Source organism: Thermobia domestica, chromosome 10 (assembly GCF_964235325.1).
Source record: "Thermobia domestica chromosome 10, izTheDome1.hap1.1, whole genome shotgun sequence".
NCBI classification, from domain to species: Eukaryota; Metazoa; Arthropoda; class Insecta; order Zygentoma; family Lepismatidae; genus Thermobia; species Thermobia domestica.
In genome coordinates, this window is record NC_137463.1 from 9336240 (window position 1) to 9445022 (window position 108783).

At 35.5% G+C, this 108783-nt stretch overlaps 2 protein-coding genes across 4 annotated transcripts in view; both read left to right on the forward strand.

The window, feature by feature from the left end:
- Positions 1-8162, forward strand: part of Sh (Potassium voltage-gated channel protein Shaker) — a 907958-nt gene extending 899796 nt beyond the window's left edge. For all 3 annotated transcript variants that reach the window (XM_081727649.1, XM_081727648.1, XM_081727651.1), the window contains exon 8: positions 7664-8162. The gene's annotated coding sequence lies outside the window, so the exon portion shown is untranslated. The remainder of the gene's footprint in view (positions 1-7663) is intronic.
- A 41646-nt stretch (positions 8163-49808) lies between these two features.
- Positions 49809-93136, forward strand: LOC145662267 (methylosome protein WDR77-like). The gene is made up of 7 exons (XM_081727652.1): positions 49809-50109; positions 59452-59615; positions 72711-72886; positions 79278-79450; positions 79844-80027; positions 85639-85716; positions 92824-93136. The coding sequence occupies exons 1-7, from the start codon at positions 49902-49904 to the stop codon at positions 92966-92968; spliced, it is 1128 nt and encodes a 375-aa protein (XP_081583778.1). The 5' UTR covers positions 49809-49901; the 3' UTR covers positions 92969-93136.
- Positions 93137-108783: the final 15647 nt, after the last annotated feature.

Sequence of the window (108783 nt, forward strand, 5' to 3'; positions counted from 1 at the left end):
ACTTTAAAAAAGAATCTTTATTATTCCTTTGCAACAGCAATCTGATTTATCATAAACGTGTCAAAAAATTTTAATTCAGAAGATATATTTCACGTTCGTCTTTGAACACTTAAGAACCCTATTACTATTATTAAATTAAAAAAAAAAAAAAAAAAAAAACATAATTGCTCATAATTGAAAATACACTGAAGAATTATTATTAAACAACTTTCAAAACACAAAGAAATTATCTAACTAAATTCAGAAATAAAATTTGTATTGCTTAGATTAATCTTTATTCACAGCTATATATCGGGTGTTCTAAAAATAGCACGCACGGATCACGGAGTACTATCCTACAACTCAAAACAAACCTATATATATATATATATTTCGGGTCCTCCTCTGGAGATGCGAATTGTACTACGTGGCAACGTCGCAGATAAAGAACCATAGATTAGATCTACTAATTCATGAAGTAATTACATCAATTCTTTCCAGATGGCAGTTAAAGTCAATAGACGTTGACACTAGCACCACTTATTACCTTAATAATCGATGTAAATGTTTAATAATGGATTTGTAGAGCAATGCTAATGGTTCCAAGTTAATATGCGATGTTGCCAGATAGTGAAAGTTTAATTTCTCATAGCGGTTGAAGGAGGTCCCAGAGGGCATTCCATCATATAACCAGGATTTATTTATATACAGGGTTTTATTTCGACCTGTAGAAAAGTGCTCTGTAGTCCGTGAGCACTATTTTTATAATTACCCTATATATATATATATATATATATATATATATATATATATATATATATATATGCATTTTAAAAAGGAAAGGAATAAATCTGTAATGAACATATTGTGACAGCTGATCTGGATTAATTCATAATTTTCTTAATAAGTGTCGCTGTAATCGATTTCCAATAGTTAGGTTGAGTTGAGTTGATTTTGAGTTTAACGTCCCTTTTCAGCAGCGAGGCTATATGAGACGTGGACCTACTGATTAACGTGGAATCCGAACCACATGAATCGAACCCGGGTCTCCCGCGCCAAAGGAGCGTACGCTAACCGCTTAGCCACGGATGTGCTCTCCAATAGTTAGGTACTTATAAAATTTGCATTAAAATAAATTTCACATTTTCTTACAATATTATGCTTAGGTATTTACATGAATAGTTTCTGAAATACTAAATCGTTATTTTCTACACATGCAAGTCAAGATACATATCAAATCAAAATTATGATAATAGCCTTGCGTGTTTTCTACACATTTTAAAACACACATCACTATCTTACTTTAATACTGGCCCATACAGAAATAGAAATTACGTACTATTCGTATTTTATAATTCACATTCCATTACTTACAATTAAACACACATATTATCAAAACATAATTTAACCTAGGTCTGTAAGCATGCATCTGTACCAGAGTCAAAGTAGAAAGGTTGGAATTAATTTTGTTAACATCACCAAAGAATCATTTTAAATACAAGTATTGCTTAAACTGTACTTGTTCCATTGATATTAATTTGCGGTGATTACATATGCAATAATAAGTAACATTCTACAAAACTAGTTTGAAGAATTTTATCAATACTATAATTTTGTATTCATTGAATTGGAAAAACAAAATTTAACTTTTATTTGCCAAGACTCTTTCATTCTGCTAAGATATTAATAATTTAAATACGTAGTAAAATATTATGCACTGCTCGGAAATACAGTCAGTTTATTCTGTGGAAGGAGGGGCTAAAACAAAACTAGCCACAAATCTCTTACTATCACGTTCAGTTTTTGCCACGAAATGCTTGCAGATTGTTCGTAATTCAGATTTTCACTCATATATATACATATCCGGTACGAGGTTTATCCACACTGAATACATTACAATTTACAATGGAAGTAAGAAAGAAAGTACATCAATTATAAAAAGGATATTTAAAGGTAGCATCGAAGCATTAGCCAGATAATACTGAGGGAAACAAAATTTGAGAAAGGTCAATTGGATGATCAGCCAGAAGATTTTAATAAGGGATCTTCTTCATGAAGCGATAATGTAAAATATCAAGTATATCTGTCTCATAAAAAGTGTCAAAGCTATGAATTATTTACTTGTTTCCTCTTCATTTTATTATTTAAAATAACATTTTATATTAATTTAGCCTGGTATACGAATGCCTTATGTAGATGATTGGTTGATTTGAAGTTTAACACTTTGGCTGCCGGATCTGAGTCACCCAAGGTTATGTAAGCCACCTTGTGTATCAATTTGATACACACTAGCAGCCAATATGTTAATATCATTAATCACCAAGGCTATATGAGATGTGGAAGTGGTAGAGCGCTTACCTCTGGTGCGTGGGGTCCCTGGTTCGATCCCCGACGAAGTAAGTTTGTAGTGGACAACACCATGCTCGTGGATTTTCTCGGAGCACTCCCATTTCTTTCTCCCACTTTCTCATTCCACCAATTACTCCATCATCATTCACTTGACATAATCGTAGGACGTTAAACATAAATATTTCATTTCATTTCATTTTCATGAGGATCTACAGTTTACTATGAAGTCGGAGCCATGCAGGATCCTACCGGGAATTAAACAGAGGTTTACCGCGCCGAGAGTAAAATACCAAGTATTTTATGTAGCATCAGAGGTAGATCTTTTATTATTTCAGAATTAACAAGCCAAAACTGTTCCTCAGTGTTCCCTACGATAATTCACACTCTCACTGTATATAATAACGGAAGAAAGACCAGCGATTTAACTTAGATTAAAGATTGCATAACGACAAAGATACTATATTCGAAAACTTTTTTTTCTTTGTCAAAGGGGCCGCGGAGGTTCAGTGGTAGAGCGTTCACCTCTGGTGCATGGAGTCCTTGGTTCGATCCTATCTAATGCGAAGTGAACTTTGTAGTGGACAAACACTGTGTGCTTGGGTTTCCTAGGGGCTCTCCTGTTTCCTCCCACTTTCTTCATTCCACCATTTCATTCATTCCTCATCATTATCGTCTCGTTTAGCCTAGTCGGCATAAGCGTGGGTCGTAAAACTTAAAGATTTCATTTTTTTTCTTGGGAGAGAAAGGTTATAAATAAGTTATTAACCGTCTCGATTGTTATCTTTATTTCGACAAAACATTTATTTTAACTTCAGCAAAACAAGAAAACTGATGTATCGTTAAAAAGGGACATTCTCAACATTCGTGCTACTTTATGTGAAAATTAAGCTAACAAGTTTCGAGTATATAATTAGATATTAAATTCACAGTTTTTTGATGGGTAAAAACATTATTTTCCTGTTAAATAGCAAAATAATTTATTGTATTTGATAAGGGGAAAGAGAGAGAGAGCAGAGGAGAGAAAGAAGGAGGCGAGAGAAAGGATTTACTCTCATCTCGTGACTCTTTTCGTTTGGGATGGAATTTGTAGAGGGCAGCACTGAAGGTCGAACTGGTATTGAACGATGAAAGCTCAGGTTTTCGTAGAACAGCGTGCATCTTCCGCAACGAAGAATAGCAGCACACAGGCCAAACAGAAAACAGTTTCCCCCTACCTCTCCTTTTTTTCCTTTAATAATAATAATAATAATAATAATAATAATAATAATAATAATAATAATAATAATAATAATAATAATAATAATAATAATAATAATAATAATAACAATAACGTATCTCGGTTTAAACCGGTTTCTGCTTAATAATTTGACGGCCGTTTCCGGCAAGTGCAGATTATTTAAAGAGTTCTTCTCCAAAGAACTTTTTGACCATACAACATGTTTCTAGTATTACTGATTTTTGTGTAGGTTTGTTAGATGTTTTGCGTTTATCTGTTCACAGTACTTTTAGGTTCAATTGCTGTAGAGATAATGATTGGTCTTACTGTAACTTTCTGACATTTCCGTAACTTTTTGATTTCGTCTATCAGGTCTTTACACTAGGTATTTGCTTATTTTCGAACTGAATGTTGTACGTTACGTTATGAGTCAGTGATACTGCTACATCGGTGAGGGTTACTTATCGGTACATTTTATTGATAATAGTGATGTCAGATCTGTTTGCAGGTACCGTTACATCTGTTCTGATTTCTCGATCCCAGTAGAGCTTGTATTTACCATTTTCAAGTACTGGACTTGGCTAGTATTTGTAGTACGACTTGGTAACAGTGATTAGTTCCATATTATATGTCATAAACTCGTGAATGCCTTTTGCAACATTGTTGTGTCTCTTATTATTTATTTATTGTTAAGAAGTTTGATTTACCAAAACCCCTCTGTCCGTGTGTCGATCCGTCCGGGAGACATGAAATCTCAAGAATTGCTGCAAGGATCACCATCAATTTTGGGCAGAATGTAGAGGGTGGGTCCAAAGCTAGAAGTAGAGTTTGTTGGTGGAGATGATATTCCAACCAGTAGGGTAGAACTCAAACATTTCCGATATTAATGGCAATCGCTGTGGAATAAAAACGGTAATAGAACGGTTTCCTGAAATCGATTAAGAGTCCCAAGACTACATTTCAACTCCGTCCTTAATTCTCTACTAAAACTGGTACTAATAGAAATGCACTATAACTTCTGGTTTTAATATTGAACTACATACAGAAAACATGATAAGAGATAGCGACAAGGATTTTTGGAACCAATTTAGGATTCTAAGAATGGGTGCCATCTTCTCTCTTACAACGATAATATGTATAGGTTGCTATGGACAAAGGTCCGTAGTGTATGATATCACTTTCTTTATGGCCAGACATAAATATCTATGCTTTATATAGTTAGTTTAGAACATAAAGGATACGCCATTGTGAAGGAGAGTGTATTCCTTTAAAAAGAAGATATTTTGTGAAAATTAAGAAGGTAAATGATAAAGTATTTAAGCAAAATATCTTCTTTTTAAATGAATATACACTCCTTCACAATGGCGTATCCTTTATGTTCTAAACTAACTGCATTAAGCATAGATATTTATGTCTGGTCCAAATTAAATAACATGAATAGGTAGATCTGGTCATAAAAAAGTGATATCATACACTATTGACCATTGTCCATAGTAACATATACAGGGTGGTCCAAAAGTAGGTACACAGTCTCGTACTGATCAGCTCACTGCTACTGTATTTATTTCTTATTGTTATCCATAAGGTAGAATTAGTTTCTTTATTATTTGTGCTTAATGCCTGTTTACTTATACCTTAAGCCCGGAAAAGCCGAAGGAAAATAAACCCATAAGCTGGAATGTTATACTTGATCAATGCAGGGGTATATACCTACTTTTGGGCCACCCTGTACATATTTTCGTTGTACTCTCAACCCTCTATTCAAACCAGAAGTGGCAAAAATTTGGTTTTAACCTTGATTGCTATAGAGTAAAAATGGTAATAGATAGAGATGGTTTTCTGCACTTAATTCAGCGTTCCAAGAATATAGTTCATCTCTACTCTAATCTCTCTACTAAAATAGAATGGAAGTAATAGAGATCTACTACCATTTTCAGTTTCAATATTAATTGAAAAAAATATATTACGCTATTCAAACCAAACTCTTTCACGTGGTGTACATGTGATACTGGTTGTTTTACGTAGTTGATATCAATATACTTTGTATTTTTGGTCCCAAAGAAATATTACCTACGGAACTGTAACTGTCTGATATTCAAATAATAAAAAACAGTTATTGTTACCGTTTTGAAAGATAGAAATATTAAACTTTTTTTATAAACTGAGTATTAAATTTCGTAATGCCCTAATTTTCTTCTGGCACACCTTTTGAAAATGGTTGCTGTATCTAGTGATAAACTATTGCATCGATTTAGCATATAAATTGTAAGATGATACAGAAAGATACCACTAATAGTTTCAAGTAGAATAACAAGTTTTTTTTTTTTTTTTTTTTTTTGTTTCCCATACATATTTTATGTTGTTTTGGATACATTCCTTACTTAATTTTCGATAAACTTATTAGTATGTAAGTCCTAATTTGCTCTTTTATTGTTTTTCTTTTTTTAAATAGTGTAATGTCTAAAATTGATATCAATGGTTGCTCCAGAAGAGACCTTCTGTTTCTAAAACTGTAACTATTATGCAACTAGATTTTCATGATGATTTACCTTTTTGAATGAGAAATGGAATCCTGTAGTGTAGAAATTTGAAAGTTTTTTTTAATATTGCGATTTTGATACGGATATATATATATATATATATATATATATATATTATATATATATATATATATATATATATATATATATTACAGATTGTAAAATTCAAAGAGTAACACAGGTATTCTCTAAACGTACTCTTTATTTACTGTGTTTAATATTTAATGTACTATTTTGGCGTTCACTGACACCTTTCCCAGCAGATTTTCGCAACTCACGTGCAATTCATTTCACTCAGAATGTTATCTTTTACTACTCAAACATACCTCATAATAAGTTGGCTAAATATTTAATAGGTATAATATAAACATTTATATGTTTTTAATTCGACAAGTTAAACAAATGTGTCATTATCTAAGTTTAACGTACAATTAATGATTAACGTTTAATTGCTAGATTGGTTAAAACAGAATCTTTACAAAATGCTGTTAGAAGTGAGAAAGATTTGTACAAGCTGGCACAAACTTGTACGTTTTCATAATCTTCTGCATAAAGCCTCCACAGCAACAAGAGTTTGAAAAAAAGATTCTAAAACAAGGGATTAAATTATCATATTAATATATTTTTTTACTTCATCATTGCTTACCATGCACACGAAATAGTGCAAGGTAAAATTCTAAGAAACGGGCTGTGTCTGCTGAGGAAGGTTTCAGGTGGCACTGAAACAGTACAGTTAATAGCACATTAAATATTATTAAACGTAGTAAATAAAAGAATATATTTGCAAATTATTATAAATACCGGTATGAGTCAGTTCATATGCTTAAATAACACAAGTATTGTTACTGCTATCTTTTATGTGCTTGTATTTGACAATTGCATATGAAGTCAAGTAGAATAACCATTTTTTTTTTAGTTTCCCATACATATCCTATCCTATATATATATGTATGTATACAGGGTATTTCAAAACAACACCGACAATGTTTGGGAGGTGATTCCTGACACCAAGGTAAGACAAAAGTGTAGACCAGCCTGGGTACACAAATGTTTCCTTTCGGAGTTATAGGCTGCCAAAAACATGAAAAAATTAACTTTAATGGTCCGTAGCTACAAAACTGTGGAACCTACCGTAGTGGGTCAAGACTTCACTTAGTAACTAGTATGTGCTCTATCCAAATATCCATGTTCCAGAACCCTGCGGTACTTCCGCAACAATTTTTATAGAGGTAGTTAATGAATACTTCAAATTATATGCCTGTAACCTTGACCGACTACAGTAGATCCCATAGTTTGGATCTATAGGCCTTTAAAGTTTATTTTTGCATGTTTTCGGCAGCCTATAACTCCGAAACTAAGTATTTGTGCTCCCAGGTTGGTCTATACTTTTTGTCTTAGCTTGGTGTCAGGAATTATCTCTCAAACGTTGTCGATGTTGTTTTGAAACACCCTGTATATACTCTTTATACATATACTGTACTATGAGGTTTCATATATGTTCCTTAAAGAATAATTTCAGCAGAATAACAAGACATTTAGAAATAAATGTGATAACTCTTTGTGCTTTTTCCCATTTCAGCAAAGGAGGCCTTTCTCTATCTTGATTTCTCAGCAATCAGATCGAGTGCCAAGATGTCAGTGTACCTTCTGTAAAACACTAAACGAGGTGCTAAAAGGCTGGCTCTCAACTTTGGCAGCAGGAACTGTTTAGAAAATATTTATTAAAAAAAATAGGAAATAATGAAAAGAAAACTGGATGGTTCGTCCTCAGCTTACAAAAAGAAAAAAAAAGAAAAAAATCAAGAAGCCGCCCTGAAGAGGTGACGTAATATGCAGGGACAGTGCTGCCAAAATGGCAACTTCTTTTGTTTATATCCTGCAGCAAGGAAGAGAGATTATAAGAACTTTATATATATCCAACAAATGGAAAAAAAACTCTACTCACTACATGGTGCTTTTGAAAAAAAATACGGAAGACATTTTGAAGTTTAGGAAAACGTTGCTAAAAGCTTCCCTTTGACAGTGCCCTATAACAAAAAATTTAAAAAAAAATAGTGTGTGAAGACAGAATTTGCTCTTGGCCACATGTTAGGCGTTTGATATTTGCATAGATGGGTATTCATCACTGTGATTGGGTGAAAATAAAGGATATAAAAAATTACCGATGACGTCATTGCAGACAAACGGGTGCAAGTCTTTTTTCTTCTATCTTACAAAGCACACTCACTTTTTTCATCTTAACCTAAAACTAAATTGTAGCTTTTAAAAAGATTTTAAGGAAAAAAATGATATGAAAAAGGTCATAGTACCCTTATAGAAAAAAAAGATACAAAACAAAAAAAGACTCTGAGCTTTTGCCCTTACTAATAGTCCCAATAGGTAATAATTAGCCTAAAGATAATCGAAATAAAGGCTGCAAAATATTCAGCATTAATTAAATTATATCCTGTTTAGATCTGGATTTGTAGTAGATTTGATAGATCCTTGAAGAAAAAAAAAACACTATAAAGAGAGAATGATATTTAAGATTTTAAAAAAAATGGAAAAACCATGCCTTCATTTCATTATGTTACTATAATTATTAAAAAGAAGAAAAAGGATTTTTTTAAAAAGTAATCTGTATAAAAAAAAACTGCTTAGATCTGGATAAGTATGCAAAGTTGCAATAGCTTGAAAAAACATTTCATTGTACGCTGCTAGGGAACGGAGATGAAGCTAATAGAAAAAATATACAAGTAATACTCAAACGTTTATTAAAAAGCATTATGACCTAGAAACAAGTCTGTAGTAATTTGTAGGTGTATTTACTTCCAATGTCTCAATTCCCTTTGATCTCCTCAAAGAATGACAAGAAAAAAACATTTAGTAGTGCCTAATAGCTAGTTTCTACTCCATATAATAATGTAACCAAAAAGAATAATGATAAAAAAAACCTATCCACAACTCATTTAAAGAAAAAAAGGCAACCAAGCAGTATTTTCTCCAATCCCGCCCCTTTTTCCCCTCGCCCTTCCCTCCTGTTGATTATCCTTATAAAAATCTATCTCCTTATTGGAGGTTGAAGAGCCCGCCCATCACTATGCTCCTTCGAGTATATGAAAGGACTGTCTGTTGACACATTTTTTCTGACTTTTTTTTGTGGATTGTGAAAAAGCCATACTTTTAAGCGAAGTGTCCTGATGTGCAGAGTAGTGTGGGAAAATCCAGGTGATATTTGTTAAAAAGTTTAATAAAAAACGAGTGGAGCTAATATAATATAAATATATATAACTACATATACAAGAATCTTGAGCGCTCACGTCTTGTGAAGAAAAAAAAAGAAAAAAAACACGTAGGCTAATTATAAACAATTGTGTAAGGTATTATAAACTCAAGATTATTTCTTGTTGAATACTTATTGTGAACAACTAGTTTTGAGCACTGTTTTAAGTGCTTGTATTTCTGGGCTGTGTGATGCTTAATAATAGAGTTGGAATAGCTTATTGCCTAGTTCTGAATTTTACCAGTTATGGCGTTAAAAGAATTCATTCCTTAAAAGTTTTTCGCCCCCTGTGCTCCCCTATAAACCCCTGTTCCAATTTGAAAAAAACCGTCAGTATACTTTAGCCCAGTGTAGAATTCATATAATACAGTCCATCTGGCTACCATTTGAAAAAACAAAATAATAATAATAATAATATACACATACATATATATATATATATGAAAACAAAACCCTATTTGTTGAGATGTACATGAGAATTTGGACTCCAAACATACATATCCATCATGCTTTAGTGCTTTACGTAAAAAGTCTTTTTTTAATAAGGAAAAAAAGCAAACAAAATAATAATTAAGTCGTAAAATCGAAAATTCAGTAATAAATTTAAAAATTGGCAATGTATATTTTGGATTATTATTATTATTTGTACGTAAATTATTTTTGTTAAACAGAAAAATCACTCAAAAAGTTTCCTTTTAATGGCTGTAATAGGTTCTGGACAAGTTCATGTTTTAATTATTATTATTATTATTATTATTTTTTTTTTAATTCTGGTATCAAGAAAACTTTTCTTAAGATGTCTTTAATTTCATTCTTTTGTAAGAATGGTCACTGTTGAATACCTTTTGATACAATAATTAAATTTGTTACTTGTAGATGGTAATAATGAAAATCAAACAACCTATTTATCTGTAAAAATCATATTTACACACTTTTGTTCGTTTTTAATACTGTCTTATTCCTCTTTCACCTATATTTATTCAAATATGGGAAATTTGAAGTTTTCTTTTTCTAAAAAAATCAAAACTTATTGAAATATTGTTCTCTTCGGATTTGAAAAAAAAAAGTCACATTCCTTCATATTTGCACAATCTAAATGACTATAATATATTTTTTATCTAAATATGAATATGTATATACTTTCAAATCAATTTGGATCGGTCCATTGTTTATAACTGTGTTAAAATATATAAAGTGAATGAAATTTCTGTTTATCTCATGTACTCATTGTTTCTTCTCGCATTCTACACGCGAACGATTGTTCACTTATTTTCTTAGTTCCCTTTTCTTTTTTTCAAGTATTTGAATTTAATAGCCATAATATTTTCCAAAGGAAACATATTGTGTAAATAGAAGTTTTGATGACAAAATATAATGTTATATAAATTATTTCTCTCTCTCTCTCTCTCTATCTATCTATCTATCTATCTATCTATCTATCTATCTATCTATCTATCTACCTATCTATCTATCTATCTTTCTTTCTTTCTTTCTTTCTTTCTTTCTTTCTTTGTTTCTTTGTTTCTTTCTTTCTTTCTTTCTTTTTCTTTCATCTTCAAGTTTCTTACTTTACTTCATCCCAACTTGTGTCTTTTGTTTACTTATCATCATCAACATACCTCAATTCCAGCAACTTGCTAGATATGAGTGTATGTATATGAAATTAATCACAACTACAAATTTAAAATTTGTTCGTGTTCCAGTTGTGTTTTGTATTCTTTATTGCGTATTAATTTTCCAATTGTTACTCAAATTAACTCTTTTTTTGTTGCTGTTGTTGTTGTTGTTGTTGAAACAGCTTAACTACTGATTTTATGACGCACATTTGAACTTATCAAGTATCAAAATATACATTAAACTGAATCGATATGACATCAATCTAATATATATTATTTTAAAAAAATTAAAATTGATATCCTCCCCTTGCTCTGGGTCGAACTTTAAAATATTTTATTTCAAATTTCCTTGGTATTATACATATGTTATTTCTTTATTGACAAAAAATAATGTTCTTCCCTGTTTATTTTACTATCTTAAAGTGGTAAAAGAAAAGAAAAAAGAAAAGATAATCGCAACAGAAGCTATTATGTACAAAATAACAGATAGAAAATTTTGAAATAAATATGTAGGAGCTTATTACAGCCATTCTTATTTTGTAATGAAAAATACAATTTTATTATATATATGTATATATACACAAAAAGAAGAATTTATTAGAAAATGAATGTACCTACAGTTCTAAATTACAAAAAAATCAAAAACTAAAAATTCGAATTTTTATTAAGTGCAAATAGAATTGCTTGTGTTGAAGAAAAAAAAAGAGAAATTTGAAAAAGAAATATAACATATATCCATAGATGAATCAATAAATAATATACATATATAAAAAAAATCCAGTTCTTTTTCAGACACGTAGCCAGACTGTAGGCATATATAGCATGCAAAAGTTAACCAGGTTCATTGAAAATCGAGAAACAAATGAAAACAATATACATACATGTATATATATATAATCACACACACACACACATATGTAGGTATATATACATATATATATATAAATAAATAAATAAATAATATATATATATATAAATATATGTATATGTACATATATACTCATTTTACCAAACCTTGTACAATTCAGCCAAAGTGATTACTTACTTCATTTAAGGAAAAAAAATAATAATAAAAATAAAAAATTATATGAAAAACTTCGTAAAGCAAGAGCCGCTTTCATTCTTACAATACCAGTCAATTAACTATATACATTCTCATGATCATTTTTGTAACCGCTTCTTTGTATTTGCATCTTGTACATAAAGTGTAAATATGACACCATTGTTTGTTTTACACCCAACAATGTTTATTGTTGACAGTTATTTTACTTTGTTGAGTGGGTTAAGATAAAAAAAAATAAATTATAATATATATATATTCAAATTTGTGAATGGCGTGGATTCTTGCCAGTTAATTTAAAGATATATATATATAAAAAAAAGAGTACGTTTTTGGCAGGGAAGCACACCAATCTGTATTTAAAAAGTAAACTAGTAAACGCTCTACTGGATCCTGTTTCTTACACCTTCCCAATCATACAGTAACCAAACAATACAAGCAAAAAGAAATATATATATATATATATATATATATATATATATATATATATATATATATATATATATATATATATATATATTATATATTATATATATGTATGTATATATACATATATATATAAAAGTTAAAAATGTCCAAATCGTTGAAAACATATGTAATATTCCTAGACATTTGTTTTGGTAATTTTTTTAACGCAGAGAAAAAAAGCTAAGTGACAGGATCTAGTAGAAGCCCGAAAAAAAAAGAATCAAGAGAAGAATCATTCTTGTACGCCAAGACCTTATCGCTTCTGTGGTTCTAAATTCAAGTTCTAGACTCTGGTTCTAGATTTACTCTAGATTGCTTTTCGTCTTGGCTTGCCAATGGCCTTTGCTATAGGGGTAAGTGGTGGCCAAAGACAGCGTCTTATTAAGGAAAAAACTGTCATCTTTAAAGTTTAATAATAATCATAATAATAATAATAATTTAAAAAAAGGAAAAAGAATACGTTACCGCCAATGATGGTAACTGCAAATTTAAACATATATATATATATTCCAGGCAGGGAACTTTCAGAAGGACACATCCCAAGAAAAAACTCTATTATTATTGTTATTATTATTATTTTTGCTTGTATTGAGACTATGAAAAAACCTGTATACCCTTCCCTGAAATACTTTTAAAAATAAATCAAAAAGAGTGGTTTGTTGTTTCGTGGTACCTGAGGTACGTAACACTGCATACTGAGGTAAAAAAATAATTGCTCTTTAAGACTTAATAATAATTATATACATATAATATATATATACATATATATATTAGGAAGCATTTGCTCTCTTGTGAGTGCATGTAACACATAATTCAGTTCCGTGAACCTTCTATTTTATATTAAGAAAGAATATCTTTATTTATAAGGAAAAAATAATTCTTGGTCCCATTTTTTGTCATTTCCTTCAGCAATTTTTCTCTTTGTATTAAGAATAATAAAAAAATAGAAGAACATCTTTTATGAATTTCTAACCATTACTTCCATGTTCTTAAAATATAGGTGAAGGGGGAAGTATATATATATATATATATCTAAGAGATTTTTTTAAAAGAAAATTCTGGCATGCTTTTGTGGTGGTGTGTTGCAAAAAAAAGTAGGAATGAAGAAGATAAAAATTTTAAAAAAAGAACATTTGCATACAATGTGGAAGACAATATTTTGCCCTTTAATTCTTCTGATCTGTCTTGTAAGTTTCAAGTCCACTCTGTTTTGTTCCACTGCCAACGGTCGCTCATGAGTAGGGGTTGCCTTTTCCTTCTATACTTAAAAAAAACTGCTGTCCGTCTCGCATTAAGTTTTTTTCCTAACATGCGAGCCTATATATAATTATATATATATATCAATTTATACATATATATAAATATATATATTAAAAATGTTAACTTCTACTCATGAAAATGACCGGGCTCCACGATTGGTTTAATCGTGGTCCGAGGTGTGTGCTTTTTCAATGCCAATAAAACTTTTAAACTGATAAAACGAGTGATGTGTGTATAATTCATTTACAATTACCCTTCTTTTAAATTTATACATATATACGATCTTTTCATATGAAATAAAGAAGAAAGCAAATAAAAAAGCAAAAAATGTATAATACTTTGAAAGTAGTAGGAAGGTTCGAGGCTACAAGACGGCATAAAGAGTTGTATGTGTTTAGTATTGTGTGTGTGTTTTTTTTTAAATTAACACTCTTTTTATTATTTGTTCTTTTAATTTAATAATAATTCATTGCATTTAGCAATAATCTTTTAAAATGAAAAATATTATATACAGGGTGAAGCAAAAAGATCTTAACATTAAATGGGGGTTTACTAACGTGAAATTACAAGGCAAGGATTTGGTTACAGGGTTTCGATTTTCCACTTATCCTGCTCAATGCACTTATGGAATTTGTCCGTTGTTGATTGTACGGTCCTCTGGGCCGTTTGGGCAGGGATATCAGCGATGACCTGAGTGATGCGATGCTTCAGGTCGTCCAAGTTGCTAGGTTTGCTAGCATACATACGATCTGGCTGATGTGGAATGTTGCTTCGTCAGAAAACACGAACAGAATGTCCGCCTGCATGCGCACTATTTTCAAGATAATTTGTGAAGAATTCACACGTGCTAGCTTGTCCGCATTGTGAGATGCTGCACAATCTGAAAGTGATATGGCTTTATTCCTAAATTACAGTGTAAAATTCTAACCAGTACCTTTTGAGAAATATTAGTCTCTAGAGAAAGTCTGCGCAAGAACTTGATTGGGCTAACTACCATCACTCCTTGGACGAGGATGATATTCTCTTCAGTTCGGTCAGACCTCTTTCTACCACTGTTTTCCTTGCAATCGTCTTGAACGGACCCCGTCCTTTCGAACTTCTCGTAGATCCTACCAGTTGTCAGGCGTGAAGGTGCATCTCGTCCGGTCCAGACCATGAAGTTTTCTTGTGCGATACTTAGGACTGAATATCCTCCATCCAGACAGCTATTTTCCTTCGTTTCTTAATGGAATATTGGCATGCCATGGTTTAATCTACAAAACAAAAACAAAAAGAACACCCATTTAATGTTAATATCTTTTTGGCTCACCCTGTATAGTTAAGATGTTCTTAGAAACAAGGGAAACCTACATCTAGAAAATAAGAAAGAAGAAAAAATTTCAAGAAGTAGAGGAAATGTGTTTATAAGTAAAGCTGATTTAGAGATCTTATTAACTATTATAACATCACCTACTTATTTCAAACATAACTAAAAACATATAATCAACTAAAAACAAGTACGGAAACAACTTAATTATAAGCAACATTGAAAAACGTGAAAGAAAGAAAAAACTTATTTGGAAATGGCGAATAGAATCAACTATAGCCTTGTGTAAGTTTAAGACATTGTGCAAACAATAACACAGCCACACACAAAAGAAAAAAATAAACGTTCTATGCAGAGAACCTCAGAGTATGGATTCGATGTAGTTTGTTATACAGAAACCAAATTTCAAAACCCCTTGACGACTGACCGCGTCAATTCCATTTTATGGGCGAAACACTTGAGCGATTTTAGATAGAGAAGGTACTGGATCCTATGGCATGGATTCGATGCATTTTGTTACACAGGATCCACATTTCGAAACCGTAGGACGATTCACCGTGTTAATTTTATTTTATGGACGAGAAACTTATGTGTCCTATCCAGAATCGCTCGTTTTTCGCCCATAACAAAAGAGAAAAAAAGACACGGTCAATGATTCCGGGGTTTCAAAATTTGGATTCTGTATAACAAAATACATTAAATCCATTCCATGAGGTCGACTGAACAGATTTTTTTTTTTTTTTTTTTTTTTTGCATAGCTGTATTACCATGATCCTTCCTATCCAAAATTGCTCAAATTTTTCGTCCATAACAAAAAAATTGACACGATCGATCTTCCTGGGGTTTCGAAATTTGGATTCTGTATAACAAAATGCATCGAATTCATACCCTAGAGTCTAGTGCACAGAACTTTTATTTATTTATTTATTTTTATTTTTTATTCTTTATTTTATTTTTATTTTGTGTGTAATTAATCAAACTTTACTAATGAGACGTTTACATAATCGGTGAGCAGCGAGTCAACAAAGAACATGTCTACCGCTATATATATATAAAGACAATTTGTTTTAATTAAAACACTTCTACAGTCAAGATGGATTTATATCCGTGACATTAAATAACATCTTTGTGGCTGTTAAATAAGGAAAGAATGGAATGTAGTAACAATATTTATTTCAAAGTCTAATGCAAGATTATGACTGAAAAAACTTTTTTTTTTTAAATTATTATTATTGATGCGGATTATACAAATTGAATCTTCTTAAAGGGAATAAGTCATTGAATCAATAAGACTGGGTTGCTTTACAAAATACAGGTTTCAGTATGAGAATTACTCAGGTTGTATACTCCTTACGATGTAAATAATACTCTTTGTATCATTGTCAAACTGTTTATATTGTAAATAGTATGCAGCCTTGAGCCATTTTCAAATTAGATACGCCGTAAAGAGCGTGCAGTCTTAAATTATTTTCAAACTATTTACACTGAAAATGCTGTGCAGTCCTAAGTCAGTTTCAGACTTCTTAAGCTATAAATAATGCGTATAGTAGTCTTAAATAAGTTTCAAACTACTTATTTGTAAATAATGCGATGTCTTGAATCATTTTAAAACTACTTACACTGTAAATAAAAAATATTCTTGAATCACTTTCAAACTATTTACATTGTAAATAATGCGTTGTCTTGAATCATTTTCAAGCCACACTGTAAATAGTGTACAAATTTGAGATATAATATTACAATCTACTCCACAATTTGAGATATAGTATTACAAGTAGAATACACACTAAAACTTTTCAAAAAACATACAAATACTAAAAGTAAGTGTAAACTAGAATATATTTTATACTGAAGCCCGTATTTTCTACGAGGGCTGCACTGACAGTTTCAGGAAAATGATAGAACGCAACAACATCAAAGCACAACAAATTTTTATTGCCTTTCAAAGTACTCATCCCGCAGCAGCAATGCATTGATTCATGTGATATAACCACATCTTGAAACAGTTATTCCACTCCGAAGTTGGTGCCTGGAAACATGTAGTTTGTATGACTAGATGACTTCTTCTGGGGTGCAAAAGTGCTTTCCACGCAACATGTTCTTGATTGTTGGAACAAAAAGAAATCACTGGTGCTAAATAAGGGGAATAAGCCGGACGTGTCATGACTTCAATGTTTTTCTGGTCCAGAAAATCATTTGAGGCAGCTGCTGTGTGCGAGCTGTCATTATCGTGATGCAGAATGTTCGACAATTGGGGTTGGACTGTCTGCTCACATTCAGTACTTCTGGTAGACATATGGTTGAGTATCTACGATTCTCCAGTAGGACAGTTGGACAGTTGAAAAATGACCTGATTTACCAACAAAAAAAAAAAAAAAAAAAAAAATGTTTGGAGACACTGAGTGCACGAACAACGTTGGTTGGTTTAGGTTCATTGCGGAACACCCACACGCAGATTGTCGCTTTATTTCCGGTTCATATGCATAAATCTACGTTTCATTACCTGTTACGATGTTAAACACCAAATTAGATGATCCAAACTTGAAAAGTTTCGTCATAGCTTTACATCACTTCACACAGGCGTCTTTTTGTGCTTGATTTAAATTGTGCGGGATCCAACGAGCGAAAAGATTTTTCACACGTAGATGATCATGCAATATTGTTTGTATTTGGCTCATGCCAATGATTAAGGTCACCTGAATTTCGCGATAAGTCACATGTCGATCTGTGTTCACGAACATCTTCAATGTTTTGGGGCACAATGGTTATCGATGGAAGACCTGCACGATCCTCATCACTCAGGCTGACCCAACCAGATCTGAATTCTTGCAACTGCCTGTAAACTGTCGCCTGGGATGGGCTTCATCAGGAAGAGTAGCAGTCATCCAACGAACACACTCTTGCTTTGTTAACCCTTGGTGAAAATCGTAATCAATCATGGCACGGAAGTGCTCTCACGTCAGGTCCACTTTTGATGACGACTACCTTACTTCAAACTGGTGCCCTGCAACGTCAAAGATTCCGAGTTGAATACGGTTTTGCATTTAGAGTGAACAAAGATGACAGTTTGTAATTACAACAAAATCTAACATATTACATTGTCCCCCAGTACGTGATTCCCGAAACTTAGTGCAACCTTCGTAAATAACATCAAATAAAAGTTCAATAACGCAAGCTTTTGGTCATGTGATCTAATGATGTTTCAGATTGAACGATGTAATTTTACAACTACAGGTTCTTTCCACTTAGTTTATTAAACCATATATTGTGTCAATGGGTTTCTCTCCACTTGAAAACATATAATACAATTTTGGGAATGCAGATCAGCCATTAACAAGTTCCAAAAATAATAAACATACTACATAAAAATATTGAGATTACTATTCCTTCAATTTTTAATATAAATATAATTTACTCCTCGTAAGGACTATCTTGTAATTATCACATGAAAAGGTGTTTGGATTTAAATTAACGATCGTTATTACATTATTTTTTCCTTTCTCAAAATTCATCATTAAAAACATCAGTATGTTAGGTAACTTGTTTAGTCGTCGTGAAGGGAAAGTCATCTGTTACGGTAGTTGGTCGGTTTACCACAGCGCCTTTCTCTGACGTCATTTACCGAAGTTGTCCAAAGTCATGATTGGTTGAAGAGTTTTGTATTTCTATCCCACTTCCTTATGCAACCGTCGTTATAGTCTCCTTTATATCCGGAAAGACATTGCCTTGAGCCTAGCACTCAATCTGTACAGGTCCCTCCAGTTCCTATCCACAAGTACTCACGAAATAATATTACCAATGGTATGGTACTTGCCGGAAACTGTAAGACACAAGACACCCGTAAAGTTTAGTAACACCTGTTGTAACTTTCCAACATATTCATTCCAAAGGTCGGAAGGATGTTGTACCCCTACCAAATTCCATATAAAGGATCTATTGTCAATACAGAAGCTATAAAATCTTCTCTCGAAGTGCCTTATAACTAAATACTTATGAGAGGCACATAACACTAATCACTTTATATTAAAATACATGTTTATTCCATCGATCAAGTATTAAAAAACTTTTACATTGTTCGTATTATCAATTTCAAGTTTAGTTTTTGCCCCACTAAGTACGACACGAGCGAACGCCAAAGGCGGATAGTTTACGTAAACTTTTAATATTGTCTGGTTAATAAAAAATATAAAATTTTAATTCACTTAGAGTCAGCAGCAGATATTTCTTTAATTAGCGCTCTACCTCCATAACTCACTTAAAAATGTATGTCGGTCGTCAAAATTAAATTTTTAGTTAACATACACAGTTTATGAACTATTAATTCTTGCCTCACTCAGAATGACACATTCTTCTCATATAATTACGCAGTCTGTTGGGAGGAAAAATTCCCGAATGGTTTTCTCCATATATTTATTATTAATCCTCTCACCCCCCCGATAAAACCTATTTCAAAGAGGTTAATAGTTTAACACTGTCGTACAGTAAAATATTTTTTTCAACAAGTCAGCATTAGATTAGAGAATTTCACTTCTTTGTTTTAAATGTTTTAGATTTTTACATTTACTCTGTGTTCGAGGCTGCATCTTTCCAGCCACCCATTTATGTAATATTACTTTTCCATCTGCACTTACACGCACTTCTAACTTTTTTTTTAATTTTTAATTTTCCTCTACACACGCAAGGCGCCATTAGCAGCTAAGTTGCAAATCATCATCTGCTATGTCAGATCTGGAGACAAGTAAAAAAAAAAAAATCACCAAAATAAGCGTAAATTTTACTGTTTTGGTAAGGATTGGAAAACTGAAGTGTCACATAGGCGGCCGTAGAAACTGAAAAGTTTTTTCAGCAATGGAAAAAATCTTCAAAAACTCTTCTTTACCATTTTTATAACTATATAAAGTTTGATGCGATCGGTAACCACTGTTACAAATAAATATATAAATTTTTGATAATGTACTGAAATTAATTTTAAGTTTAAGAATTCGACGTTAGACGTCACTGTTTTATATATCAATGTTCACTGGAAGTGAGTCTTGGAAAACATTATTCACACAAATAATTCTGGAAAATATGCAAATTGACAAATAAATTAAAGCTTTCGCCAAATACTTCATCGAATGGTTTCTAATGTCCACCAGAATAAAAAGTTTATTCGCGATTATATAAACGGATATTCCGGTTTTTCGTAAACGAATGGGGCTATCTGCAAAAAACCATAATATTGCAGGAAAAACTATCACATTAATTCATATAATAATAATAATAATAATAATAATAATAATAATAATAATAATAATAATAATAATAATAATAATAATAATAATAATAATAATAATAATAATAATAATAATAATATCATCTTGGCGTTTCGTTTACTATCTCTCTAGATTTTTAAAAAAATAAAATTACTATTCAGTATGTACTAACTTACGTTATTATTTTATCAGTATTAGACGATATTACGCCATTGTCATTATTCAAACCACTGAAATACGATATAGTCACATTACAAATAGAACATGTAACTAAGTGACAAAATATTTAAAATTCTTTATATATATACATATGTACAAAAATTTTCTTACTAAGATTCTAGTAAGTAATAATTCCAAAAGTACAATTGTTAAAGGTTTTTTATATTTAATAGTGTCTCGATGACTATTATAAATTATTACATAATTAAAATTCAAGTAACTACATAGATAAACACATATGAATTATATTTAAAATTCCTTTTAGGCACATTTTAGGATTTCTGGCATGATCCCATGAACAATGTATATAGTCTGCGCACAAAGGAAACCAACTTCTTTCTCTTAAAGATCAAGATCCACAAGCAACATTATTTAAAGGACGAATAGATCAATCTTCTTAAACCTTCTGAAAAAAAAAAATGGATATGTCGGTTCCTTTGTAACTGTAATACTATTTGACTCATTGACAGCCCACATGTGGTATATGCCCTTTTTCCAGCTTCACTGCAAATACAAAAAGAAGTTGGTTTTGTTTGTAATTCTACTATACGACGGTAAAGCAATACTGTTCATTACAGAACGTTCATGACATCATGTCCGAAATCTTAACAAATTCCAATTCAATTGTCAGATATGATTTTTTTTTTAAAATCTTGGTTAGAAACGTATTACTAATACTACACAATAACGAAATACATGAAAAGAATATCTACTTAAAAGTACAGATTTGACCAAGGATATACATCTTGTTAACATTCGGTCATCAAATGAAATAATGTAAATATATATATATATATATATATATATATATAAAACAATGGTCGCTTACCCTGAGAGAAGAACATTGACTGAAAGTATTTGAGAACAAGATCCTGAGAAGAATATTCGAAGCCAAGAGGAACGGGAATGGGAAATGGCGGAAACTCCATAACGAGGAACAGCATAATTTATACGGTTACCAAACATGGTTAGGATCATTCAATCTAGAAAGCTCAAGCGGGCAGGTCATGTACCCAGAATGAAAGAAAGTAGGAACACTTTCAAAGTTTTAACTGGAAATACAATCGAAAGATGGAAGGATAATATTAAGATGGATCTTGCAGAAATAGGAATACAAAGTAGAAACTCGATCCGGTTGGCTAAGGATGGAAGTCAGTGGAGACCTTTTGCGAATGCAGCATTGAACCTCCAAGGGTTCCAAAGGCCATAGAGTCAGTTAGTTAGTCAGCAAAAAGGGAAGATTAAAATTAACGTTTAAATTTAAATCCCGAAAAATGGTAATTTTCATTACTATGAAATGAGAATTGTCTTTTATTTTGAATTTTATAATAAAATTTAATGGATAAAATTAACGAAAAGGAAAATTAAAGAATTATTATCAAAATTTACTGTTTTCAAATAAAACTGATAATTAATCAAAATGAAATAAAAACTTCATAATATTCAGAAAAAAAATATCAATGAAATTATACATTTTTAGATATATTGTTTTCAGATATATATAAAATACAATGTAGAAACTGGGTCCAGTTGGCTAAGAATGGAAGTCAGTGCAGGGCTTTTGTGAACGCGGCATTGAACATTTGGGATCCATAGGCCATAGAGTTAGTTAGTTTTAGTTATACATGTAAAAGAAATTCAATTACTAATCGTACGTTTTAACATCTCACAAACATTCTTTTCAAATCAAACAATAATGAATGAACCAGGTAGTGAATGGTTTCTCACACCATTACAGTCATTGAGTGCTTACCTTCCTACAGCAAGAAGTCAAGCACCCACATTAAATCCTTTGGTTTCCTAACCTCTACTAAATGAAAACAAGACATATAAAGTGATGTTTTATTTAAAAAAAAAAAAAAAAGAAGAAGAAGAAGAAGAAGAAGAAGAAGAAGAAGAAAGGGAACCTGTAACTTTAAAATTCGAAATGGGGTAAGCCTCAGAAAACAATTTTAATTTGTTTTCATTTTTCAATGAAAACATTTTGGGTATATTAAGTACTGTAACAGTATCAAACATTCGTAATATTAAATACGTTCTTTTCTTTTCTTTTACTATGTATCTAACGGTCCCTTACCAAATGGTGGTGTAAGTTTATAATATCAGCTAGGATCAGTGCCGGCTGTACCATATGTGCAACACGTGCATTTGCACGGGGAGGTATGTTTTGAGGAGCAGAAAATATCTGTCATAACTATATTATTTAAAATAACTATTTCTTGTTGGAAACAGACTTCATGATGATGGTGGTTAAATTTACTAAGCTGGCCTATTTGAATACTACATTCATAAATCATGTTTAGATCGCATTTGTTTAAAGTCACATGGACAGTGCTAAGGCAAATCGTCAAAGAAATCCCAGCATGAATTGCTTGATTGTTGTCATGACATGGAATGCTTGATACAAGAATTAAATTCTCGAACAATAGAGAACGCCTGTTTCTTTTAGTTAACTATCACAGTTTTGATATGAAAACTAGTTTTGTCTTTGTCACAAACCAGTTCCTTATCATTGAAGGTGGAAACAAGTTTTTTTTTTTTTTAATTAACAGCTGTAGGAGGAAAATCAAGAAATAAAGATAAAAGAGTTAGTTAGACTGGAATTGCAAACTGATATATTAAGATTGGAGCTCGATATTGAATTCCACCTAGTATAAAAAGGATTACCATCTTTCCTCTGGGGATGCGTTTGCTTTATCTTTGACTAACATAATAGATTATTATTTAAAGAAAAAAAACAAACACAACGAGATTGTATTTATAGTGTTTATGTCTTTCTGAGTGCGAGTGCTTCCTCTCTTCCTTCGTTGTTCATGATGGGGTAGCATACTTAACATCGTGACTTTTAAGGTTTATTCGTTCAGCAGAAAGGAGAGGCAAATAATACCATTGCACGGGGCGGCAAATTGGCTAGGGCCTGCCCTGGCTGTGATAACTTGCCGTATAAGTAAAATAACATTATCATTACATAAAATTAATTTTCGGGATATGTATCAAAACAATAGAAAAACGTATATATTCTCAAAATTCATAATTGTGGGATTTACAAGATGATTTAAAATGAACTGCAACGTGTAACCAGAACAATTAAGTTCGTCTATTAAATATTTTTAATATTTTTAAATGTGGGTCACACTCAGTCAATCCTTTCAACAACATATTAGTACTTTCCTTATGACTTTCGTTACAATTGAATACAGATAAATCAAGTTTAGTACTATGAATGAAATTTACATAGTCTATTATTTCAGGTTCACGTGAACCTACCTTTCGACAATTTTGCGTTACCGAATAAAAATCTTTTATGTTTTTAGCAAATTTTAATCATAATTGTCCAGTCTTTTGAGTAAATTTTCAGACTTTCATACGATCTATTGAATGAGTTTTCGATGAGACTTTCATATGATCTATTGATCGATTTCAGAGGACTTATCTCAAGAGATCGTATGAAAGTCTGAAAACATTTTCATGCCTTTTATTTGCAAAGCAAGTCCTTTATATAAATTAAAAATTTACTGATTTTCTTATCTACTGCTGAACTGAGATGGCTTTCAAGTAAAAATATCAAATCATTTTCTTTTATGGCATATTTACCTTCTTCTAATTTATTATATTTTTCATTTCTGCAAAAATCTGTCATAATAAGTTTATTTTCCCAATTCAAAGGTTCATGTTCAATGGCCTGCTCGGGAGAGTAATAAGAAGGATGTGCTAATAATACTTCTTATAGTAGAACACATTTTAATTGGTTGAAGCTAATTTCACAAGTTTCATCCCATACTCATTTTTTATTTTTTATTTTTTTTTAAAAGAACAAAGGTTCAACCTTATGGATATTTCCTGTTTGATGATCCCATCAATAAATTTCTGAACAATGCACAACCTTTACTATAATGTTACTTTATTTGTAATGAGTAGACTTCGGATCGATATGCACTAAAAACCGGCAAAATATGCATGCAAATATGCGCTAAAAATCACGAAAATATGCACTCAAAATATGCAAATATGCACTCTAAATTGTAAATATGCACCAATCAAAAGCTAAAGTTAAATGAGGATTTTTTTATATCTTTAGAGAAAAAAGCTGTATTACTTGAACTACATGTATTTGTGTATAACTATGATGCATTCATGCTACAATATACAACTATGTAATTTTCGGTGTTTTCTGGCGAAAACTTGCATTTATCAGCTAAAACATTACTGTACATCGAAAATGTTTCTTCCGTGTCATGGGTCGTTAAGGGACAGTAATTCAAAGAAGCAATGTTACTTGCTGTTAAATTTGAAGTTCGTGCGTCGTTGTTCCCAAGAACACTTTATTCACATTAGACAAGAATTTTATGCCAGATTTTTCCCGTCTATTGAATGTGCGTTTCGAAGAAATGCTTGTCTGATTGGTCACGGGGGGCGTCTGCTTCGTTATTGAATCAAACAGTTCAAATGCACTGCAAAGTCCTAATCATCGCTCTTCTAATCTCGTTATGAACTGAAATGAGTATTGATAAACGCAAGGTCGCTTTTCATGTTTTAAGCTCCGAAAGCATCCAAGGCTTCTTAAATAAATTTGGTTTCTTCGGGTTCAAACAGCTCACAGTCAGTATGTGAAATTAAAATACATCTACTTATATATATATATATATACACTCTTGACACTCAGGTATAAACTGGATAAAATGTATTTCAATCCTGTTTTACAGTGGGTAAAGCTGCAAACTATGGTTTAGCCCCTCCCTCGATCATATCCTGGATCCGCCATTGTTTTACAAATAATGTGCCAAGTATCTGTGAATAAAGAATAAATATACTCAGAGAAGTAAATAAACATTTCTGGCATAAGCACATAATAAAACCTGCCTAGTGAAATTGAACAGGACTCGCAAATATTTCCGTTAAAGGTTTCAAAGTTAACCAAGATAGCTCTATGCTTAGAAAAATAAATAAGGTACATACATATAATGGGCATAGTGAGGTAAAATAAAATGTTGAATATAGGCCTAACCTATTCAATTATATTATTTATTTATGCTACGAATTAATACACATAAAACTTACAGTAAACAAAAAAGCCTACATACGGTTTCAAAGGCCAAGACCAAAAGTAGATGCTATGCCCTTTTCAGCGCTCCTCCCTCTACTTTTGGCTCCCTTTTGATCTATTGTGTATATTATGCTCCTTGTTCCTGTCTCTAGAGCAGCTAGAGAACGCGTTATTGGTATTTGGAGAAAACTGTATAAATTGCACTTCGTTCAAAAACTCACACGGTATCAAGGGCCTTACATGGTGGTGGACTAAAGAGTAAATGTGTAGGGTAACAAGTAAACGAAGACCTTTACAGACAACGTAGTTCATATACCTAACCTCTCACAGAATGTCTAAAAATTTTTAAACACTGCATTACGGAACTTGAAAATTTCCGTTAAAAAGTGTATTTTAACATTCGTTGTTCGCAACACAGGTTCCGTCTAATCAAGAGAATTTAACACATTTTATTTTACCTTTAAATTCATGCGATCGTGAAATATTTCTATTTAAGAAGGGGCTTGTTGAAGACAATTTTTACTGTATTAAAAGTCTATATTAAAAACTCTTAGGTTCTTGTTTAAAAGAAAAAAATCCACTTGAAATTACTTTATGTATCCAATTTTCTTCTACCGTAACATTGTCCGTCTCAAACAGCAATAATTTACAATGTATAATATTGATACTTTAAATGGAATAAAATTATTTGAGCAAGGAATAAATGAGAAGAAGATCGAAAACATAACTGAAGACTGAGTAGGGAATTTACGTTTCGAAAGACAGTGGTGTGTATGAAAGCAACACAAGCTTATATTTAAATACTCTCATATTTAAAGCTCATTTTTAAAAAGGTTGTTCATTTCTTCCCGAAATACATTTTTCAACGGTTTCTTTGGGATGAACTCTGTCAAGTATGCTAAAAGAAAGCTACATCTTGCATAAACTTCTTACCAGACTTGAAACTGCTATGAAAATATAAGAAGCCCCCCCCCCCCCCCCCAAAAAAAAAGCGTTGCTGAAGTTTGAGCTTTTGCTGTCGAACAAAATAGAAATGTCCTTTTTTGAAAACAAGCTTACTTACTTTGAAAGTATTACTTGTTTAGCATACACTTTGCAAAATATATTTTCATCTTGAATTGTTAACGTCTCTCAACTTCAATCCATTGCTTCAGAAGATAACTTCTAGAAGACTTTTCGGGCCCATTTAGTTGTAGTGCGACACCTTTGTCCAATTTTTGTCAATTTTTGACCACCCAAGAAAAAAATATACCATTCAAATTATTAAAGCAGGGCCATTTACAAATTTCGACCACTTCGTTCACTTGTACTGTGACATCATCAAATTGAATTTTAACTAGCTCAGGAATTTTGTCCATCCAAGAAAACAATTGTACCATTTAAATTAACAAAGGAAGGCCATTTAAAAGTTTCGACCACTTCGATCACCTCTACTGAGACATCTTCAAAATTGAATTTTAACTAGCTAACAAGGAACGGACATGAACGTGCCATCCTGATATCCGAATCAAACCTAGTCTATTCTGTAAACATAAAGATATGTTCATGCACAAAAAATTAGGTGCCATGGACAACGGAGTAAGTGCCTGTGGCCCATTAACCCTGTTGGTATAAAGAAAATTGCAGTGAAATAGCTATTGCATCAACACTGTTCATTGGAAAACTATGGCTCATTCTCTTCAACATGAAACAAGCTTTCCAGAGGTGCTATGTATTAGGGCCCATAACGCATTTGAACAGGTGAGAGAATGTTGGGAAAATTCCCTCCAGAAATCCCTCCCATCAACTTTAGACCCCTCTGGAGTGGTCCCGGGTAAAAGTAGACAAACTAAATGTATATCGAAAAATAGTATAGGGGATAAGAAATGTGTGTACCAAGTTTTGTATTGATAGACAGAATAGGTATGAGGGAGAAGTGTGTATTGTTGTACCTGTATACCTGTATACTTCGATCACATGTAGTGTGATATTTTCAAATTTGAATTTTAACTAGCTCAGAATTTTGTCCATTTTTGTCCACCCAAGAAAAAAATTGTACCATTCAAATAAACGAGAGAGGGCCATTTAAATTTTCGCCACTTCGATCACCTGTAGTTCGACATCCTCAAATTTGAATTTTAACTAGCTCAGAATTTTTTCCATGTTTGTCCACCCAAGATAAAACTGTATCATTCAAATAAACGAGGGAGGGCCACTTCAAAATTTCAGCCTCTTCGATCACCTGTAGTGCGACATTTTCAAATTTGAATTTTAATTAGTTCAGAATTTTGCCCAATTTCCTTACAATTTTGTATCATAAAAATTGTAGCATTCAGATTAACAAAAGAGGGCCATTTCAAAACTTTGGCCACTTCAATCACCAGTAGTATGAAATCTTTAAATTCGAATTCTAACTAGTTTAGAATTTTCCCTTTTTTTAAAATAGATTTTTGTATCATCAAGATAGCTGAAGTTCGAATCTGAAAATGTCCACTACATTTAATTTCAGTGGACAAATTTTAAATGACCGTCCCTAGTTTATTTCAATAAAACAGAATTTATTCTTGGTGGTACAAAAATGTTTAAAAATTCGACACAATTCTGAGCTAATTAAAATTCGAATTTTAAGATGTCGCACTACGGGTGATTGAAGTGAAATTTTGAAATGATCCTCCCTCGTTTATTTCAATGGTACAAATTTATTTCTTGGTGGATAAAAATTGAACAAAATTCTGGGCTAGTTAAAATTTGAATTTGAAGATGTCGCACTACAACTAAATGGACCCAGATTTTTCTTTTGGCATTCTTATACTGCCACAAGACCACACAATTTCAAATCCACACACACACACACAACAATAGCAACTTTAACTTCTGAGGTGGATGACGTGGAAATTTTGTTGTAGGTGATTTGACACCGTTATTTATATCTTCTTCCAAAAAGGTGACAGTCACGCATCATTGTCGGGAGAATGAATCACTTACCCTTTTCTTATTCTCCTTTCACATGATCTTGGAAGATATTCAAAACCGACAACAATCAACTATTTTAAAATCTTGAGCCTAATTTATATTAGAAACTTGAAATTCTATTTATGAGGAAAGTTGTTGGACGTTAAAAATTATCAAATTGATCGTTCCTTTAGATATGCATTTATATGCAGTAACGACATAAACATGCACTAACCTCCGAAATATGCAAATATATGCACTATAAAACTTTGCTATTTTACGCCAAAACACCTGAAACGGATTTCTGTTTAAAGAGCATATCAATATCACATCAGGAATAAAACATGCAAATATGCAAAAATCCGAAGTCTAGTAATGAGATATTTTTTTTTTCATTCTATGACATACGTCTATCATATCTTCACTAATATTAATATCCAAAGCACGATCTACATTTTTGATAACTTCAATAGTATTTTCGTTTGAACTTTCCAGAATAACGAAAATTTCAAGCGTGTTACACTTTCCGTATTGATCTAGTAAATCTTTATCCATTTTTACGGCAGAAAGTTTCTTTTTTAGACATATTTTCCTGCTTTAAATGTTCAATTTCGATTAAGCATTTACTGTTTTTTTTTTTTTTTTTTTTCGTTTTGTTTTTCACATGTACAAAACTCTCATCTAATTTTGAATGAGCCAGATCAAGTGATTTCTCAATTCACATTCAATTTCAGTCTGCGATTTAATTAACAATTCTTCTTTTAATTCTTTAATTAAGTTTAATACATTTACGAGTGTTGGCCATTCCAATTGAGTACTTGATTCCAATGGCATGCTACTTCGAGATTTAGCACATTTATTACAACGCCAAAATTCTCCGTTAGATTTTAGATACTCCAGATCAGATTCTACCAACTTGGCAGATTTTTAGAGACAGAATTCTGTAGAATCACAATATTGTGCTTCAATTACTTGCCTTGGCTTGATACAGGTTTAGCATAATTCATACACTGACTCATCTTCATAGTTCGATATCTAGAATGGTCGTTTGTATTCTCCTACGAGTTTCAACTTGCCACTAGCAACCTTTTTGTTAATATTTCAAAGCGATCTATACATATCGCTAAGATAATGATTTTCTTTGCATTGGTGCACACGGTGAATAAATATATGTGTTCAAGTTAACTACAGTACTTACCACTGCACAAATAAAACAATATAGAGTACTAATTGATGTACAGACATTGAAAATTACACAAATTTAGGAGAACACAAACGTCACTCAGACATTTTCTTCCTGTTGTCAATTAGAAAAGATGGGGGAAACCGGTAAGCAATTTTCATGTGAAGCAGGAAAGCCATTACAGTTTCAGGTAAGCTGGTGAGCTTGAAATAACTAGATTCATTAGTTTCTATAGGGAATAGTACCTTGAATTTCTGAAAGCAGTAGTATTTTTCAGTAGAAATTAAACAAATTTGCAGGAAAATATAATATTTTGAAGATATGGCCGGGCAAACTCTTGCATTTTCGTATTAATTTCAAGAGTTTCATTCTACGAAACATGATTCATAAAATTGTTTCAATTGCGGATAGTTTTATTTTCTTTCTCCTTGCTGAAAACAATAACATATTATTTTGCCGGAAAGCAAGGACAGATATACTGTATATGTCACCTACTTGGGGAATTAGTGCTGCTTACAATGCAATATGTAAAGAGAATGTTTATTTTGATGTACTTGCTAAAAAAGATCGCCACTTCCCGAAACAAGATTTAGAAGACAATCCTACGATTTATGCCTTATTTGTACACTTACTGTATTTTAATTGTCTTGTCCTGCTAGTATGTATTTAAACTCATTTATAATCTTTATTCTTATTGCTTAACTGAACATAAACAAACACTAATGATTAACCTTCAGTAACTGGAGTTTTATACTCTGTTGAAGATATAAAAAATAAATAAATAAATAAATAAATAAATAAATAAATAAATAAAATGAAACTATTTAACTCCAAGAGTAGACTGAGAATCAGTTTAGACTATGAAACTACTGAGAGAAAACGTGAAGACAGAAATATATTAGTTAAATAGCAAAATTTTATGGGGTAGTACACCAGAAGGCTCTAACAAAGGAATTTATCATTTCAGTTCCAAAGAGAAGAAATGCTCAAATTACGGGATACAGAAAGTCAATACATTTATGCATCCAAAATACCGTGCAGAATAATTTACCAAAGACTGGTAGAAAAAATATTGAGAGAAACCTCTCATGAGAGGACCAACTTAGGTTTAGAAGAGGAAAAGAAACGGAAAATGATACTAAGAATATAATTGATAATTGAACAAAATTTACATGTCAACAACAAAAATAAATGTTAATAGCTTTCACAGACATCGACAAAATTTACATGTCAACAACAAAAATAAATGTTAATAGCTTTCACAGACATCGAAAGTTTTCGACAATATAGATGGAAATATCATGTGCAAAGGGCTTAAGATATTCAGAGTAAAACAGACATAAAAGTATGTATTACAAATACATACTACCATTCAGTTCCAATAATAATAATGATAATAATTTATAATTTGAATGAATTTATTTGACAGCAAACAGATTGGACAGCAACAAGTGCAACATGAAAAGGTACAATATTTATAAATATATATGAAAAGAACATGCATATGCAGAAAAAAAAAACAGAATTATAAAATAACATAAATCATGCTACAAATGCAGATATAGGAAGCAGAATGATACATATATCGGATAAGTAAAAATTACATATAGTATCTGTTAATAGAAGTAATACAAACTGATAATCAAATTAGTAATCTTAAAAGTTGATCAAAACTAATGGTAAAAAGAAAATTACAACAAATGCACACCAAAATATAAAAGCACCGATAAGAAAGGATGAAAAAGAAAAAAAGAGAAAAAGATTATGTTAAGAAGCATAAAAGAGAGAGACTATTATTAAGGAACTCCAAAAATTGTTGACAAACAACAGAAAATTTGGATTGAAATAGGTCTAAGACAGTGTGAAATTTATTTTAAAAATTTAGAAAAAGAGTTAATGTAAAAAAAGAGAACAAAATTTCTAGTTTGACAAACAAAACTCTTATCGAAATAAACCTATCTAAAATCTTCATAGAAAATATTACCAAAAGAAAAAAGGTCATATCTAAAATATAATGCCTGTCAACCAAAGATAGTAAGTTCATATTCTTACTATGTTTGTTAAACAAATATTATTAAATTCCTTAAGTTTCTATCTTAACTACGCCAGAAAATGATTTTAAATTTTTGTTCACAGTTTCAAATGAAAATTCCGTATTCCGGGTAAGATTTACAGTGAACAAATAAAGAATTTTACACGTATTAATATTACTAAAATTTCTGCACAAATATTTCATCAAAGCTAAGTTTACCTTGACTTTAGATGTTACGACCTGGAGATATTTGTGGAACAGTAATTTAGTATCCAACGCAATTTCAAGGTTACTCACATATTTAACAAATTGAAACTCTTGGGAATCAATATTATATTTATGCAAAAAGAATTGTTCTTTTTGGAATAAGATATCCATTATTATTATTATTATTATTATTATTATTATTATTATTATTATTATTATTATTATTATTATTATTATTATTATTATTATTATTATTATTATTATTAAGAATTCTGCCTTTTGGCAAGTCGTGGAACTAGTGAGGTTTTTTCTCCTCTTTTTTCCTATTTGTTTTCTTCTTAATTTTCAGTTTGGAGCTGGAAATGTTTCTTCCACGTTTCTCGATTTTCAGCTTCCTCTTTTAAATCCCAATATTTTCTTCTGTTTTTCAAACCATCGATTACTTGGGTCCTTCTTCTTCCTATTCCTCGCTTTCCTTCCATCTTTCTTTCTATGACGGTATGAAGAAGACAATTTCTTCGTAAGATATGTCCAATCCAATTGGCTTTTCTACGAAGGATGGTGGCTAGAAGCGTCCTCTTCTTTCCCATCCGTTTTAAAACGTCTTCGTTTGTTACTCTTTCTGTACATTTTATCCTCTCCATCTTATTCCAATACCATATTTTAAAGCTTTCTAAATATTTCTTCTCTAACTTCCGTAATGTCCAAGTCTCTGAGCCATAAATTCCAATGCTCCAAATATAGCACTTGACCAATTTCTTCCTCAGGTCAATATTAAGACTGCTAGTTAAGAATGACCTTTTCTTGTTGAATGCTTCTTTGGCTATGGCAATTCTCGACCTGATCTCTCTGGTGCTGTACGCATCTTTCGTCAAAATACTCTCCAGATATTTGAAATGATCGCCCTCTTCAAGTACTCTTTGTTCTATTCTGACTCGTAAGGGCGCATTTCCACTGGAAATTCTCATGACTTTCGATTTTTCGATGTTGATTTCCATTCCATATACTTTTCCAGTGTCAACTATTTTGTCAATCATCTTCTGTAATCCTTCTTCGGTTCTAGCTATAATAACCGTATCATCTGCATACCTGATCTTGTTAAAATGATCATTCCTCCAATATTGAAATTTCCGATTCCCCTTAATGCTTCCTTCATTAAACATTGACTGTAAATGTTGAATAATTGGGGCGACATACTACATTCTTGTCTGACTCCTCTTCTGATCTCCACACTATTGGTTTCTCCTTCATTCAAGTGTAACTTGACTCGTTGTCCTATATACAGGTTGCGAATGAGCCGTCGATCTCTCCAGTTGACCCCAATTTCTTTAAGTATTTGTAAACGTTTCCCATTGACCCTGTCGAAAGCTTTTTGCTAGTCTATAAAGCACAAACACAAGATATCCATTTAGAATAACGTTATGCTAAGTTGAAACAATCGAGTGAAAAATTTCAATATCATTACCATACAACAAATATATGCAGGTTATATTCTATAATATATAATTAATAAACAGAAGAAACACCAAGGGACCTAAATAATAATAATCTTTATTTCAGTGTCGCGCACAGCTATTTGGGAAAAATACAGTACGTGATTTCAGAACACTACATTGAATTGGAACAATAATAGTAACCATAATAATAGTAAATAATAAATAAGAAAACAGTTAAAAGATGAGTACTAATATACAACACAATGTAGATAAAAGTCAGTTAAGCAGAAATAAATCCTTGTCAACGCTGTAAAAATTACCAAGCTCTTTATCTATTTAAAACAACGAAAAGCCAGGAACAGCAGTCTTAAAATTAGCTTAATGTTTCAAAACGTCATTGCTTAAAAACGATCAGTCAGATCTCATAAAACATTCACTTGCTTAATACAGTAAGTTTAAAATGCATTTAAAGAATCTGTCGATCTTTATAAAAAATTCACATTTCCAATTCAGAGAAACAACTAATTCGTGCTATTTCTTATGTTATGATTGGGTATTTTAAGACCTATGTTTCGTAAACAGTATTCACTGATATAAACATTATCTAGTATTTTTTGCATGCATACTTTGTCAAAAATGGTTTCTTCTATTCGTAAGACTCTTCAAACCTCAATAATTATTCCAATATTCGTTGGCATGCGAATAGTAGCTCACTTTCATCTTAAAATATAGCAGTCGAATAAAACATTTTTGCACAGACTCTACCTTGTTTGTCAAAGTTTGAGAAGTGCTGTTCCAAATTACCGAACCAAATTCCAGTTTTGGTCTTACAAGTAACTTATATAAATATACATACATTTTATCTCTTTGAAATACAGACCACTGTTTAAAACTAAAACCTATTATTCTTCTAGCACCTTGAACAATACAATTTATGTGGTAAGAAAACTTTAACTAACCATCAAATGTAACACCTAGATCTTTAATAATAATAATAATAATAATAATAATAATAATAATAATAATAATAATAATAATAATAATAATAATAATAATAATAATAATAATAATAATAATAATAATAACAGGTATGATACAGAGGTGCGTATTATAACTAGGCCTACTTTTATTCAACATTTGCATGAAAGAGGAAATAAAAAGAAAATAAATAAATAACTCGTAAAAGTGGCATAAAAGTTAACGGTGTTGTTCTATAATTAGATTCTCCATTATGCTAATAGCAAATGACGATAGAGAACTTTATCAGTCTCTCACACCCCTAAACAATCTACAGAAGAAGAAACGAAAGTGAGAATAAACAAGAAGAATCTGTAGAACTGTTATAAATAGTTCTGTTTGGTCATGAACGCTGTAATATTTTTACACAAGCCGAAGATGATAATGACGAAAACATCAAATTCATACTCTATATTGTAAAACTCTGCCCCATATAGGATGTAGGTAGAGCAAGGTAATAAAATGAGTGTCCGGAATCGACTCCCACTATCGGCTTTTATTAAAAAATTCACTAAATAACAGTATTTTACAGAAATACTACAACATTATTCTCTATACTTGTGAGGTTAGCAACAGGTAGTCCTTGACCAAGAGGTCGCTAGGATAATTTCCACAAAGCCCCGTGGCTGGCTAGGCAGAGTGGCGAAGGAGTCCCCAAAGCTCCGTAGCAAGCAGTGAGGGGGTTAGTGATCACAGAGCCCCGTAGGAGGCTAAGCAACTGGTGTAGGATTCCCAACAGAGCCCCGTAGCAGGCTAAGCCAGGAGAAAGAAAAAGCCAAGAATCCCGTAGCAGACTAGAGGCCTGGAGTAGGTTAATCCTAATGTTCAAAAGCAAACAGTAGGAGGGACACCAGAGAACTGGTACTGGTCCGCTGGTTGCTGCCGAATTTTAGATCCCCAGACGGCAGTGGCTCCGATGTCGTCGTCTATTTCGTAGGAGGGGCCAGAAGTCCGTCGTCTGCTAGTTGCAGTGGATCAATGTGGTGTGTAGTATCCTGACGTAAAACCATGTGATGATGTTTACACAAGCGTAATGTGTGGATTGTACACAATACCACGTGGGATATTACACCCCCTGGCTAGTTTAAAAAGTAAACCGAAGGGTTGTTTTTCTTCTTGTGGGGGTAGCGACACCAAGGGACCATATACCAAAAAAATCACTAAAAGCACTGATAATACTACACACACTGAAAAAATTAACTTTTCGAAGCATTATTAAGGCAGTGGAAGGAAGCATTAAACAGTTATTCCCTAAACACAGGCAGGATCGTTGTACGTTAAATTAAGAGTGTCACTTCATATCCCTCGAGGAAGGGCTGTTTTAAGCTTTGGCGTTTGTTTGTTAATATATGTACAGTATATATGCTCACTAATGGTGATAGGTGTTGAATTATGTGAAGCACTTTGTCCGTTAGGAGTAGGAATACTATTAAATGTGTCCATTTGAATTGGTGTAGATATATCTAGGCGGGGTCGTTTGAATGCTTTTGGTTCCGAGCGAAGACGACGATATAGTAGGTATAACATAAAAAGAGTTGCGAATACTAAAAAAGTTGCAATTATCACTAGAATATAAAGATGCTCCATACTGGAAGAAGAGAAAAAAGTTCAAATTATGATCGCTGAGATATATCGGAGATCTTGTATAAACTGAAATGTTTATGAGGTATTGCTACGAATAAGGTTTTTATAGACAAAATACAAGAATATTCCGAAACCAATCAGTAACATAATGATTAAAGTAGCAATAGCAACTATTGCCCACGGGGATACACTGGAGAGGTGAAATTCCGGCATTTTATCCAATAAAGAACTTTCTTCATGTTCGAGTAAAGAATTCATAGAAGTAATGGTACGTTGTAGATTCTGGAAATTGTAAGTAAAATTCAAATTCGGATTTTTCGGTAGGTTTCGATGTATCAATGTAAAGTTCGCTGTGATTCTAGTAGGAAGATTCAAAATATCTGTAATTATACGCTGGAATTCTTCGTATCTAAAAAAGTAAGTTGATGAATGATTAACAGCGTCAGCTGCCAACATATGGTTCCTTTGAAATGCGATTTTGACAGGTTTGCGAGTGGTAAGATGGAATAATCCAATAGAATTCATCAGTCCGAGATAAAAGTAGGTTTCAAATGACAATCATTAGTTAAATTTCAAAAAAGCTAAATTATATAGACAATCTCTTGCTTGAGATCTTGGTTGTGCTTGCAATTTACAGATAGAAAACATAATATGAGATTGACAGAGTGATATGTCCAATTCATAAATTCCTTGGTTTGTCCAAAGTGCATATTCGGGTATTTGAATACATATATGAGCTGTTTTGGCAAGAAATTCATTATTAAAAGTTTTATATAGAATGTGATAGTCATTAGTGTGTACGACTGGAGTTTGAACTATATACAAAACAGTTGAGAATAAAAACTATTTAAAAATGAACGACAGCAACTACTATCAATTCTATGTAGTCAATTAGGATAGGGCTCATTTTCAATCAAGGAAATATTAGCTGGAAATAACTGGAATGTAGTCAAGCAAATCATTCTTCACCTACAATCAAAATATATATTAAAAAGGGAAACTACATTAAATTGGACAATAATCGTCAAGTCAATACCTGAGAACTGGGGGACTATACAGGAGAAAAGTGGAATCGTATTAGAATTAAAATTAACAACCATTACTGCAGACAAATGAACAAGTCTGTAAGCAAGAACACGAAAAATTTCCTTAGATAAAGAAACAAAAACGAACATATATAATAATATTGAACATAAATCAGGAAATATATACGACTGGGATTCCTATCCGTGTCTGAAGAAGTATCCATAAAGAGGTACCTGAAATGGAATGGAGAATAAAGAAAAAATTCTTTTCAGCTCATAATTTTTCTATTGTCGCTAATTGACAGTTGGTGTTAAAGGAATATGCATATAAGATATATCTAAACTGTAATCATCGTATGATTTCATTAAGGCAGGAAATAAATTGTAAACATATATCTATTTAGTACTTGAAATTTTATTATTACTCTTCCAAACTATTACTTTTCCACATAAGCATGGAAAAACCACATAGGACGGTCATGTCCGGTTGTCTGTCGACAGATATAAGAGCAAAAACGATCTGAGTCTTCTGAGATAAATTCAGTGTTCCTAGAATAGTCTCCTCTCCACCGTTATTCTTCTATTGGTACCGCAGGTGGTAGAAATCCACCACTCAAATCGCCTAAAACCAAAACGGCAAAGGAAAACCAATATATATATAGTTTACGAAAGTGATTCAACGTTTCAGAATAGTTTCATCACCGTCCTTATCTCTCTATTGGCAACAGTGGCGTACTCAAGGAGGGTGTGTTCTGGGTCTAGTCGTAATCTGAGCAAGATGTTATGGAAAAATAAACATTTAGTATATTAATTAGCGACCATAGAAAAAGTATGAGGTGAGAAGAAATTGCCCTTTATTCTCCATTCCACTCCAGGGATCTCTTTATGGATACCTCTTCAGACACGGATGGGAATCTCAGTTGTATATATCCTGATTTATGTTCAATATTATTAAATATATTCCTTTTTGTTTCTTCATCTCAGAGATCTTTTTATCTTCTTGCTAATAGACTTTCTACTCATTTGTCTGCAGTAATAGTTGTTAGTTTTATTCAAATATGATTCCACTTTTTTGTATAGTTCCCTTAATCAGATATTAAGGCGATCTAGCCCTTCACGATTTGAGGGATGACGTCCCTCAGCCAGCACACAATCCGGGGAAATGGAAGGAAGAAAGGATTGGGGAAGAAAAGAAGCAGCCTGGGTCGTGTAAGTTAGGTACCACCCCGGTATTTGCCTGGTGTGAATTAGGAAAACCTCATTCAGATTGGCTGGCCTGAAAAAGCGTGTTACACTTTTTCGACCGAGTGATCCCACCCGGAATCGAACCCGGGACCGCTTGCACTGAAGGCGAGAGCGTTAGCGACTACGCTACGCGGGGCCACATTGAGTAGTGTAAAAATAATGATTCTGGGCAACTAAGCACACATCCATTTCATCAGCCCCGACTGTGCAGAAAACGAATTTTCTAGTGCCGCCTGATACGCAATGTCGGACGACCCAGATACAGTCCGCAGCAAAAAACCTCTAACACGAGCAGGTAAATTTATTATGAAACTACGCCTAACAGGCCAAGGAACCAACACAACGTCTAAGTGGCACGAATCAACCCCTATAAAACATAGTAGAGATTACACAAGAAACACTACAAGCATTTTTAACATAGCAGAGCTAGTAAAAGAGTATGACTTATTTTTCAACCCCTACTTAACACAGCAGAGAACACAAGACTATGAACCAATAGCAGAGATGTACTGGTTCCCTTTTATGGTACCTTTTATCAACTCCTATGTAACATAGCACAGAACATGCAAGACTATTAACACATTTTCCAACCCCTAATTAACATAGGAAAGATTACAACCTCTATTTAAAATAGCAGAACTACTAAAAGAGCATGACTTATTTTTCAACCCCTATTGAACACAGCAGAGAATACATAAGACTATGAACCAATAACAGGCGTGTAATCATTTCCTTTTATGGTATCTTTTATCAACCCCTGTGCAACATAGCAGAGAATATGTAAGACTATTAACACATTTTCAAATCCCTATTTAACATAGCAGAGATTTGACCAGGTATAGTAAACTTTCTATGACACATTTTGGGGGTATAATCGTTTTCTTTTATGACCCTTCGTCTTACAATCTCTATGTAAGAAAGGGTATGATCTTTCAACCCCTATTATCAAAATCTACAAGCACTGTTTTTAACCCCATAGAAGAAAATTCATAGGACTATGAACGCATATTCCAATCCGTATTTAACATAGTAGAGCTTACACAAAAAAGACTACAAGCATTGTTTTTAACATAGAAGAGATTATAAAAGAATAACGGCCTTTCTTCAACCTCTATTACCAAAGGCTAGAAGTACTATTTTCAACCCCTATTTAACATAGAAGCAGAGACCTTGTTTTATTTTTGCAACCCTTATTTTACATAGGTTTTCGAACATGCTGATTACGAATATGGTATTCATTTTTACCTAGCCCAGACAGTTTATGTGGGATACGTCCTTTTATATCAATTTTAGCCGATTTAGATGAAACTCGGTATACAGGGGTTTTCGAACATGCTGATTACGAATATTATATTTATTTCTACCTAAGTCTTATAGTTTATGTGGGATAGAACTTTTATAACAATTTTAGTTGTTTTGGATGAAGCTCGGTATACAGGGGTTTTCAAACATGCTGATTACGAATATAATATTTATTTTTACCTAGGTCTTATAGTTTATGTGGGATGCGCCCTTTTATTGTGTACAACTTGTAATGAGGTCAAAGATAAAATATTTAACAGTATATAACTCGTGGACAGAATAAGATATCAAATAGTGTTTTCACATTTAGCAATAGGACATTGAATACTACGAATTAAAAAAGAGGTCACCTCGATGTCAAAGGTCAAATATTTAACCATGCGTAACTCGTAAAACGATACAACATATTGTAATTCTCATTGCAGATATTGGTATAAGGACAACAAATACTTTATGCGAACAAAGCACAATCGTTATAAGTGAATGACACATTTGTCTAATCCTATTTAACATAGCAGAAAAGGTGAGTGAAGCCACATGAAAGGCTTTAGTCTTTTTAAGGCCTCTTTTTATTATAGTACAAGTTACACAAGAAAGACTTTGACCATTCTAGTGACCCTTATGTAACATCCTAAAAAATTATATAATCAATTTAAAAGACCATATGTCCTCTTTTCTAAAACCCTACAAAATATATTCTCCTAAACGGTGTAATAAACATATAAAGATTTTGTTTTTACATTTGGTAGGAGGGTATTGAAAAGTGATGACCTTTTGTATTTGATATAACCCATACAGTAAGCAATTTTATAAAAGGCTATTAAAAGTAGTGACTAGGAACATAAATGCGACTTATGTTTCCTAACATCCCTAGTTAGAAGTTGCTTAGAACTTTGTTCTATTTTGTACACTTTTGTATCAACCAGAACAAATTCAATTTTATGGTCCAAATTTAGCTATTTTGGAATTTTGCATGATATTTATACCTCTTTTGTACTATTTAAGAAACAAAGGAGAGCCATTTTAAAAATTTAGCTACTTAATTATTTGTAGTGCAACATTTCTAAATTTAAATTTATCTAGCTCAGAATTTTGTACTTTTTGTAAAATTTAAATAAACTGAGGATAATTTGGGTGACCTATTAATTTTTGTACCAACCAGAAAAATGTATTATTTAAATAAGAGAAGAAATGAAAATTTTTTAACTTACTGAGAATTTGATACCTTTTGTACTATTCAAATAAACGAAGGGATAAATTTAAGTGATCTATTCAATCTTGTACCAAGCAGAAAAAATGAAGGTCCATTTTAAATAGCTGAGCATTTTATACCTTTTATGCTATTCAAATAAACGAAGAAGTAAGTTTAAGTGGACTTTTTATTTTTGTACCAAACCCAAAAGAATGAAAAAGGTCCATTTTAACTAGCTCAGCACTTTTATACTTTTTTGCTCTATTCCGTGTTCTTTGCTTTTTTCTGTTTGGTACAAAAGGAAATAGGTCACTCAAATTTATTCATTCGTTTATTTGAATAGTACAAAAGGTATAAAATTCTGTAAGTTAAAATGGCATTTTGTTTTCTCTGTTTGGTACAAAAGTAAATAGGACACCCAAATTTATTCATTCTTCACTATTTTCGGGTTGGTACAAAACTAAATAGTCCACCTAAATTTACTCAATCGTTTATTTGAATAGTACAAAATGGTACAGAAATTCTGTGTTAGTTAAAATGACATTTCTTTGCTAGTTTTCTCGTTGGTACAAAAGTAAATAAACCACACAAATTTATTTCTTCGTTTATTTGAATAACACAAAATGGTATAGAAATAGAGCTAGTAAAATGGACATTTTTAACTTTTTTTGTTGGTACGAAAATAAATAAGACACTCAAATTTATTCCTTCATTTATTTACATAGTATAAAATACTAAATTAACTAAAATGTTCATTCGCAGATTATTTTTCTGGTTGGTACAAAAATAAAATAGTCCACCCGAACTTATTTAATCGTTTATTTGAATACTACAAAAAACTACAGAAATTCTGAGCTAGTTAAAATGGCATTTCTTCGCTTACTTTTCTGGTTGATACAAAAGAAAATAAGCCATTTAAATTTATTCCTTCGTTTATTTGAAAAGTACAAAAGGTAGAAAATTCTCAGTTAAAATGGACATTTGCTTTTTTTCTGTTTGCTACAAAAGTAAATAGGACACTCAAATTTATTCCTTCATTTATTTGCGTAGTAAAAATGGTATAAAATACTGAGTTAACTAAAATGGCCCTTCGTCGCTTATTTTTCTGGTTGGTACAAAAATAAAATAGTTCATCCAAATTTATCGTGTCGTTTATTTGAATAGTACAAAAAGGTACAGAAATTCTGAGCTAGCTAAAATGGACATTCTTCGCTTATTTTTCTGGTTAGTAGAAAAGTAAATAAACCACCCAAATTTATTCCTTCGTTTATTTGAATAGCACAAGATGGTACAGAAATACTGAGCTAGTTAAAATGGAAATTCTTTACTTTTTTCTCATTGGTAGGAAAATAAATAGGACACTCAAATTTATTTCTTTAATTATTTGCATAGCACAAAATGGAATAAAATAATGAGCTAACTAAAATAGTCCTTCGTCACTTATTTTTCTGGTTGGTTCAAAGGTAAAAAAGGCACCAAAATTATTTCGTCGTTTATTTGAATAGCACAAAAAGGTACAGAAATTCTGAGCTAGTTAAAATGGGCCCTCTTCACTTTCTTCTAGTTTGTACAAAATTAAATAGGCCACAGAAATTTATTTCTTCGTTTATTTGAACAGCACATAAAGGTAAAAAATTCTCAGTCAGTTAAAATGGAGCTTCCTCGCTTTTTCTGGTTGATTCAAAAATAGACCACTCAAATTTATTCCTTCGTTTATTTGAATAGTACAAAGAAGTACAGAAATTCTAAGCTCGTTAAAATAAACCTTTTTCGCTTTTTTCTGGTTGGTACAAAATTAAATACTCCATTCAAATTTATTCCTTTGTTTATTTGAATAGTACATAAGATATAAAATCATCAACTTGTTAAAATAGACCTTTTTCGCTTTTTCTAGTTGGTACAAAACTAAATTTGCTACCCAAATTTATTCCTTCGTTTGTTTGAATATCCCAAATGATATAAAAATTCGGAGCTAGTTAAAATTGAGCATCGTCGCTTATTTTTCTGGTTGATACAAAAGTAAATAAGCCACCCAAATTTATTCCTTCGTTTATTTGAATAGCACAAAAAGTATCAAATTCGGAGCTAGTTAAAATAGTTCCTCTTCGCCTTTTCTGGTTAATACCAAACTAAATAGACCACTCACATTTATTCTTTCGCTTATTTGAATGGTACAGAAGGTATAAATGTCGTTTCTTCGCTTATTTTAAATAATATTTTAATGGTTGGTACAAAATTGAATAGGCCACTCAAATTTATTCCTTCCTTTATTTGAATTGTACAAAGGATATAAAATTCTCAGTTAGTTAAAATGGCATTTCTTTTATTTAAATAATACAAAATTCCAAGCTAGCTAAACGCACTACAAAATTGAAATTGCTGCCTACCGTCTCCCTAGGGTACTGGCTTCCAGAGTAGTCCCTAAAGAAACAGTGGATAACAACCTGGTTCAGAGCTCGTGTCCTGTTCAAGCACAAATTAGCAGTGTTAAAATAAAATAAGTGATAGGACATAAGTAACCTCAGTGGTTCGGAAATTCAGGTTTAATCGTATTTATTTTTGTACACACACTTGCGTATATGCGACTGCAAGCTGATGACTCCATAAGCATTCACACACACACAAATAAAAAGGAAATATTACCTTGAGCGAATTCCTATTTATTGAATATATATATATATATATATATATATATATATATATATATATATATATATATATATATATATATATATATATATATATACGTTTATTTGAATAGTACAAAAGTTATAAAAGTTACAAAATCCATACTTTTTATGTTAGATAGAGGTGTTGCTTTCGTAGTCTCTGCTATTTTAAATAAAAGTAGTCGTAAAAGAGAACGAATACACCCCATTAGTGTCTGCTATGCTTGTAGCCTTTCTTGTGTAATCTCTGCTTTGTTATATAAGGGGTGAAAAAGGGGTCATAAAAGAGAATAAATACACCCCTGAAATGGCGTCATAAAGGAGAAGGAGTTCTACGGGGTATACGATTTTCTATGGCTGGGCGATACGTGTAACATGTTATACAGGATTTGGAAAAAAAAAAGGTCGCAAAAGAGAACAAATACACCCCCTAAAATGGGCTGTAAAAGAGAACGAATACACACCTGTAACAGAGGACTCAATTTCTTCACTCGTATCTGGGTCGTCCGACATCGCGTATCAGGCGGCACTGGGAAATTCGTTCTCTGCATCAGTCGGGGTTGATGAAATGGGTGTGTGCTCAGTGGTCCAGAATCCTTATTTTTACACTACTATAGTTTACTCTTTTTATATAAATTTATTCCTGTTGATTGTAAGTGAAGAATGATTTCCTTAACTGCATTCCAGTTAATATTTGTTTGAATTGAAAATGAACAACTCTATCCTAATTGACTACATTCAATTGATAGTAGTTGCTGTCATTCATTTTTAAATAGTTTTTTTATTCTCAACTGTTATATATAATATACAATATTGTAGAATTTCTGGTAGGTAGAGCTAGGTAAATAAAATCAAAGTCCAGAATCGACTATCACTACCGGTTTATTTATAAAATTCTCGAAATAGCAACAGTATTTACAGAAATACTATGGTACACTTTCCCCTATTTGTAAGGTAGAAATTAGGTAGCCCAAGGCCGTGCGGTCGTGAACAGGATCTCTACACAGCCCCGAAGCAGGCTAAGCAATTGAGGTTGGAATCCCGACAGAGCCCCGAGGCAGGCTAAGCCAGGAGGAAAGGAATAGCCAAGAGTCCCGAAGCAGATTAGAAGCTTTGAGGTAGGGTTCTCCTAGTGCTCCAGGCAAGCAAGAGGAGGGAAACCAGAAGACTGGCGCCGGTCTACTGGTTGCTGTCCAATATATAGGCGTTCCAAAGCGGCGGTGGCGCTGCTGTTGTCCTGTGATCATGTGACTTGCAGGAGATGTTGGTAGTCTGTCCTCTGCTTCTTGTAGTAATTCCACGTGATGTAGTATTCCAACGTAAATACATGTAGTGATGTTTACAAACAAGAGCATATGACATTGTTTGTACACAGAAGCAAGTGGTACATTGGAATATGAATTTAATGTTTGCATCATTATCATCTTCGGCTTGTGTAAAAATATTATAGCATTCATGACCTGTATAGGACTATTTGATATATCGTTCTACATTTTCTTGTTTATTTTCATTGAGTATTTGAATGAAATTCTGCGTACGCTACTGATTGGGAAACCAGATGTTGGACAGATATGCTACTTTCCGTTTTAATATTAGATCTTCATAAAGTAAAAGAGGTAAAATACAATGAAAAAATTGTTTTTTAATATTGATTCAATGCTTAAAAGTGCTTCACCGTCCCTCCCTTTTTATCCCTATTTGGTTATTAAAACTGGAAGTGATCACTTCTGACTACAATACTGAATCCCTTTAGTTCGGAAGTTTCCTGAAGTTTCACAATATAAAAACAACACTTAGCTACTTGTTTTATAGTTTTGTGGACGATATAATCTTTTAATTATACCGTTATATAAATTGTGGTTTCTGAATTGATATAGCTCACATCAAGGAGACTGATCTAACTCCTAGAAGCAACCTAGAATATTATAGAGATGTCCATAGACAGGGGCACGATCTATCTTCACGCTCCACAACTAATTCTGGAATATTCAAGACGTCTCAGGTGTCCCAAAGCAAACTGATAATTAAATCAGCTTAATAGCAATTTTTAACGCCTGGAAGTAAAGGTTACTCTCAGATTGAAAAGTTTCCAGGTGGTCATCATACATAATACGAAAAGGACTACTAAACAGGTTTAACAAGATGTTCAAATTAATCAGAGGTGAATGTATGCTACATGTTGTAACCATTCGGGTACACTAAAGTACATTATCAATAATAATAATAATAATAATAATAATAATAATAATAATAATAATAATAATAACTCCATCCGATTTTTATTAAAATTGATATGTGTTTGCTTTGTGTGTTTCCAATCATCTGCACTTCTTGTGACTGAAATTGGTCAAGAATAATTAAATCAATGCATCCCTTAACATAGAAAAAGTACCATAAACCTATTCCGATTTTCACGAAATATGCTATGTGTTTTGCCCAGGTCCGCAACTAGAGGAGGGCTAGGGGGCCTGCCACCCTAAACTTTTCGTAGCTTCTCCAGACCTCAATACAAAATGCTATTATTAATACAAAAAAACACAATTTAGATATTTGTACCAGATTTTTTAATGACTTGGACCCCCTAACTTATTCATGGTCCTCCCAAACCTCTGTGGCGCGTGTCGGGCCTGGTTTTATCTTTAAAGTTTAAGAATTATTCACATTCCTTGGGATGGAGAACAGTACCCTATAGTATAGATTCAGAACGAAGCCCAACCAATCAATATTCAACCTTGACCTTTTTGCCCACAAAAATTTACGAAAAATAAGTATCCTTCCAAATTTTGGATTTTTGACAAATTTTGGATTTTTGATCATTCAAGGGAACGAAAGATGGTTAAACATCGAAATTTAAGAGGAGTTAGATTACGTTTGTTTTATTTTGGCATACTTCCCGCCAATGCATTTCCCTAACAGAACAATTACATAGCAGGCATATGTCTATCTTGTTTCTTCAGGTATATGGGAATGTGTCCAGTATGTGCCTTATGTACCTCTGAGAAAGAAATCACATGGATGTCAAGTGATAGTCACAGTCTATATGTCCGCCTCTAGGCACATGCCTGACACGTATGTTCTAGGTATGTTCCCCATGCTGTAAGCCTCAATGAACCACAAAATTACTCCCCCAAACTATGTTAAATCGCCTATATGTGTAATGTGTTTACATTAAGGTGAGTCTAAACAACACTTTAAACAAGTAAAAAAGAATGTACCCCATGGTGGGCGCGAATCCACCAATCTTTAGATTATTAGCCGCGTGCTCTTCCGACTTGACTACGGAGGCTATGAAGAGATGTCGCTTGTAAAGGGATAAATTGTTGAGGTCTTTTGAATTTGGCTAATCAGAGTGCTCCTTTAACCGCGTATATTCGACGATAACCGTTTGGAATCAGATAAAATCTGCTCGCCATGCAATTTTATAACAAAATGACAAGTGTCTATTTACTTTATTTCGTGGTTCTTCCATATTCACTTTCAAATGATCGGTGAGAGTTGCCATCTAATAAAGTTGATGCGTTTGTTGCTTCTAGTACACAATCGCTTAGAAAAAGAAGCAACAAATGCATCAAATGTTGGAGATGAATTTAGAACATCTAAATGGCGCATGCCTAGCACATCTTGTGCTGTTAGGGTATCTGAAACAGTATGTACCTAAAGGATGTACCTAGAACATGACAGATATATATCCCAAGTGACGACATAAAAACAAATTACTGTTACAGTGCAAAACTGAGCCAGGTATATAAATGCTATATTCGTGGTACATAAATGCAAATATCAATTAGGTGTAAAACGTACCTAAAACTGTAAGTAGCTGAAGTACATACTTAGCACATGAATATCATATGTGCCAAGTGTCGGGTACCTAAAAAGTAGCTGGGACACCTAAATGGCACATGCCTAGCACATCTTGTGCTGTTAGGGTAGGTTGGCCTTTAAAGTATTTTCTGCTATCACACACGTGAATGTTTTAATCCAATAGACGTCTTATTGTTTGTTATCGTGTAGGTGACGTTAGTTGTCAGCTAGCCCATCAAATGAGGTCATTGCTATTTGGCGGGTTGTTGAAGCCCTTAGTTGCCATACGCAAAAAGTGTGTTACAGTGATTTGTGAGTAGTATGGCTCGTTGTTCTTCCTAACCTATTGTAACTCTCAACTTAACCACGGCGTAGCAATAACGTGTTGCAGACAGATCCGTCCTTTAGCCGGGAAGCGTGCCAAGATAAAACATGTGGACAAAAACTTTGAGCGTGGGTTCTCCCGTTTCCTCTCAACTTCTCCATTCCTTATTATCATTCTTCTCAACCACGTAGAAGAAATTTTTGCAGAAAGAGTTCAAAGATTTTGGGGAGATACATATTCAATATAATAATAAATTATATTAAAATATGTAAAATCATCCCCAAAATTAGACAAAATAATTTACGGGTAAATCGGGATTTCGGGGGTGAATGATATGGATCACCAGGACAAATCTTATGCAGTTCCTAACCCATCTTATTCCATTCCTAAGCACCGTCCCCCTTAGCCTTGGAAACATAACGTGGAATTATATATATATATATATATATATATATATATATATATATATATATATATATATATATATATATATATATATAAAACTCGATAGTGTTGATAATACATATAATATGAAAATATAAATAAAACGTCAGTCTTTTAATAAGCAAAATGAAATCTTTCACTTTAATGTTCCACGATTACTGTAGAATAGTTAAGCATATATACGTAGAAATCAGTTCGATCTTTAACTGAGGCCAAGCAAATACAAAATCTTGTTTGTATTATTCTAGTTTTTTTTCTAAAATATATAATTGCACTTCATATAGTTGTAATTTTCTCTATAGATGGCTGCTATAGGTACTTTCCGACGCATGTCAAGACAAAATAGCCACTCTAATAATTGTAATCGAAAAATGATCGTTTATGATACGTTTCTGCTAGATTGTGACGTTCAAATTTCCATTTGTGCTATCAACTGGAATAGATAATAAATGAAATAAAATGGGGTCCTGGCTTGATAGCCAAATTAAAATCTATATTAATCTAAACGTGCAGTTTTACTATACGGATCCATATAGTAAAACTGCACGAAAATTCCTACAAGAGTGCAAATTAATAAAGGAGAATGTAACGTGCGAGGAATGCAAGGAGCAAATGACTTTAACAAGTATATTTTTTAGTGGCTACCTTGTTTTTGTGTAAATTGTGAAAAAGGTGGAAAACAACAAGCCCTGTGGGGCTTCTAACCACCCTCGCTCACTATCGCTCGATCTGCTATGTTTAGTTAAGATGACATTAGTGCTTTTTAATGGTTACTCAGCACAAGTTGGTTGGTGTTTTGCAGAAAACGTTAAAGTTCTGCACCGGAAATGCAAGAACACACCTCAAAAGTGATTGCTGAAGGTAAAGTGAAAGCAGAGAGAAAGAAGTACGTTTTAAATGAATTTCTGTGTGGATCCGTATAGTAAAACTGTACGCAAAACTTTGCCAAACTTCTTTATTTAAATATTTCAAATTGCTTTTTTCAGTTGTGATATTTGTGCAAGAATCACAACTCGTCTTTCTTACCAAAAATCATCATGCTAATGAAAACTTGGGTGACGGTTCTGGTTTAAGTGAAAATCAACATTACGTAAAATATATCTCAAGATTCAAAATTGTTTCAAAACAATGTGCTAAGCAACGGCGCCGACTTTCCAAAATTTGTGTGGGTGTATATCAATGGTGGGATGTGCTATATGTTTTCAGGGGAGTGTCGATATTTTTTGATTCATTTCTGTTAGTTAAAATCTTTTATGAACAGTATCATAAAGAGCTGTGCTCGATTCTATTCGCAATATAGTTCCATTTAAAATTATATATATATTATTATTGTGGGGACTGCCTTCGACTAGGCTAGAGACAGGCAAAGAAAGGGGCAATGTGTTGCTTGGTTGCCTTTGCGCAAACACATTTGAAACAAACAACAATGTGGGTTATAGAGGTTAGAAATTTTAACTTCCATCTCAATGTCTTTCTTATTATTATTATTATTATTATTATTATTATTATTATTATTATTATTATTATTATTATTATTATTATTATTATTATTATTATTACTGATAATAGCAAGTGAGAAATATTTATTTTATTTTGTTTCAATCAAACTAAAAATCTTGTGGGTGCGGCGCAACCACAAGCTTATTTGTGTGCGTGCTGGAGCCCGGGAGCACCCACGTAGTGGCGCCCATGGTGCTAAGTTTGTGCTGACTTTTGCGGGGGCACTCGTTGAAAACTGAGTCGCTTGAACTGCAAACGACACTTCGTTAGGACGAACCCCCGCAATTTGGGATATTGTCTGTTAAAGATACTGGCAACATTGAATGTCATACTAATACAAATGACAATCAATTCGCGATTGCAAGTTGAATACACAGACAGCGTTAACGTGTTTTGTGCATACTAGTGTGTACTCTATCTGTATTTAGCACTAAATGCCTTTGAAAACAGAGGACTACTTGGAAATGGATACTACTGATAAAGGAAACGAATATGGTGAAAAAATAACAGATTCAAATAAACAAGGACAAATAGACATTGGATCAGAACCAAATCGTGTAGCTGAAGCTTACCGCAATTACCAGCCTGCTGCTGTACCTGGCCAAATTGAGAAACACTTGGACTTCCTTGATTTTTGTGAAGGTAATATTTGCATTTTGTTCTATTGGTTGAAGACTAAACACCTCCTTGTTAAGTTCAGTTATACTAGATTTACAACATTTAAATACTCTGCATGAAAGAAAATGAAATCCAATTTAACGTCTCACGTTAATTCCGTTAGGCTAAGGGAGATGGGTGATTGAAGAAAGGGGATGATGATTCAAAAAATGGTGGAATGATAATGCAGGAAGGAAGTGAATACACAAGAAAACACACGGACACGATGTCCATAAAATTGGTCGGGGCTCGAACCAGTAACCTCACGCACCTCTAGCACTGAACCACTGTGCTCCCAATATTCTGCATGAAAAGACGTATAGAAACCAATTTCTGTAAACGGCAGAATTGAATAGTACGTTATACAGTTATATAGCTGTATTTGTTTAAAACTATAGGGCTACTAGTGTACAGTTATTACAAAGTAAAAGTAAAGAATACGTATGAAAGATGACCGTATTAGATACTATTTTCAGCTCCGAGTAGACTCTTCTAACAAATAGAAAATTTATAGGTAAATACTATGTGACGCATTTCTCGTGAAGGAATGGGAGGCAAGTCTTTACTATGACTCGGACAGTGACTGCAACCGATTCAACTGACCTGGTTCCCGGAGCAGTTTAGGAAACATTTTCCAAGAACGATTCCATTCATCCTAGCAGTCTAGAAACCAGTTCCTCGGAACAGACAACCTGTTACTCTCCCCCAGAACTCACTCCTAGACTAAAGTGAACTTTGTGGTGGACAAATACCGTGTGCGTGGGTTTTCTCGGGGTTCTTCCGTTTCCTCCCACTTTCTTCATTCCACCATTTCATTCATTACTCATCATCACCGTCTCCTTTAGTCTAACCGGCATAACTGTGGGACGTAAAACTCAAAGATTTCATTTTTCACTCCTAGACTACTCCGGAGGATAGAAACATTTTGGAAACTGCTTTCCAAACTACTCTGGAAACCGGTACACATAAATCTATTCTTAAACAACCGCAATTCACAAGTCGTCCAATATGTGGATCAAAAACAGCCACAATTAAAACTAACATACTTTAAGTGAAGTTAAAACCAGTTTTTAAACGAACCTAATTCAAACTGTCTATAATCTTCAACAACCATATTTAATTCTCAGCTAAAATTTCAAAAAGAAAAATGTAAAATTTGGACAGCTTGTATTCAGGGGTACATGGGGGGCTACCGGCCCCAAAACACCCCTAATAAATAGGTGGATACAATAAACTCTTTAAAAACACATTTCGTATTTTTTTCTTTTGAAATGCACGGATCAAGAATAAAAATAATATCAGTTAACAAATAAAAGACACTCACCGCTAATGATATAGAGACCCAGCATGATCGTCGACCTCTACATGCAAACCGCCCTCACCTATTAAACTACCTGATTCTTTAATTGGAGTTTCTAAGCAGACCTCCCGACAAAACGTTAACCAATTGGAGACAGTTCCTTAACGTTTTCGCCATACCAGAACACTCATCAATAATAAACTCATAATCACTACTGAAATAAACCACACAATGCTCCAAAGCGATAACAATATCTGAATCTAATACAAAGTTATTTAAAGACGACAAGTTCAAATTCTTTGTATCACATTCATTAAACGGTTTCTCAATTGCATTTGCTAACTATAGTCGCCATTAAACGAAAATTCAATTACGCGCTTCCCGCATTCCACCAGCACACACACACACACACACTTATTACAAGCAGACAGAACATGCGACATCACAGTGGCAGACTACCGTACGGAGACACCTACTGTACGGAGAGAAAAAAAAATGAACTACCACCTATCTATCTTTCAACTGCTAAACTTCCAACAGATGGCGGCCCCGGATTGGATGTGCAAAGTTCTAGATTACTGGTCCCTCTTTCTGTACCAAAGTTTGTTATTTAAGTCAGCCGAGTTACCGAGCGGGCGTTAGCAAGTGAATGCGGGTTAAAGCCCCGCAGGGCACGTTGTTTTGTCCTTGTACTTTGGGGCTATCATCTGCGGAAGTTAACCCCTTTCAACTAAGGATGTCTCACCAAAGGCAAGAACAGTTCCAACAAGGGACTAAGGCACAAACAGTTCCAGGAAGTGACTGAAGGTATAAGAACCGATTAAAGTCACTGTCCGAGTCAAAGTAAAGGCTTGGCGAATGAGAGTTTGGAGTAATTTCTGTCTGTGCACAATATTGAAATGAATTTTGAATGGTGGTGAAAGTATTGTATGTGTAACTATTCACTGAAGCGGAGGGAGGTAGAATATAAGAATGAAATTAGAGAAACATTTCTCTAACCAAGAAATGTGAGAAATCTGTCAAAATTTCGTAGACCAACCCGAAAATGTAACCTAACAAACCTGAGAGCACTAACCTAACCTGGAAATTGAGAAATCTGTCAAAATTTCGTAGAACCGTATGCTCAAGTAGTGCCCTATTTTCCACCTGCGAGGTATTTCTGCACCGTGTGCAAATGCTGTATTTTATGTTTACAAGTTAGATTAGATAAGATCTTCAGTTTCGCGTCCCGGGGTATCTTTTAGTTTCTTCCCCACGTATGAGATCTCCAGTGTTACTTTGCAAAGTATAGCTGAGGGAGCGGAATGTATTAAAAGCCTCGCAGGGCTCGTTGTTTTCTACCTTTATCACAATTTAGACAAAAACAAGGTACTGGTACTCTGTACCGGAGCCACGAAACGAGTTTGGGGAAATTCTAATGCCATCCAGCGTCCTGTTCAGAAGTGAAGCGGAGTCCTCCTTTCCAACGATACCATTCGCATGTCCGAACAAAAAATCTAACAAAAAAAAAAAAAAAAAAAAAAAAAACAATAATAATAATAATAACTAGCAGTAATAGATGTTAAATTAGTGTTTTAAAACATTACACACGTATGGTGTTATCTATATCTAATATAAATAAAATACAGAGTTTGTGTGTTTGTCTGTCTGTCTGTGTGCGGCCTGGGGACCAGGCGAGTGGTCCGAGGGTTACCAAACTTTGATCAGGGGTTCCTTGGTCCAGTCCCCAGATCAAGACGAAGCGTTTTTCTTTTCAAATTTCGAACCAGGGGGTCTCAGGGGGGAACGTTTACCGGAACCGGCTTGGGAACCAGACAAATTGACCGAGAGTTACCAAATTTTAGTCACGAATACCTTGGTCCAGGCTCCAGACCAAAGTTAAAAGTTTTTGTCAAAATTCGAACCAGGGAGGCGTTTACCGGGACATGTAAAAGTAGTAGAAAATTATCGATATTAATGTCGAATTCATAGTTTTCGCGGTCGCTGAAATCAATGGTGAAACTCTGATCGCATTAACTTCCAAATTCACGCTATTCGGCTCCGGGCTGGGGGTCACCGGGTGGAGGGGGGTGAGCTACCGGGACATAAAAGTAATCCAAAATGACCGATATTAGTGTCAAATCCATAGTTTTCGCGGTCGCTGAAATCAGTGGTGACACTTCCATTAGTCATGACTTGCAAATTCAGTTACAATTGCATGCGGGCCGGAGTCGGGAGGGGGGGGGGAGATACCGAGACATGAAAAAATAGCCCAAAATGACCGATATTAGTATCAACTCCATAGTTTTCGCGGTCGCTGAGATCAATGGTGATACTCCCACAGGCGTTGACTTCCAAATACAGCCCCCGTGCGAAGCATGGGTATATTCAACTAGTATATATCCAAGGGGGCTATAGCCCCCCTTGACGCTCAGATATGCACTGGATAAAGCGGCAAACTATGGCTTAGCCCCTCCCTTGATCATATCCTGGATCCGCCACTATATATGTGATACACTATGTGATCAAAAGTATCCGGACACCCCCAAAAACATACCTTTTTCATATTAGGTGCATTGTCCTACCACCTACCAGGTACTCATTATCAGCGACCTCAGTAGTCATTCGTGAGAAAGCAGAATGGGGCGCTCCGCGGAACTCACGGACTTCGAACGTGGTCAGGTGATTGGGTGTCACTTGTGTCAGAAGTCTGTACGCGAGATTTCCACACTCCTAAACATCCCTAGGTCCACTGTATTTGATGTGATAGTGAAGTGGAAACGTACAGGCCGACCTCGTCTGTTGACTGACAGAGACTGCCGACAGTTGAAGAGGGTCGTAAAGTGTAATAGGCAGACATCTATCCAGATCATTACACAGAAATTCCAAACTGCATCAGGATGCACTCCAAGTACTATGACAGTTAAACATGAAGTGAGAAAAATTGGACTTCATGGTCGAGCAGCTGCTCATAAGCGGCATAAGCCACACATCAATCAGGTAAATGCCAAACGACGCCTCGCTTGGTGTAAGGAACGTAAACATTGGACGATTGAACAGTGGAAAAACGTTGTGTGGAGTTTCGAATCACGGTACACAATGTGGCGATCCGATGGCAGGGTGTGAGTATGGCGAATGCCCGGTGAACGTCATCTGTCACCGTGTGTAGTGCCAACAGTAAAATTCGGAGGTGGTGGTGTTATGGTTTGGTCGTGTTTTTCTTGGAGGGTGCATGCACCCCTTGTTGTTTTGCATGGCATTCTCACAGCGCAGGCCTATATTGAGTTTTAAGCACCTTCTTGCTTGCCACAATTGAAGAGCAATTCGGGGATGGCGATTGCATCTTTCAACACGATCGAGCACCTGTTCATACTGCACGGCCTGTGGCGGAATGGTTCCACGACCCTAACATCCCTGTAATAGACTGGCCTGCACAGAGTCCTGACTTGAATCCTATAGAACACCTTTGGGATGTTTTGGAACGCCGACTTCGTGCCAGCCCACCGACCTACACCGATACGTCTCCTCAGTTCAGCACTCCGTGTAGAATAGGCTACCATTCTCCAAGAAACCTTCCAACACCTGATTGAAAGTATGCCTGCGAGAGTGGAAGCTGTCATCAAGGCTAAGGGTGGGCCAACACCATATTGAATTCCAGCAGTACCGATGGAGGGCGCCACGAACTTGAAAGCCATTTTCAGCCAGGTGTCCGGATACTTTTAATCACATAGTGTATATATACCGAGCGAGTCACAAGTCCCTTGCCATAGTCCAACTCGGTAACTATTGAAGATATGAAAAAATGATAAGAGAGCATTTTGATTGCCAAGTATGGGTTGTGAATCTAAAATGGTGGAATTTTCGTAATCGGAACAACGGTTTAAGCTCGACACTGGTGTGGCATCCAATAATACAGAAAAATGCAACATTGCCACGTCAGTGGATGACAAAATGGAATGAAATAATCTGGAGCGTGAAATACCCTGGGCCAAGGAGAATAGAAAGGGGAGCAAATTAAAGAACAAAGGAGCAGACCTATTTGCAGGGCCCACGACAGTGGTGTCAGCACCATAAGAGGGAGGGGTAGGAGAGAGGAGGTATACGAGGAAGACAACCAAATGAAAATAAGTCGTGTCGTTTTCTGACAGGTTTACTGTTAGAGGTAAGCGTGCTGAAGCCAATATCCCAACTGAAATCGCCTGTTTCTATAGCCGGGTCCTACCCTTGATTTATTGATTTAAGTGTGTGTGGAAGGAAAGGGCTAAGGGAATAGTTCGGGCCGCAAACGTCGAGTTCACAGTGGCCCTGTTAGGTAAGAGGAGGAGTGGGGAAGGCAGCAGCCCTGGGCAATGTAGAGATGGTAGCATCCCGGCATTCGTATGGTGGGATTGCGGAAAACCATGGAAAACCGCAGTCAGGATGACTGGATCGTATCATTCCTTTTGTCCATGTAATTGTCTATCACTGGTGATTGTTTGTATAAATTTCTTTTCTATATTATTGTTATATTATTAGTAGTAGTAGTATGATTATATAAATTGTGTTTCGGGTCTAGTCATTGGTTTATGCGTTGCTGCTATTGACTCTACGCACTAAGCTCTGTCAGAGCAGTATATCGGTGTTGTTTCCTTAAGAAGAAACAACGGATCAGCAAATCCAATTAACTGGTGGTCTGTAATACACATGAACAAGGTTGGCAAGGTCGCAACCTATACGTACAAAGATAATTTGTCTGAGTGAGTTTGATCGTTATCACCAGAGTGCAGTGGTGGAATTAGTACATAGGAATCGGAACTACCTGTGCCATGCGGCTATTTGTTCGTGGGGTGTCTAGTGCGACCGTTCTGGATAAATTGAGAGTTGTTCTGTGTTATCGATTTCACCTGTGACACGTGTGTTTTGAGGACGTGAAATGTATTGAAGGCAAGAAAAAGCTGAAATGGTGCTCCTTCATGCAGCTGGAATGAGTCAACGGGAAGCAGCAGCAGAGTATCACAGGCGTCATCCAAATCAATCAGGTAGCACTGTCCCACCAACTCATTTCGATACTTATGACACGCTTTAAAGGCACAGGTAGCGTGGCGGACAGGCCTCGTAATGGACGACCACGAACTGCAACATCTTGCGACATGACTATTGATGTGCTTGCAAAGGTGGGAGCTAGTCCTGAAAAACCAACACGGAAAATTGCACAAGAGGCGTCCATATCTCAGAAGTCTGTCTCCAGAATTTGATCACGTGAACGGTATCATCCTTACAAGATACATTTGGCACAACAGTTACATGGGGATGATACAGACAGACGAACAGTTCTGTGAGTGGTTTCATCGGACACGAACCGAACATCCTCTGCTAGATGCTGACATTCTATTCAGTGATGAGGCTACTTTCCACCTCAACGGCAGTCAACAGACAACGCTGCGTATTGGTCTCGCGAGAACCCCCACGTAGTTGTTGAAGCGCACAATCAAGCCGATCCACGAGTGAATGTGTGGTGTGGAATACACGGTAACGTCATATTAGAGTCCGTGTTTTTGCCCGATAGGTTAACATCAGACCAGTATCTACATCATCTGCACACCACATTACAGCCGTATCTGGATGAAATGCCTTTGGTATCGCGGCGTGTATTTTATTTCCAGCACGATGGAGCACCGCCACATTACGGCCGCACAGTGCGACAATGGCTAAACGAGATGCTTCCTGGCCAATGGATTGGTCGAAGGGGTCCCGTGGAATGGCCGCCCAGATCACCTGACCTCACGCCATTTAACTTTTACTTGTGGGGGTATCTAAAGTCCGTTGTGTATCGGTATAGACCCAGAACCGTGGAACAGCTGCAGGAGAATATTCAAAACGTGTGTAGAGCAATAATACCCCAGACACTCCGGCGAGTGCGATGTCGTATCCGTTTGTGCCATCAACAGGAGGAACACCAATTTGAGTACCTATTGGCATAGTGCCGAGGACTGTTGTGTCTGGAAGCGAGTGCCGTGCGTGCGTGAGGTATGTACATTTCTTACTAACATATACAGTAAACCTGTCAGAAAACGACACGATTTATTTTCATTTGTCTTCCTCGTATACCACCTCTCTCCTACCCCTCTGCTGACGCCACTGTCGTGGGCCCTGCAAATAGGTCTGCTCCTTTGTTCTTTAATTTGCTCCCATTTCTATTCTCCTTGGCCCATGATATTTCACGCTCTAGATTATTTCATTCCATCTTGTCCTTTACTGACGTGGCAACGTTGCATTTTTCTTTATTATTGGGTGCTATACCAGTGTCGAGCTTAGCCGGTTGGTCCGATTACAAAAATGCCATTTTAGATTGACAACCCACACTTGGCAATCAAAATGCTCTCTTACTTTTTCATATCTTTAATAGTTACCGAGTTGGACTATGGCAAGGGACTTTTGACTCGCTCGGTATATACTATATATATATATATATATATATATATATATATATATATATATATATATATATATATATATATATATATATATACCATAAATCCTGAAAGATTTGAATGAATTTAACGTCAAGTTTGACCACTGAAGCTATGTGAGTTGGATTTTGGTTCGACACTAATACCCGACTGAGAATTTAACACAAGACCATACACAAAGTGCAGATGCGTTAGCAGTTTCTTCACACTATTTGAGATTCAATTTACCACTTCCACCTCTTTACTATCCTTGATTAATTTTAACCACGAACAGTTGGTCTAACTCTAAAGTCTGAAAGAAAACATGCCACATTATTTTATTTATTTGTCTTATTTTATTTTTGAATAGAAGTTATTGTACGATAGATACAGTAATGCATCCGTGTTAAATAGTAGAGGTAAAGAAATTTGAGCACAAAAAAAAAAAAAAAAAAAAAATGCTAGTTCAGTCTCAATCACAGTATAGTTCATGAAGACAAGAACATCTTTCTGTCAAAACCCAATTCTATCAAGTGGGCGCGGAGGCTCAGTGGTAGAGCGTTCACTCCTGGTGCATGGGGTCCCTGGTTCGATCCCAGTTCGTGCCAAGTGAGCTTTGTCGTGAACAAACACCATGTGCGTGGGTTTCCGCGAGTTTCTCCCGTTTCCTCCCACTTTCTTCATTCCACCATTTCATTCATTTCTCATCATCACCGTCTCCTTTAGCCTGGCCGGCATAAACGTGGGACGTAAAACTTAAAGATTTCGTTTCCATCCTATCAGGGTCCAGAGGTAGTGTTTGAGAGTCCATCTATGTCCAGGTTTGTTGTTTCGAGTTTTTATGAAAGTGTACGGATATAATATAAGAAAGTGTATATTTTTCGTGTTCTTCTAATTGATACAGAAAGTTGAGTTTATTTTGTATTTGAAATAATCTATTAGGGAGGTAATATTTTAAAATACCATCTTGCTTTGATAGGACACCTATTCAATATTCATTAAAAGTGCGCTTATTCCAAAAACACCCAAAATTAACTAATTGCGAATGTTTCGGCAAAAGTTATTCCCTTCCTTAGCACTTATCCATTTAGAAAACTAATGTTATCTGTGGAACTACATGGCAGTTATTACCTATTACTTTTCTTCCAGTGGTCCTCCTTAAAATGTCTTTTGTATCTAAATACAAGGATTTAGGTACAACTGAAATCTTATGGAGGGCTACTGCAAATAAATGAAGTAACATTCGGAATAAGATTAGGATGTACTTCTACAGACAGTGATAGTTTTCTGAAAGAATGTGTGCTGAGGAAGGGAATACATTTTTGCCGAAACGTTGTTGTTAGTGGGGGTTCGGTGGTAGAGCGCTTACCTCTGTCCGAAGGGTTCCTGGTTCGATCTCCTCCCACTTTTCATTCCACCAATTCTTCCATCATCATCCACTTGGCTTTAATCATCATCTCCCTTAGCCTAAAGAGCATAATCGTTGGACGTAAAAAACTGAAAGATTTCATTATATTCGTAGTTAGTCAATTTTAGATGCTTCTTGGGTAAGTACCTTTATTAATAAATAAGTATTATTTTTAAATTTTATTGTAAGCATTGTTATTTTGTTTTTCACAGAGGGTTACCTCCTTCTTGGTTGCTCAAATCTCAATGGACGATATTGGACCGGTTCTATTTGGTACTTCATGGAGCCCGAAGGGGCACCCGATGTAGATAAATGTCTCACTGGTGTTGAGTGCGAGAGCGGTGTAGCAGACGGGAAGTTCGTGGATAAGCAAAAGGTAATTGTGGCTCCAATGTGTTTTCAGTTTTGTGAGTGCTTAATATCCTATACACTTAAATATACTTTAGAGTCGAATTATGCAGTTGAGGTGATACCAACGAAAATTTCAAAATGTTAGTATTTTGAATATATCAGCTTTCATCAATATCTGGTATAGCAAATAGTTTGTTAACTGAAAGACTAGAAATAACTCACAAGTCTGCACGTTAATATATTTGCTTCAGGACAATGATTTCTGTTACCTGGCAGTAATCTTCGGTTAGTCCTTTTTTAATGCTTGTTTAATTCCAAAAATGTTCACCATATTTCTTGAAATTACTGCTTGTGTGTGATTCTGATTTAACATCGTGGATTTTAATTTCTGTTTACAATGAAAATATTAACTAAAGTTACCAAGAAGTGTAAAATCTATGTCCAAATATATGTAACTGAAACCCACAATCTCCTTCTGTGGATTCTGTTCCAAAAGTCTTAATGTTCCTAGATCATAGTTCCGTGTAATTTTGCAAAAGTTTTGTTTATTTTTAATAATTTTTATGGCCTAAAAAAAAAAAAAAAAAAAAAAAAAACTGGCTCTAACCTCTTGACGTATCCAATGAAAGTTACGCAAGGTTATCTAATACTCGATGCTTCGAAGAAATATTATTTACTCTCAAAAACGTTTTTGTTAATAGAATGTTAGTGTGTGTTTATGAAAAAAAGAAAATTGTTTCTAAATAAATAAATTAAGGGAGAAAAGCATGATTCTACATCTAGGAGTTCATTATTAATTTATTGTAAGATTGTTTCTTCATATACAAGTCAACCTGAACCCGTCTTTATTCTTTCACCTTGTTGGTTTGAAGGGTTTACTTCGTCCTACCAGTTGTATTTCACAAAAGAAACGTTTCACGTTATACTTGTATACGAAAGAAAATAAAAGCCGACAGCGTCGCTTTTACGCGCCATTGGCTTTCGCCAAACGTTAAGAGATTTGAGCCGGCGTCTGACCAAGAGAATACATTAGCGCTTTTTTAATGTTAATATTCTTGAAGCTAACATATTCTGAACTGTGGATTTGTGAGTTTTCAGCTACTGAATAAATTAATACGAGATTGCCACTGACATGTAAAATCACAAAAAGTATTTGTTGGAAAAAGCCTATAAATCACGGATATTTGAAATGGGAATTTGAGTTTTTATTGTTTAGTTATTGCCTTCGTTTCGTAAAAATAGGCAAATAAATGAGTATGTACGGTATAAAGTAGTATTGATCTAGCTCTAATAGACAAGTAGTGGATATTCAAATTATTAAATTAAAATTAAGTACTAACCTTGTATCACAAAAGAAGGAAAAAATTATAGTAAATGATTTCAGTTCTCTCTGTTGTCTTCATCAGTAACTTTTTTTGGGGGGGGGGAGATGCAAGGTTAGTACTTAATTTTAATTTAGTAAATGTATCCTACACCGTCCATTAGCAAATATTCAAATTATTATTTTAATACAGTTCATTACATTACTACATGTCACCATCTTTTAACATTCAAAAACTATATCATACACAAAAGATATTTACAAGAAAATACAAAGATGTAAACCGTTATTCTACAAACCCTTTTCATTTCTCGCTGGGGTATGTAGTCCGTCTCTGATATTAACGTGTAGATCCACATGTTATATAACTTCAATTCTTTAAAACAATATTAATGAAAAAAATCGCAAGACAATTTCGAATCATGTCATATTTAGCAAAAGAACTCTTGGACTAATTCAAATTTCTCTGTTGGGGGCCGCGATGGCTCAGTGGTAGAGCCTTGCCCTGTGCCTGCAGTCCTTGGTTCGATCCCAGCTCGCGCCAATTGAGCTTTGTGGTGGGCAAATACCATGTACGTGGATTTACTCGGGTTCTCCCGTTTCCTTCCACTTTCTTCATTCCACCGTGTCATTCATTTCTCATCATCATCGTGTCCTTTAGCCTAACAAACGTAACTGGCGTTAAAACTCACAGATTTCGTTTCATTTTCAACTTTGTCTAGTTAATATTGAAAATTTTTTACCTGTGTTATACATATGTCTCGGAATTACCAACATCTATGGTTTTAAGTCTGTCACGGATAAGGGATGATGTTCCTCGGCGAGCACATTACCCGGAGAAGTGAGGAAGCGGCCTGAAACTTTTAAGTTAGGTAGTATCGCGAAATTTACCTGGTGTGAATGAAAAAACCCTCACTTAGAATAGCTGGCCTGGAAAAGGACTTACACCTTTTCGACCGAGTGCCCCTACCATGAATCGAACCTGGGACTGCTCGCACCAAAGGCAAGAGCGTTAGTGACACTAGTTAGTGGCTAGTTAGTAGTAGAGCGCTACACGAGACCACTTAAAAGTTTTTTTTTTTTTTTTTTTTTAAACGAAGATATAAATTAATAATAATAATAATAGGTATTCTGCCATTATTGGCAGATTACTTGCTGCAGCTGAGAAGCTTCCATGCTCTACGGTCTTCCGCTATAACCTCTTCATCTTCACGTACGATTTCTCTGTTTTGATATCATCCATTAGTTGTAATCTCCTTCGCCCTCTCCCTGTCTTTCCTGCCACCATATCCACTAGGACGTCCCTCATGATACAGTTCGTTCTTAGCCAATGTCTCAACCAGTTTCTCTTCCTCTTCTTAATAGTATCTAAAATTGTTCTTTTCTTCCTCACAATTTCTAACACCTTCTCATTCGTTTTCCGCTCGACCCATCTAATTCTCTCCATTCTTCTCCACACCCACATTTCAAAAGCTTCCAGTCTTTTTTCATCGGGCAAAAGGAAATATTAAAAATAGATTAAGGGACATGTTAGGGACTTAGAAACAGTGGAAACCCAAGATTATTATAGTTAGAATTTTGTAGAATTCGAAACCACAGGCGTATAGGAATACTTGCGGATCGTTTTCATTTTAACTATAAAGTCAACAACGTATTTTGATACATCTTACTTAACTAAGAATTGGCACAGTACACGGTAAGTCATAAGTCGCTTGACACTAGCAGTCATACAGTTCTCAGTTGACTAGAGTAGCAGTAGATGATTGACATAAACGATAGGCTATGGCGTGGTTCGTACGTTGTAAGAAGTTAGACGCGTTCGGAAAGGAACTTCCGATTGGAGTATTGAGGGCAGCGCTACCATCTTTGCACAGACATGCGCGGTAGATCAGTCTGCATCCAGCCGTGGAGTAAAGGCTGTCTGATCACTAGTTCCCCTTTTGTAGCGTCTCAAAATGTGTGCTGCAATAGAAAACCCTGCCAAGTGCGAGGTACGAACTATTATATGTTTTCTTACGGCAAAACAATATTTGGCAGCAGCTATTCATCAGGAACTTTGTACCGTGTATGAATGAACGAACAAATGACAAAGAGAGAAGTGACAGGCCATCAGTGGTCACTGATGAACTCGTTCAGAAAATTGATGGAAAAATTCGTTAAAATCGACGTTTCACAATCTCGGAGCTTTCCGATAAATTTCCACAAATTTTCAGGATCTCAGCGCTTTGGTGATGATGAGGACCTGGAGGATGCGGTCACAGACGGGAGATTTTTATGTTGGTGGAGTTTCTAAGCTAGTGCAGGGATATGATAAATGGTTGAATGTTTTTGGAAATTATGTTGAAAAATAGAGCAGAGAAGTAGTTTTCAGATGTATATAATAAATTCTTCTGATTTACTTTAGTGTTTCTTTTCTTTAACCAATCGGAGGTTACTTTCCGAATGGCCCTCGTAAAGAATTTAAGCCTTTGTTATGTTTATAATTAAGCAAGTTGCAAGTTGCAAGTTTATAATTAAGCAAGCAAATTGCCAAAAATTCAAATTTCGGGGGTTTTTGACCTAATTTATTCCCTTTGATGAGGTATTATTACTCTATATGGTTATATGGACGTATACAGGGGTCCATTAACTTTCATAAGACGTGGGTATATTAATGCACCCCTTGAAAAATTTGGGAGGGTACCTTGGCCCACCCCTTAAATTTTGGAAATTGACCAATTTAAACATTGGGTATTATAGTATAGGACCCTCATATGTATTATGATAAATTTGGATGGTCCACCTCGTTCCCTTTTAGGGGTACAAAATTGCCAAAAATATAAACGTAAGCAATACGTTATACCACGTGTTTGGTTTTTGGTCGATTTTATCCCCTTTGATGAGGTGTTATTATCCTATATAGTTATATGGTTATGTATAGGGGTCCATTCCCTTTCATAAGATATGGGTATATTTGTGCACCCCTTTAAAAATTTGGGAGGGGTACCTTGGCCCACCCCTTAAATTTTAGAAATTGCCCAATTTAAACATTTGGTATTATAGTACTGGACCCTAACATGTATTATGATAAATTTGGGTGGTCCACCTCATTCCGTTTTAGGGGTACATAGGACCACCCCCCTTAAATTTTGGAAATTGCCCAATTTAAACATTTGGTATTATAGTACAGGACCCTAATATGTATCATGATAAATTTGGGCGGTCCACCTCGTTTCCTTCTAGGGGTACAAAATTGCCAAAAATATAAACGTAAGCAATACGTTGTACCACGTGTTTGGTTTTTGGTCCATTTTATCCCCCTTTGATGAGGTCCTATTACCTTATATGGTTATATGGTCATGTATAGGGGTCCATTACCTATCATAAGACATAGGTACATTGATGCACCCCCGGGAGGGGTACTTTGGCCCACCCCTTAAATTTTAGAAATTGACCAAATTAAACATTGGGTATTATAGTACAGGACCCTAATATGTATTATGATAAATTTGGGCGGTCCACCTCGTTCCCTTTTAGGAGTACAAAATTGCCAAAATATAAACGTAAGCAATACGTAGTACCACGTGTTTGCTTTTTGGTCGATTTTATCCCCTTTGATGAGGTGTTATTATCCTATATAGTTATATGGTCATGTATAGGGGTCCATTCCCTTTCATAAGATATGGATATATGGTGCACCCCTTTAAAATTTGGGAGGAGTACCTTGGCCCACCCCATAATTTTGGAAATTGCTCAATTTAAACATTTGGTAGGACGAAACAGGAGAAAACATGTTCCCTTTTAGAGGTACAAAATTGCCAAACTATAAACGTAAGCAATACGTTGTACCACGTGTTTGGTCTTTTGGTCCAATTTATCCTCTTGGGTGAGGCCCTATTACCTTATATAGTTATATGGACGTATACAGGGGTTCATTATCTTTCATAAGATATGGGTATATTTGTGCACCCCTTTAAAATTTGGGTGGAGTACTTTGCCCCACCCCCTTCAATTTTGGAAATTGTCCAATTTAAACATTTGGTATAATAGTATAGGACCCTAATATATATTATTATATCCCTTTTAGGGGCACAAAATTACCAAATTTTACTACAACCACGTATTTGGTATTTTGGCTCATTTTATCACCTTGGATGAGGTCCTATTACCTTATATAGTTATATGGACGTATACAGATGTCCATTTCCTATTATAAGACATAGGTACATTTGTGCATCCCTTTAAAAATTTGGGAGGAGTATCATGGCCAATCTTTTAAATTTTGGAAATTTTCAAGTTTAAGCATATACTACTGGACTCTAACATGTATCATGACAAATTTGGGTGGTTCACTTCGTTCCCTTTTAGGGTACAAAATTGCCAAAATATAAACATAAGCAATATGTTGTACCACGTGTTTGGTTTTTTGATCCAGTTTATCCTCTTGGATGAGGACCTATTACCTTATATGGTTATATGGTCATGTATAGGGGTTTATTCCATATCATAAGACATAGGTACATTTGTGCACCCCTTGAAATTTTTGGGAATGGCACCTTGGCCCACCCCTTAAGTTTTAGAAATTGCCCAATTTAAACATTTGGTATAATAGTACTGGACCCTAATATATATTACTATAAATTTGGGTGGTCCACCTCGTTCCCTTTTAGGGGTCATTTTGTTCCGCTTTAGGGGTGAACATGGATACCTTGCAATCGTCCCGAGTTCGATTCTTGGTGCTAGTTTCAGGAAATGTTGAATTTAACGTCTCCGCAAAACGATGATGATGAGAAGTGATAGGACGAAACATGAACTTACTTGATTGAGGATTGAAGCAGGGACCTCACACATTAGTGACAAACGCGGATGGGATGATGTGATTTTGGACCTAATTAGTAACTCTCGTTTCCGTTCATGGATTAAATAAAAAGATGACTCTTTGCTTAAATCTGATTAGTTCATTGTTCGAGCGATTTTTAAACGCTCAGCGTTTGTTGATCAGTGAGCGCTTCATTGATGGAAACAATGTTGCCAGATTTTGAAAATCTAAACTGCTCCGATTCTTTTTCGAAACGGTTCCGCTGAGTGCAAGAATTTTTCAAAACTAAAAATTTTAAAAACTAAAAATTTTCAAACTAAAAAAATTTAAACTTTTCAAAAAAATTTTTCGAACTAAAAAATTTCAAATAAAAAAATTTAAACAAAAAATTGTCAAACAAAAATTTTTAAACTAAAAGATTTCAAATAAAATTTTGAAACAAATTTTGAAAATCTAAAATTTTTAAAACTAAAAAATAAAATCAAACTTTCTGGAACGAAATTTTTTAAACTTAAAATTTTCGAACTCGAACCGAATTTGAAAACTAAAAAACTTTTCGAACCAAATTTTCAAACAATTTTTTTTCGAACTCAGAAAGTTTCAAACTTAAAACTTGCAAATCAAAATTTCAAACTAAAAAAGTTTTCGATCTAAAATTTTGAACTAAAAAAATTCGAACTCAAAGTTCTCACTAAAAATTTTCGAACTCAGAAAGTTTTAAAATCAAAATTTGAAACTCAAGTTTCGAATTTAAAATATTTTCGAACTACAATTATCAAACTCAAACTTTTAGAAAATCTTAACAGAGATTGAAAGTGATCACTCGTTTCGCGAGCCGTAACTTTTAGTAATGTAACATAGTTTACGGTTTAAGATTTATATTGTCTTGAGAACGATTGAGTTCGTTTATGTAATGAACCCGTTGGCCAGCCATAGCCTGATTTCACATCGTAGCTCATGAAAGCAATCTTGTTGTAGTTGTGTAGCCGTGACCATTTTTCTGGACATAGCCTGTACGATCACCAGGAATGAAATACTACTTAGTTTAGCTACCATTAAGACGTGAAATAGGATGAAATCTGAACCATCAAATGTTAAGACATCCTGCGATAGAACAAACAAAAATGTGTGTTTCCTTACCTGGAGTCGAACCCCGGATCGATTAGAACTTTAAGGAAAGGACATATTTCGTTTAACACAGCGATTCATATCTTATGAGCTGGGAACTCGGACCTCAAAATCAACGTCTGCTTAGTTGTTAAAAGCAATGAACCAATTTTCCATTTACATTGCCAAACACTTTAAATATTAAGTCAGCTTCTGTCATATTGAAATTGCATTTAAAAAAATCACATGCGAGGGCGAAGATGACGAAAGAGAGGAGCGGCTTCTTGCACAAGTTTCGTAACGAAATGAATTTCATTACTTCAGTATCATAGTTTCTTTGTCATAGATGAAGAATGCAGAATTTGCAGTTTTTCTTTATAACGTCATTCAGCTCTGTCATATTGCATTCTCTCTCTTTAAATTGTGTTACTGTTGCTTAGTTACTAAGATATCAGTCATGTGTTTGTAACATTGAACTTGTCATTTACTGCAATAGTGATTACCGTGTTACCTAGTGATGCTATAATGTTGCATTGAATCCAATTTTTCTGGTGCAAGAGGTTTTCAGTTCGATTCCTTTAGAGTGCTTCCCGTCGTTCTTATAGGATTATCATGTTACTTATTTCATGAAAGATCGTGCCAGTAGTGAATGATGCTACATTGAATTCAATTTACTATGGTGGAAGAGCTTCCCTCATAAGATTGTAAATGAAGAAAGAAAAAAAACTGTTACGATACCATGGTTCGGCTTTCCTTGTGTAAAAGAAATGAACGATTTATCGTTTTGATCTCATATTGTTTTGTACCATGGTGCTGTAATACGAGTGATTTGTATTAAATAACATTTACAAGAAGATCGATTCCGGCTGGAAAACATTTTCATAAAAGTGAACAAGTGCATCTAATGCGAAAAGGATTCTAGTTTGATCCTGCTGACGTTCACTATTTTAAGTGAAGGTTTTATACGATAAAAGTATTGCACGAACAGTCTGTGCCTACTGCTAAAACTTAATTACATTTTCATTGAAATCAACATAAGTAATATATTTGTATTTAAAAATGTAATCAGTATGTGCTGTAATAAACAACATTGTGTGTTTGTGTGTGTGTGTGTGCGTGATGTTAGTCTAAACAACAGTCTTTTTCATGAATGGTTTTTAAATTATTGTTGTGGTATTTGCTCCTCGAGAAAAAGCTGAGGCCTGCAAAATGATCTTCCTCAACTCAGTGACCTTGCTTGTTTCATGTTAAGTGTATCATTATCTGTTTTACGTCGTGATGACTCAATGACAGAGGTGTGTAAGGTCGCTGGTTCGATCTTAGCTAACGCCAAGTTGCTTTGTAGTGAACAAAAAAAAAGCCGTGTGCATGAGTTTTCTCAGGGTTCTCCCCACTATATTTAATCCATCATTACATTTATTTCTCATCATCATCGTCTTCTTTAGCCTAGTTATCATAACCGTAAGACGTAAAACTCAAAGATTTAATTTCATTTCTCTGAACCACCACGAGTGTTTTTTGTTCTCTTGACAGTGCCGAGGACGTAAATCTTGTGTTCCTAGACTGCATAAGACGTGAACGATAAAATCTGAACCACCATAAATGTTTTATGTTGACTTAACAATATCGAGGCTGTATAGGACGTGGACCTACAGTTCAAAGTGAAATGCGAATCATCATAAATGTAGCTATAAACACCAAATATTTGTTTCTATTTTACGTATAAGATGGAAAGCGTTTATGACCTTAGGCTGTATAAGACTTGAACGTACTTCTGTGGGTTGTGTACTTAAACCCGTAATAATAACGCCAAAAATCAAACCTGGACTTAGCCACTGAAATCTCAAATGGGCTTAAGGAAAGATTTTTTTTTTATTGTAATGCATTCAACCTGGAAAATGCTGATTAGCACCTTGACCTTCAAGTGAGAGGAATGAGAGGTAAGGAAATACTTCCGTGCTTGACGTCACGAATGAAATTCTGTCCATCTTAGCATTTTTTCGTTCTGTGCTTTGATCAGTAAGCTGTTATTCGTTTCATACAAGTTCAAGTGTTAATGTGGCTAATATTTATTAAATCGCGTCTTAATGGTATCTAAACTAAGTAGTATTTCATTCCTGGTGATCGTACAGGCTATGTCCAGAAAAATGGTCACGGCTACACAACTACAACAAGATTGCTTTCATGAGCTACGATGTGAAATCAGGCTATGGCTGGCCAACGGGTTCATTACATAAACGAACTCAATCGTTCTCAAGACAATATAAATCTTAAACCGTAAACTATGTTACATTACTAAAAGTTACGGCTCGCGAAACGAGTGATCACTTTCAATCTCTGTTAAGATTTTCTAAAAGTTTGAGTTTGATAATTGTAGTTCGAAAATATTTTAAATTCGAAACTTGAGTTTCAAATTTTGATTTTAAAACTTTCTGAGTTCGAAAATTTTTAGTGAGAACTTTGAGTTCGAATTTTTTTAGTTCAAAATTTTAGATCGAAAACTTTTTTAGTTTGAAATTTTGATTTGCAAGTTTTAAGTTTGAAACTTTCTGAGTTCGAAAAAAAATTGTTTGAAAATTTGGTTCGAAAAGTTTTTTAGTTTTCTAATTCGGTTCGAGTTCGAAAATTTTAAGTTTAAAAAATTTCGTTCCAGAAAGTTTGATTTTATTTTTTAGTTTTAAAAATTTTAGATTTTCAAAATTTGTTTCAAAATTTTATTTGAAATCTTTTAGTTTGAAAATTTTTGTTTGACAATTTTTTGTTTAAATTTTTTTATTTGAATTTTTTTAGTTCGAAAAATTTTTTTGAAAAGTTTAAATTTTTTTAGTTTGAAAATTTTTAGTTTTTAAAATTTTTAGTTTTGAAAAATTCTTGCACTCAGCGGAACCGTTTCGAAAAAGAATCGGAGCAGTTTAGATTTTCAAAATCTGGCAACATTGTTTCCATCAATGAAGCGCTTACTGATCAACAAACGCTGAGCGTTTAAAAATCGCTCGAACAATGAACTAATCAGATTTAAGCAAAGAGTCATCTTTTTATTTAATCCATGAACGGAAACGAGAGTTACTAATTAGGTCCAAAATCACATCATCCCATCCGCGTTTGTCACTAATGTGTGAGGTCCCTGCTTCAATCCTCAATCAAGTAAGTTCATGTTTCGTCCTATCACTTATCATCATCGTTTTGCGGAGACGTTAAATTCAACATTTCCTAAAACTAGCACCAAGAATCGAACTCGGGACGATTGCAAGGTATCCATGTTCACCCCTAAAGCGGAACAAAATGACCCCTAAAAGGGAACGAGGTGGACCACCCAAATTTATAGTAATATATATTACTGTCCAGTACTATTATACCAAATGTTTAAATTGGGCAATTTCTAAAACTTAAGGGGTGGGCCAAGGTGCCATTCCCAAAAATTTCAAGGGGTGCACAAATGTACCTATGTCTTATGATAGGGAATAAACCCCTATACATGACCATATAACCATATAAGGTAATAGGTCCTCATCCAAGAGGATAAATTGGATCAAAAAACCAAACACGTGGTACAACATATTGCTTATGTTTATATTTTGGCAATTTTGTACCCTAAAAGGGAACGAAGTGAACCACCCAAATTTATCATGATACATGTTAGAGTCCAGTAGTATATGCTTAAACTTGAAAATTTCCAAAATTTAAAAGATTGGCCATGATACTCCTCCCAAATTTTTAAAGGGATGCACAAATGTACCTATGTCTTATAATAGGAAATGGACATCTGTATACGTCCATATAACTATATAAGGTAATAGGACCTCATCCAAGGTGATAAAATGAGCCAAAATACCAAATACGTGGTTGTAGTAAAATTTGGTAATTTTGTGCCCCTAAAAGGGATATAATAATATATATTAGGGTCCTATACTATTATACCAAATGTTTAAATTGGACAATTTCCAAAATTGAAGGGGGTGGGGCAAAGTACTCCACCCAAATTTTAAAGGGGTGCACAAATATACCCATATCTTATGAAAGATAATGAACCCCTGTATACGTCCATATAACTATATAAGGTAATAGGGCCTCACCCAAGAGGATAAATTGGACCAAAAGACCAAACACGTGGTACAACGTATTGCTTACGTTTATAGTTTGGCAATTTTGTACCTCTAAAAGGGAACATGTTTTCTCCTGTTTCGTCCTACCAAATGTTTAAATTGAGCAATTTCCAAAATTATGGGGTGGGCCAAGGTACTCCTCCCAAATTTTAAAGGGGTGCACCATATATCCATATCTTATGAAAGGGAATGGACCCCTATACATGACCATATAACTATATAGGATAATAACACCTCATCAAAGGGGATAAAATCGACCAAAAAGCAAACACGTGGTACTACGTATTGCTTACGTTTATATTTTGGCAATTTTGTACTCCTAAAAGGGAACGAGGTGGACCGCCCAAATTTATCATAATACATATTAGGGTCCTGTACTATAATACCCAATGTTTAATTTGGTCAATTTCTAAAATTTAAGGGGTGGGCCAAAGTACCCCTCCCGGGGGTGCATCAATGTACCTATGTCTTATGATAGGTAATGGACCCCTATACATGACCATATAACCATATAAGGTAATAGGACCTCATCAAAGGGGGATAAAATGGACCAAAAACCAAACACGTGGTACAACGTATTGCTTACGTTTATATTTTTGGCAATTTTGTACCCCTAGAAGGAAACGAGGTGGACCGCCCAAATTTATCATGATACATATTAGGGTCCTGTACTATAATACCAAATGTTTAAATTGGGCAATTTCCAAAATTTAAGGGGGGTGGTCCTATGTACCCCTAAAACGGAATGAGGTGGACCACCCAAATTTATCATAATACATGTTAGGGTCCAGTACTATAATACCAAATGTTTAAATTGGGCAATTTCTAAAATTTAAGGGGTGGGCCAAGGTACCCCTCCCAAATTTTTAAAGGGGTGCACAAATATACCCATATCTTATGAAAGGGAATGGACCCCTATACATAACCATATAACTATATAGGATAATAACACCTCATCAAAGGGGATAAAATCGACCAAAAACCAAACACGTGGTATAACGTATTGCTTACGTTTATATTTTTGGCAATTTTGTACCCCTAAAAGGGAACGAGGTGGACCATCCAAATTTATCATAATACATATGAGGGTCCTATACTATAATACCCAATGTTTAAATTGGTCAATTTCCAAAATTTAAGGGGTGGGCCAAGGTACCCTCCCAAATTTTTCAAGGGGTGCATTAATATACCCACGTCTTATGAAAGTTAATGGACCCCTGTATACGTCCATATAACCATATAGGGTAATAATACCTCATCAAAGGGAATAAATTAGGTCAAAAACCCCCGAAATTTGAATTTTTGGCAATTTTTTACCCATGAAAGGGAACGACATAGACCCCCCAATACGGATAGAGGTACATACTATGGTCCTAGGCTACCATACCAAATTTTTAGATTTGGGAATTTCCAAAATTTAAGGGGGGTGGTCCTATGTACCCCTGCCAAAATTTAGGGGGTGGACCAAGGTACCCCTGTCAAAATTTAGAGGGGGTGGTCCTAAGTACCCCTAGGTCATTGACCCCGGGCCAAGGTCATTGACCTTTGACCTATGACGTCACAAAAATTTTTGCTGACTCGGCGAGCCATACGGGGGGGCCTACTACTCCTGTCTTATAAAACCAAACTGCAATTTTCTTACTCTTCCTATAACTACTGTTGACCCTGATACTAACCCTGTTGAAAGTTGTACGCAATGAAAAGATAAGGTAGTATATTCTTTAGGAAAATAACGTAATGATAAATATTTGACTATGTTTATTTCATATATTGGTGGATATTTTTCTGTAGATGCTCCTTGGAGAAGATTCTGGAATAGTTCAGCTGATGGAGTTGTCAGAAGTACCTGATGAGCACGTGTTCCATTTTACTACTTTGGCGTCGTCATGTGAACATGACAGTGGAGTACTTAGTCTTTCGCTCACTCCTGACAAATCAATAGCAATTTCAGGGAGTATGGATATGAGGTATCTTTTTAATTTATTTATAGGTTTATTAACAACAATCCAGAAATATCCAGGTGAAATCGATAATTGTTTTACAGTAGAAGTAATTATATTTTTTTTAACTGTGCAAATGTAAGTACAGATTGGAAAATTTTGTTCTATAAAACGTCAAAATTCACCACCTAAAATGTCTATGGTCGGCTTTAGACGCTACCAAATCGTAAGCAAAGTACGTTTCTATCGCATGGATGAAAATTCGGCCTAATGCGCACCCGAATTCGCTATTGAAAATGTTAGGAAATTTTATGATTTGGTAAAGAAAAGGTCACGAAAAAGTTACGAAATTTCATTTTGAAATTTTAGTAGACACCCTGATTACCTGTTACGATGTTAAACACAAAATTAGATGATCCAGTCTTGAACCGTTTCGCCATAACTTTGCACCGCTTCACACGGGCGTCTTTTTGTGATTGAGTTAAATTGTGTGGGATCCAACGAGCGAAAACTTTTTTTCACACCTAAATGATCATGCAATATTGTTTGTATTTGGCTCATGCCAATGCCTAAGGTACCCTGATTTTCGCGATAAGTCACATGTTACCAATAGTTCTTCCTCCCACATATAAGAGGGCGTATGGCACTGTGAGATAGAGAGATAATATTCATAAAACCATCATGGAAGGTGAAGTTGAGAGTAGAAGAAGGCGAGGAAGAACCCTTTACAGGTGGATAGGAGAAATAAGTCACAGAACTGGCGCGCCTCTTCAGAGTCCCTTAAAGAAAACTGTAGATTGTACAAAATGGCGATAATACATTAGAGTGTAACTAGCGAAATCAGTGGGTCATGACACTCAAAAGTGAGCAAAACGAAGAATGATGTATTGAATCCTACAGTTTACAACCCTGTTTTATGTTGTAGTTTTAAGAAATAAATGTGTTACTCTGGTCAGAGAAAATTTCGAAATTGTAATAAGTTCCAGAGTCATAATGGATAGAGAGCTCCTTCATGGCTAAGCGGTTAGTGTACGCGCCTTTGGTGTGGGAGACCCGAGTTTGATTCCCGGCGGGAGCTCATGTTGTTCGGATTTCACGTTAATAAATGGGTCCCGTCTCATATAGCTTCACTGCTGAAAGGGACGTTAAACTCAAACTCAGTTCATAATGGATAGATCTTGACGGATGGTGATGAAGCCACCATTGGATAAGCGTAGCATTATAATTGTTATTAATGTGTTCTTTGAAAATTTTGTTAATAAATGCAATTGGCAACTACGTTTTGGATATTTTTGGAAGATATTTCATTACTATTAAATCCTAACGAATACTGTATCGTGCTGTATTGGGAGTTCTGAATGTGCAAATGATAGGCAAATAGGCCTATAATAGCCTATAAGGCCTATATAGGCCTACAAAATAATAAAGTGATTGGGAATATTTACAGGCCTATACAGCCTAAACTGCCTTATTTATAGCAGCTATAGATGGTACTCATTTTAATGAAGGCAACATGAAAACTTGTAATGCCCCGGTATTCTGAATCTATACCCTGCATTACATATATTTTTAATTTGTGTTTTGTAGTTAAATTTTGTGTATTTGTATTTCTAAACACGTTCAATTTAAAATTTTAATTATGTTTAGTGTTAAATATTTAGATGTGGGCAATGAGTTTTGTGGCCCGTATCATCCCTAGAAACAAAGATTAAAAGAAGAAGAAAATGTATTAAATTAATGATTATCTGTTTTGATCTGAAAAAAGTTTTGAACGTCTGAAAGAAAAGAGGAAAACTTGCTGAAAATAATTTCAAATTATTGTTGAATTTTATGTTATAAAAGTGCGGAAATATAATAAAATAGTTCCTGAAGAAGCTAACAGGTAATTTGATAATTACTAAAAAAAATATTTATTTTGAAGGTGGAAAGGAAAATAAAGAATGGCTATGAGCCAAATAATTTTTTCTCGGGAAGCTAATCTTCCCGAAGTTTCATGTTCCACCTGATAATATGCACTCTTGATTTGTATACAGATATAATGTCAAAATTCCAGGAATCAATGATTGGCCTCACAATTCAAAATTTCTTATAATTATTGAATATGCATATGGTACTTAAATTTACGTAGGCTATTCATAAACTGGCTGCATATTATTGTAATGAAACAATATGTTTGCAAATGTAGTAATGGTTTGGAAATATATCCTTTAGATATTCATCAGCAGGAAGATGTCATTATGACGTGTGCATTAAAAATAATCCCTGGTACTAAAACGTTGATTTCGATTCCCTGAAAAGAAAAATAATTTGATAATTATTTTATATAAAAAAATGAAGCTACGTGGTAAAAAAGTAGTAAAAGTAAAATAAAATAATAAAGAAAATGAGTTAATAAGAATTAAGGGAATATAAGTATATACAAATAAAAGAAAATAAATTGAATGAGGTTTTGGATATAGGGAGAAGATTTTAACAAGTAAAGGGATCACTTCGTTACTGTTGATATGTCTGCCACGTCTAATACGTCCGTGAACCTGGAAGGAATACAAGAATATTAATAATAACTATAAATGCATAAAAAAATATAATAATTTTATAAAATCAGAAAACAGCCAACTTACTGGATATTTATAAAGACAAACTAACCAACAATTGCTCAAAAGGTCAACTAAAATACATTAGAATGATAAGAAGTACGAATAGAAATCATTTGTATTACCGTATGGGAATCAACCTTAGTTTACTTGAAATTCGTCTGGAACTTACTTCATTACTTTCTATCTAAACTTATCCTTTTAAAGATGAAACCTAACCTACTGCTACTTGGAATTAATAATACTTACCTGAACCTTACCTGAATTCTGTAGGCAAATAAAAATTATATGTAACAACACTCATTCACGGAGATGTAGAATATAGAAATTTGGAAGTTCATATGAGTATTTGAACACTATTATGTAAACATTTGTAAAACAATTGATCAGTTGCATATGTTGATAGAATCAATAATATATTGATTTGGAAAACATTACTATTTGTGTGTACAATTCTGTTGATTTTATTATTAACTTTGTTCATAAATTCATTATGTCATGTCTTCTTTTCAGTATTTTTTACATGGCATTGTAAATATTCTGTTTCGTGTGATCTTGCTTGTTTTGCCACGAACCGACCTTACCTATTTTTCTTCTCGATTCCGCAAGTCGAGATAGCGACGTTTAACTGGGCCACAGGTTCAGTTCTTCGTTGTTTTCAGGGAAATGGAGAACTGCACCAAAGAACTTCAACATCGTTGTACGAGGTTGATATAATAACATCTGGACATATTTGTTATTTCTAATGCATTAAAACAATTGGAGGAAAATAAGTAAATTTTATGGTATATATATGGACAGGCGTTTTAAGATAATCAATTTTATAAAATAGCATTATAAACTCAGCCTGAGCCAAGTGCTAAGTTCAAAAATCAGTTCCAAACTGTTCTGCCGTTTTCCTGTGATAATGAGACAGACAGCGTTGCTATTTTTATATATTGACAAAAAACATTATAGCAGTTATCCCTGTACCTTCTTAAAAGCAAAAATTTTAAAACCTTGAGGTACGTATTTACTGGCTTTTAGTAAGGAGTTTATATACCAGATATAATCTTCTTAACGAGCTCCTTGCTCCTTCGTGGCTAAGCGGTTAGCATACTCGCCTTTGGTGTGGGAGACTCGGGTTCCAATCCCGGCGGGATCTCAAATGGTTCGAATTTCACGTTAATCAGTAGGTCCCGTCTCATATAGCCTCGCTTCTGAAAGGGACACTGACTTCAAGCCAAAATCAAAATAATCTCCTTAACATAAAGGGTTGGCGATTTTTATTTATTTTTGTCTATTAATTATGTATTATAATTATTTAGTTCTGGCGCGCGTACATTTTAAACTCCCTCTTCCTCCAAACAGAATGCATTTTAACAAAAACGATATTAGGAAAGCCCGATTGAAGGAAAGCGCTACGTTCATTTTTTTTTCAAACGGTTGAGCCATTTTTCCGTGATGATGAGACAAACAATGTCGACTTGAGTGTGGAGGGAAAAAATATAGAAATTTTCTTCCTTTTCCCCTTAACAGAGGAATTTTTGAAAACTCCGTGAAGTGTCCGCTTATTTTTAATAACTTCATGTATTGCGTTTAATCTTCCTAACTTAAGGGGTTCCTGAGACACTCTAGTATTAGCATAGATTTCGAAGCACCTCTCCGTACCTGCACAGTTTGTTCAGAGTGACATGATTAAAGCCCAGTTCAAGATAAATATGAATTATATTTAAAAATTCTTTCAAACGGTTCAGCCGTTTTTTCCATTACAATGTAACAGACAACGTCGATTTCATTTTTGCAATATAATATTGTAATGAACCACGTGCTTGTGTTTACAAACACAGAACATTTAATTGAGTTTACAGAGCATTCTACACGTACTCCTATTTATAAATAACAACCAGGTGCATTTTACGATGGAGTACTACGCCTTACGTTGGAGTACTACAAGATGCATCAGCGACACCTACAGTTACATGACGAAGGAGTTCTAGGAGATACCCAACCCAAAGCTTCTGTTTTGCTTCGGAACTGTAGGCTTTTCCTTTCCTACCGCGTAGCTTGCTTCGGAGTTCTGTTAGAATTCCCAGCCTCAGTCAATTAATTTGCCCGGAGCTCTATGACCCTTAACCTCTTCTCTGCTTGCTTCGGAGCACTGGGGATTCTTAATGCACTCCACCTAGCTTGCTGCGGAGATCCTGTCCAGGTTGTTTAGTCCTTGGGTCACTTTTTTTTTTTTTTTTTTTTTTTTTTTGATCTTGTATTAGAGAAATTACATTATTGTATTATTCTCGTAGAATACTGTTTGTAGTGGATTTTATAATAATACCAGTAGATTGAAAAGATTCCGGACATATAATTTTACTCTACCAAGTTATACCTACCTTCTTACAGTGAGAATTTTACAATATAGATTTCCTCAAATCAAATCTCACCTCAGGGTACCCACTTTGAGTCCATTTGGGATATCAAAAAGGTGTAATGAGGATACTTAACAGCATATCAAAAGAAGTGCCCTACATTAGAATCCAAAAATTTTCAGCCGTACTGAGAAGTGGAACACATGGTGAAGATTAAAGAGAACTAAAGATAGTCAATTCTGAATATTTATTAAATTGGTCGCGAAACATAGTAAGCACATTGTAACTATAGACAAGATTTAATGGATTTTATAGACAAGTGTTAAAGAGCGGATTTATGACTGATGGAATTATACACTGACTACAGAACATTATGACCATCTATTTAATATATGGCATGACCTTAGTAGGTGACTAAGGCATGGTGCACTACAGTTACACTCTTAGATCACTTAATTTCTGTAAATTCGGTGGGGGGAGGAGGGGAGTGCATTATCTCAGATCTGACATTCAATGACACAGCAAAGAATTCAATCGGGTTAAGATTAAGTGATTTTGGGGCTTATTGCAGCAAATAAAATTCATCACTGTGCTCCTTAAACCACTGTAGCACATCGTTGACCTGACAATCGTTGTCCTGCTGAAAGATGCCATTCGCAGCTGGAAATATGGCTGACATAAATGGGTATAAGTGATCATCAATGACCTGCCGATAGCTAGGAGCCGTCACGGTGCTCTCCACACGCATTACCAGGTGAGCATGTCAAGGTTCCCCAAATCATAATAAGAGCCACCACCGACCTGTCGTCAACCTACTGTATACGTCTCGAGCAGCCGTTCCCCTAGAAGCGACGGATTCTGATCCAGATGTTAGCTGCAGAGGATCATATCAAACAGCGTACGGTAAACTGTATGCTCAGAGACATTCGTGCTTTGTCCACTATTCAAGTCTGCTATCAATTCTGCCACAGTTTGCGTCCTTTCCTGTTCTACTAATATCGACTGTGTACGACGTCCGGCAACTTTAATGAAGAGTGGCCACCCCATATTGTATTATTTCGTATTTTGTATAGCATCCTTTTTCCACCTTTGGAAGACGGTAAACATGGCAGCTCGTAAATACCCGAAAAGTTGCGTTGTTTCCGAATGCTCGCTCCCAGCCGTCTGACCATCACAATCTGGCCCTTATCTGACTGTTATATCGACGTTTTTTCCATTCTATGCACAAGCATCACACACATATATCGAGTGAGGTCCCTGTCACTGTCTGGCGAGTAGTTTCGCTGTACAGTACCCCGTGCCTGTTACATCAGCCAACGACTTCAGTCAAAATATAACGGGTGGTCATAATGTTCTGGCTGGTCAGTATATTTAACTTTTTAATTGTGTTAATCTCCTAGTTTACAGAACAAACGTTGCCTAATATAAATATGTTCTAGTGTAGTTATAACCTTCTAAAATAGAAAATGTTTGTTTTAGCATCAAAGTGTGGAGGTTAGAAACATTAGCCTCTGAATTCACCTACCGACCAGCACACACGCATCAAGTAGAGTCTGTGAGTGCCAATACCCAGAGTAACTGTATTTTTTCGTCCTGCTCCTTAGATGGTTCGTGTTTAGTGTGGGACACACGACTTCAGAAACCAGCCAGAGGTATAGTCTTAATTTTATTGTAAATAATGCTTGATGTAGGATAATTGTTATAGCAGTATGTTGTTGTATTATTTCGGTTTTTGATGGGTTTACAGTATTACTAACAAGTCGAACTGAATTTTTTAAGATAGGGCTTTCTTTTTTCAGTTGTTTACAATAAGATCTAACATTGTTAAAATGCACTGTGAATCGTAATAGTGTTTTTAAAAAAATATATATATATTATACGAAAGGTGAAAATGTAGTTGTTAACAGATGTAACGTTTGGTTTAAGGGAGAGAAAGGCCGTCTCGTTAGGTCATCGTAGGTTATTGGTCTATCACCCAGAAAGACAAGATTGTCACTAAGACCGTGTATATGCAGTGTAACATTTTCTTCTCTCCTTTCTTTCAGCTGCTTATGAATCTTCCCATGGGTTGACTGCAGTTTCATGGCAGCCAACGAAGGAGCACACCCTCGTCGTAGGAACTGCAACGGGACAGATCTGTTATTTGGACACTCGTCAGGAGAAATGTCCGGTGTTTGAAATGTCATTTTTCCAAAGACCAATACATAGATTGGCGTTCGCAAACCATTGGTACGTTGTATATACGTATAGTATACTATTTGTCACAATATTTTGGGAATAGACTCCTCAATCAAAATAAGAAAAAAAAGTTCATATAAATCTGTGGTCAAAAGTGGATAGTTTCGTAGTTATTGGCTGTCGCAAACGTGAAAAAATTAACAAAGTTCCATAGCTACACTACTATAGAATCTATCGTAGTCGCGTCAAGACATCACTGAGGAACTAGTATGTGATCTGTCCAAATACCCATTGTTCAGAACCTCCGATACTTGCACAATCATTTTTAGAGAGGCTGTTTGGTAGTATTTTATCACTCTCCGTCTATCTCTCTAAAAATTATTGTGCAAGTACTGTAGCATTCTTAAACATGGATACTTGAATAGTTCACATACCAGTTCCCTCAGTGATGTCTTGACCCGACTACGATAGGTCCCATAGTAGCGGAACTATGAAGTTTTAAAATTCACTTGCTTCACGTTTTCGGCACTCTAAAACTCCGAAACTATCCACTTTTTAGTACAGATCCATGTGAACTTTTTTTTCTTCTTATTTTGTTGTGAGGAATCTTTTCCCAAAATATTTTGACACATTTTTTTTATAACACCCTGTATGTCGAGGTATGTATTCAAAGTTTCCACGAAGGAGATAAGGTGGCTCAGTGAGTGTCTCCCCCCTGGTATGAGCGGTTCTTGATTCGATCCTGGTATATATGGTGGACAACATCTTTTTTTCTTTCTTTCTTTCTTTCTTTCTTCGGAATTGTACCCTTTCCTTTCACGTCCACATTCTACCTTTTGTTAATAATCATCCGTTGTCTTTACCCTAAAGGGCGTATATAATGTAAAAGTAACAATTTCATTCTTTCTAAGTTACTGCTGGAAAGGAGTGCACAGTGTCAAACTAATAAATCTGGTCTTTGGTGCAAAATTCTGGTTCAGTCACAGACCGTATGAACGTATGATACGTAATATCATGTTAATGATTTTTCCGAAGCTTCCCTTTTCTCTTTCTACCGGGCACAGCTTGAGTTGCCCAACCGGAATAGTATCACTCACCTTACCATTATTGGAAATATTCAATAATTGATGAGTATTAATATCGATTCGCTTTCGTGGTAAAGTATTCTTTCTAGAATATGTTAAAAATAATGGGGGGAAAAAAGCAATGCGTCTTTCATTTGGAATAGGCCATGAAGGCCACACTTACTGTGGAGGTAGCTCTCCATGTCTACTAAAACCTTCATCACATACAGGAGGTGATATGGTCGGCACCACGCTCAAGCAGTGGTGGATCTGGGCCGGGACAGGGAGAAGGGCTAGCTTCCTCTACAGTTTTTTGAGTGACAAAAATTATTGGAGCTATAGTAAATTCGGATCAGAGACGTGGATATTGAGGAAAGCTGAAATATCCAAAGTGGAATTATTTGAAATGTGGTGTTGGCGCAGAATGCTGCGCATATCATTTACCAAAAGGAAAAGGAATGAAGACGTACTAAAGGAAGCTAATGAAGGACGACAGATCATGAAGGTAATAGGAAAAAGAAGAAACAACATGTTCGCCCATATTATGCGGCACTCTGATTGCATTACCGTGCTGATAGAGGGAAAGGCAGAAGGAAAACCAGAAAGAGAAAGACCAAGGATAGAATATCTAGATGCAGTTACTAAGAGATCTTATCAAAGTATAAAACAGCTCTCCCAAGGGAGAGAAAAGTTTTAAAATTTCCATGTTGCTCACCAATCTGTGTTTGAGAAAAGAAACAAGAAGATAGTAAACTCATGTGTATCTATTATATTCTGGGTTCTGGCTGCTCCCCCCCCCCCTCTTCCCCTTCCCACACACACACAGTTTTTACCTTCTGGATCCGCTACTGTGCTCAAGCCACCTTTATTGGACAGATTCTTCAAAGAATAAAATGAAAACTTTAAGTTAACGCCACGTTTTTATGTTCTTTAGGCTAAGTCTCTTTCCATAACCTGAATATTGTGTTGCAAAGGTATAATTTAATGTCACTGAGACCTATCTTTTTGAATTAAGCTATTTATAACTATATCGTAAGTCTTTTAGAGATTGCCCTTATCCAAATTGAATATTGGGTGTTTGGTCCTACTATAATAAGACTCGAATACATTTCTTTCTACTACGGTTGACGTTTTCTTAATAATTTTAACCTCTTTTAAAAGTTGTGTTTAGATATGCCTAGCTGTTTTGATAAGGTAAAAACAGCACAAATATGATCTCTTGTGTGTGTTACTGTGTTTTCTAAAAGCGTAGTTCCTTTGTTTCTCTTTAGTCATTTCAATGTAAGAATTATCGCATTGACAGTTCGGTTGTTAAAATAAAATTACCTATGTAATTAATTCTATCTATCCGATCGTCACTGATTTTTTTAAATAGAGAAGGTCACGGTGGCTTAGTGGCAGAACACTCACCTCTGGTATAACGAGTGACCTTGGATCCATCTCATGTCATGTGATTTTGTATACAACATCGTGTCCGTTGGTTTACTCGGGGTTTCTCCGTTTCCTTCCACATTTCTTATTGAACCAGTTCTTCCATAATCATCTACTTTTTATTAATCCAGTGGCGGCGCTACAGGGGGCCAAGGAGGGGCGACCGCCACCCCATTGTTTTTTTGCCCTCATTTTTCTATGTACAACCGGTGAATAATAATATGTACAACCGATAATAATAATATTCAAAGCAAAACAAGTATGGATGCGTCGCGTCCTCAAAATTATCCTTGCCTCCCCTCTTGTCTCTCTACTATTACGAGCCTAGCGCCGCCACTGTATTAATCATCCGTTATAAACTTCATTTTTCATATAAACCCATTGGAGTCGAATTTTAATGCCCTGCTGCAAGCCCAGAGATCGAGATTTGTGTGTCGTAAGAGTCTCCACTGCATGAACATTTTCAAATTTCATAAAAAATACATACATAAATAAATAAATAATAAATGGTATAACCTCAAAATTTGCATACATAATTCTGAAACTGTAAACTTACCTTTAATGTAGAACTAATATGTTGTATGCAAAAATCGAAAAATCAACTTGAACCGCTTTCCTCTGTCTCCCCGACCATTGGACTTCCAATTCTACGTACTTGTACTCCAGTACAATTAAATTTTAAATTCTCTCACGTGCGTCGTCAAAATAATCAGTGCAGAATATCTCTTTGTTTCATTTTTAATTATCATTTATCATCGTCTTTACATTGTCTTCTGTTTGGGTCACAGTTGTTTTCTGGATAATCATTAACCTCCTCCAAAATCTTAGAGAACATTGGTTCCTATACTCGAGAAATACAGCGAGTTCGGTAGGTGACTGAGGCAAAACTTTGCAGTTAGGTCTATGCAAACACCACTCTATTTACTAAAAGAGAATATTGCGGGATTGTTTTCATTTTGTTCCATTTCCAGTCACTCTGTTGATTTTCGTCCCGCGTTTGGACGGGCCCGGCGCGTCATCATCATTTCCATAACTTTTTTTTGTTTCATAGGTCAGTAAACTCATAATCTTTGTTATAAACAGGTGTAACAGTAACACTGTCATTATCTGAAGAATCACTTTCTAGAATATTTTCTATGAGTGCTGTTAGAACTATTTCATCACTTGCACTACAAGTTTTTGATGCCATCTTGAATACTAGATCCCACACATAAAGAAATAGTTATTTGTCTCTTGTAAAATACATAACATCATATTTAGGAGGCAAATCCCTACCCTTCATGTCTCTATAAGAGAAACTAGAGTAACTAGAAGTTATATGAGTAATGACAGCAGCCATTTTGTGAGTATTCGGAAATTGTTTTACACGTCTTGATTGACTAATCATCTGTTTCTTCATTGGTCATTTCATTCTCGATTAAAGACTGAATTGGCATTACTTGTACAAATTCCGTTTACTACACTCTGAGGGAAAGTGAATTCAAGAAGGAATTTTTGCACAGGAAAACATATTACTTTCGTTCATATTGACCTGGTACACTTGGGAAGTTGTCGTCATGTGATTTAAACGCTTAAATAATTTCACACAACCACAACTCGTCGTATGATTTGAGTCGTCGTCATCATCATCATCATCATGGGTATTATGCTATTATTGGCAGGTCACTTGCCGCAACTGAGAAGCTTCCATGCTCTATGGTCTTCCGCTAACCTCTTCGTTTACGCGTATGACTATTCTCTTTTGGTATCGTCCATTAATTGTAGTCTCCTTCGTCTCTTCCCTCTCTTTCCTGCCACCATACCCTTTAGCATGTCCCTTATGATATAGTTCCTTAATAGACAATGTTCTTAATATTTAAAACTGTTTATTTTCTCCCCTACCATTTCTAACACCCTCTCATTCGTTTTCCGCTCGACCAAACTAATTCTCTTCATTCTTCTTCACATCCACATTTCGAAAGCTTCCAGACGATTTTCATAATTTTTGCATAATGTCCATGTTTCTGACCCATACAGTACAGTACTCCACACGAAACACTTTGTCTTTTTTTTTTTTTTTTTTTTTTTTTTTTTGTCAACTCTTTATTCAAGATCGCACAAAATAGTATTTTCTTTCTCCCAAATGCTTCTTCCGCCATTCCTATCCTTGCTTTTATTTCACTTGACACTTCATATCAGCACTAATAATACTACCCAGGTATCGTAAATTAGCCACCTGTTCTATTTTCTTTCCGTCTATATTTTACACCGACCGCTTCGTTCCAATCACCATGGCTTTTGTCTTTCTAACATTTATTTTCATCTCATATTCTTCACAGCCCTTCCTCAAGTTTTCTTCCGCGACAAGCAGCATATCTGCAAATCGTATATACGTAATCATTCTACCTCCTACTGAATGCACTCCTCCTTATCATTTTCTCCCCTATTCTAACACTTACTTGTTAGTTCATATATAAGTTTCTTATGAGTCTTCGATCTTTGCATTTCACCCCAACCTTCTTTAGAACTTCCAGCAACAGTTTCCAATTCACGTGGTCAAATATGATTTCAGTAGGTTGAACTAATTCGTAACCTGTGTTTTAACAATACTAACAGCATAGATGACAAAAATTCAACGATTGTTTTTTTTTTCTTTTTTTAATGATCCCTAAACAAACTAAGAAGAGCAAGGTGGGTAGCCCTCAAGGGCGCCAATTTCCCTGTAAATTTGGGGGGGCATTCAGATGCAGAAGGTATATATGTGAGGATTTTAAGACTAATTGCATTCAAATTATGCCAAATATTGTATATTCATAAATACAAAAGGGTGGCCTGAATGAGGTTTGGGGGGGGGGCTCCCCAGGATTGGGGCCCTTGGTAGCCCTACCTTTTTGATTTTACTTATAAGACACTCTTAAAACAGAAGCGGGTTTTTTAACTTACAGCTAATGCAAGAAACATTACTAGACTGTTATAGAAAATGCTATATTCATCACTGCACTCATAAGGAATATAATAGCTTTATTTGTTCATTAGTTAGTTAGTGGTTAAAACAAATTAAATACAATTGTAATCTTATTCAAAGTGTGTGGAACTTTTACTTGGTAGTTATTTTCAAATAATGACCTCAATAAAAGACAAAATAATTAATACTATTTTAAATTTATTTCATTGTTTCTTGGTGACAGTTATGACTGGGTGGCCGCTTGCAGCGATGATTGCTGGGTCAAAGTAGTAGATTGTGCAACAGAAGTTCCTCGAGTTATGTAAGTATTTCTGCGTGTTGCTCTCTCTCTCCCTTTTGATTATAGGCGTATCCGGAAAGTAAGTACAGTTTCGAAAAAAAAAATATATATACTAAAACAAGGTTTGTTTAAGAGCCTGCCTTACTAAAAATAATATAAAATTTACCATTTTTCTTTTGCTTGTTTATTCATCAATGAAAAGAGATAATGAAATGCAAGTCACCACAATCATAGATAATGCTATTCTACAACAGAAAATATGAACCTGAAGAATGTTCAGTGTTGCCATCCATAGAAATTACAGTGTTGCCAAAAAAAACAATTTCCCTAAAATCTAAGTTAAGGCAGCGAGTAGAAGAACAAACTCAACTGCGTTTGATTACGTATCATGTTGTTTTGGTTTCCTGTGAACTACTTTTTAAATAATAGTTCTAATAAACAAAATAGTTTTAACATACAGTTATTAAAACTAAATAATAATGTTAATTAAAAAGTAGTTCACAGGAAACCAAAACAACATGATACGTAATCAAATGCAGTTGAGTTCATTCCTTTACTCGCTGTCTTAACTTAGATTTTAGGGAAATTGTTTTTCTGGCAACACTGTAATTTCTATGGATGGCAACACTGAACATTATTCAGATTCATATTTTATGTTGTAGAATAACATTATCTATGATTGTGGTAACTTGCATTTCATTATCTCCTTTCACTTATGAATAAACAAGCAAAAAAAAAAAAAGGTAAATTTTGTATTATTTTCAGTGAGTCAAGCTCTTAAGCCAAATTTATTTTTACATGGAAGACAAAACCTTAAACTATTTTTCGACATAGTTTTCACCAATGTTCAAACACACATTATAAGCTGGTGACCAACTTGTGCAAACTTTCCTCAAAAAAATATTCCACCAGTGAAGACAACCATAACTTTACAGCGTTGTTTGCGTCCCTGACCCACTTTCAAAGCGCTTATCGCCGAACTCACGCTTCTTTAGGCACAGAAACAAGTGGTAGTAAGACGGCACCGTGACAATAGCGCTACGGTGACGTTCAAACGAAACTGCGTACTTGCTAAACAATGGCAGGATGTTTCGTTGAGGAAGGCTTCGAGAAGTAGGTCACCCGTTCTGACAATTGTTTGAACATTAGTGAAAACTATGTCGAAAAATAGATTAAGATGTGCTGTTTCATGTAGAAATAAATTTGGCTTGAACAAACCTCTTTAGTATTTTTTTTTTTTTTTAAACCGGTACTTTCCGAACATGCCTCGTATATTTGTATTAGGCTTAAGTATTGATATTGGGCTATTAAGAAACATACCAGAATAGTATTTTCAAATTTTGATTATGTGCTTATTGTACTTTTGTTGTACTGGTTTATTGAGTTTTCTATAAATTAGTATTCATATAAAATTTTATTTATTATGAATAAGACCGAGGTGTAAATATAGCTATTAAAAAACGAACAGAGTATTGAGTACTTTAGAACCGGGGCTTAGGGAGATATTTCCTATCCAAATGGAAAAAGAAGAAATTTGAGTGAGCATGGATAAAGAAGAAAACAAATCACTTTACTGTATTAATCAGTTTGTTACTAGTGTACTTCTAAAAGTAGTCCCCCCCCCCCTCTAAACTGTCGTCTTAAAAAAAAAATACTACTTAACGTCTGCACCTTCATCAGATTGAAATACGAGGACTGTGCAGAAAATAGTAGACGTTTTAAAATAAAAAAGTAACAGAATAAACAAACCAAATTGTATTATATACATTTGAAAGGTACACTCTTGAAAGTTATTTTTCCACATAATGGCTATACAAATTAAGGTACTTATTATACCGTGGCGGTAGACATCTGCCGCCTGTAAATTCAGCCACTGGCTTAACCTCAGCAGTTCGGCATTAGTATCAAAACGTTGTGTAGCGAACCATGTCTTCATCGCTGGGAAGAGATGGTAGTCGCTCGTCGTCAAATCCGGGATGTATGGTGGGTGATCAAACCTCCCATGCAAAAGCTCTCGAGTAAGCTTGGCCGTGTGTAGACTTCACACAATTGGCGATGGATTTCAATCGGCGTGTTTTTATATATATATATATATATATATATATATATATATATAACAAAAACCTAATCAGAGAACGCACTTCACAGAGGGGCGAGATTTTCTATTGCAGCACACATTGTAACACATCACAGAAAGCACAATAAGATCGTCATAGTCCTTATGCTACCACAGCTGGATTCGTCCTGAGTGTGGCAACATTCTGACACCAAAATGGCGACTGTAGCCCCACCCACTGCCACGATAGGATAAACGGTCTGGTACTGTCTGGACAGCCGTCGATTTAATAAAGTTATGTTCTTATAAAATTATGTTCTTTATTCTTTTAACCCTTCGCCTGTTGAAATTGGTACGGGAAATGCCTTCTGTACGAGGAACCAGGTCGAACATCCGTGCTGCTCTAGCCGTCTTAAGTAGCGAAACACAAAGTTCATCTTTAGTTGTAGGTTCACAAACGTCTTACGCTTCCCCTGTTAATAGGGTTGCTCAGCAGGAGTGTATGAGACAAACATTTGCGTCTTTATCCTTTTCCGTTTGTAACATACTTAATAGAAATTCCTACAATTTTCCCCCAGAAAGATAGTGCTTCGACAGTTCAAAATCTCTTGTCGTTGCGAATTCTGTCGAGAAATTTGAAGCTTAAAACATATGAAGGGTAAGGGGGAAAAAGAAAGAATGTCACAAAACTACATTTTCGAGAAAACGGCGTTTTAATATTGAAAACCGCGTAAAAAAATAGGGCTAGTTAAATGATTGCCCCTTTTTACATGGACATTTCTACATTTACACATTCATAGCATATACAGTCAAATAGTATCAAGAGTCACCAGCAGATAGGACAAAGCACCCGAGAAAGCACATACATGGACATTCCTTGTTCTTTCCCCGTACCCTTCATATATAAAACGATAATCATGCCTGTTGTTCTGTATGGTTGCGAAACATGATCGCTTACTCGAAGGGAAGAACATAGACTGAAAGTATTTGAAAATAAAATCCTGAGACGAATATTCGTATCCAAGAGGAACGGGAATGGAGAATGGCAGAAATTTCATAACGAGGAACTACATAATTTATACGGTTTACCAAACATTGTTAGGGTCATCAAATCTAGAAGGCTCAGGTTGGCAAGTCATGTAGCCAGAATGGAAGAAAGTAGGAACACTTTCAAAGTCATAACTGGAAGACCAATCGAAAAATGACCATTACGAAGACGTAGGCGCAGATGAGTGGACAATATCAAGATAAATCTCAAAGAAATAAGAATACAAAGTAGAAACTGGATTCAGTTGGATAAGGATAGAAGTCAGTGGAGAGTTTTTCTGAACGCGGCATTGAATTTTTGGGTTCCATAGACCGAGTTAGTTAATTTTAAGATAGTGCTTCGAATATATAAAGACGTAGTGAGAATTGGAATTAGGAACACCATATACAATAGATGAGAATTTTAGCTTACTACACGGATAGTCATGTTAGGTTGGTTTAAAGGGACAAGTTTTGCTGATAGATGGCACTACAGTTTTCATATCTCTCCCATGTATTTTTTATCTTTCACGAAAATTCACGATTTCTCTTACAAATTTCAACCTACAGACTTCAAATTTTTAGAAAAGGAACTTCACAATCTATCGAAGGAAATAATCCGTACCGATTTTTTATTTAGAATTTTCTTCATTGTTGAAATGACTTGATTGTTGAAATGGATATTCAAATCTTTAACAATGGAACTGTTTCAACAATGAAGAAAATTGTAAATAAAAAATCGGCACGGATTGTTTCCTTTAATAGGTTATGAAGTTCCTTCTCTAAAAATTTGAAGTCTCTAGGTTGAAATTTATAAAAGAAATTGTAAATTTTCGTGAAAGGTAAAAAATACATGGGAGAGATACGAAGACTGTAGTGACATCTATCGGCAAAACTTGTCCCTTTATACAAAGCAGCGTAAGTATTAATACTATAAAAAGGGCTGATACTTTTAAAATTTCTATAAACTTGAATGCATTTTAATGTAGAATAATAAAGCGAACTAAAATATTTACTTCAGTAATAAGAATGGCTAACCACTGGCGTGACAGTTCTTTGCGAACCTAAGCTTGCTTCAACGCCGTGTTATATTAGCGGCCGACGGAACTACGCCCAGGCTAGCGACAAATGCATGATTAACGCATTGGGTCGTCCTGCCTCAACAGAGGTATCAGAAACTTTTTAGATATAATGGCCGTTACGTCTTTTATTCACATCACTCCAGAGTTTACATCAACGACACTTGGGTGGACGCCGAAAATTGAGGTGCACCGGCTGGAAATTCACGTGGATCCAACACTCTCAGTACTAGACTACAGATCCCCCATTTATCTTAGTCCGTCTTTTATTTTATACCCCAATTTTCGCTTACTATTAGCTGTTACCTTTTACAAGGGACAAAAATTCAATGGGGCCTCTATGACCCGGTTGTACAGAGGTTGTTTCCGATCTATAGTGACGAAATTACACACCTTGTGCAGCACCACGAAGCGGGAAGAGAAAGAAGCTGCCAGTCGTGTGGGCTCCTTGGACTGTTGACTGTGCGTGACAGGTATGGTAAGTGCATATCGGGACAAATGCCGCCGAAAACAAGTGCTTTTCGGAAGGCTACGTAAGTGCCCTTTCCGATGTGAATTATAATGCTATTATCAAACTGTGCAAGGAGCATGGATTCACTGTGTCTAAAAATGGCATATCACGGGTGTTGAAAGGCGAAGCGTGGGATGATTTGTGTGGGACAGAAACAGGCAAAGCCCCGACCTGCCACTAGCCGCACAAGAGCTAGAATTCGGGGCTCTGGTCACCAGGGAGAATCCTCCCACACAAAAAAGAATCGCGAACCGGCTACAGATATCAGTAAAGACAATGCACACCATCATACACCGCGATTTGATGTTGGTAAAGCGATGGAAGGGGTGTGTTCATAAGCTCTTGCCAAAACACATCCGGGAACGTCGCACCAACTGTCGAAAGCTGTATAAGTGGTACCTGCCCGGTGAAAAGTAGAAGTTTGTTGTAACACTGGACATGGCATATATTTATCTGGATAAATGTCACAAGCCACATGCTTTTTTATCGATCGATAGGTGCGAGAGACCTTCCAAGATGGTTCACTGAATGCAAGGGAAGTTTTGGCACAGTGCCATGATCATTGCTGGATACTCGTATCAGGGCAAGCTGACCATACATCGCGTAGCCAAAAATACGAAGATGAATTCGGAATATTATCAGATTAACATCCTGACACCCGTTTATCGCCATAACATTCCCCTTCTCTACGGGAGGAACAAGAATCGTGTATGGGTGCATCAAGACAAGCAGTCAGGTTACACATCGCGCTCAACCTACCTCTCCGTCCAACAAATGGCAGCAGAAACTGGAATTCGTGCCATTCCATTCACAGACATTCCAGTGAAGTCACCGATGAACTTTACACCTTCGGCCTCTTGAAACGAGCCTTGTCTCACAAGAGACCCCGCACCGTTGAAGGGCTATGGAAAGCCTATCAGAAGGAGTGGTTGTGGCTTGACATGACTACACTGCGTGCCAGTCTTCTACAGTGGAAACTTCACTGTCGGGCAATTGCCCAGATGCAGGGCCACCAAATAGAGCACTCTCGGTGGAGCGACAGGTTTTCTCTTAAGGTAAGTGCAGGTTGAAATCGTCACCATAGATCGGAAACAACCTCTGTAGAACGTTCACCTTTAGTGCGTGGGGTTTCTGGTTCGATTCCTGCTCGCGCCATGTAAGTTCTGTGGTGACAAACACCATGTGCGTGGGTTTTCTCGGAGTTCTCCTGTTTCTTACTTTCTTCATTCCACCATTTCACTCATTGTCATCATTATCGTCTCCTTTAGCCTAACCGGCATAATCGTGGGACATAAAACTTAAAATTTCAATTCTTTGGTACACCCCGGAATTATTCTATTTTCTTTTCCTATAATAGTCGACACAAATAATGAAAACAAGCTAAAAAAAAAGTTTGTTTTCTGTATTGAATTTTCGTCTCCCGTCCAAGATACGAGATGCATTCAAGTTATAACACCTCCAATTATTTTCTTAGGACTGGTAACAGATACAAATGTGCTGTTTGTATTAAAATACGCGAGCACTCTTCAATGCGTGACAGGGATCACAACACCGGACGACACACAGAACTGTGGCGGTAGCAGTGAGAGTGATGACTGTTTCTGATACGATACTCGTTGTTTTCTCCATTTGCATGGTGTGACACCGCTTGAAATTGATTGCCAGTTGAGTGACACATGTGGTGATAATGTTATGGATGTGTCTAATGTGCGTTCGTGGATGTGACAGTTCAAAGGAGGCAAAACATCGTGTGAGAACAAACTAAGACAATCTCGGCCTTCCACAAGCCAATCTGACGACATGATCAAACGAGTGGAGAAAGTTGTTTTGGAGGATCGCCTCCAAAGTTGACATTTCCGTGGGATCTGTGCACACTGTCGTCAGACCGGCTTGTGTGAGACAGAGATTGTCTTGGTTTATCACACAACATTCTGCCTTTGAACTGTCGCACCTACGAACGCACTTGAGACACATACATGACACCATTATTAACATGTCTCGCTCAACTGGCAATAAATTCCAAACGGTGTCACACCACGTAAATGGAGAAAACGAATGATTACACACTGTTCTTGTAACAAAAACGTTGTCATTTTACGAGTATCATTAGTATCAAAACAAGTTATCATTCTCACCGCTGCCGCTAGAGTTCTGTCTGCCGTACGGTGTTGCCATCTCTGTCACGCATTGACAACGAGTGCTTGTGTATTTTAAAGCAAACAGCACGTTTCTACCAGTCCTGAGGAAAAAAATGGAGGTGTTATAACGTGAGTGCATCTCGTAACATTAATCGAAAATTTAGGTGAAAATAAAAAGACGTAGGAAGGTAAAAATACATATTTTATTTTGCTTTATTATAATACATTAATATACAGGTACGTAAACAGAAATGAATACTGAATGCATTTGTTTTCTGTGCAAATTTTATCTCTTGTGTTTCTCTTTTATCGTTGTAGCTACGCAGATGAACGGCATGAAGACTTCGTGCGTGGACTCAGTTGGCATCCGAAGACCAATCATCTGCATTCGTGTGGATGGGATAAGCAAGTATTGATTCATAGCCCAGTGGTCATGGAAGTCAACGGATTAACCGGGAAGTGATCTCACAGAAAGAAAATATTCTCACACAAAAAGACTTTTGTTACGTTCAGCTACAAAGACTGTGATACAATATTCCATTCAAAAAAAAGAAAGAAATTTTGTGTACCCCATTGCTTTATAATCAAAGTATAATCGAAACTAAAAATAAACGAACTAAGCACACCCCAACCAGATGTAATTATTTACAAGATTAGATTTTTAATGTAAATATTTACATAGAGTACTGTCTTATTGTTGACAAAATGAAAAATAAAGTAAAATACCAGGGTGTCTATCGGTCATGAAAGTCAAGAAAAAGTCACGAAATTTAGCCTTTGGGTCACGATTTTTATTATTTATCTGTACAAATATAATTAGAGATTGGAAAATTTTGTTCTATAAAACGTCAAAATTCACCGATTCACCGCCAAAAATGTCTATGGTCGACTTCAGATGCTACCAAATCGCAAACGAAGCAACCTTCTATCGCATGCATGAAAATTCGGCCTAATTCGCACCCAAATTCGCTCTTGAGATTGTCCTTCGGGTGGTATCATTGAGCAGGACGATGCAAATCGCATCGCATCGCATCGCCGAAACTACCTACGCTTCTAACTAGTTTATTCAACTATGAGAGGATACTAGTTTTTATCGCTCCAGGTGCTGTTATTACGTTTTGAATGTTACGAAATTTTATGGTTTGGTAAAGAAAAAGTCACGAAATTTCATTTTCGAATTTTAGTTGACACTCTGAATACGAGGGAGGATCAGAAACTAAGGTTACAAGGCCGATATTTCTGGATTTTCGTCTGCTATAGAGGAATGATAAGTGTGTGGTAATTTTAATATATGGAGTTGGTAATTGTGCAGTTTCAGCCATCCGCCAACTACGGCGCTAGTTGCATGTAAACACAAACGGCAACTCATTTGGAAAACTGGCCTCGCGAAGAAGTGCGCTCAGTTATTCAATTTCTGTGACCGCAACATGTAGCTGCGGCTGAAATCCACCGGCAGATGGTAGAGGTTTGCGGAGAGAATGTACTGTCTCGTCAGCATGTCTCAGAATGATGTTGAAAGTTTGCGGCTGGTGGAGAAAATCACCGTCGAGGCCACGGTGTTGAAGCAGTTTCGCTGGGACGTTATCGATCACCCTCTCTACAGCCTGGATCTCGCTCCAAGCGATTTTCACCTATTCCGACACTTGCAGAAGCATCTAGGAGGCCGTTGCTTCGCTTCAGACGAGGAGATAACATACTTCGTCACAACATGGCTGAATACGCAAGGACAGGGTTTTTACCAGGAGGGGAATCTAACTCATCCCACGATGCGACAACTGTCTCAACCGATATGGAGACACCTAATGTATATACTATCTGTTGGCTTATTGGTTGTACGAAATAATATATTCACGTTTCACTGAAGGCTTTGTAACCTTACTTTTTGATCACCCTTCGTAATAAATCAGAAAAGTTGATGTTGTTATGTAAATTCAGCTATGGGAGTTACGCTACGTTAAAGTTGGAAGTCGTCATGGGTATATCTTAGACCAGTGGTTCTCAACCTAATTTCTATAACGACCCCCATTTTATCACATCCTCTTGCCAGTGAGGCCCTCATAATTTCTGGTTTGTAATAAGCTTGTGTAGAATTTTTAATATACCTATTGCGGAGATCTCACGATATCCATCTATTTCTATAACAGTAGAATATATTTCTTGTGTATAGTGAAGTACAGTAAATTCCCTAAAAGTGAATGGATTAAAACCAAATTTGGTCAGCTTATTCATATTGCAAATATCGAATTCGACTCATCATACTGTTTCAAAATGGAGGCAGTTTGAAAACTAAAACTTCATAACTCTCTTAATTTTGGGTCATATGATAAAAAATTAAGTGATTTCTAATTTTGGTTTTAAAAAACTTGGACAGTTGTTAGAAAAGTTATTCAGTATTTTAAATGATTTGATACTGTGCGTCACGAAAATTGAACCGGATATTGCTGCACTAGTGAAATCCCATCATGCTTAGGTACTTCATTGGCTTTTAATTTTAATTGTATTCCAATATGCAGGTTTTGTTGCATTTGAATTTTTCTGGTATTTCAACATGCAGTTCTCATTAGTTTCATATCGTACCTCTTTCATTTGAATTGATTTTTAAACAATTCTGGACCTGCTGAAAATATTTAGAAGACCTAATTTTTGTTGTTCTTCATAGTATGTATAAAAATTAAAAGATGTCTATCAGAACAAAATTCAAAATAATATTTTAAGATGTTTTCCGGTATTAGATTCTAATTATATTTATGTTTTCCGTTTATCTTCGCGACCCCCATGGAACCCTCTCCTGACCTCCAGGTTGAGAAACCTTGTCTTATACTATCTGAAAAAGTACTGCATAGGTAATTATAACGTATGTGAATCTTTATAGATAACTCATAAAACACTCTCTTCTTAGTCTTTCTTTTAATTCTTCATTCTACCTTTAGTATTATCGTGAAATTTTCTTGAATAACTTCCTGTTTTTATTCACATTCCCAGAGACTATATCTAGCTACGACATATGTAATATTAAATGACTTTTGCTGCCAACAGTAGAATTAAATTTGATGAAGATTTCAAGACCAACTTAATGCCTATGTAGAGATATCAAAGAAGAGAATGAATTTCAGGTGCTATTTTCACTCACTGGACTTTTCTTTTTTTGAAAATGATATTTTGATAAATTCTGAAGAAAAAAACAAAAGTTAAAATGTGAAATGTGTAAGGGGGATATTGTTCCATGTATTATTGGTTCCTGTTCGTTCCATGTATTATTGGTATAGTGTGTAGGAGGATATTGTTTGTTTAATAGTGTGTAATGGCTAATGTCCCTCTGTGTTGGGTGTAAGAATGTTGTTGATACGTGTTTCCGTTTTGCAGGTATAACGAGTGAAAGATGGCGTTCAAGATCCCCAATCCATCCAAACAAGACCTGTGTGCCGAAGGTTGTCAACCAGCTAAAGTGTTCCGGCTTATGAAAGACGTGTATGGTGATGCATGCTCTCCAAAACAACAGTGGTGGACTGGGCCAGAATGTTTCGGAAGGGGTATGAACAAACCACTGATTATCCCTGTCCTGGTCAAGCCCATGTTGTTGCCACAGAAGACACGCGTGAAAAGGTGAATGCGGCTATAGCTGCGGATAGACGCATTAGTATTCAATCCATAGCGAACGGGTTAAACATGAGTTATGGTACTGCTCAGAAAATTGTGAAGGGTCTGGGGTATCATAAAGGGGGTATCCCCAGGGTGTTGACGGAAGACCAAAAGTTGGAGCGTATGGGTTGCGCCATTGAACATTTGTCACGTTACCATTTGGAAGGTAACGACTTCTTGTTACGCATTGTTGCTGAGGATGAAACTTGGTGCCATCATTTTGAACCGAGTTCAAAGTCTTCCAGTATGCTGTGCCGCCCCCCCCCCTCATCTCCACGTCCCAAAAAGTTCAAGACGCAACCGTCTGCGGGAAAAGTTATGGTGTCTGTGTTCTTTGATTGCCATGGACCATTATTGCTCGACTTCATGGAACCAGGACAGTCCATCAATGCCGCGCGCTACTGCCAGTTACGGAGAGCCATTAAAAAACAAAAGGCCTGATTTATTGACCGCTGGAGCCATTGCGTTGCATGACAACGCGCGTCCACACGTTGCAAACCAAGTGCAGGATTTGTTTCAACGATTCAAGTGGGAAATGTTGCGACACCCGTCCTACAGCCCTGACCTTTCACCTTGTAACTTTCACATCTTTGGGCCTCTAAAGAAGGCATTCAAAGGTCAGAGATTTCAGTCTGACGCTGAGGTTCAGAACGCTGTGCGTGATTGGTTTCATAGCAACCGTCCAAATTTTACATGGACGGCATTTGTAAGTTAGTGACAAAGTGGGACAAGTGTCTCAACACTCATGGTGACTTCTTCTGAACAAAATTTTTACTGCACGCTAAACATAGACGCCTCTAGATAATGTACAAGTTTCCGCTCGAAATAAAATTTATTTCATGAATTATGACCACTGAACGGGTTTCAGTTGATCGCCCCTTATAATGTTCTTGCAACAAATTAGATTTAAGTTTAACACTTTCAGCCCCACGTGTATCTTTTTGATACACAGTGAGGGTTTACTGATGGACCACGTGTATCAAATAGATACACATTGGCTGACAGTGTTCATAGCAAACTGTAGTCTGGTCCCGGGATGAAATTTACTCAAACAGGGTTGGGGCTGAAAGTGTTAAGTCTTCCCAGCTATCCTATGTATAAGTATCGGAAGTATAGAACGATTATGTTCGTGAGCAGAAATGATAAAGGCTATTGAAAAGCGGCTCTTGATGTGGATGTAGCGTCCCAAGAATAGGTACCATCTCATCAGTTAACCCTCTGTTCAAAACGGAAGAGATGGAAATTCGCTTGCAGCATCCACAGTGATTCAATGATAGAGCAATCACCTGTGGTCCGTGGGGTCCCTTGTTCGATCTCAGCTTTCCCCAAGTGGGCTTTGTGGTTAGCAAACACCTTGCGTGGGTTTCCCGGGATTCTTTCGTCTCCTCTCTTAGCCTCGGTGCATAATCGTCAGGCGTGTTAAAGAAAACGAACAGCCAAGGTGAAAACGGTAAAAGAGCACTAGAAGCAGTTTTATGAAATGATTTCAGTACCGCAAGAATAGGTTCAATTTCCGACATGATTCATTCCTCAATTGCAACCAAAAGTGTAGAAAGTAACTATCACTTTCGGTTCTAATGGTGATTTCGATGGAGTGGAAACGGTAAAAAGGAGTGTTTTAGGTATGTATTCCGAATCCCGAAAATAGATTTCATCACAATTGGTTCTTCTACTGAAGCTAAAAGTTGTAAGAACTAGTATAACATTTGGTTTCAATAGTAATAATTCTAAAAGAGTTTTAACGTGGATTCAGTGTCGAATGAACGGATTCCATCTGTCAGACATCATTGTGTTGTAGTATGAAGTTATAGATCGATTACTTCCGGTTTCAATATTGAATTCGCATGGATTGGAAATCTACAATAGTTTTAGAAAGTAAAACGAAAAATCTTGTTTTTACATCAACTCTTTTTTTCTTCTATGAATACTTTTTAGTATGAGTAAATTCCTGGGCGTTATGAGCTGGGATATGGCTAGTCCACACGGTCAGCTCACCACATTGGTTTGTCTTATTCTAGACCAGAGTTTGCTATACATCAAGATGGGTAGCATGAGCTATGACTTTGAAATCTGTAGTTAACACAGTTAAAAGACACGGGCATAACCAATAAGGTTGGTAACTGGCATAACCGTGAACTAGAGTTTGGCAATTTCAAACATTTCTGGGAAAGAATGATACAACTTGGATTACTTTATTTTTCGTCTTCATTGAAAACAATCTGAACACTTATATTGATCTATTCCAGTATGAAACATTATTTATCTTAACGAAATGTACAAATGAACTCAGTGCGTTTATGGAGTTGGTTTTTTTTTTTTTTTTTTTTTTTTTTTTTTTAAATGATGAACATATAGTAATTTAAGTCAAGTAAACATTACATCACATGACACATCCTATATTTTGGGCTACGGTGGCTCAGTGACAGAGCGCTCACCTTTGGTGCATATGATCCGTGGTTCGATCCCATATCGTACCAAGTGTTTGTTGACAGACACTGTGTGTATGGGTTTTCTTCGGGATCTCACGTTTCCTTCCACTTTCTTCATTCCACAATTTCATTCATAATCATCATTATTGTTTCGCCGTTCCCAAACAAGCTGGATTATAATTTTTACATTATATTTGTGTTGCCTTAAAAGTGCTTATGTAACTTTTTTTCGGTCACTTCATATGGATTGACACCCTGCTTTGTTGGAATTGTTGAGTCTTGGAATGATTGTATTGGTCGTAGAATCCTTTGCTGTTAACACGTTGGCTGCCAAGGCCAAATTGTGTAAAGCACATCGAGGGACCAAGTATGAAATTTTTGTGGAAATGAAACAGTTTGATCACGCCATCGTTGTCAGCACGTGGTGCTCTCTGGCGCCGGGCCACAAATACAGTGCAACATTCTGAGGCCAAAGATTATTTTTGATCCGAAAAACATATAGTAACTTGAGACCTCCGTGCGGGTATCGCGGCCTGAAGCAGTAGCTGAGGTGATACCCAAAAGTGAGTATTACGGCTCCACGCGTGACGTTCACTGAGACCCATTTTCGGATCTCATGGCAGCCAACGTGTTTAATGTGTGTTTCTTTCCTTTTTCTTGATATGAAATCTCCAGTAGACATCCATATGCTGCTTTTCAGTGCATACTTTTATTTACAGCATTTCATACATATTGGGGTGGTATTATTTAAAACTTCATTTTCTAATTTCATATTTAGAAACAAAACACAAGAGTAATGTGCCTTTAACAAAACAATCTTAAAGTTACTTCAACCATTCAAAGTATTACAGTATGGAAATTAGATCGCGATATTTTATTTCATGTTCTACAGAACCAGGAAAAATATTTCATTTTGAGTTTAGCGTCTCTTTGAGCAGCAAGGCTATTTGAGACGTGGACCTACAGCTTAACGTGGGATCCGAACATGAGCTCCGCCGGGAATCGAACCCCGGTCATCCAATGCCAAAAGCGCGTACGCTAATCGTTTAGCTACGAGGTAGCTCAGCAGGTACAAGAAAAGTATGATCCCAGAATTGAACCCAGTTGAACGGACCGTGTCCTTCAGCATGGAATTTCACCTACAAAGCACGAATTTATCGTGAGCTGTATTTTCTATTTTAAAACACCAGCAACGGATCTGAGTATGACAGGTCAGAAAAAAAGTGAAGATTGCTGTTACAGCGGGTGAAAATTGCTACTCCAAGGGGAGAGAAAGTTTACCCTGATTTTACATGTTATTGTCAGTATTATTTAGTGTTGTGTATAGACATGATAAACCTTCCAACCAGCGCAAGAATACTTTGCGAACCTTCTGTGGAAATTATCCTCTGCATTAAATTAAATGTGGACCAGCTCGCAGCTGTTACGTTTAATATTTTCAACTTCTAAAGTATCTTCCTCATGAACACACACACAGTAGACGATTATACGACTGATGTGTAGAACTATCTTAACTCCAGCATTCTTCTTTGGGTCGTTATACAGGGTGTAACTAAAGCAAGGCAGTAGGGACGCGGCACAAGGAATTTCTCAAAGGGGACTTTTTTATGTGGACAGACTGACATGCGGAAAATGGATGCAGAAAAGGAACTCCTTGTGCCGTGTCCTTACTGCCTTGCTTCCCACATAATTATGTTATTCAGGCATTACTTTCTCTAAACTGTGTAGACCCGCTTGCTGTTGCACCTTTCCTTTGTCCGCAATGAGGTGTCACACGTCGTTTTGCCGCCATTTGTAACTCGGAAATGACGCCGAATTTAAGAAAATATCACATAAATGTTTTTCTTGTTTTCGTGTGAGGAATCACCTCCTAAGCATTGTAAACGACCTTTAGTTATACCCTATAGATACCCAAGTCCCTTATCCTCTATTAAAAGGAAAAAAGAAAGGAAAACGAAAATCAAATAATTTCCCCAAAATTTCTCTGCGTAATTACTTAGTATATCACTCAATGAAATAGTTTGTGTTATCGATATACGAGGTGTGTTCAAAAAGTATCGAACTTTTGGTTAACAAAAATGGATTTATTGATTTGGAAATCCGAAACACTAATCCCCTGCAAAGTAGTCTCCTTGGTAATGCACACACTTCTCCCAGCGCTCCCGCCATTGTTGGAAACACTTATGGAATGCAGTTTTTGGAATGGTGAGAGACCGTGCTCTCGCACTCCGCATCGTGTCTTCTCGACTTAAATCGCGTCCCTTTTAGTGGCATTTTAATCTTGGGAAATAACCAAAAGTCACATGGAGCTATGTCGGGTGAGTAGGGAGCCTGACGACACACAGGAATAATGTGTTTGGCGATGAAAGTCTGAATCAAATTTTGCAGGCCCAAATTCCCGTTCATAATTGAGTGTACTGATCCGGTTGAATGGTTTCCGCTTGGGCATCGCCAAGCTTTTGGCAAAATTTGATGCAATATCGCTGCTCAAATTTTTCTGTCATTTTACAAAAAATTGAAATTCGACGGCCGCTCACTACAAGTCTTCACTCGTTGACCGACTACCAGCAACTGACGCGGTCTGTGGCCGGGAAAAAAAATCATGACAGCACATGAGTGTCCCCTCTACATCAACATTGAAGAAAGTCTCCTGCGCTTCATTGGTTTAAGCGGAAAAGAATAAAGAATACTTTTTGAACACACCGCGTAAATTTTCCACTGTCAAAGAACATGTCCTCAAAGTCATCATGATGTTTATGACACGGGACAAGAATGAAGACTACCTCGTACAAGAATGAAGACATAAGTACTGCCTCGTTTACTCAGAAGTATTTTGCACTTAGAAAATTACACAGACTGATTTTCCTTCAATATCTGGGAGGTGGTTAAATACAGATCTTTTCAAAATGATTTTTTTTTTTTTTTTTTTTTTTTTTTAATTTTAAATGCGCTCATCTTTGGTCATGTAAACATAAAACGAAGTCTTGTCCTAGATACATATGATGATCAGAAAAATGGAAACACCTGAACGAAATTGCAACTTACCAGCTTTCGCCTTCAGAACAGTCTTGATGCGACGTGGAATGGAGGCATAGAGGTCGTGAATGGTAGCAAGTGGAATTTTACACCATTCCTCGTGCAGGGCATCGGCCAGTTCTGTGAGAGAGGATGGAGGTGGAAATCGTCGCCGGAGTCGTGTTTCCAAGACGGACCACAGATGTTCAATTATGTCGAGATCTGGGGATTGGGCGGGCCAAGGGAGGTGTTGAACTTCATCCCGATGTTCCTCAAACCACGCTGCAACAACCAGCTGTATGAATGGGTGCAGTATCATCCTGGAAGATGGCGTCATTGTCCAGGAACAACATCCGGACCATAGGATGCAAGTGGTCTCCTAAAATTGCGACATAATTGTTGGCAGTGATTCGTCCGCTGCTAAGTGTGACCACAGGACCCAATGAAAACCATGATATGGCGGCCCACAGCATCACCAAGCCGCCGCCATGTTTCACAGTTGGGCGGAGACACTGCAGATCATAAGCTTCTTTGGGCGTTCTCCACACATAAACACGGCCCATGGTTGGAAATAGGGTGAAGGATGACTCATCCGACCATATCACACGTTTCTAGTCCTCAACGGTCCAAGTTGCATGGTCGCGGCACCATTTGCGGCGTGCGAAAGCGTTATGGTCCCTGATGAGCAGTTTGGCCCGAGCAACACGACCCCGTAAGTTCATGTCATGTAATTCGCGGCGGACTGTGTCGAAACAGGGTGGGGGAGGTGCTGATTGAGTTCCTCCGTCACTTGCTCCGCAGTGGCACGACGGTTCTGCGTGACAATGCGCTTTAATACCCGGCGTGACCTGTCACTCATGATTTTCTTCCGCCCACTGTTCCGCTTCCCCGATGTGGTTTTCCCGTGTGTTGTGTAGGCCGTCATCACCTTCGACACTGTCCCACGCGACACAGCTAACACAGTAGCCACTGCCGTCACACTCACTCCACATAACCGCGCACCAACAATTTGCACTCTTTGAAAATCTGAGAGGTCTCCCATTTTACACTACCTCCGTCTGCTGCAGCCACTGGACACTGCTGTTCCACTGCGCCTGACGTAATATGGAGACCGATCTAACACACCACCACCAGCGGTCCGGCGCTGCGGGCGCCACGACACCACTGCCAACCCATACATCTGACGTGTTGCCAACTGCAGGTGTTTCCATTTTTCCGATCACCATCTGTATGTTATCCTCTTTGTGGAATAAGCGTTCAGCCCCTTCTATATTCCCTGATGACATTTCTTCAACATATTTTGAAGAAAAATCGTTTTCTGAGAGCATTGTTTTGGTATAAATTTAGTACTGGACATGTAACAACGAAGCTATAAACTGATTTAATTAACGAGCTTTACTGTGTAAAGAATTATTATTTAGATATGTGCACCTAAAATATGTGGGTCGTTCAATATCAGGCCTTGCAATGTTCCTATTTTTCCTATATATTTGCGTCTCTTCCTATGAACTCCTATATTTCCTACATTTTAACGAAACCTCCTATATTTTTGTGACATTTTTACTTCCACTTGTGAAAATAAGAATTTTCAGCTTCATAAAACTAAGTTGTCATCCTCTTATCGCCTGGACTTGGCTCCTATTTACATAAAAAATTGTTGTACGATGTTATAACTTCTGGTGGCTTCTTCAATCTTGCTGTAGATGAAACAACAAACGCAGCAACTGATAAATAGTTTGACATTCACATTCGATATTTTTCTTCTTCAAAAAATTGTGTTACTTAATACCTGGACAGCGCATTTTTGGGGCAAGGTACACTCATGTCCAAAATATCGCATATCTATATCTTCTTGTAAGAATATGATTATTTTGCTGGGTACTTTTAATACTGATACTATGTGTATAAACGGGAAAAGTATATTTGTGGTAAATTTCATAGGAAAAGAATTATAAATACGAAAATTAGAATGAGTAAAACAAAATGTTAAATGAACAAGAAAGTTTTATTTTCGTTTTATTGTTCTTATTTACTGCTCTTTTGACATGAAATCTGCCATATATATGTCTTTGTCGATTATACACATGCTAACATTATAAGAAATACCGGGCGAATTTGTTATCAAATTATATTCCTACAACGACACATTTATAGACATGCGACAATAATTTTGGACATAAGTGTACATCTTCAGATCTTTTTCAAACTATTGCGAAAACTATTAACACATCTAAACTGTCTCATAACAAGTTCCTCATGCTGGGAAGTGACGAACCTAATGTGAACATCTCTTTCGCGAATGTTAAATGATTGGTGCCAAGATCAAGGCTTACCAAAGCTTCTGGTTATTGGTTCTTGTACTTTGCAGACAGTTTCTAATACGTTTCATGATGGAGTAAAATCATTATCATGAGATATTGAAGATTTTTATGTGGATGTATTTCAGTGGTTGAGAATGTCTGCGGCTCGACGAGAGGACTATGCTCTTGTCCAGTCAGTATCTGATTTCGAAAGCTATTTCTTTCTGCGTCATGTTCCGAGCCGATAGTTAACTTTATCTCCTGTGTACAAACTGCAAACGCATCGCGGAACAACTTGCAGGGTATAAGTACTTTCTGGAAAATCTGTCAGCACAAGATAAAGCATGTCATGAAAATAATCGTTACAAAAGGATTAAACAACTTGAGAGGTGTATACTTCTTACAAACACTGATTCAGGGTTCCTACTCGTCCTGGAAAACCTGGAATACGTCCTTGAATTGATTTTATCCTGGAAATGTCCTTGAAAATGCATTTCTGTCCTTGAAATTTACAGAAATACTGAATGTCGGATTTTTCATAAATATAATGAATATTTTAATTAATTGCTATTTTTGTTCGCTATTCCTGTTTTTGTGCTGAATAATAATTTGTCATGATCCCTAATTATTTTGTCGATGCATAAGTTCGTGCGGTTCTTATATTTTATTTTTATTCTGCTGTTCTGTTCAAATTCAAATATAACAGACATAACATATTTTATGAGTAACAATACATTGCATACACATTCAAAAATTTGCGCCATTTCCCGCGTTGTTTGAGCAACTGGTTCAAGCGATTTTCGTCAAAATCTGAAGGTCTTCCAGAACGTGGATCATCAGACAAGTCAAACCGTCCTGCTCGAAAGCGGAAAACCATTTCACAATAAAGAAAACCTGTTTTACAACACACAAACTCCAAACTATGGTAAAACAACGGAATAACGATAAACAATCGCTTCACGCCGCATTGTTGCCAACCCAAAAGAAAACCACACGAACTTATGCATCGACCCAATATATCTGTCACACTGTCGCGCAATAAAGATGTCATGTACGAAAAATAGATTTTTGTTGTTTGTAAATTTGTTCGGTGCACAATTAAAATGTCATAGAAAGAATGAAAATACATGTGCTGGATGTGGGTAGATATAAGGGAAGTTGGAGCTGAGAGGCCACAAAAACAGCACATTACGCTCCGCTGTGTGTGTTTAATTGTTTATTAATACTGTACTTGCATTAATATTCACCGCACAAGCTACTGTACTTTTCATATCACTGTTGAGTGTTTTTAACCTACAGTTGCAATCCTGCTATACCTTCCTGTGTCGAAGTTCTGGAAAATTAAGCGATTTATCCTGGAAATTTTGGGGGGAAAGAGTGGGAACCCTGCTGATTTTCTGATGCAGATCCTTTTTACACTTTCCTTTGCTTAGTACTGGTGAGCTACGTATGAAAACACTACGAAACTTGTATAAACTTTTGCAACGAGATAATTACCCATTTAGTTATACTTAGAGTAGAATGTATGTTCGTATAACAACTGGTGTAATTTCCATGCGATTTTTTTTTTTTTTTTAAATTTATACCTATTGGATAACTGAAATGTTCCTTTTTCACAGCTTCACGAAACCTATATTTTTCGTCGTGATTTCCTATATTTTCTTTCATTAGCATTGGAAAGCCTGCAACACGTAAGTTTCCCTAAGCTGTAAAGTATTTATCTTTTAATATACATTTGTAAACTATGTATAGGTGAGTCCTTCCTTCCTCACCTCTCCACACAATCTCCAATGAGGTTCAGGCATTTGTCTCACCAATTTGTCCAAACCCTTAAAAAAAATACATATATATATATATATAGGACGAGCTATTTAGCACTCTCCTTACTGACCAGGTCGTTTATGTCAAATTGCGTTTCTCTGAAGAAGAGTTCAGGTTCGACATGAGCGACGTGGTCTTTCGTCAACTGGGGGTCACGGTGGCTCAGTGGTAGACCGTTCACCTCCGGTGCTTGGGGTCCCTGGTTCGATCCCAGCTCGCGCCGTGTGGACTGTGGTGGACAAACACCGTGCTCGTGGGTTTTATCGGGGTTCTCCCACTTTCTTCATTTCACTCATCATCACCGTCTCCTTTAGCCTAACCGGCATAAGCGTGGGACGTAAAACTTAAATATTTCATTTCATTTCTTTCGTCAACTGGTATTATTATTCTTGACGATAACGGCTGCCCCACTCAGCACGCAAACAAGACACAACATTGAAGAATCGAGGTGCCCCCGTTAACTTCCATCTTGTTCCGGTGTTAAAGTTTGCACTGCAAGGTAAATGATTCGAAACAGATTAATTACTGAAGCGAAATATGAGGAGAATGCTAAATAGCCACCAGAGCCCTGATTTTTTTCTCTTCCAAAGGGTTTGGGCAAATTGGTGTAATAGTGAGACAAATGTCTGAATCTCAATGAGGATTACGTGGAGAGATGAGGAGGGGCCCATCTACACGTGTGTGTACAGTTTACAAATATCTTGCAGCTTAGGGAAACTTATATATTGAACGACCCCGTACTAATTGGTAGATCTGATTATCTGAAAGGTATCACTAACATAAGCAAATACAGGAGGATGTACATTTGCAATTCGTTGCTTAAAAAAGTAACTATATACTGCGGATGATAATCAACAAATAATTTGCCATCAGGGAAAGAAAAAAAAATTGAGTGCTGAAAATTGTGTCTCCCTTAACTATCAAAAAATGTGTGATCGATTGCGATTCCCAACATTTCTATAACTGAAAATTTGAGGTCGGACACGGCTTTGCGCCCTTTTAAGCAAGTACCACTGTACTGTGTTGTTTAATATAAATTTAATTATACTCAAATATCATTATTAAATTTATATTAACCGGTTAACTGAAAAGCTCGACTATATTCGAGATTTTAATTTTACAAATAATTTAAAACCTCGAGTATATTCGGGCATTATTACAATTGATCACTGTTGAACGGTACAAAGTTTACAAGCTCGAGTATATTCGAGGTTTCATTGAAAGCACATTTTAGGCTTACGTAAATCATTGTTGCCTTCAGTAAAAATAATCACACTGTTACCATTCGTTTTCTTCCTAAAATGTTAGAAGATGTTAGATGTTAGAATTTAGCAATAAAAAAATAGGTAAAAATTGAAACGCTCCTTTGGAATTAATTGGTAAGTTAACCGGTTAAACAACACAGTACGGTGACAGATAATTACTTTAAGAACATAACGACAACTGCTCTGAGCACTCAGGACAGATGATATGATTAATCAATAACAATATTTCAAAGTCTAATCGAACTCTAGTGTTCTGGCAGCAATAGATTGCGAATTTCACTTTTTTTTTTTAAATTATTATTATTCTTATATATATGTCCCCAGACAGCTAACCCAACTAGTTTGATTTCGTTGATATAGACACACACACACACTTCAAATTATAAAGAACAAAGTGATGCAGCTCCCCTCTCCCCTCCCCAATGCTACAGTACGTAGTTCGCATGGTCTTGGCGCATGTTGTCGCGGATTCGATTCCCAATGAGGAAGCACATTAAAATTTGAACGTATTACGGTGATTAGGATTCCACCTTAAACTGTATGTACGTCCAAGTCTAATATAGTCTTGGTGCTACGAACGGGCGCTAAACCAATAAACAAGCAAGTTAGGCGCTATCATAATATTTGTTCTCAATGAACATGGAGGTGTTATTACGGTAATAGACCTCTCTCCATAGACACTGACTGTCATATTGCAAAAATTCTCCTGGCGGGGCAATCGTTAAATACAGAATATCACGCACTGTAAGACAAAACCAGTAAGTTTTTAATATACAGTGTGGCCCATCATTATGTATATGATGTTCGACTGACTGTAGTATTTGTAATTCTGGACAAAAAGTTTCGATATGTCAACACTGTATAGTCAGTGGGAATAACGGGGACTTAGAACCGTTAGTGTATGCCAAACAGGATGGCGGAACGGTTGTATCTGGAACAGCGGTCAGCTTGATCTCCCGACTTGACACTACTACACTTTTTCTGATGGGGTGTTTTAAAGGACAAAGTGTATCAACCAAATACGATGTTTGCCCGAACTACTGGAAGCTATCACAGAAGAGTTCCACAGGAAACCAGTACGGTCGGTCAAGATGCTTGCGACAACGTTTCTGTTCGTTTCCAGGCATGTATCGATTTAGATGATGTATTGGTGAACGATGCCATGGAGAACACAGATTAAAATTCTTTTAAAGAAAAGTATGAGAGCAATGTGCATAGGTTCAATTTTATGTTTAGGTTATGTTGCTAGTTTCTTTACCGCAGTATTTAACACAACATATACGAAAAGAAGTCCTAAAGTAAAGGAACTTACGGAAAGGCAGTACATTTATTCTGACAGAAAACTGTGAAACAAATTATTTTTCTACACCCTGCACTTCAACGCATTTTCCCAACGTTTCACAAGTTTTGTGACTCCGTCGAAAAAAAAAAAAAAAAAAAAAAATCGGTTGTACCTGCAACCAATTTTGCATTACATCAATGACGGTTAGCTGATGGTTGATGTTTAAATTTCTTAACTTCTGGTGATGATGGGTGTTTCCTTCCAAACCATGCTCGCAGCCTTACTTTCCAGTTCGTGATCATGTACCCAAGTTTCATCTACAGTAACCGTTTGCTGTAAAAATCCATCTCCCTCGCGACGATAGCTGGCCAAATGTTTACGAGAGATGTCCAGCCTTTGTGCCTTATGCTTCGCGATAAACAGCTATCATCATACTGTGCTTGCATTAGACGAATAATTTTCGTAAGTTTAACACCTTCCGTGAACAAAAAGCGAATCACTGCCCTCATTTCCTCATTGGTGCAGAT

What these genes read in the sequence shown, in the direction of transcription:
- LOC145662267 (XM_081727652.1), top strand. Translation starts at nt 49,902, where the DNA reads ATGCCTTTGAAAACAGAGGACTACTTGGAAATGGATACTACTGATAAA. An exon ending in TCAGGGAGTATGGATATGAG is followed by an intron (nt 72,887 to 79,277) that starts GTATCTTTTTAA and finishes TGTTTGTTTTAG; the next exon opens with CATCAAAGTGTGGAGGTTAG. An exon ending in ACAGAAGTTCCTCGAGTTAT is followed by an intron (nt 85,717 to 92,823) that starts GTAAGTATTTCT and finishes TTATCGTTGTAG; the next exon opens with CTACGCAGATGAACGGCATG.